Source organism: Phyllostomus discolor, chromosome 1 (assembly GCF_004126475.2).
Source record: "Phyllostomus discolor isolate MPI-MPIP mPhyDis1 chromosome 1, mPhyDis1.pri.v3, whole genome shotgun sequence".
Lineage (NCBI taxonomy): Eukaryota > Metazoa > Chordata > Mammalia > Chiroptera > Phyllostomidae > Phyllostomus > Phyllostomus discolor.
In genome coordinates this window covers 68,847,958-68,992,136 of record NC_040903.2, presented here as the reverse complement: position 1 = coordinate 68,992,136, position 144,179 = coordinate 68,847,958, and the positions used below count along the sequence as shown (strand labels likewise).

At 44.9% G+C, this 144,179-nt stretch overlaps 1 protein-coding gene across 8 annotated transcripts; it reads right to left on the bottom strand.

Moving 5' to 3' along the window:
• Positions 1-69,788: 69,788 nt before the first annotated feature.
• On the bottom strand, positions 69,789-142,650 carry PFKFB3 (6-phosphofructo-2-kinase/fructose-2,6-biphosphatase 3). Of its 8 annotated transcripts, none has more exons than XM_028506417.2 (17): positions 142,487-142,647; positions 89,114-89,239; positions 88,078-88,174; positions 87,337-87,403; positions 86,717-86,791; positions 86,305-86,361; positions 84,122-84,246; positions 82,942-83,149; positions 82,280-82,426; positions 82,002-82,106; positions 80,436-80,565; positions 79,720-79,782; positions 79,533-79,597; positions 77,555-77,728; positions 76,001-76,023; positions 73,964-74,016; positions 69,789-72,498 (listed from the first exon to the last, which is right to left on the bottom strand). In XM_028506417.2, the coding sequence occupies exons 1-16, from the start codon at positions 142,500-142,502 to the stop codon at positions 73,974-73,976; spliced, it is 1,521 nt and encodes a 506-aa protein (XP_028362218.1). In that variant the 5' UTR covers positions 142,503-142,647; the 3' UTR covers positions 69,789-72,498; positions 73,964-73,973. The 8 variants fall into 8 exon arrangements, with proteins under 8 accessions (XP_028362218.1, XP_028362214.1, XP_035880328.1 ...); XM_028506413.2 differs by lacking the exon at positions 142,487-142,647 and adding an exon at positions 96,951-98,584; XM_036024435.1 differs by lacking the exon at positions 142,487-142,647 and adding an exon at positions 90,390-90,394.
• Positions 142,651-144,179: the final 1,529 nt, after the last annotated feature.

Here is a 144,179-nt window from a genome sequence, read left to right as displayed (position 1 = left end):
CTTCTCCAAGGCAGAGCCCCACTTGGAAAGCATTAAAAGAGTTAGTTTAGCTAAAGGCCTTCTCTCCTTCAGTGAATCAATTACAGGATCAGTGAGAAGCACATAAAAATATTAAGTAGGGGGATTCTTAACTCAGGCTGCATGAACCTCTCGGAGGTTCATGAATGAGTTCTAGGGGAGCTGTGAAATCCCCCAAATTTAGGCTAGAGCTGAATTCAGAGCTCAGAAGAAGGGTTCTATGCCGGATTGGTCATACTTAGAAGATATTTTCATATTACAACTATTGTTCTGGGTAGACATTTCACTCTTCACTAGTGCAATATTTAGTTGACCATAGCAAGTACTTTTCTGAGATAGCTAATCTTTCTTCATGTTCTAAAGTACCTGATAAATGTTACAGTATACATGGTAAAGTATCATGTTTGTAAATGTCTTTTTATTAAAATCCATAAAAATATTGCCTTTTGTAAATGGGATGGGCAAACAGCCTCTTTAAAAGGGCAGGTTGCATTGTGCCCTGGTTTGGGGAAGACGGAGGAGAGGGACGTGCAAAGGGCGCTGTGCCAATGTGCCCGCAGGGAGGCAGGATCGACCGCAGTCCCGCAGGCCTGCACTGCTTTTCTTTGATGTGAATGTAGTATATATCATGGACAAATGAGTTCTAATTTTACAGTATCTAATCTTCCTAGATATTAAAGAGATTGCCAGCACTTGAAAAAGGAAAGTTAGTATGCTATTTTATACATTATGTGTTAAAATTCATTGGAAAGGCTCTTCTCAAAAACGACTTGTGGAAATGATTGAAATCCATTCTGGGCATTGCTGATGCATGTGGTTGCCCACTGGGTTGATATCCGACAGAAGGGGAGGGGATCTAGGCCAGAACAGTCCTACCTGGAAGACACTTTCAGGATACGGTCTTTGTTGTGTTACAGGTACGCAGTCTGTTCCATGCTACTGTGGTCTTTCTCTTAGGTCTTTATCTGAAACATCCAATCTTTTTTAGATATTTAGAATTGTACAATCCATGTTAAAATTAGGCAATGTAAAATAATACACTTTAGGAATTTTTTCCTGTTTATTTCATTAGCCATGATTATCTTTTCCACTTAAAGACTTGGAACAGTATAGTGAGTGTCACAAGTTGGGGGTGGGGATGGATCTGTGCCCTAGAGTTTTTAGACAAATTCAGATTATCTGACCACTGTTCTGTGTATGCATTTTAGTTAACACTGGTGTCTATTTAAAAAACAAGTGCCCATAGTATATTCTAAGGGCCCATAGTATATTTAAAGCAGAGGTGGTAAAATAACCCTTTTATAAAATGTCCTTTTGTTAGTTTATATGAAGGACCATCATTAAACCACCCTTTAAATGGAGTCTTTTTGCCCTGGCTGGTGTGCCTCAGTGGATTGACCACTGGCCTGCAAACCAAAGGGTCACTGGTTCAGTTCCCAGGCAGGGGCACGTGCCTGGGTTGTGGGCCAGATCCCTGGATGAGAGTGCACGAGAGGCAACCACACATTGATATTTCCTCTCCTTCTCTTTCTCCCTTCTTTCCCCTTTCTCTAAAAATAAATAAATTTAAATGGAGTTTTTTTAGTATGAGTAATTGGGAAAAAAGCACCTTAGACGTGGAACTGTTAAGCCGCTTCTGGGCAGGATCCATCAGGACTTGTTTATTGAGTTAGTGACAGAGGGGCAGGAAGGTCAAGGAAGGAATTATACAGATGTGTTCATATTCACAACTTGATGATAACCACTGATACATGTATGCCTCTCTCTTGGCTGTGCTATACAAATACATGGTTAAATAAGTCAATGGTAACATACTTTCTTGCTAACGTTTTAATAGAATGTTTTGATCATTCCCTTAGAAGCATTATACTTATTGTACTCTATGGCTCTATCTCTCATTTTAAATTCATCATTAGGGGGAGGCAGTATTTTATTTTATTTTTTAAATACATTTTATTGGGGGAGGGGAGAGGGGACAGTGAGGAGAAGGAACTACTATAAAGAACACGGGGACAAAACCTAGGGGGAGGGTGGAAGCAAGGGAGGGATGTGGGTCTGGCTGAGGCGGAGGGGAGGCGTGGGGAGAAAACACAGGCAACTGTAACTGAACAACAATAAAGTAATTTAAAATATATATATTTTATTGATTATGCTATTACAGTTTTCTCATTCTTTTCTCTCCTTTATTCCCCTCTGCCCTGTATGCCCTCTCCTACCATTATGCCCCCCACCTGCTTAGTTCATGTCCATGGGTCGTACATATAAGTTCTTTGGCTTCTCCATTTCTTACACTATTTTTAACCTCCCCCTGTCTATTTGGTACCTACCATTTATGCTTCTTATTCCCTGTACCTTTTCTCCAATTCTCTCTGCTCCCCATCCCGGCTGATAACCCTCCATGTGATCTCCATTTCTGTGATTCTGTTCTTGTTCTGCTTGTTCGCTTACTTTGTTTTTGTTTTTGTTTTTGGTTCAGTTGTTGATATTTGTGAGTTTGTTGTCATTTTACTGTTCATAGTTTTGATCATCTTCTTTTTCTTAGGTAAGTCCCTTTAACATTTCATGTAATAAGGGCTTGGTGATGATGAACTCCTTTAACTTGACCTTATCTGGGAAGCACTTTATCTGCCCTTCCATTCTAAATGGTAGCTTTGCTGGATAGAGTAATCTTGGATGTAGGTCCTTGCCTTTTGTGACCTTGAATACTCCTTTACAGTGCCTTCCTGCTTCTTTTGGTATAAGGTTTCTTTTGAGAAATCAGCTAATAGGCTTATAGAAACTCCTTTGTAGGTAACTGTCTCCTTTCCTCTTGCAGCTTTTAAGATTCAGAAGAGGCAGTATTTTCATTTAACTTTGTCAATACCTTTATTCAGAGTCCTGCTGCTGTTTTGTCTTTTAAAAAATTGTTCTCTCCATAAAACAGAGCATTACATTTCTTCCTCACTGAGTTGTTGGAGTGTAGTCGTGGTTATCAGAACACTCATGGCTTTGCCTGGGTTCACACTCCTCTTTCCGGGAGATCTACACCCAGGGTGCCCCTGCTCATCACTGTGCTACCCTCGCACAAGGGTTCTTCCCTGCTCTGGCATATCAAACCTCTCCCTAGATTTTCTGGAAGGATTTATCATCCTGCAGGTCAGAGAGTAACTGGAAACCTTATTTCATGTGCTCCTGATAGGTGACTTGCAGGTGAGTCACACCGAGGTCCCCGGTGTCACACCCTGAAGTACTGGAAATCCAGGTGTCTCACACACACACACAGCTTTGGGATTTCGGTAAATATTCATGCTGCGTGAAAAAGCATGATACATACTATGAGATCTTAACTACACAACGATATGTGTTCAATTGTGTGTATACAAACACATAATAACTTAGGAGAAGAAGGTCAAATATCTGTGATTATGGATGATACCTGTGTTCTTTCTTTTTTGTGTTCTCAATTTTTAATAATACACACTTACTCACTTTTAAAACTTTAAAAATAATATTTTAAAGTTACATGCTAAAGCTCTTATGAATATGTATATGTGCGTATTTGTAGGAAGAAGATTCACTTTTTACAGACTCAAAGAAATTGTGAACCTGCAAAATTAAGATCAACTATGCTTTCTCAATGTTCTTTTTTTTTCCCTCTTCTTTTTTGTGGTAAAATATATAAGGTAAAATTTACCATGTTGACCACTTTTAAGTGTACAGTTTAGTGGCATTAAATACAATCCCATTGTTGTGCAACTCTCACCACTTCTGTCATCAGAACTTTTTCATCTTCCCCAACTGAAACTTTTTACCCAGCACACAATACTCCCCACTTCACCCCACCCATGCATCACAACTTCATTTCTTTTTAAATCTGAACAATATCCCATTGTATGGACATACCACATCTTGTTTATCCATTCTTCTGTTAATGGGCATTGGGTTTGGACTTATTGTAAAATGCTTCTATGGACATGGGTGTACATTGCTTTACATTCTTTTGGGTATACTGACATACTGAAAAGTGAAATTTCAGAATAATTGTATGGTAAATTTCTTAAGGAAACACCATACTGTTTTCCACAGCAGCTGTACCATTTTATATTCACATTGGCAATGCACAAGAGTTCCAATTTCAACACATCTTCACCATCACCTGTTGTTTTCTGTTTGTTTTATAATAGCCATCCAAATGGGTGTGAAGTAGTACTAATGCTCTGTCCATTGTTATGGAGAGTCATGGAGTTGCCTCAAATCCTCTCCTGTCCTAATGTGAAATTGAAGCAAGTTTTCTTATCTGCATGTAAAATTATTTTCTCATTTCTAAAATAAGAAGTTTAAACTACTTATATAGCAACTCTGTATAGCAAGCAAACCTTGGGCTACAGTCCTGTAAAATTAGAAGTGGAAAAAAAGGTGTAAGCATGGACAAGACAGAATACCATTCACAGCACAATCTGTAGAGGAAACTAGCCTGGAGTCAAGTTAGAGGAGGAGATGAGGCAAGAGGATCAAGAAAGTGCTGAACTGGGCTTGTTTTCCAAGTTCCAAACTGGAGCATTGGTGTCACAGTGTCGTTCTAAATCCCAGCACAATGGGTGTCAACAAGCCTTCTCCAGGGCCAGGTCAGAGAACAAACACCCTGCCCACCGCTGGGCGATAACAGCTATGCTGGCTCAGTTCACCCTTCACCTCAGCACTCTGCATAATCACCTCGACGTCATGTGCTATGTGCTCAGCATCACAAGCTGATTTTAGTTCTAGAAGACCACAAATGCAGAGAAACTTGGCTTCTGGCGTCACAAAAATGAATCACAAAAGTTTAGATGACTCCCAAATGGTGACTTTTTTTCCCATCACCATTTATGCCCCCATACCCTCTTTCTCCTCCACCAGCTCCTTTTCCCCTAGAATCACTGATTTCTTTAAAGATTTTTTAAATCCTCACCTGGGGATATGTTTGTTATTTTTGAATTGATTTTAGAGAGATAAGGATGGAGGGAGAGAGAAATATCGATGTGAGAGGGAAAAATCATTTGCCTCCTGCTCCTGTAAATGCCCCGAGCAGGGATCAAACCCTCAACCTAGGGATGTGCCCTCACTGGGAATCAGACCGACAACCTTTAGGCGTAGGAGATGACATTCCAACCAACTGAGCCACCTGGCCAGAGCATCAGTGACTTTTTGAAGTTACTATTTTTCAATCAACAGAAGAGTTGAAGTTGTAGCACCTAACCCACAAGAATATCAAAGTGGATTCGAAGAAAAGTCAACACCAAATTATTTGTTGAATTTACCTGTCTCTATTTTTTTCAGATGTCATTGTGAGAAACCTCTGAATGATTCCTGAACAGATCATTTAGTCATGGTGCCATCTGCTCTTTTGTCACTCATACAGTTAATTCTCTCTGCAGGCTTGTTCTTTATTTCTTTCTCCCTTCCATTATTCCTTTCTTTTCTTTCTTTTTTCTTCCTTTCTTTTTTCCTTCTTTCTTATTAGTCACTAGATTTACATGTGTCCATAAACATCACCTTATGTAGTCCTCACAACAATGAAATACGAGTATTATTGTAATTATTTTTACACTTTAAGAAACTGAGACATTAAATCACTTGCCCAGGATCACACAGTAGAACTAGAATTCAAACAAAGGACTGAAAGAGTCCAAGGTCCACGATCACTCCATTTTATCAGTTTGTTTCTGATTTCTTTTTAAAAGATATTGTTCAAAAACAGTATTGTTTTTGAGAGGTTATTAAAAGTTAACTTTAGCCCTGGTTGGTGTGGCTCAGTGGGTTGAGTGCTGACCTGCAATCCGAAAAGTTGCCGGTTCAATTCCCCATCAGGGCACATGCCTGCGCTGCAGGCCATGTTCCCAGTTGGGGGCGTGTGAGAGGCAACTGATCAATGTACCTCTCACACATTAATGTTTCTCTCCCTCTATTTCTACCTCCCTTCCCCCTCTCTAAAATCAAATAAATAAAATCTTTAAAAAATTTTTTTTAAAAGTTAACTTTAAAGTTAATGAAAAAGAAGAAAATTTGAAATTATAAGATAAATCAAGAAGACATCATGTTTTTATAGCCCTAAGTGAAGTGCAGAGGAAAATGTAATTGAATAAGGATTAAATGTTAGTTTCTTCAAGACTCCTTTTAGTGTATTATAAAAATTGATCATGTGTCCCTAAAAATCATAGTATAATTACGTGGCTGAAAAGTCAGGGAGAGGAGGCATAGTCAGCAAATAGAATGAAATGGAGCAGGGTAGATGTCTTAGATGATGAGAAGTCTAGTAGGGATGCAAAATACAATTTCTATGTGGAGCTTAGATATGTAATGTATTGTGAAGCCAGTCAGTGTAGGATGTGAGTTTCTCCAGCAATATTCAGTAGTTCAGTTCAAGTACAAGGGAAGTAAATCATTAGATTCCACCAGGTTGGAATTTTGCCAGATAAGGACAAAGAACAGTAGACCCTTAACATGTAATTATTGACCTGAACAATAACGGCCTCTACAGGGTGTTCTGGTGTGTTTGTTTTTTTTTTTTTTCCCCCCTGAGGGAAAGGAAACCAAATTAACCGATATAAATACAAAAAGATTATAGAATAGACCTGAGAGAAAGAAAGTGGGTCAGGGAGGTCATTTACCAGGGGTCATCAGAATGAAACATTTTTGTCCATTTTGTTCACTAGATCCTTAGCATCTAAAACATATAAGGGGCTCAATAAATATTTGTTGAAAGAGTTCCTTCTGTGAGTATCTATCAAGCATCTACTGGTCTAGGAAATGGGGGTCTCAAATGGCAAAAGACCAGGCTGTGGACAATGCCTACAGCACATGGGGGCAGCCTTGGAAAATCTCCCTGGGCCTCCAGACCTTGGCCAGTCTGGCTTGTGTTTGTGCATGACATGTTCCCATTTCACCGCAGAGCTGGAACTCTGAAAAGTGGCCTGAGTCCACAGCCCCAGGAAGGGATTGCCTGCTGGGAATAATATTTTCCTCCTTTTCACAAATTGTCAGTGCCTTCCCACATGCTTTTCTTCAGGCCTCTGATCTGTGAGACTCCTGGGATTTTCCACAGTGGAGTGAATGACATCAATCACTACAGAGCCACAGCAGATGAATCATAGTGGTCAGGCGTAAGCATGGAATGAGTGTCTCTATCTCATGTCAAAACATCACAGTGATTGTTGGCAGGAATGCGGATGCCCAGGGGCTGCTAGTAGAAGCTGAAGCACAACTTTGGAGATGGGCAGGAGACCTCATGACCTTCTGACTTGCTGTTCATGGCTGAGTGTCCAAGAGAATAAACTGTTAGACAATCGGGTTAACATCAAACATCAAATGAGATACAACTATTTATGTTTATTATTTTTTTTTAATTATTGATTGTGCTATTACAGTTGTCCTGATTTTTTCCCCTTTGCCCCCTCCACACAGTGCTCCCTACCCCTTCAGGCAATCCCCAAACCATTGTTCATGCCCATGGGTCATGTGTAGGTTCTTTGGTCACTCCATTTCCTGTGCTGTATTTTACATCCCCATGGCTATTCTGTAACTACTTATTTGTACCTGTTAATCCCCTCACCTCTTCACTCATTCTCCCCTTTCCCTCCCCTCTGGCAACCACCTGGCAACTAACTTCTTTTCTCTTGCTGCTTTTAAGAGTTTCTGTTTATCTTTAACCTTTGGTCTTTTAATTATAATGTGTCCTAGAGTGGGCCTCTTTGTGTCCATCATAATTGGGATTCTCTGTGCTTCCTGGACTTCCATGTCTATTTCCTTCACCAAATTAGGGAAGTGTTTTTTCACTATTTTTTCAGATAGATTTCCAATTCCTTACTCTTTCTCTTCTCCATTTAGTCCCCTGTGATGTGAATGTTGGACCTCTTAAAGTTGTCCCAGAGGCTTTTTATACTATCCTCATTTTGGGGGAGGATTCTTATTTCTTCTTGTTGTTCTGATTGTTGGTTTTTGCTTCCTTATGTATCAAATCATTGATTTGATTCCTGGCATCATCCATTCTACTGTTGTTTCCCTGTAAATTGTTCTTTATTTCCATTAGTGTATCCTTTGTTTCTGACAGGATCTTTTTTATGTTGTTAAGGTCCTCACTAAGTTCCTTGAGCATCGTTATAACCAGTGTTTTGAATTTTGCCTCTGATAGATTGCCTATCTCCATTTCATTTAGCTCTTCTTCTGGAGTTTTGATCTGTTCTTTCATTTGGGCCATGTTTCTTTGTCTCCTCCTTTTGGCAGCCTCTCTGTGTTTGTTTCTATGTATAAGGTAGAGCTGCTTTGACTCCATGTATTGGTAGTGTGGCCTAATGTAGTAGGTATCCTGTAGGGTCCAGTGGCACAGCCTCCCCTATCACTCAGGGTTGGTACTTGAAGTATGCCTGTGTGAACTGAGCACACCCTCCTCTTGTAGTTGAGCCTTGGTTCTGTTTCCAGATGAATGGGAGGGATTTACCCAGGCCAGTGAGCTGCAAGGACTGGTTGTGACCATGGACCACCAACCTCCACCCTCCGTGGAGGATTAGCTATGCAGGGGCAGGGTGGGTGATGCTCCGACCTGGTCTATAGCTATCTTCTGGTTGTGCTGACCTTGGGGTTTCTTGGGTGGTGCAGGCCAAGGTCAGCCCCCACTTTTGTTTTTCCCTGGGCACCCTGCCTGAGCTGTAAAGCAATCTGAGATGTCTGCTACTTGTGTTGGACTTGGAGATTCCCAGGCAAAACCAAGGTGTTACACTAATCTGGCTGCTGCTAGGGCTCACTGAAGCCAGCTGTAGCTTGTTTGATAGGATTTAGGAGCCAAGACAAACAATTCCTATGGAAAAGCAGCCTGGGAGGTCCCATAATTTGGTTGGGGCAGGGCCTCTAGGAACCTTCAAGATGGGTGTTAGCCAGGTTGATGGAGTCTCAGATATGGCACCAGTTTACAGGCTCTGTGTGGGGAGGGCTTAGCAATGGGACAATGGTCTCTGCTTGCCTTGATTCCAGACACTTCAGTTTCTCCCTGTGTACCACTGGTGCTTTTCAAGCTGCTACCCAGGTGCTGGAGTTCAGAGGGAGTGAGTCTGAGTAGGTGAGTCTGTGTGTGGGTTTTTTAAGAGGAACTGCTTGTAGCTCCAGAAGTTTCTTCCACTGACTTAATCCCCATTGGTTTTTGCAGCCAGAAGTTGTGGGGACTTATCTTCCTGGCACCAGAACCCTGGGCTGGGGGGCCTTATGTGGATCTTGGACTTCTCACTCCCAAGAGATCCCTCCTGAAATTTTATCCACAAGGGTGTTGGACAAGCCCATTCTATGTCTGCACCCCTCCTACCAGTCTCAATGGATGTGGTTTCTTTAATTCCATAGCTATCAGACTTCCATTCAACTCAATTTCGTAGTTGTCATGCTTCCATTCTGATGTTCCTGAGTGATGGTTGTTCTATATGTTAGTTGTAATTCTGATGTGGCTTTGTGAAGAGGCGAGCCATGTCTGCCTACACCACCATCTTCTCCATTGCACTTATCAAGACACAACTCTTTAATCACTTGCCAGACATTGCCCCTCCTGGTGCAATGGAAAAACAATTTTATGTCCACGCAAAAATTGTATACAAACATTCACAGGAATACTCAGGTACCCTGGGACCATTAAATAGTCATGCTACGTGAAGTCCTGCAAGAACAAAAGGCAAACCCATACCTGGAGCACATGTCTACTGCCATTAGAACAAATCTCTGGCCCTTCCATGACAGAAGGGGCCCAATGTGGTATAGAAACTGGCCACCAACTGGTATAATCCTAATCAAGGGCTCAGCATTGGTGTATGTTGCTGGCAGGTTGAACATTTGGTGGTTGCAAAGGCTACATGAGCCTTGGTAAGAGGGAGTCCATAATTATGGGGCCATCATAGCCTTCATCTCTCCCACCCTCATCGTGTGCCAATTGTGGCAGCAGAGTTGTGTCAACTGGCTAAACCAGTAATGTGTCTTCCATGGTGGATGTTCCCTAGTGGGTGTTAACATGCAACAAAACTATCTTCACATGCCATTCCACTCCTGTATGTCCACCTGCCTTTCTCTACCCCAAATTTCCTGGTCTGTAGTCTCCCAATCTCTCTCCTTCCAGAGCCCTGACTAGTAAGCCAAGCCTTTTGCCACTTTGAGTCAGCAAATATTTTAACCACCAGCCATTTCTCCTCCAGCACAAAGTGGGCAACCAGGTTCAATCCCCAAAGTTTTTCGCGCTGGGTGATTTTGCTTCACACTTATGATCTAAGGCCACTATAACTGGCTGTCAAACAGCTGCAGGCCACTTTTGGCTTGCACCTACATCCTGAGCTGGTATGTCCACAAACCAAGCTCAAAAACTTTCCTCCTCCGTGTCGCTATTAATTCCATGAACTTCTGTCAAATCCTTTTAATCAGCCCATGAGGCATCTTTTTTCTGTTCTAAAATGCCAAATTTCTGTCAGTATCCCATCTTCATCATCAAAACTGTGAAAATCTGTGACAGAGCTGAGATTCTTTTTCCCATGAAAGCTAACAGGTTAGCCTAGCAAAGTTGCACAGACAATAGCATAAAATCCTGGGTCAGCGACAAGTGACAGTTTATTACTCACAGCAATAGTGAGCAGTTGCCAGAGTATCAGCATTTCCACTCATTCCCTAAACCCTAGTTTCCATGAGCTACAAAGTGACTGCCAAGTAGTGTGTGCATGTGCACTGGGTTGCATTACAGGAGACGAATCCTGAACTAAGGGAACACAATTTTTTTGTAATGGACGGTAAGACTACCTGACCATCACTCCAGAGGAAGATAATATGTTTATGATACTGGACAGTAAACAACTTGGCCTTTGCCCCAGAAGGAGATAGTATTTCTGTCTCAAGTCTGTTTGCTACACAAATATCCTTGAAAAGGTAATCTGAAGCAAAAGCTTAATGCTGCTGTTCACAAGACGTAGAAACATGAAAAACCCATGGAAAATTGTCCCCAATATAAGACAGCAATTACATTTTTAGGATTTATCCTACTATAATTTCACATGCATGGAAAAACATATATACAGGGATATTCACTAAAGCACTCTTTGAAACAACAGTAAAGATCACAGCCCTGGCCACGAGGCATGGTTGGGTGGAGTGTTGCTCTGATGTGCCTGGGTTACATCTTCAGTCCCTGGTCAGGGTATGCACAGAAGTCAACCAATGAATGCATAAATAAAGTGGAACAACATAAATTACAACAAAAATCACAAACAACATAAGTGACAATCAATAGAGAACTCATTAGATAAATTACAGTACACTCAAATGATGTGATGGAATACTATGCAGTCACTAAAAAGTAAATAGCTCTATTTGTACACATATGGAAGAATTTGTAATAACTAAAAAAAATAGCAAGGTATAGAGAAGGATGCATAATAAACTACATTTATATACACAATTAAGAAAGCATTTTATAGATATTTGCATGTACATAAAATATCTCTGAAAAGATACATGAAAAATTAATAACTATAGTTGCATCTAGGAAGGGAAGTTCTAAGGATTTGGGGGGAGGCTTATTTTATATTATAAGCTCTTATGTACATTCAAATTTTTAAAACATATATCAATGTAATTATTCAAAATGATTATATATTTTAAAAACTAATTTTAAATCTTTTGAGGGCTCTTCATGTTGCTATGGATAGAATAGTGGAATGAATGACTTTTCATTTAGGGCAACACCTTGATGGGCTGTTTTGACTGAAAACAGTAAAATCCTATGATGATGGCCCAGAAGGAAAAGATGGCTCTGCACAGTAAAGCAGCAGGAATTTTTTATTTTTCTAGTGAGAATTTCAAGTTTTCAGGGAGAGCTCTTGAACTGAGGAAAAATAGAGTTTATAGTCACACAATATGCCATTAATGGCATCTAAGTGAAAAGATCGCCAGTGGGTAATATCCCTGTGGTGGGCTGAAGCTCTCTAGTATTGAGTTTTAAGTCATTTCATTTTCTGTGTTCTGCTATAATCCATTCTGTTATTCCCAAATATTAGCATTATAGTCTAGCATTAGAGTCCAGTATTTATAAACACATAAAGTCTATTATTTATACACAAATTTGTATTGAGGGTTCTTTGTAGAATGAACTCTATTCTTGAAGTATCACATTTACCAAATCTATCATTACTAATACCAGGATAACTTGATATGTTAACATAACACAATGTGAACACAGTACCACCTATTCCTTTTTTAAAAGATTTTATTTATTTTTAGAGAGAGGGGAAGGGAAGGAGAAAGAGAGGGAGAGAAATATCAATCTGTGGTTGCCCCTCAAGTGCCCCCTACTGGGGAACTGGCCTGCAACCCAGGCACGTTCCCTGACTGGGAACCAAACAAGTGACCCTTTGGTTCAAAGGCCAGCACTCAGTCTACTAAGCCACACCAGCCAGAGCATATCACCTATTCTTGTCAAAAATATTTAATCTGAATCTAATCAGTTTACAGAAAATACTGGGAATAGAGAAACAAGTTTCTGAACTTGTTTCTCTATTCCCAGTTTCTGAACTTGTTTCTCAGGGAATAATCAGACAGACCTAGAATGTAGAACATTCTATGAGACAACTGGCCTGGTGTCTTCAAAAGGTCACTACTATGGGAAAAAAAATAGTGGGGCAACTATTCCGACACAAAGATTAGAGAGAAACAAAAACACAGTTTAATGCCATATATATACACATATATGTGTGTGTGTGTATGTATACATATATATATGAAATGAGTGGAGAAATTTGAATATAGTTGAATCTTAGAAGACACTGAAGAATTCTTAATTGTCTTGAATGCCGTCATGATTTTGCAGTTCTGTAGGACAAGGTCAGTACTTTAAGACACATATGTGAACTATAGTTAGGAGGGAAGTGTCGTGTGTAAATATTCTATATGTTTGTAGACAAAGCAGGTATGGCAAATATTAACATTTATTGAATGAGAAGTGACTGTATTATCCTTCCAACTTTTAGCATGTTTGAAAATGTTCGCAATCACCAGGCAGAGAACAGGTGTGAGCAAGACTTCAGTGCAGGGGACTGCCAAGGATGCTAAGCACTACTTCAAGGGCACTACTCTTGAGATGTTCTTTTGAATATTTTTCAAATGGGTGCCCCAAGAGGGACTTCATTCAATTAATACTCTATTTGCAGTGGCAAATAGGGAAGTCCACACTGAACATGGATAAAGTTTCCATTTGAGGAACATCTGGGTTTACACACATCGCCCAAGGGCAGGTACTGTTGGAGGCTAGCAGCCTGTCCCCTGGCTCCGCTGTTTGGCAATCTGACGTGGTTGGGGCAGTCTGTGCCATGACCATAGACATTGGTCCTCCTCAAAATTAGTCAGTCAGGGCACATCATTTCCCCCTTACTGCTGACTGGCCTAAGGATGAGCAGGTGAGCCAGGTCTGGCTAATGTGATGTAAGACAAAGTCTGTTGGGACTTTCTTGGTTGGTTTTTCTTCCTCAGTAACAGAGAAGACAATGTACAGGAAAAGCCCTCGCCCTGGGCCCTCTCCTTTCTGCTTGGGCTCTGCCATGTGAGTACACAATGCTTTGAGCTGTGGCATATGCTATTACCTGTGACAGGAGACATAGTCAACACGTGAAAGGTGGTGGAATAGAACAAAGGAAGAGCCCAATCCTTCATGACTTCATTGGGGCAGGAACCAACCCTGGAACCCCCTAACTCCAGGTCAGGCTTCTTCTAATGTGATAGTAACAAACCCATGTGAGGCTTTTAGTCAGGCAGTCTGTTACTTGCCCCTTATCAACTCTTAACCTTTGATCTATTAATTTCACTTTCAAGACTCTATCTTAAGGTTATGATTAAGCATTTGCTCAATGATTCATCTATGATTAGAAACAGCATAGGTGGTATTCTTCACAGGAAAATAAGTTTAAAACAAACTTAAATATCCATTAATAAAATGTGGATTAAATAAATTATAATGTAATCCTCACAGAGCAATACTAGTCAGCTATTAAAAATAATGATGTAAAGAGCATATAATAATACCATGGAAAGATGCTGATGATGAATTATGTTGGGAAAAATTAGGTCACACAACAGGATGTATATTATATTTTCCTTTGTGTAGAATACACATGCCCGAAACACAAAGAGAGAGAGACAAATAAAAGATAGAAACTAAAGTCCTAATGGCAATTTTTTGTGGGTGGTGGGATATGGACTTTTTTTCTTAACTCATTTCCACCTATTTTTTTTTTAATTTTTCTACAGTGAACACATGCTTCTTTTCCTACATTTTCATACAGCCTAAAATGGTGTTAGACCACAGTAACTATTCAACTAATACAAACCACAGTAAGTATTCCAACTAAAGTTAATGGAAAGGGGTTGCCAGGGGAGGTCATTCTGTCCTTTTTCCTTTTACATTATTTCTATCATCCCACTGACAAACTACTTAAACTCCTCCTAAGTTTAAGTTCTCAAAAAGGAGTTACTGTGCCTCACCTGGAGTTTTTAGGTTCTCTATTTAATTTCTGGAAGTTTGGATAGCAGAAACCCACTCTTCTCTACCCTCACCCATACCTGTCTCCCACCTGTTACACCTGCCCATGCATCACATAGGGAAGGGCTCTATTTGGCTGAGGTGGGGAAGGAACTAGATGGGTGAGGGGGGGAGTAGAGATCAAGCTGCTGTGCTCATGGGACAGAAAAAAAAATTGCATAAAGAATACAGTCTCCAAGCCAAGTCCAGTTTAATAGCTACCAAAGCCACCTCCTTCTTTTTCTTCCTCCTTTCCTCATTCTAACAGTGATTATTTAGCACCTACCATACACTGGGTATTAAGCTAGGACCTGGGGGTATTAAGATGAACAAACTACAATCCCTGCTCTTAATTATCTTACCATCTAGTAGCAGAGACATTTACAAATAAATCATTACAAATCAAGACTTTCAAGAAAGGATAAACTAGTGTAAAAAGAATAGTAAAGGCAAACAAGAGGGAATGACTGATCATTTGAGTGCAATTGAATCAGAAAAGTTTCACAGAGAAGATGACACAGGAACTAGGTCTGGAGTTTGCAAGACAGGAAATGCATTCCGTGCAAGGAATAGCAAGGAGACACGAGGCACGAGTGTACTGTCACACTGGCGGGTGGTAAATGGCAGAGATCTCAAATATTTGGTGTTTGGAACATTTTTAACAACTCCCTATGAGCTTATTTTTAGTGATAATCATGAAATTAAGTGAATAATAATAAAGGCCAGAGTAAACATGTAAAACCTGACATTTTCCCTGTATTGAACTTTCTGTATACATTCATACAGTTTTAAAAACAGTCAGCAAATTTTAATGAAATCAGAACATTGGCAAAAGGTACAATTTAGGTAACGACTAAATCAGACCACTAACATTTAATTCCATTCATTCTTTAGTTTTAAAAGAGATAATTAACAATCAACAAAGTTTTAATTTTAAGTATATTATCAAATTCAGTGAAATATTTCACATGAGGACTTCTGGCCAAGATGGAGACGTAGGGTAACACACTGTGCCTCCTCGCACAAACAAAATAAGGAAAACAAAAATTTAGAAACAAAAAAACAACCAGTACTGACAGAAAAATTGAACTGTATGGAAGTCCAACAACCAAGGGGTTAGAATAAACACATTCATCCAGATCGGTAGAAGGGGCGGAGTTGAGTGGCCAGGCACAGAAGGATCATGGCAAAAAAAAAAAAAAAAAGCGGTGGCTGGCAGACCCAGTGAGGCGGCAGATTGTGGAGGGGCATGGTGTACAAGGTAGCTGGTGGACCGGGCAGTCCCACATTCACGCACAAATAAATCAGGTGAAACTGGGAAGCAGGACAGACTGAACAACCCAGGGTCCCAGCACAGAAAAATAAAGCCTCAAATCACCGACTGAAAACACCTATGGGGATGGAAGTGCTAGGAAAGACTCCCAGCCTCACAGGATAGTTCATTGGAGAGACCCACAGGGGCCTAGAACGTACACAAACCCACCCACACGGGAATCAGCACCAGAAGGGCCCGGTTTGCTTGAGGGAAATAGCAGAAGGGACTGAAATCCCACAACAAGCAGAGCAAGTGCCATTCTTCCCTCTCAGACCCCTCCCCCACATACAGCATCACAACACAGCTATGTGGGTTGCCCCGCCCAGGTGAACACTTAAGGCTCCACTCCTCACTGTGTAACAGACATGACAAGACAAAAAAAAAATGGCCCAAATGAAAGAACAGATCAAAGATCCAGAAAAAACACAACTAAGTGACGAGGAGATAGCCAACCTATCAGATGCACAGTTCAAAGCACTGGTGATCAGGATGCTCACAGAATTGGTTGAATTTGGTCACAAATGAGATGAAAAAATGAAGGCTATGCTAAGTGAAATAAAGGAAAATTCACAGGGAACCAATAGTGATGAGAAGGAAACTGGGACTCAAATCAACAATGTGGACCAGAAGGAAGAAAGAAGCATCCAATCAAAAAAGAAAGAAGAAACAAGAATTCAAAAAAATGAGAGGCTTAGGAACTTCCGGGACATCTTTAAACATTCCAACATCTGAATTATAGGGGTACCAGAAGGAGAAGAGGAAGAGCAACAAGGGGAAAAGTTATTTGAACAATAATGAAGGAGAACTTCCCCATTCTGGGAAAGGAAATAGAATTCCAGGAAGTCCAGGAAGCTCAGAGAGTCCCAGAGAAGTTGGACCCAAGGAAAAACACACCAAGGCACATCATAATTACATTACCTAAGATTAAAGATAAGGAGATAATCCTAGAAGCATCAAGAGATAAGGAGGCAGTTACCTACAAAGGAGTTCCCATCAGACTGTCAGCTGATTTCTCAGAGGAGACCTTGCAGGCAAGAAGAGGCTGGAGAGAAGTATTCTAAGTCATGAAAGGCAAAGACCTACATCCCAGATTGCTCTATCCAGCAAAGCTTTCATTTAGAATGGAAGGGCAGATAAAGTGCTTCTCAGATAAGGTCAAGTTAAAGGAGTTGATCATCACCAAGCCCTTGTTATGAAATGTTAAAGGGACTTATCTAATAAAAAAAGATTAAAAAAACATGTACAGTAAAATGACAGCAAACTCACAATTATTAACAACAACATCTAAAGCAAAAACAAACTAAGCGAACAACTAGAACAGGAACAGAAGCACAGAAATGGAGATCACATGCAGGGTTAGCAACAGGGAAGTGGGAGGAGGAGAGAGGGGGAAAAGGTACAGAGAATAAGTAGCATATATGGTAGGTAGAAAATAGACAGGGGGAGGGTAAGAATAGTATGGGAAATGTAGAAGCTAAAGAACTTATAATTATGACACATAGACATGAACTAAAGAGCGGGAATGTGGGTGGGAGAGGGTGTGCAGGGTAGAGGTGAGTGAGGGGGTGAAATGGGACAACTGTAATAGCATAATCAATAAAATATATTTTAAAAATATTTCACATGAGTTAAAATTTGCCCTTGCTAAACAAAAATATTATACATGCCAGTTGACACAGTCTCACTGGTTTAAATTTAATCACTAATTAAAAAGTTCAGGAGGTCACACAGAATGACACAGTTGTGTTTCTCTGCCTTTGTGATCAACAGCAATCATTGTTTATTTGAGGGTACAAAAGCAATATAGGAATATATCATCCTAGAGGGGTTGGAATCAGTCTAAAGTGAGCCAGAATGATTCCTAATTATTACAAGTTTACTCTGGAAACAAAGGCATGTAGCCCTAAGTACACAAGTGTTGAATGCTGACTATGCCTGGGAGTTCTCCACATTACCTTTCATGTGTAAAACCATATTTACTATCAATGAACTACTCAGTTGGAAGTTGCATTGTTAAAACACAACTATAACCATAGCAATTGCTTAGAAGTTATATCAACAAAAGATTTTTCTCTGGGAGGTACATTTTGTCATTGACATTGTTCAGAGTGGCCATTACATGGTGATAATAAATAACAGGTGCAATATTCATCCACTTAGTATTGTATTTTAAAGTCTATAGACAATGTACCCATCATTGCTAGTGCCCAAGGCCAATGGCCCCCACTGCATCATTCTATCTATGTATCATCATGTGAGAGATGATGACAGGTGGATAGAAGCCAACCAAAAAGCAGCTTTGAAAGAATTTGTGTTTGTTGTGCCAAGACATCAATTATCATGACAGACAGAGAAGAGGGATCTTTCCACCTCACTCCATATTCTCTTTGGAAAAGTTTAGCTAATGCTTCCCAGTCTGCAGAAGTCTCTAAAGCCTTTCCCCACAACACCAGGATCCATCCAGGGTATGACAGAGACAAGTGTTAAGAGAACAGAGTGAAACAAATCCCAACTCATTGCACTCAGGATCCAGCCACACAGCACTTTTCTGCAACCTGGTAATTTGGCTAATTTGTCACTTTCTTTCCCAGCTTGGGATTTTTTCCTGCCACCTTTTCTTAGACAAGGCCTTGCTTAAATGTAGTCCTTGACTCTACTTGCAGGGACATGTGATTCTGGAAACTGTACAGGAGCACAGAGGCCCTCACTCTTTAGAAACAATGCAGACAAAGGTCACATTTCCCAGCCCCAGAGCCTACAGTGATGTTAACACTGCACACTACAGTGTGTGCATACAACACAGCATTCCCATGTATCTGTAGCAGCTCCCCGGTGGAGCCTCCTTAGAGAATTTTCGTGTGACAATGAGGGACCAAAGAAATATGTTCTGTGTTAGGGAAAAGCAAAAGGACAGGAGCAGGACACAGGGGCACCCCAAACAATGAGAGGTAAATGACCTTTTATAGTGGCCAGTGCAGGGAGAGAAGTGAACATGGACAATTGAAAAAACTGTCCATTGCTGGGTGTCTCTATATCTGAAAAAAAGATGTGTATTCTCCTTTTCTACCAAGGGGAGTGCAAAGACTTCATGATATAACTACAGAGGCTGTGACGTCACCACTCTGACTCGTGCCACCATTTACCAGCCAGGTAACCTTAGACGGGGAGCTTAATGGTTTTTGAATCTTAATTTCAACACCTGTTTTTAAGAAGATGAAATTAAATGAAAAAAACGTAGTGCCCAGTACTATGAAATTATTCAAAATATGTTAGTTTACTTTTACTAATGTGAAGTAGGTCATATAGAATAATTCATTTTATGCATTAGTAGATTATGAGAATTGGTTATGAACATTTTAAAAAGCTCTTATTAAGGCAAGTCTTTTTAAACACTTGTAAAAACAGAATAGTACAATGAATGTTCATGTACCCATCACTCAGTTCCAACAATTATCATCTCCTAAGTTTGTTTCATCTACAGTTTAACCTCTTCCCTCTTCTGCATTATTCTGAAACAAATGATCTCAGACATCCTATCATTTAATGCATATCTATTTTAATATATCTCTTAAAATAGTTTTTATAGAAGTCATAAAACCCTTATTATGCCTTATTTCTTTATGTCATCAAAAATCCAATTGGTGTTCAAATTTTTCATTGTCTTCCATGTCATAAATGCTTGGGGGTTGTTTTATTACAATTTGTTGAAGTCAGTCTCCAAATGAGTTTCTCACACTGTGATTGAGGAGCTGTCTCCTAAATCTGTCCCTAGAATTTATAGTCCCATCCTCACCCACATCTTTTATTTTCACTTGCATTATTTTGTTGCAGAAATTAGGTGATTTGTCCTGTATTTTCCCATAGTCTGCATTTTGCTGATACATTCCCCTATGTCTTTAATGTGTTCCTCTGTTTCTGCAGGTCTTGTAAATAAAGGTGGCATTTTTAAATGATGTTTATAAAATCACTGTCAAGGAGAGTTCAGGAAAAAGAAAAATTTATGTTTATCACACAGGCAAAGACATAGTCCTGACTGGATGTTCAGTGATGATTAAGTCATATATCTTACTCTCATGGGTAACTATTGACAGATTTACATACAACACAATGAAGAAGTTTAGAACTAAGTCAACTTGTAGGTAGCAAATTTTTTAAAAGGTGATCATACCTTTAGGACCTGTTTTTACTACCTAAATAAGTTGAAAAGAGTATAAATTATACCACCTGATTTTTTTCTTAATTACAATGAGGTATATTCACAAAATTGTGTTCTTTTCTGAAGGTTTCAGGGAGATGAGCAGCAAGGACGTTGAGCTGGGCTAAGTGAAGTCAGTGGTACCCAAAACAAAATGTGATGCCATCTCCTCAATAGCTGTTCCACTGAAAAGCTATTGCAAGAATATTATCACCTGTCAGGCTGTGGCACCAACCTGTGGATGCTCAGCTTTCCAGCCTGGATGATGCAAGTTTCTGTCATGACCAAGGCAGTACTGGTATATAATTGTAGCACAAGGAAGGGGGGACAGGAGAGAGAGAGGGAGAAAGGGAGGGAGAGAGGGAGAGAAAGAATGGAAGAAAGAAGGCAGGAAGAGAGACATCCTGGGTGTGTTAGTCAGGATTCTCCAGAGAATAGAAGAAAAAAGATGTGGCTAGATTAGAGAGAAAGAATAAGAAATTGAATCATGTAACTATTGTTACATACTGGGGTGCTAGAACAGAGGCCTAAAGAAATGATGTGGGATGAAGCAAAGGAGTAGGCTAAGCTGACCCAAAATGCATAATGTCTAGCCCTGGCTGGGTAGCTCATTTGGTTAGAGCATCCTTCCAATACCCAAAGGTTGTGGGTTCAATCCCTGGTCAAGACACATACAAGAATGAACCAGTGAATGCATAAATAAGTGGAACAACAGATCAATCTCTCGCTTCCTCCTCTTCTTCCTCCTCCTCCCCCCTCCCTACCCCTTCCTCTCTAAAGTCAATTAAAAATGTATAATGTCTCAAATGTAACACACGTATGCTTTTTGTTTATAAACCTTATCAAAGCAAGTGCTTTTTGTTCATAGCTTCTCTGAGAGGTAATTCAGGGACCCAAAATCCTTCCGTCTTGTGGCTCTGCCATCCTCTGGAGCCTCATTTCCATTCCAATCAGCCAGCAGCAGGGAAAACAGATCATGAAGTGCACTGTGTCTTACAAGCCCAGAGGCTTCTGTTCCTACTCCCTTGCCTGAAACACACTATAAACACTTACTTCAATTTTCTTTATTTCTAAATTTTAATCAAGAACTTTTTGTATGGATACATCTATGTGATATTTCAATTAATAAAATTTTAAATATTAAACCACCAATGCACAGTGAAATATTGCTATATTGTACCATTTGTTCACATTTTTATTAGAATTTTTACTTCCCTACTTATAAAGGAAACCAATCTATACTTTGATTTTCCTCCTCTTCCTTCTCAACCTCCTCCTTGTGCTCCTCCTTTTTTGTGTTAGGTTTCTGCTAGGTTTGAAAATGAGTGTATTGTTTACACAATATATAACATGTATTACTCTTACAAGATTATAGTGGTCCATAAATTCTTACAGACATTCAACTGGATTTTTTAAAAAGAGATAATGAGTAAATAGTTGTTTAAAAAACAAAACAGAATATTTGTGATTTACAAGCCCATTCATATACTTGATTTTATCAACACGTGTGGGACCAGCCATTAGGAGAACAATTCTAGTCTCTCCTCTGTTCTGGGGCATATGGCAAATCCACATTAGCTTGAACTTCCTTTTTATCCATAAAGAAAGATAGATGTGATATCTAAAATTCCTTTTAAGAGTCCAAGGTTTTTTCCAAATTCCATAGATGACTTCTTCAGCTCAGAAGCCAAGAACACTTGAAAACCAAGATTTGTTATTGTTCGTCTGAATTCTTACCTGACAGGAAGCTAAGTGTGAAAAAATCACAAGTATGTTAGGTTTATATAAATAATATAATTAACACACTTCTCTGTCCCTCTCTCCCACAAGGAAGTAGAGAAAGCAAAGTGACAATCCAGTCATGAAACTACCTCATGCGGATCTTGTGAAACCGATCAGTCATTACCATTTATCAGAGCAGAGAGCAAAGACAAGTGACCCTCAGAGCAGCTCTTTGCACTGGAGTAATGTGATTTTTCACTTCCTAGCATTGAATCATAATAAAAGGACCAATATGCACTGTGGCTGCCCTTATTTGCAGTGTGAACCGATAGAGTGAACAGTAAATCAGAACACTCTTTCTTCTGTGGCTCGCCCTCATTACTCATTATAATTCCCACAGAACACCTTTGAGCAGAGCTGCTCTTTAAGGCAGATTCCATGCCACCTGGGGCAGGCGATCACTCACAGATTAATCGTACTTTTCAAAAAAATTAAAACTCAACCAAAAAGAGAACTTTCTTTAATCTATTACTTATTACATTAAATAAGCTATCTGAAAATCCAGGTTAGCATAATTTTGTTTCATTAAGAATTCTTCACTTTAAAAAATGGTATATTTCCCTAATGTACTTAAAATGTCAATTTCCACTCACCCCAAAAAATGTGGTCAACATTCAATATTTTTTAATGGTGTATCTCAAATGATCAAAGTGTATGCATTGACCATTACCCACAAGTAAAGGTGAAGGAAAATAATCTTTATCAAGTCCCTTAAGCATCTAAGACCCACGCTAGATGTCTTACGTATGTGCTAGATGACTTACGTATGTGTCTTACGTATGTGAATAAATCTTTATCTTGCAATCCAGGTGTGGGTGAACCATCACATTACTTTATTGCTTTAAATCAAAGTCAACTCCAAGTCACCATTCCACTGAGATAGTGAAAAGTCCAATTAGGATACTTCATCCAGATCAACACTTCTCCAAAGTTATAAAAAGTCACATGGGGCAAAACATTCACCTCCTGTTTAAACTCATATGACCCATTGAAGTCTGGCAGCCTGTGGCTTCCATGGCAAACCTGAACAGAAGAATCTGCAACAACATGGTTGCTTCAGTTGCAAGGGCCCAGCCTCCATGGTGCACCACACAGCCATTCTTCTCAGTGGTCTTCCCACCTTTTGGATGTTGCGAGAGAGAACAGTAGTCTCCCTATTCACAGGACCTACAAATTCATGTCCTCTTGCTAATCCTAAATAATTACCCTTCTCTCAATAGCAAGAGCTTCTCTCTACCACCTATGGCATAATACCCTCAAGAAAACAAGGCTTCCAGAACTCAAATCCAGAAATGAATCTGGAAGGGATCCAGAACTCAAGTCCAGGAAGAAATCATATCTAATAGCCAGAACTTTCAACTTCCACTTTGCATCACAAGACTGGTTTGCTGATGTGTATACTTCTGGGTGGCAGTTAATAATATAATAATATTGTAAAAGAGCATAAGATGTGATGCTTAGTTTCCTTCCAGTGTCAGAGCTGTCCTGACCCTGAACCCAGAAATGACACTGGAGTTTGGGCTGCCTGTCACTACCAAACCCAATAAGCAATGACAACGATTGAATCTTTATGGGTGCTTTATTCAGATGACTGGTGAGCTAAGAAGATGGCAGCTTCATACCCTAACAGACCATCTTAAATTCCATTTTAAAGTAGCCCTTTTTATAAGGAGAATGAAGTGTAGGTAAGGGGTTAGGAATTCAGGGAAAAGTGAATTGGATTAAAAAAAAAAAAAACAACCAGCATTCTCACCCTGGGCAATGGTCTTAAGCTGTGCTTCGGGTGGTAGCCTTTAGCTGTGTCCTGGGTGGTGGTCATCTCACCCTGGAGCACAATGGCTCAGATATCATCTTGAGTTGCTTGCGGTCCTCCTGAGGAACAAAGGTGGAACTGCTTATGGTGGAGGAGTCAGGGCAGGTCATACCTTCAGTTCCTGGAACAAAGCTTTCACATGCATTGATTACTAAGCTTATTAGCTATTACTTAACCTAAAATTTTCCAACTCTTAAGTCCCCTATCAGTCCCAGGAGAATATTGGGGAATTCCCTTCTGGAAATGTCATTTCAAATTAGCACATACTAGTATACATTTCATATGGACAGAGAAAGCAGCACTGGATAAGACTTCACTGCTAAGACTGATCTTGTAAGCCCAGCATGTCTCTACAATCTACTGCTTATTCAGTAAACACAAATATTTATTGAACACCTATTGTATGCCAGTCACTATGTCAAATGATGGGTGAAGTAGGGTGAATAAGATACAGCATCACCTTTGAGGAATTCAGAGTCTTGAAGACACAGACAGATTCATTGTATAGTTTGCACGGAGGTCCCTCAAAAAATTCAAAAAGAGAGTTTGGCCAAGATGGAGGCATAGGTAGATACACTTCGCCTCCTCACACAACCAAAAGAAGGACAACAAATTTAAAAACTAAAAACAACCAGAACTGACAGAAAATCAAATTGTATGGAAGTCCAACAACCAAAGAGCTAAAGAAGAAATATTCATCCAGACTAATAGGAGGGGTGGAGACTGGCAGCCAGGATCAAAAGGATGCACAACAAGGCAGACAAGGCAGACCCACATTTGTGTGTGGATAAAGTGGGAGGAACAACTAGGGAGAGAGACAGATCACACAACCCAGGGTCCAGCATGGGGAAATAAAGCCCTCAAATCCTCTAGCTGTAAAAATCTGTGGGGATTGTGGCAATGGGAGAAACTTCCAGACACACAGGAGAGTTTGTTTAGAAAGACACACAGGGTCCTAAAATGTACACAAACTCACCCACCCAGGAATCAGCAACAGAAGGGTTCAATTTGCTTGTGGGTAGCAGAGAAAGTGACTGAGAGCCAGCCAAGAGCCAGCCAAGAGCCGAGCAAGCAGCATCGTTCCCTCTCAGACCCCTTCCCCACATACAGAGCCACAATGCAGTGATGTGGATTGCCCCACCCTGGTGAATACCTAAGGCCCTGCCCCTTACTACATAAGAACTGCACTACAACAAAAGAAATATGGCCCAAATGAAAGAACAGATCAAAGCTCCAAAAATAAAACTAAGGGATGGAAAGATAGCCAACCTGTCAGATGCAGAATTCAAAACACTGGTAATCAGGATGCTCACAGAAATGGTTGAGTATGGTTGCAAAATGGAGGAAAAAGTAAAGGCTATGCAAAGTAAAATTAAGAGAAATGTACAGGGAACCAACAGTGAAGGGAAGGAAATCAGGACTCAAATCAATGATTTGGAACAAAAGAAAGGAATAAACATCCAACTGGAACATAATGAAGAAACAAAAATTCAAAAACATGAGGAGAGGCTTAGGAACCTCCAGGACAAGTTTAAACATTCCAACATCCAAATGATATGGGTACCAGAAGAAGAAGAGGAAGAACAAGAAATTGAGAACTTATGTGAAAAAATAATGAAAGAAAACTTCCCCAATCTGGTAAAGGAAATAGAATTCCAGGAAATCCAGGAAGCCCAGAGAGTCCCAAACAAGTTGGACCCAAGGAAGCACACATCAAGACACATCATAATTACATTACCTAAGGTTAAAGATAAGGAGAGAATCTTAAAAGCAGCAAGAGAAAAGGAGACAGTTACCTAGAAGGAGTTCCCATAAGACTATCAGATGATTTCTCAAAAGAAATCTTACAGGCAAGAAAGGCCCGAAAGAAGTATTCCAAGTCATGAAAGGCAAGGACCTACATCCAAGATTACTCTATCCAGCAAAGCTATCATTTAGAATGGAAGGGCAGATAAAGCACTTCCCAGATAAGGTAAAGTCAAAGGAGTTCACCATTATCAAGCCCTTAGTATATGAAATGTTAAAGGGACTTACTAAGAAAAAGAAGATGATCAAAACTATGAACAGTAAAATGACAACAAACTCACAACTATCAACAACTGAACCCAATAAAACAAAAACAAAAGCAAACTTAACAAAGAAGTAAAGCAGGAACAGAATCACAGAAATGGAGATCACATGGAGGGTTATCAGTGGGGAGGAGGAGGCAGAGAATGGGGGAAAGGGTACAGAGAATAAGAAGCATAAATGGTAGGTACAAAATAGACAGGAGGAGGTTAAGAATAGTACAGGAAATGGAGAAGCCAAAGAATTTATATGTATGACCCATGGACATGAACCAAGGGGAGTGGGGAGAATGCCTGTGGGAGAGGGGGTGCAGGGCAGAGGGGAAAAAGAGAAAGAAAAAAATGGGATAACTGTAATAGCATAATCGATAAAATGTACTTAAAAAATAAAAATATACTTAAATTTTTTTAAATCATCTCTTTGCCTCAGGCTCCTATATACGAGGTATGGGGGTCCTTTTTATAGATTAAATTGCTGTCAAAGAGTTTCCAACAATACTTGCAGAAATCAGTCTATAGTGGGTACAAATCTCAGCCCATAAACTAAGACAAACTAAACACATACCGACTTCCAGGTCCAGATGTGTAAACAGCTTGGAAGTCATCACCCATTTTCCCATCAATGAAAAGGCTGAACAAACTGAAGATCAACTTCAGCTCTTGTTAGATCCATCAGAAAACAGATCTCAAGGCAATCTACAGCCTCAAAACTGGAGGGACAGGCAGGCAAATACAGAGAATCATAGGTTATCAGGAGCAGAAGGTGACACTGGAGCCATTACCTGCAGGAAAACTACTGTTTTCCTGTGTAACTGATGAGTTGCTGGAGGTTCACTGTGGACAAGCTTGAGAATTACCCATCTAAGAAGACCCAGTGTTGGGGGTCTGGGTCCTCACATTTTTTGTGAGTTTTACTGCCAGAAATCCTGCCAGGTTCTCACAGTAAAGGCCAGAGAAAAATCCCCTCTTGTTGCCAGGAAGGGAAAACATTCTGTTCTCCTTAAAAGGCCTGCCCTCAACAGGAACTATTCACCAGAATCTAACCAGCTGGGCCTTTAGGAAAGTTTACCTGACCTGGGGGAAGAGAAATATCGGATTCGGACTCACTGAAAGACTGAGAGCTAACAAACAGTAGGACTATGGATGCTTCCCCTCCCCACACCTCACCACCTCATCAATAGGATTCCTGTGTAATAATGGGATTACAACTGAAAAAAAAATCTCTGCAAGCCCCAGTCTCCATTTAAGAAGTCTCTAGGAAAATTTAAGATCACAGGGGAGACAAAAACTAAAAAACTGAAGGAAATTTTGGACTCTGACACCACAGCTATAGCAAAGTGTAAATACAGAATACCTTCTAGCCAGATAAGCCTAAAACCTCACACCAGTCTTATCTACCACAGTTCCTTTTCCCTGAGACAGCATATGTGACTTCAACAGAGAATTAAGAGGCATGATGGAAGGAAAACATCACAGCTTGAAGAGACAAAGCCCATTATCAGAAGCAGAGATAGCGTAGAGATTTTGGAATTATCTGTAATTTAAAATAACTAGGATTATTATGCTAAGGGAATACTAACAAACTTCCAGAACAGAAAGCACCAGGTCCACATAGTTTCACTGATGAATTTTACCAAACTTGTAAGGAGCTAATCAGACCAATTATCTACTATCTGTCCAACAAAACAGAAGCAGAAGAATACTTTCTAACCCATTCTATCAATATTCCCCTAGTAGCAAAACCAAAGACATTCTGAGAAAAGAAGTGTATAGACCAATATCTCTTATGGACATAAATGCAAAATTCCTTAACAAAATAATATCAAATTGCATCCAACAATGTACAAAAAGAATGTTATACCACAACCAAGTGGAATTCATGCCAGGTATGCAAGGCTGGTTCAACATTCAAAAATCAATTCATACATTCTATCTCATCAAGAGGCTAAAAAAATATATAAGTAGATATATCTTTATATAGCTTATAATCTTATACATAAATATCTTATACAGGCATACCTCACTTTATTGTACTTCACAGATATTGCATTTTTGACAAATTGAAAGTCTGTGGCAACTCTGCATCCAGCAAATCTATCGGTGCCATTTTTCCAACAGGCTCAGATGATGCATTTCTTTTAGCAACAGAATATTCTTAATTAAGGCATGTATTTTTTTAGACATACTACTATTGCACACTTAATAGACTCTAGTGTAAACACAGCTCTTATTGGCTCTGAGAAACCAAAAACTTCATGTGACTTGCTTTACTGCAATATTTGATTTATTAGGATGGAACTAAACCTGCAATAACTCTGAGGTATATGTTTATATTTTATTATTACATATGTTTCATATATTTTTTAATATTATAAATTATAATGTGTATACTTTAATATTATACATACCATGTTGTTTGATATATACATATTGTGATGTGTCTATTTCAATATTATATATTTTAACATATATATATTTCATATATATTATAATAAACATCTGTCACCACAGAAGAAAAATACCCAATAATTCTGTCTGGTAGAGGGAAGGAAGGCATCATAGGGGAAGTGACATCAGAAGTGGATCTTGAGAGATGAGTAGAATTTCTTTAAGGAAGGTGTTTTAGGTTTAGGAGGCAGCTGAGCAAAGACACCACAGCAGGCAGGTAGCCAGTCAAGTGTGGCTAATGTGTGATGGGGACAGTGTGGACAAACTATGGAATTCTTTGTCTCCCATATCTGTCCATTCTATCCACCTGCAAAGCCCAGATTCCTCCAAGAAACATTTCTAAATAACCTTTCCTGTTACACACACCACATCCTGCCGGGGCCACACACAAAGACCAAGTAATCTTTATAAACCCAACATCACCAGCACAACCCCTCCCTCACAGAAGGGCCTTCATATGTCAAGGCCAACTGACTCTAGCTCCATTTATGCAATGGTAAACATCACTGGTGTTTATTTGTCAAACAGCTGGAAATTCAACTCACCTCTTCCTGCCCCTGTAGGTAGTTAATGGTTAGTTTCTAATTGCTGCCTCATGCTGTGTGGTGGGAGGCTTTGCGTGACTCAGGGCTTCACTGGCATTCCAGGAGGTCACTGGAGAGACACTGCCCTGGAACGTGACACACAGACACCCCAGGCGCACAGGATGCTCTCCCTGCAAAGTGCTCAGACAGCGTCCAGGTTTCTGAAAAAGAAAAGAAAGGAAACAAGATACTTGCTTATTCAAATGAATTTATAACAGCGATTTTCAACCTGTGAGCTGCAAGAATTTTTACAACATGCAGTACCTGACTGTTTAGTCAGAGGCACTGCCCTCTACTCCTTCAGATGGCCAGATAAAAAAAGGACAACAGGCAATATAACAGTAGCCGCCTGGTGTAAATGAATCAAAATTATACCTGTTATTTTTGTCAGATCAGGAAAAAATATATTTTTTGGTGTGCTGCAGATTTTTTTAATTTAGTTTATGTGTGCCATGAGAAGAAATAGGTTGAAAATCTTGGTTTATAGTATGATGAAGAGGAAAAAGTGAAATCCGCTCAGCCCACTTCTCTAAGAATAGCTACCCAAACCCTGGACCAGCTACACAGGAAAGACCATTCCAGTCCTTCCTAATGTCTAACAATATGCACATGCATGTTAACATGTTTGACCATTAATGTTCATAAGATAACATTATCATGTTAAGCAAGTATTACCATTTAAAAAAAGAAAGTACTTAGTTATTTTAAATGTTTGCCTACACATGAATACCAAATTTAAATATGCATGAATGTGGACTATATAATGGTACTGCTTCATTTAAAGGATAAAGCATTTTACAATAAAAGCAATAAAAAGTTACTAGTTATTGCATTATTATGATCTTAGGTAGATTCATGCTCTACTAATGAACAGTAGTCGCAGCTGCAATTTATTATGCACTTACTGTATAGCAGAGATGGCTGGAAGCTCCATGCATTTCCTCACTGAATTCTCACAACAGCCTTACAGCAGCAGCGCTGGGATTACGGTGAGGAGCAGAGATCCGCATTAGGCCAGCCAGTAGGTGACACATGTGGGCCTCAAATCCTGTCTAAGTCTAAGTCTTTGGTTTTAACCACTCCGCCATGCCATCACCTTGAAATGGGTGTTCTACAGTTTTCCATCCACTAAACAAGCATTCATTGAACATCTGTGCACAACACTATGCTAAGTACTAGAGGATACAAATGCATACAAAATGTGGTCTGCCCTCAGCAAGCCTTTGGTCTAGTAGTATCATTTTTTTACCTTTAAAATTACCATATTTTGCCATGTGTAATGCTCACCCATGTTTTTGGCTCAAACATTCGGGAAAAAAATTTTTCTTTTTAATTTTTTAATTCAATTATTTATTTATTTATATTTAAATACTTGGTTTTTGTATTATAAAGGAAGTTTAGCATTTATTTTTATTTTTTAAATAAAGATTTTATTTATTTACTTTTAGACAGATGGGAAAGAAGTAAAGGAAGGAAAGAGAGGGAGAGAAACATCAATGTGTGGTTGTCTCTTGCATGCCCCTCACCAGGTGGGACCTGGCCTGCAATCCAGGCATGTGCCCCAACTGGGAATTGAACTGGCAACACTGGTTCGCAGGCCGGCGCTCAACCCACTAACCCACACCAGCCAGGGCTCAACCCACTAACTCACACCAGCCAGGGCTCAGCATTTAGTTTTTAATGTATGGATATCATTATCACTTTCTAGAGTTACACTTTTAATGCATAAGCATAAATAAAAGAATTAAAAACATTTATATAGATATGGAATTTAGTACTACCCATGTATAATGCACATCCTTATTTTTCCTTCCAAAATTTGGGTAAAAAGACATGCATCGTACACAGCAAAATACAGTACTATGCATATAGCAGTTTTATTCATAATGGCTAAAAAATAGGAAACAACCGCAAATGTTTTTCAGTAGATAAATAGTTTAAAAAAAACGCTGTGACATACCCATGTCATGGAACACCATTCTTTGATTTAAAAGAAATGAATTGTTAACACACCCAACATCTTGGATGAACCTCAGAGAAATTGCACCTGGTGAAAAAAGTCAACCAAAATGTTACACACTATATAATGCCACTTATGTAACATTCTTGAAATAACAAAACTATAGAGATGGAGGACAGGCTAGTGGTTGCCAGGGATTAAGGATAGGAGGGAGAGGGGGTACGTGGCTGGGAATGGGGTACCATGAGAGAGGCATGAGGTGGTGGAACTGTTCTGTATATTGATTTTGGTGGCAGTTATAAGAATCTACACATGTGACGATATTGCATAGAAGTAATCACACACCCACGAATGCATATAAAACAGGGAAATCTGAATAAGCTCTGTGGGCCCTGTCAGCACCCTGGTGGTGACACTGTATTAGCGTTCTGTCAGGCGCTAGCACTGGGGGGGAGCTGGGGAAGAGCACAAGAGCCTCCTTATGCATTTTTTTTACAAATTCCTTGAATCTATCATTTGTGTTTCAAAAAATTTTTTTACATTATAACTACTAGTCAAGTATCTCCTTTTTGGATACCATGTAATCCCACCAGCAGCTGCAACATCTCTGCTGTTGCCCTGAGGCCACCGCCTGAGAGAACAAAGATCCCGAGGGTCCTTGGCAGCATTCCAATGGAGCTCCTCACAGCTGACAGCTAAGCAAAGTCAGCAGTCAACAGCGGTGCCCTGAGCAGAGTTGCCTTCTTGCTTTTGTTTTTTCAGGGGTTGTTCTTTCTGAAGCATGTGTTTTTTTAATTAAATAGACCTACAAACCAGGTTTGGAGGGTTGCCTGGGTGGAAAGCCCTGGTACCTGGCAATGGGTGACACTAGGAGGGCAACAATGGTAGTGTGGGACCTCACCCCCAGGGTGACCTTTTCCTCCCCTAGTATACTGCCAGTCCTGCAGTTTAGACCCCTTGTCCTGTCATACATCTGGTCATGCGGTTGGGGCCCTCCGCTGACTTTTCCTCCCCCAGCATGTCCCCAGTCATAAAGTAGACCCCCTCAGAGGAGGAACAAAGGATCCAGAGAATAGCCTCCTAGGACTCCTTTGCATGACTATTCCCTAAACATAAAGCCCCCAGGACCATGAGGCTCTGACCCACACCAAATAGCCTCAGAAACAAAGCCTCAGATGTGCTGACCACAGAGAGACAGGTGGTCAAACTAGAGGTAGCATGTAGGTCTCAGCTGTGTTTCAGCTCCCGGCCCAGATCCTTTGATTACCTAGAAGGCTCTCTTTTTATGCATCCTATTTTGTCAAATACAAGACACACGAATCACAAGACACGTATTCAGAGGCATTCAAGCATGAAGAAAAGTATGTTTTAAAATAAATGGAATACTGTAATATTCTATCCGAAGAGCTCCCAATTGAGATAATGTAACCTCTGCATTTATTTGAAGAATAGGATCCTCCTTTACGCCATAAAGAGAATGTTTCAATTATGGTTTAATTCCTCTATTCAGAACACAAGAGCTGGCCCTGGCTGGTGTGGCTCAGTGGATTGAGGCCAGCCTGTGAACCAAAGGGTCACAGATTCTATTCTCAGTCAGGGCATGTGCCTGGGTTGTGGGCCAGGTCCCCAGTAGGGAGCACTCGAGAGGCAACCACATGTTGATGTTTCTCTCCCTCTCTTTCTGCCTCCCTACCCCTCTCTAAAAATAAATAAATAAAATATTTTTTAAAACACGTAAGATCTGAATAAAGGTTGCTTTCTGTGACATAAGATGATGGGGGGGGGTGGAGTATGTGGTTATTTACATTAGCTGGATGAGCTCATGTGAGCCCTCCTGGAGAGACCGAAGCTGGGAAATGATCATATATGAGTGGAGACCAGCTGACTAGAGGTCCATGATTCATGGACAGCTGGTTTCTTCACAAGGGTAGGTCGGGATGGAGTGGGATAAATAGTCAGCTACTTCCTGCCTGTGTGGGACCCCAGGAAGGGCTCGGCTGAGTCATACAGCAGCGATGGAGGTGGCTTTTCTGGAGAAACTGACTTGTGACTCCTTCTCAACATACCTCCTTGGGTGAGTCACAGTCAGCTACGCAGAGAAATCTTCCAGAGCAGTAACATCGCTCTGGTGCCTTTGGCTGAGAAGGGAGTAACTTCCGGAAACCAAGTCAGCCTGTGCCATGACAACAGAGGCCCAGAGAAGAGGAGGGTGTGGCCATGACCACCAGCCACAGGCACCAAGTCCCCAAGGTACAAACTGGTGGATTAGGGAGACCCAGGTAGCAGCCACGGACAGAGCCACCTAATCTCAGATCTCAGAAGGCCTCTAGACATCATGCAGTCTAGGAGTAAACAGAATTCAGGAAGATGTACACTTAATGGGAAAAAAAATTTTGCTTCTGTGAACCAATAACAGATACTTAGCATTTTAACTAGGAATGTGAGCAACATACCATATTAGTAGCATATGTGTCTGCCACCAATAAAAATCATATATTCACCTCACATTATGGTTGTTGCAGGTACTTGGAATATAATTCACCCTTCATCTGACTTGGAATTTTTAGTTGTATTTAGACTTTCCCTACATCTTGCTATGTAACCCATTTTAAAGTGCACGTGTGTACTACTATCAGAAATGTTTATGTTTGGTATTTTGATAACTGCACTTCAGTAAGTGTTCATTCTTTTGTAATCCAGTACACTTTACTCTTTACATTTAAGTGTCATTCTGAGAAGCAGCACAGAGTCCGTCTTAGACCACCAAAGGGGTCCATGGCAGAGAAAAAGGTTAAGGACATCGTATTAGTTTGCTAGGGTTGCCGTGACAAATGACCACAGACCAGGCAGCCTAAACAACAGACATGCACTGTCTCACAGTTCACAGACTTCACAGGCTGGAAGTCCAAAATCAAGGTGTTCAGCAGGGTTGGTTTCTTCTGAGGCCAATCTCCTTGGCCTGCAGACAGCCACCTTCTCCTTGGTTCTGTTCACATGGTCTGCCCACTATGCAGGTCTCTTTGTCCAAATTTCCCCTTTTTGTAAGGGCATCTCAGTCACACAGAATCAGAGCCCATTCTACTGGCCTCAGTTTTACTTTATTGCCTCTGCAAAGACACCATCTCCAAATAAAGTCCATTCTGAGATGTTGGTTTTAGGACTCCAACATATATGTGAGGGGGGCACAATTCAGCCCACAACACATGCATACTGTAGTCCAGTCTCCATGTTTTCCCCGTGAGGCCCCAAGCAATGGAGCGACTGACAGAACGGCTAATGGAACACCGGTTTCCTGGTGCCCCCTTCAGGATTCGAAGAGCATGATACACTGTAGAGGTTCACACAGTTGTAGGTTAAATGGTGGCTGAAACCCCCTGGAAAGTGGGGAGCAATGTCTCCACATGCACATGCTCTCAGAAGCTGAGATGCCCAGTCAGAATGCAAAGCTTTTCACTCAGTGCGCAGCTAGTTCTTAGGCCCCTGGGGGCAAGCAGGGACACTTCCAGCATCATTTTTTACTTTCAGGTGGTCGCTGCTTCCAGTCTCATCTTTAACTTTGACAGAGGTCATGGTCATCTGCACCACACCTGTGAGGGGGCAGTGACGGGGCACAGGGAGTCCACATGTGGTCACCCAGAAATCAACCTCGACTGCACTCACTAGTACAGGACATCTGAACACTTTGGGAGAGTGGGAAATATTTTCTCACCACTCTTTTCTGAGAATCTCTAAGTCCTCTGGCCTGTTACCCAAATCTGAAATCCTGTCTCCCGCACCTGACCCTGTTACCAAGAGAGCTGAAATGAAATCTGTCCGCATAGCAGCTGGCACGCACAAATCTAGGATTTGGAACATGTCCATATTAGAGTTGTCAGGGCCCCAGCAGGCCTGTTTCAATACATTGGGCACAAATCTGATGCATCATTCAGGCTTTAGTTAAGAAACCCAGTACCCTATGTCCTAATGGAGCGATCAGAATGATCACCTGTTACAGATAGCATGACGTCAAGGGAGGGAACAGGGAAACTACTACCTTCAAGTCCAGAAAGGACATCAGGGACATTTTTCATCTTTGAGCAGCCACCCTCCCCATCGGCCATTCGCCGAAGCCAACCAGCCTTGTTATAGCCTGTGTCCCATGAATTCAGGGCACTTTGCCCTTCTCTGTAGCTTGCTGAGTGCACACACAGTGGCAGTTAAGCACATACTCACTGCCTCACGTCTGTCTGCCCTGCTGGATCACAAGCAGTATGAGGGCAGGAGCCATGGTGTATCTTGCCCACTGGTGTATTCCCAGTGCTAAACACAGATTCTCACAGGTGGCGGATGCCGGTCAATATTTCCTCCACAAACAGACAAAAGCCTCTACCACTTCCACACCCACCTCTCTGATAACCTATCACCCTGTTGTAACACTTCCTCCCCTCCAAGGTTGCACAAGTTCATCTAAATTTAAAAATGTAAAAGCATGCCCAAAGTGCGGAAGCAGAAAGCACACTGCCACCTGTCCCATAGACACCCCCCCGCCCACTTCTTTCCCCTACCTCTCCACCCCTAGGCCCTGAGGCTGTTCAGGGTAATAGTGTCCCAACTGCCTTTAATGAACATTCACTTTCCATTAAGGATTGTATGTACACTGCCTCATTCATTCCACACAATGACCTTGTTTGGAGACTCATATGCTAAGGGGTTGAAGATCTTGTTTGAGGTCACAAAGCTACAGGGTATTTGTAGAATAATAAAAATTATATTTGGTCTTCGTCTCCATTCCTGGGACAGAGCTCCTAAAACCCTTGGAAATTCCTGAGTAACAGGACTGTCTTGTTCTTCACTGTCTTGTTGATCAAAAGGAGCCCCTTTTGATCACACCAGATTTGTGCTAATGGTGACACAGGTGGGGCCCCTAGATATCCTCAGAATGGAGCTGGTCCCCAGGAATGCCAGGTGATTAGAGGGTTGGACCTGCAGCTAGGAAGTTGGGAGCGACAGTGTGGAGGGATGAGAGGAGAAATGAGCAAATGTACTCACCCTGACCTCTGAGAAGGGGAGTAGGAGTGTCAATTGAGCTCTATGAAAACTCTTAAACAAGGAGGTTAGATGAGCTTCTGGGTTGGTGAACACGTGGAGGTGGAAGGGCGGTGCCCCCAGAGGGGGCGTGGGAGCCCTGCACCCCTTCCAACAAACCTTGCCCTAGTCATCTCTTCCATCTGGGTGTTCCTGAGATGTGTCCTTGACCATAAACCTGTAATAGCAAGTAAATTGTTTTCTTCCCTGAGTTCTGTGAGTTGTTTTAGCAAATTATCAAATCTGAGGAGACGACTCCCCAACTTTATAGCCAGTGGATCAGAAGAACAGGTGACAACCTGGACTTGCCACTGGTGTCTGAAGTGGGGACATCTTCTGGGACTGAGTCCTTAACCTGTCGGGCCTGCGTTAATCCCAGGCCAATAGTGTCAAAATTGAATTGAATTGAATTGAATTGAACTGAACTGAACTGAACTGAACTGAATTGTTGGACATCAGCTGGTGTCAGAGAATGGACTGGTGTGGGGAAAACCCTTGGATGTTTGATGCCAGAAGTGTTCTGTGGGTAGAAACAGATCAGTATTGCACTTGGGGTGGAGCCTAGATATGGCTGATTCAAACATTATGCTTCATCAGCTGGTTGTGCAACCTTCCTGAAGTGGCTTTATTACTGTCAAAGAATTTCTGAGTTCACAGCCCCTCCCCAAACATTATTATATCATGGTCATATTTGAAGTTTGACTTCTGGCCTCTTGACTTCCAGGCTCCAGCAGACTTCCTTTAGAGTCCTTCAGTGGCTTAAAGGGCTTCCCAGCTGCTACACATGTTCCAGAAAATAAACTAAAAGGCAGAACTTTTTTTCAGTTCTCAATCCTACCTTATCTGAGGTGTCAGAAACAATGCTGACACTTGAGTGCACCGGTACCAAAGGCAGCAGCCACCAGAGATGGTCTGTCTTTTCCCTCAGCTGATTAGCAAGTGACAGAGGAGGTCTCCTCATTTCCTGAAAATACCAGTGTCCCTTCCCCTACCTGGTAAATACTCACTACAATGCCTGCAGTTTAAAAAAAAAAGGTGAGCAAATAAAGAACAGGGATATCTTATCCACACAGCTTAGTTTGGACGTTTTAGCTATTGCATTGCCACTGGTGTTTGCAGAAGAAACAGTTTAAATTCTAAACATGTTTTGTCTTGGCACTTGAAACCAGGTTCCAGATGGTGGAAGTGGATGAATACTAATTACTTGTAGCCAAGGACACCTGAAGACCGCCTTTCAATTTTGTCACAGTTTAAATCATCTGTTCCTAATGCTTCTTGCCCCGACCCACTTTTCAGAAAACAAGTTAATAAGCTGGCAAAATCTATAGTTACAATGAAGTTAACAAGATTTGTTGCCTTCGTTTTTATATTTATTTGACCAATATTTATTGGGTGCTCACTATCCCCAGGCAGGGGACTAGATGCTGTGGAAAGAGTGGTGAGCAAAAACCAGCATGGTTCCTATCCCCTGCTGTGTAAGTCTTGTTAGAGAGCAGGCAGGAAGCAAATAATTACACCAGCAAATGTAAAATCACCACCGGAGTCCTACAGAAGAGAGGCATGTGGTCCAATGAGTGCATTTCACAGGGATTTGAGCTAGTCCAAGGTTGGGAAGTCTCCCCTGAGGACATGACACTAGATGAATCCGGAACTGACTGGGCTAGGAGGGGGACACTTCCATCCAGAAGCAACAGCAAGTGCTAAGACCTTGCAAGGGAAGGGAGCACAGCAAGGACAAGGGAGGCACAGAAAGTCAGTACGACTGGAGGAGTGTGGTCTACGGTGAAGCTGGGGAGGTGAGTAAGGGCCAGGCCACCCAGTTCATGGTGAACTGTGATGGCAGAATTTGTCATTAAGCCCCCAAAACAATAGGAAACCATTGAGGGGCTTTAATCATTGGGATTACACAATCACAAATACAGCTCTAGTTTTACAGAAGAGTAGTAAGTCATATCAGCCACACTGCACTTTTCTCATGGCATGGGAAAAAGAATGACATTATCTCCTCTAGAAATGACAATATTGACACATAAAGAAGGAGAGCAACTTGCCTGAGTCATAACATACTGGAAGCTAAAACACAGGATTCTCATGTTCCCGTGTCTCTCACCATCCATTTTTTTTTAAGTAAATTAAAAATGTGTGAGTAGTCACTTTAGGTGCCCCTCCTCACTTACTGCATTTGACATGCTGACTTATGAAGTTGTCTGGGTATAAATAACTGAGCCAGTGACCAGAAATACAAACCACCTAATGTGTGCCCCTATAAATGGCTAAGCCTTCCTACCTCCCCTCCCCACACACTAAACCTATTTCTCCTCTCATCCCTCCACACTCAGTCACTCCCAACTTCCTAGCGGCAGTGTGCTGCCTCTGGCAAAGGCTGTGTCGCCTGCACTTTCAGCATATCCTCACACCACAGATAAAACAAACCCTTGAGTGTTGAAAAGGACAAGAAAACGTTGTGTGTTACTTTCTAAAACAATTCTAAATCATCCTAGACCACTGAGTCTATAATTCAGCCTTAAATTTATTTAGAGAAAGTCATTTATGTTCTCTCAGTATCTTCATCTGTAAAGGGAAATAATAAGACTTCCACTCCTGATAATGGAGAACAGGTCATTCCAAACAAAGGTCCTCATCAGAACAATTAGTCCAGCTGAAAAAAAATGTGAAAAAACAAACAAATAAACAAAAAACCCCAAACTTCTAATTTGAGCTAAAAACATAGTGAAGAAATGCCATCCGGGGAAGATGAAGGCCTGGGGAGAGGAGCCTGTGCATATGGAGAGCTGCCTTCCTCCTGGAGGTGTTTGCTCATTTGAGAGGGGTTGGCCCAAGGCTGAGCAGTGATTCTGAGAGCCTCACCTGAGGAGGAGGCTGTGCATTGGAGCCCGGGGACAGGCGTAAGAGTGGGACATGGTGAATGGCCCTCACTTTGGATTGGAACCTCACAGGACCACACAATAAAAGTAAGGGTGACCCTGTGGAACTGCTGCTCAGTTTCAAATGAGCTCAATGATTACAGATTATTAGTTCCCTCCAACACCCAGCAGAAAAAAGTGTCAATCTCTGAAAATAGATAGCATCATATGAACTGTTTCTACAAATAATTTTATAAGAATAATGTCCTGCACACAACCCAAACTAACAAGGCACATGAGAACACAAAACAACATGATTGAAAACCTGCAGAAACAATAAACAGTAGAAATAAACTCAGGAGTACAATTAACAAATACAAACTATTAAATGCTTACTATGTCCCAGAAGATAAAAGACAAGACTAAAAATGTCAGTGGAAAAATGGAAATTACCTCTTTAAAAAAAATGAATAGAAATTTTAAAACTGAAAATACGATTACCAAAATTAAGAATTCAATAAATAGGTTTAAGAAAAAATTAGCAAACTAAAAATAGAAGGAAAAAAAAGCATAAAAAGAAAAATACAACAGAGCAGGAAACATAGAGTATACATCGAGATTGTCTAGTATGTATGCATATGAAATTCATGCTGGAGGGGAAATGCAATATTTAAGGAAATAATAACTGATAAGTTTTCCAAAATAATGAAGAATCTTAAATTCAAAAAACCTTAAGAACTCCAGCATGATAAACAAAAAATGAAAGTACCCCTAGGGACATTATAATAAAACCACTGAGAGTTAAAGACAAAGGGAATATCTTGAACACAGCAACAGGGGAAAAAAAAACACATTACCTTAAAAAGACCTGAAATAAAATGACAGTTGACTTCTCAAGAGGCAACAATAGAATGGTATCTTTAAACTGCTATGAGAATTCCATTTACTAAAGCAACAAGAAAAATAAAGTACTGAGGAATAAATTTAACCAAGGATGTGAAAGACCTATGCTCAGAAAACCATAGAACACTGAAGAAAGAAACTGAGGAAGATACAAATAAATATACCTGTTCATGGATTATAATTAACATCATTAAACTGTCCATATTATCCAAGGCAATCTATAGTTTCAATGCAATTCTCATTAAAATACCAATGCATTTCACAGATATAGAACAAATATTCCAGAAATTTATATGAAACAAAAAAAAACCCTAAATAGCCTCAGCAACCCCAAGAAAGAAGAACAAAGTTGGAAAGATCACAATACCTGATATTAAACTATACTACAAGGCCCCTATAATCAAAACATTATTTACTCCAATATGAACAGACACAGAGATCAATGGAACAGAACAGAGAGCCCAGAAATAAACCCATGTCCCTATGGTCAATTAATATTCAACATAGGGGGCACAGGCACACAACTGAGTTAAAACAGTCTCTTCAATAAATGATGCTGGGACAACTGAACCCAACAAATGGTGTTGGGATACATGCAAAAAAATAAAACTAGACCACCAACTTAACACCATACACAAAAATAAACTCAAAACTGATAAAGGACTTCAATATAAGTCGTGATACTATAAAAGTCCCAGTGGAAAACATAGGCAGTAAAATTTCAGACATCCCACATAGCAATATTTTTGCCAATATATCTCTGAGGGCAAGGGAAACATAGAAAAAATAAAAAAATGGGACTATGTCAACTTCAAAAGTTTCCACACAGTAAAGGATCCATCATGAAAATGAAAAGGGAGCCAACTGTATGAGAGAACATAGTTGCCAATGATACATCAGACAAGGGTTTAATCTCCAAAATATATAAAGAACACATATGACTCAACACCAGAAAGATAAACAACCCAATTAAAAAATGGGCAAGCACCTGAATAAACACTTCTCCAAGGAGGACATACAAATGGCCTAGCGACATATGAAAGAATGCTCAGCATCACTAGCCTTCAGAGAAATCCAAATTAAAACCACAATGAGATGTCACCTCATACCTGTTAGAAAGGTTATCATTAATAAATCAACAAATAACAAGTTCTAGTGAGGTTGTGGAGAAAAGGGAACCATAGTGCATTTTTGGTGGGAATGCAAACTGATGCAGCCACTGTGGAAAACAGTATGGAATTTCCTCAAAAAATTAAAAATGAAACTGCCTTATGACTCAGAGATTCCACTGCTGGGAATATACCCTAAGAACCCTGCAACACCAATTCAAAAGAACCTATGCACTCCAATGTTCATAGCAGCACTATTTACAATAGCCAAGTGTTGGAAACAACCTAAGTGCCCACCAGGAGGTGAATGCATTAAAAAATTGTAGTACATTTACACAATGGAATACTCGCCACACAAAGAAAGAAGGAACTCCTACCTTTTGTAATAGCATGAATGGAGCTGGAGAAAATTATGCTAAGTGAAATAAGTCAGTCAGTAAAAGACAAATACCATATGACCTCACTTATAACTGGAATCTAATGAACAAAATAAACTAAGGAGAAAAACAGAACCAGAGACATGGAAACATGGCTGTAGGAGGGGAACATGGGCAGTGGGGGAGAATAGTGGAAGGCAGGGGAAGGGATTAGTCAAAGAACATGTCTGAATGACTCATGGACATGGACAATGGAAAGGGGATTGACTGTGGGAGAAAGGTGTGGGCCTGGCAGAGGGGGGCAAAAGGGGGAAAAATTGGGACAACTGTAATAGAATAAACAATAAAAATTTAAAAAGTTAAAAAATAAAGTGTAATGAGAGAAAATTCTACAGACATTAAAAATATACTAAGAAGATATTATGAACAAGTCTATGAAAATTTGGATGTATGGTCAAATTACCAGAGAAATAAAATTTACCAAACCTGGCATGATAAAGTGTTGGGAACCGCCCTGACTGGTATCAGAAGCTGAAACCCCCGCCTAGGCTAAGGCTAAGGGAACGCCCTTGGAACCGTAAGCCAGCAAGGAGACAAAAGCTTATCTCCCTGGCAGAAATTCTGCTTCTGCTGCTTTATTCATAACTGAATCCCAAAAAGCTTGGTCGGTTAGCCAAAGACGGGTAAGATTCACCAAGGGGGGAACGACCTAAGACAGGCACGATCACTTTGGGAGACCCCCACAAAAGAAGGACTTGGGGGGCTGCAGCAAAAGGGGGTGATGGACCCTCGCTCCTCAGCTTTGACATAGACTGAGTTCTCATTGTCTGGGAGAAAATCTCCTTATCTCTTGGTTGCCTTAGTTCCCTTGCTCCACCTAAGCCTGAAACAATGACAGGGTGGTATAGCTCTGTGCTGAAAAGGGTGGATTCCCCGGGTGATCAGGCCTAACAAAGAATATGTAAATTACTGTGAAACCTTCTTTGTTTAGAATGCTCTCAGTTGAATGAGAGGGATCCAAGGAGGAAGTTTGTTCCTCAAAGTTTTACAGCTCTTTTACCCCGACTCAAAATAGACCGGCAGAGTTCCTTGTTTTCTATGGTTCCTTACTTCCCACTGATAAGTACTGTGCTTTACCTGAATTATTATGCAAAATGAGCCCAATAAAAGCAGGTATGGATGGTAAATCAGGGCGCTCCCCACTAGGGGGGGGTGGCCATTTCATCCCTACTTCCCCACAGAAATTAGTTTGTCTCTGTGCATGTTTGTTTCTCGCGTGCTTTCCGTGAGCCATCTGCAGCATTCCATGGTCACTGCTGGCCGGTGACCCACGTGCAACAATAAAGTAGAAAATATGAATACTGATTTAAGTCCATAATTTAAAACCTGCCCCCCAAAAATTGCCTGGTCCAGATAGATTCACTGGGAACACTTAGAGAAGAACTAATGCTACTCTTGCATAAACTCTTTCCAAGAGAAAAAAGCAATTTCCAACTTTTGGATCATATTTGAAGCCAGTCTAACTATGATCCAAAACCTCTGAAGAATATTATAAAAATGGAAAATTTCAGACCCATCTTACTCATGAACACACACACACACAGACACATGTGCACAAAAGCAAAGTAAGCATAAACCAAATACAACAATATATAAAAAACTGAATATATCCCAGCCAAATTAGGCTTATTCCAGGGATGCCAAGTTGGCTTAACTCTCAAAAAGCAATCAGTCAGAATCATATGACATCTCAACAGATGCAGAAAAGGCATTTGATAAAATCTAGCATATATTCATTAATTTTTTGAAAACTTACAGAAGATTAGAAATAGAAGATAACTCCTTTTTTATGAAGCATTTACAAAATCATCATGTTATCGGTGAAAAGTTAAAAGCTTTACTTCTGAAATCAGGAATGAGACAAGGATACGCACCATCACCACTTCTACTCAACATTGCACTGGAGGGCCTCACAACAATAAAACCAGAGCAATGATAAAAGGTAAGAATTGGAAACAAAGAAAAAAAACCATCATAGTTCTCTGACCACATAATTAATTTAAGTAAAATAATACTTAAGTATTACTAAATTAAATACTTAATAATACTTAAGTAAAATAATATTTAAGTAATACTGAAGATAACTTTAGAGCTAGTTCAATAAAGTTAACAAGATCCCAAAGTACAAGGATAATTTTTTAAAAAGCAATTATTATTTCTACATAACAGCAATAAATAATTAAAAATAAAAAAAGTTTAATGATACCTTTAACCTCTTTGTGCTTGACATTTGTGAATGTATTATTCAGCCCCAACATATATTTTTGACCAGAATCTTTTGTTGTGGGAAAAAAAGATAATTTTTTACAATGGCATTTAAAAAAACACAAAAAAATGTTTTTAGTCTGAAGAATAACAGGAGCTACCAGAATTTAAAACTCTCTGTACAACCTCCAAAAATCCTAAGATCACCAAGGAATGAAAAGAAACCAGACAGATCTTCAGCATTTCCAGGATGCAAAAAACTTCAAATTATGCAGAGAAATATTCACCTAATCACAGCAAAGCTACCCTCTGGACCTCAGCTGTGGCTTCAAGACCTTGGAAGTAAGGAGTAGAAGAGGGAAGTCTTAAGGAAATCCTTGAAAACCATGTGAACTATGTAGTCCACAAAGAGGACCCTTTGCTCAAAAGGGAGCTGCACTTGGTTCAACACTCTGTCGACACCATCTTGAAATTCACAATAATTGTATGTTTAAACTGATATTTTGGAAGTGAAGTCAGATTCCATCATGCATGGGAATTCGGTGAGGCTCAAAGCCAGTGCAGAGAAAATGTGTTATACCTGCCCCTGGGTAGCTGAGCACACACTTTGACCCAGAACTTGCTGTGATTGAAGACAGAAGACAATGGCATTCTAAGAAACACTAACAACCAAGGAGCCCTATCACAACCTTTCTTACCCAACCTCTACTAGCCAACCACATATGCTGAAAATGATGACACAGAAGGACAGGAAAAGATAGATCAAACCAGAGTTTCTGTTCACTTGGTTCTTCCTTACTAATCAGTAAGAGAATGTTGGTAAAATGTGAGCACATCAAGAAGTGAAACTAAAACAGTTGAGTTAGTTTTGTATAATGATTGCATTATTTTGGTAAAAACAATACATATGCATGTGCAACATAGAAAAAACTAATTGTGTGATTTTGGTGATTCTGTTTATAACTTAAATGCTCTTACATTTGCATTTACATTGGCATTCCACAATACAAAGAGGATCAATAGAATTCACACTAATAATTTAAACTTTAAGTTTTCTTTATTTAGAATTATACAAATACCAAATTAAAAAATGTCAAGAGACTGTAGGAGAAAAAACTTTGTATTTTAATACCTTTAATGACATTTTTTGCTTTGTGACCAAATGGTTTTGTATTTTCACTTTGCACATGGCCCACAGATGAGGCAATGCCTTGAGTAAAGGATATAAAACCCTGGGTAAAGCTTTGAGTCAATATGCCCAGTGAGCATTCTACCATGCAAGAAGATACAAATGTGGAATGATGAAGGTAGAGCCCACTTCACCTGTGTTGCATCTAAGCAATCACATAGGACCCCATGCTCAGAAGGGCCCCTTGCTTGTTTTCATGCTCTCTGTTACTACCTTGACATTCTGGGCACATTTTGAATAAGCAATCCCACATTTCATTTTGCATTGGACTCCACAAATTATATGGACAGCCCTGGGAGACGGCAAAGTAGAATCCTATGGGTTCAGTTGGAATCGAGGATGTCAATATAAACATTTTAAAGTATATTATATTGATTATGCTATTATACTTGTCCATTTTTTCCTCCCTTTTATTCCCCTTTGCCCTACACCCCCACTCCCACCAGCATTATGCCATGTTAGTTCATGTCCATGGATCATACATATAAGTTATTTGGCTTCTCTATTTTCCACGCTATTCTTAACCTCCCCCCATCTGTTTTGTACCTACCATTTATGCTATTTATTTCCTGTACCTTTTCCTCCCATTCTTCCTTCCCCCTCTCCACTGATAATCCTCCATGTGATCTCCATTTCTGTGATTCTATTCCTGTTCTAGTTGTTTGCTTAGTTTGTTTTTGTTTTTGTATTTTTAGGTTATGTTGTTGATAGTTGTAAATTTGTTGTCATTTTACTGTTCATAGTTTTTTATCTTTTTCTATTTCTTAGGTAAGTCACTTTAACATTTCATATAATAAGAGCTTGGTGATGATGAACTTCTTTAACTAGACCTTATCTGGGAAGCACTTTATCTGCCCCTCCATTCTGAATGATAGCTTTGCTGGATAGAGTAATCTTGGATGTAGGTCCTTGCCTTTCATAACTTGGAATGCTCCTTTCCAGCCTCTTCTTGCCTGCAAGGTTTCTTTTGAGAAATCATCTGATAGTCTTATGGGAACTCCTTCTAGGTAACTGTCTCCTTTTCTCTTGCTGCTTTTAAGATTCTCTCCTTATCTTTAATCTTGGGTAATATAATTATGATGTGCCTTGGTGTGTGCTTCCTTGGGTCCAAATTCTTTGGGACTGCTGGGCATCCTGGATTTCCTGGAAGTCTATTTCCTTTACCAGACAGGGGAAGTTTTCCTTCATTATGTTTTCGAATAAGTTTTCAATTTCTTGCCCTTTCCCTTCACCTTTAGGCACCCCTATGATTCAGATGTTAGAGAGTTTAAAGTTTTCCCAGAGGTTCCTAAGCCTCTCCTCCCTTTTTTGAATTCTTACTTCTTCATTTTGTTATGGTTGGATGTTTATTCTTTTTGTTCCAAATCATTGATTTGAGCCCTGGTATCTTTCCCTTCACTGTTGGTTCCCTGTATATTTTTCTTTATTTCACTTTGTATAGCCTTCATTTCTTCCTTTATTTTGTGACTGAACTCAGTCATTTCTGTGAGCATCCTAATTACCAATATTTTGAACTCTGTATCTGACAGGTTGTCTATCTCCTTGTCACTTAGTTCTTTTTCTAGAGTTTTGATCTGTTCTTTCATTTGGGCCATATTTCTTTGTCTTGGTGCACCTCTTACATTGTAAGGGGTGAAGCCTTAGATATTCAAGCTGGTGGGGCAACCTTCTTTGCTGTGTTGGTGCACTCTCAGTGGGGGAGGGGTCAGAGAGGGAACAATGTCGCTCACTGGTTCCACTCTAGCCCCATTTTCCATCACTTCCCTCACTTCCCACAAATGGTTTGTGCCCTATCAGGTGCTTATTCCCAGGTGGGTGGGTTTGTGTAGATTCCAGGATCCCATGGGCCTCTCCACTGAACTCTCCTGTGAGACTGGGAGTTTTGATAATGTTCCCACTACCCAAATCTAGAACAACTTAATCATCAAAAATTAATAATAATAATAACAACAACAACAGTGCCCTGGCCAGTATGTCTCAGTTGGTTGGGTGTCATCTTAAGAAGCAAAAGATCTCCAGTTCATTTCCTGGTCAGGACACATGCCTGGGTTGTGGGTTGTGAGACAAATCCAAATTGGGAAACATTCAATAAAATAACTAGCCTGTAGTCTTTGAAATTGTCAATATCATGAAACATAAATAAAATCAAGGAACTGTGCCAAACTAAAGAAAACTAATACAAAATGACAGCTAAATGCAATATGTATTCCTGAACTAGAACCTATATGGGAAGGATGTTAGTAGGACAACTGATGAAAATGGAAGATGGACTCAATTAGGTAAAAGTGTTATATCAAGTCTAAGTATTCTGAATTTGATAACTATACTATGATTATATAAGAGACTCTCCTTGTTCTTAGAAATACATGTGGAAATATTAAGGGGTAATTTACTCTCAAATGACTTAGAAAATGAAAAATAATACATACCCTTAAAGAGAATGAGGGGAAAAAAGAGAAAGAATGATGATGCAAATGTGGCAAAATATTTTTCAGATGTTGAATCTGGTTATAGGAAATAAGAGATTTTTTTGTCATATCCTTGCAGCTTTTTTATGAGCTTAAAATTAATTCAAAATTAAAAGTTAAAAATCAAATACTAAAGAATAAATGTGATAAAAAATGTGATAAAAGACCTTTAACAAAAGAGTGTCAAATGTTAAAAGAAAATAAAGAAAACCTAAATAAGTGAACCATAGTCATGGATTCAATATTGTAAACATGCCAATTCTTCCCTATAGAGTCAATGCAGTCTAAATAAAAATCTGAGTGAGATATTTATGGCAACTAAAACACATATTCTAGGAGCAAGCAGAAATTCAGTGGACCAGGACTAGGCAAGACAATCTTCAATAAGAACAAAGTGTAATCATTTGCTCTGTCAGATCAAACTTTACTTTAAAGTTACATTTAAAGCACCAAAAGCTACATTAAGGTGATATTGGTGCAAGCTTAGAAAAATAAATCAATAAATTATAGTAGAGAATCTAGAAACTGACTCTATATTTATGACAAAATACCACTGGAGAGCAAAAGCGAGAAGTCGATCTTCCAGTAAGTTGTACTGAGTAACTAAAATGTGTGTGGAGTGCAGGGTGGGGGATGATGGCCAGACCCCTTACTCTTACCATTCACAAAACTCAATTCCAGGTATACTGTAGATTAATGTAGAAGGCAAGTAATAAAAGTTCTAAAAGATAGCTGTACCAGTTGTTGAGTTCTGGTCTGTCAGCTCCCAATCCACCCTCCTGTTTTCTTTGTGATTCAGAAGCTGGGACTCTACATTTTTCCTTTGCTTGTTGGCTTTGCACTGGATTTCACAGCAGGGGCTGAGAGACGGAGACAGAGAGGTTGGAGGAACAAGAAGAAACTTCCTCCTCCCTGCTTTCCATGTTGTTCTCTGAGCATCTCTCCAGCCACAGCCTCATCCTCACCCCCGACCCCACCCTACCCCTGCAACCCCAACCGCAGTGTGTGGTCCCAGCCTCCAGCTTCCTTCCACACTCCTGGAAGCAGTGTCATCACCCGCTCTGTGAGCATCAGCTACAGCTGGAGCACCTAGGTTCTAAGACCGCCAGCCTGCTCCCTTTGTTCCCTAACTTTCAAGGCCGTACCTCTTTTCTGAAGCTATTACTGTCCAGCCTAAGATTTCCTTTCTGATTTTTAGCCTCTGATACCTGTGTGACCATTTCTCCATAATAAATTCTCTCTGTTGCAATACATAGTGTGATTTCTTTTTTTTTTTGTATACAACTCTATGACATATTATCTGTAAACCACATTGTGAGCCCTCCACCCCAAGTCAAGTCTTCCTCCATCACCATCTATTTCCCCCATCCTATTCCACATCCCACCAACCACCTCCCTCTGGCAATCAGCATAGTGTTGTCTGTGTCCATGAGTCTTTTGTTCTTTTTCATTTTTTTTTGCTCAATCCCTTCACCCTACTCTTGGTGTACATAGTGTGATTTCTAGTCTCTTAACTGGATACAACAACACACAACAATATTCTTATGACCTCAGAGTTGGGAAAGATTTTCTAAGCAGGCCACAAAAAGTGCCAACCATTAAGGAACAGCATGGTAAGATAGACTACATGGAAAATATCAAAAGATAGATAACTCTTGAAGGATTAAATGTCAAGTTACAGAATAAGAGAAGATATTTGCTATTTGTTTAACAAAAAAAAAAAAAGTAGGGGGTGGTGGTGTGGGGTTGGGATGGGCCTTGTACCCAGACAGAAAGAACTAGGCAGAAACCCAATGGATAACTGTACACCTTACATATATAAAATTTTTATGTCAGTTATACCCCAATAAAGCTGAAGAAATGAGCAAAGATTTCAAAATGTGTTCTACAACACATAATATCTAAATGTCCAAGAAATATGTGAAAAGGCATTCAGCTTCATTTGTCATAAATGGAATGCAAATTAAAATCAAGATGAACTATCACTATACACCATCATAAAAGGTGATATTTAAAAGACTGGTAATGCTAAGTGTTTTTTAATATTTTACTTATTTATTTTTAGAGAGAGGGGAAGGTAAAGAGAAAGAGAAGGAGAGAAACATCAATGGGTGTTGCTCAGTGGATTGAGCACAGGCCTGCAAACCAGGTCGCTGGTTCGATTCCCAGTCAGGGCACATGCCTGGGTTGCAGGCCAGGTTCCCTGGTGGGGGGGGGGGTGTGAGAGGCAACACCACACATTGATGTTTCTCTCCCTCTCTTTCTCCCTCTCTTCCCCTCTCTCTAAAACTAAATAAATAAAATCTTGAAAAAAATGTAGATACTACTACACATTTCCTAGGATTATTATAAGGATTAAATGAAATGAGGTGTATAGAAGTTCTTGCAAATATATAATATAATAAGCATTCAATGTGTGGTAGCAATTATCTGATATAATACCTCTAAGAGATGAAAGTAACTACAAAGCCTAGGCTAGGGGGAAACAAAAGCAACTAACAAGAAGCAGTCAGAGGGCCACAGTGGTTTCTAATGAATACTAAAGTCTGAAGGTGAGTTTTAAGTATATTTGCTCCAGATAAATGCCAGGAGATGAGGAAGCATGCCTGCTACAATGCCTGGCTCATGAGAGTCTCTCAATAATTATTAGAAATTGGATGGATGGATGGATGGATGGATGGATGGATGGATAAACTGAAGCAAAAGCTAGCCTGATGCAAATCTCACAGCTCCAAGACTGTAGAGACATTCTCCACACAGTTCTCTTTGCTGAGAACTTAACACAACACCATATACAATAATGCTTTAGGCTTTGTGATAACAGGAAAGACTATTTTTGTAGAACTTTTCGTCATCCTTCCTGACTATTTACAGGCCGGGGGAAGGGATTGTCCACCTGGATCTATAGTACCCACCAGAGTTGGTAATTTATTTTGCCTACAAATTAAGTGTTCTGCCAGGCTCCCAATAGGCTGAAAGCAGAGTATGAGAGTAGTTTCTCCACCCAGACAGTCTCCCACTGGGAGCAGAGGCTAAACTAATGCACATCCAATGGACAGGGATTCAAGCACGAATAGGAGGCAGTCGGCTAAAAACATGTTTTCCTAAGACATCCTAAAATGACAACCAGGCATCCAGAATGGAAACCACCAAAGCCACAATTTCCAGTCCAGTACCGAACGTAATTGTAGACTTCAAAGTTTTGTTCATTGCAGGGAAACGTCATGTTCTCACCAAGTAGCCACTATGCTCCTGTCACTGAGTATGGCCTGTCTGGTTCCCAGAACTGCAGACCAGAGAGCCCATTGACTACAGAGGCACATGCTCTGGTCACAGGGCAGAGGTCGTGTACATTGTGTTATTTTTTTATTCCTACTATAAAGTATATGTTTGCTCATAAACGCTGCACGCCTCTACTTACCCCTCCACCCCTCTTCCCTGCCCCCATGCCCTCCTGTAGTAACACAATTAACAGTTAGGTCTGTTTCCTTCCAGACTCTTTTATTTACAGGCATATGTTTCTTTTTACTTTAAAAAATATCAAACTATATGTGTGTGGTATAATAAGCAATATAGTTGCTCTTTGTCCTGGTTCCAGGCACAGAGCTCCTAAAACTCTTGGAAATTCTGAAGTTGTAGGAATATCTTTTTGTACTCATATGGAGCCCCTTTTTTACCACCTCTGACTTTACACTAATGGGGTCGCACAGGTCAGGTCCCTACATGACCTTAGGAAGGGGCTGAGAATCAGGAAGACCAAGTGATTAGAGGATGGAACTTACAGCTCCACCCACAGACCTGGTGGAAGAAGGGTTGACATGAAGCTCCATAAAAACTCTCGGATGATGAGATTTGGGGGGCTTCTAGGCTGGTGGATTGTGGAGGTGTAGGGCAGGCAGTGCACCCAGAAAGGACATGGAAGCTCTGCACCCCTTCCCATATGCCATGGCCTATGCATCTCTTCCATCTGGCTGTTCCTGAACTGTATTCTTTACCAAAAACCTTTAAATGTAAGTAAAATACCTTCCTGAGCTCTGTGAGCCATTCTAGCAAGTTATCAAACCTGAAGAAAGGGTCTTGGGAACACCCAGTTGGTAGCTAGTCCACCGGAGCACCCAGGGCAACCTGGGACTTGTGACTGGCATCTGATGTGGGGGCCATATGGTGGAACTTAGCCTTTGACTTCTGAGATCTGACACTAACTCCAGGGAGCTAGTGTCAGAGTTGAGTTGAACCACTGGATACCCAGCTGACGAAGAATTGATTGATGTTGGGAGATACCCAGAAAATATTATTCAGTAACTTGCTTTTTTCAGCTCAATGTCTACCACAAACAGCCTCCAAAGGCAGGACTTTGCACTGGACATCGTTCTTTCCGACAGTTGTGCAGCGAAGCAGACACTCTCGCCAGAGCCCCTTTAATCCCATTACCATTCCAGTGTGTGCTGGGCCCTCGCTGCTGTGTGCTTTTCTTTAGCTACCTGCCATTGCACGCCTCTTCTGAGGCCTGACGTTGGGCATCGGGAGCCATTGGTCTGCAAGCAGCGAGAACCAGGAGGACCTTCAGGATTGTGAAAGCCCAGCTCCTGGCCCCCAGTTGGCACAATTTATACTCCAGACTTGCCCAAAGGCAGGTGCTGGAATTTTATTTGAAAATCACTTCCTGACTTGATTTCTTTCTCTTCTCCACTCCTGCCTCCCCCTTATTTATCAGGTTCTCCTGGGAACACTTCCATAATAAATCACATGCAGGCTACTCCTCATTGCAGGTGTGTCCAGGAAAGATGACTTATGACATATAATGTTCCATGGTGTATAATGTGCCATAACCTACCTAACCAGTCTCCTACTAATGGATTTTTATGCTAGTTTTGACTTTTCTTGTCCCAGACCATGCTGGACACAGACTTACACACGAGTTTTACAACAGTGTCATTAATGGCCCCACCCAGCTATTCTGATGAGTTGCTTTGGTGGTCAAGTCGGTTATTCTGCCTCCTACGATTATAGTTTAAAAATAAGAATATAAACATGACTGTAAGGATCCCACTACCTTTATTAGGGACCATGGAAATAAATGACTGGGCATGCTTGTTTATTTTTCCTGGAGTTAGGTTAGGATCAAAAATTTCAGCCCACACAACTTCCGCACTGCCAGCTCTCAGACTCCTAAGTAATCAATGGTTATCATCACACAGCCTCCCCAGAGGCTGGGTCCACCAGACATATTTTCAGATCAATGACTCAGAGAGAGTCCTTTGTCTGAGAAATTACAGGGTCTTACATCTCAGTATCTAACCTCTTCCCAATGCCTTGGATGGCCCCAGATAAAAAAGGTGAAATCTTCCCATTGGAGACACTTCATTCACTGTGAAGTTTTCTGGAAACTTCCAAAATGAAAGGGCTCTAGCTGCATTGAATATTTCTTTCAGAAATGAGCAGCTAGAACATATGGAAATCTATTTGGAACCCTTTTGTTTAGGAAACCTCTAAAAATAAGCTAAACTATCTTACTCTGTGGGGGAACCACCAGAATAGAGATCATGCAATTCTCTTTGCAAAGAATCTAACATAGCAATAATTTGGTTTCTTTGTTTTTCCCTGCTCTTGGGTGAATTTGATTTACCAATGTTCGAGACCCCTCTCGTCTCTGACTACAAATTTCTACTCACTGAATAGTTCCAAATGAAATGTGAGCATAACAAATCTCCATCACATTAATTATGCCTGGGAGGAGCCCCACCTCATTCTTGAAGCTTCCCAGAGCAGCTAATGAAGTCAGCTCACTTACAACATACAGCCAGGGTGTGGAAAAAAAAGAGGTGTGGTGGTTGCATCCTCGAGTTGCCTGGCAGCCTGTCTGAGACAAGGAATCTGAGAAGGCGAAGCAGCCACACTCACAGTATCGAAACCCTGGGATCAGGTGGGTACCACAAAGCCTTCTCCTCCCTGTGTTATCAGCCTTATCTCTTTTTCTTATCATGGATGACAAACTTAAAACAGGATGACTCACCTGCACCTCTCACAGTTTCCTACTGTCTCATCTCTTATTGTACTGAAAAGAAAAAAAACAAAAACAAAAAAAATCTTCAACTCCTGTCTTCTGCTTTGAGGCCTAGTGGATCAAACCACCTGGGAGGAGAATGAAATCTTCTCCAGGAAATCGTCCCACTTCAGATGCTGAGAGCAGGAGACACAGTAAATTTCAAGAGCATTGGCCCTAAAATCTTAGAGATAAAAGGGAACCCAGAGATTAGACTACAGTGGGGCAGTGAGAGAATACCACTTCTTCAGAGTTTAAGTGGCAAATGAGCTCTTCAGCAGCCAGCCAGAGACTGCAGCCTGCTTCGCTGAGTCCTGGCCTGGGGCTCTTTCCACTCACAGACACTGCTAATGTTGTTAGGAACACAAAGAGCACAGGAGAGAACAGAAGGTAAATGCCAAGACCTCACAGATCACCTGCCAACACTTTCTCCTTATTATTATTGTCGACATTATTATTTTGTTGTTACAGAACGCTGCGGTCGCATTTTTCACACACATGAAGCCAGGGGAAGCAGCAGGGCCACTTTTCCATCAGCATTAGCACCGTGTCCACGCCAGCCACCCCTCGGGGCCCAGGACTTGGACCTCTGCCCGCCAAACTGATGTCACTCAGAACACCGGCCTGCATCTCATAAAATTTTCACAGCCGGCCAGCTCACCACGAAGCCCGACCATCAAGCACCTTTGTTTGCATGACCTGGCAGAGTCCTGCATATTAACACAACTAATTTTTAAAACAATGACTATTTCTTTGAAGTTTACATACACAGATAAGGGAGACACCTGCTGAAATAATCTTATCTTTCATTTTCACATTAAAATGGATTGCTTTTTTTTAAAGTTGGTTAAATTTTATTTCATTTACGTGGAGATTAGAAAGAAATAGAAAGCATAATGCTATAAATGGGGCCAAGAGTGCTAACAGAGAAACATGCTGGGTTAATGAACAATACCATTTTCACTTGGTCTGTACTGACACAGAACCACAAAAGTACAGACACAAACACTTCTGTTTTATACATCCGGCACTGATCTGAGAAAGTGCCAAATAGAACAAAAAAAAAACCTTTTTGAGGACTGTGTTTATCTCAGGTTAATGTGGTTTCTTTTAGCTAAGTATCGTGAGGAGCTGCTTCAAGGGAACTGGAGAAGTGAAGAAGCAGCGCACATAGCTCTCCAGGCTCCAGGATGCTGGGGACACGCACCAGTTCTGTGTTTGGGTGTTGGTCCCCTCTCCGGGCATCCATGCACTGCCCGCCAGTCAGTGGGTTGGACTGGGCGACACAGTGTCCCTTCCAGCATTTCCATATTTTACCCCTAAGTAGGAAGGAGTGCATTTAGATTCATGTGCTTGTGTGGATAAACAAAAGGGAACAAAGAAGAAAAACTCACCATCTGAAAGTACATGAATGAAAAGATTCTATTCCTGTCCCAAGGGAAACGTACTCTTTCTCTTGTCTTGGTGCAGCACCCACTGCCCTCTGCTCACCCCCACCCTCACCTCCAGTCTGGGCATCAGCTTTTCTTCCCCTCCCTATGCCAGCGACTAAGGTGGAAGAACATTGGGACCAAAGATAGGGGAGCTGGTTCTGAGCTAACAATTCACATCACCTGGATGCTGGAATGTATCTCACCCACGTGGCTGTTGGATGATGTCACTCTCGTTAGAGCTAATGCAGCTGCATTAGGGGACTACGTCCTGCCACCCACAGCCATCGACCTCAGCACAACCTGTCTGCAACCTCACCGGGAGCCAGAACAGCTCAGAACCATTGCCCAACTACTTAAATTTTATGACACCACTTTATATTTCTAAAAGAGAGTAATTTTTTTCACCTTTCAGTTGGCAGCTAAACTTTAATAGAAGATCATAGGAAGAAAACTAAAAGTCAAGATGTTTTTACAGGAGAATTTAAGATTGAATTATAATTAGTTATATATGTAATAGATGTAAATGCTTTCATTGTAAAAGATAAAAATGTAGAAGTTTACCAACAAAAACATAAAGGTCCTGTTTTATCATCCCCACCAACTTCCCCTCCAAAACTAATTTACCTCTATTAAGAGTCCTTCTAGTCTTTTTTCTGTGCATTGGTACATAATATATATAAATGGCACATATACATTTAAACAGGGACATACTGTGCTATACGGTACAGCCATGTACTGCATAACAATGTTCAGGTCAATAGCAGACCACACAGATGAAGGTGGTCCCGTGACATTCTAACAGAGCTGAAAACTTCCTATCACCTAAAGACATCATAACATGGTGGCCAGGGTAAATTGTAGCACATGGCACTAGTGTTTTTTGCTTGTCTCAGTCTACTGAGAGTCATGCTCTTCACTAGAAATGTCTGGGGTACTCAGCTAGTCCCCAGGGAGCTTCCCACAGACCTTTCCACCTTCTAAACCAAGGTCAAAACTCAACTCACCCTTGTGTTTCTTATTACAATTGTAAAATGTTCTTCAGCAATAACTACAAAAGAACTTTGAAGAAAAAAAGTGTATTACAATACCTACAGTTCCTGAGGCATATAAGGAAGGCCAAGAGGTACACACCCAAGTCTTGGGTAGGGAGGGAGTGCCCAAGCAGTACCCATAGACCTGGGGTTCTGCTTTTACTGGAGTGGAGCATGGAGGCTCAGGATTTCACGAGCTCACTCTTTATTGGTGAATTTAAAACATAAGAGTGGAAATTTAAAGCATCTAACATAAAGCTTTCCATACAGTAGGTATTCAATTAATGTTCCTGAGGTGACTGATTAAACACACTCCCATGAGCATTCCTAAAGAGGAACTCAGTACCAGGTACAAAATGCAAATTTAAAACTACAAATTTAATACTTCAAATAAATGAGAGAGAATGACATTTCCAAACCAGATAAAGTCACACCTTATTCTTTTACACTGGCCCAGGAAAATGAAAATGGACATATTTTTAGGGAAATCACATCAATAAAAATGAGATGGTAAGTTTTCCCATCTCAAAAAAATTGCTCCCATGGGGTTTCTCCTCTTTCTGGAAATTCACTGACTTTTCTCTAATCATGTTGGACCAGAGAACAGCAATGACAATGGATCTCTGGCCAGCTGGTAATGATGACTACCTGGTTTAATTCCCCCTCTACTCATGGCAGTCTGTGTGATTGAGGGCAAGTTGTTTACTTCTCAAAGTATTTAACCTCTGAGATGGAATTTTTTCATATATATTGTTGAGAGATAAGCATATTAAACATTTTAAGACTTTAGGGCAAAAATTGATTCAAATTGGTCAGTAGCATCCAACCTAGCAGATAGAGAGAAGCTCTAAGGAGCTGTACAAAATGGAAGACTTTATAGGCAGAAGGAAGCAGGAATAATGAAGTTATACTAGGTGAAAAAGCAGTTGGTTTTTGCAAGGTGACTTTTCATTAGGGGATGGCAGGGGTCTGCCTGGCAGATGACCCAAACTACTGCTGGTTGGGTGGTTCTTGATTGACAAGTTTAAGGTTCCACTTCTGGGAAAAACCAAAGTGTGATTAAGTTAAGTCTTGATTTGGTGATGTGGGACTTAACATAAGTGGCTCCATTTTGGGACTGTTGCCTAGTGTTTAACAACAGAAATGGAAAAAATATGCAACTACCTCATGAAGTTGTGGGGAAGATTCAAGGCAGTGTTCTAAGAATAAACATCCAGCCCAAAGTAAACATCTAGGCACTCAAAAATTGCTTTTGTTTCTTTTTGGGGACTACTTCTTCCTATGTACCCTGGTAAGAAAATCAAGTTAAGTTTTTGCCTCTAGCCCTGATTTCCAGAACCTCTCTAACACCCTTGACCACTGAAGAGGTACAATATTCCCCAGCAAAACTAAAAAGTGTTGCTCTGGCTGGTGTGTATCAGTGGGTTGAGCACTGGCCCACACACCAAAAGGTTAGTGGTTCAACTCCCAGTCAGGGCACTTGCCTGGGTTGCAGGCCAGGTCCCCAGTTGGGGGCGTGTGAGAAGCAAACAATTGATGTTTCTCTCCCTCTCATTCTCCCTCAGCTTCCCTCTAAAAAAAATAGGTTTTTAAAAGAAATCTTTTAAAAAACCTAGAAAGGGTTCAGTTAGGAGGGTTCTGGAAGATAAAACTTCACGGCAGTGGAATGGGAATAGGGATCTGGACTAGCCAGGGCAAAGATGGATTTTTCTCTTACTGAAGGGAGAGCTGACCTCTTGAACCAACGGGATGTTTTCCTTTGTTTTGCCTCTCCCTGGATTAACCAAAAGCAATGGGCGGATGGATGTCACTGCCTACTTCCTCCCAATTGTTTGTACAGACCTACATTTTGAGAGGGCTAATTGTTGGAGCCCTCTTCTTTCTTCCCCACAAGAAGAGAGCTTTGTTCAGCAATTAAATCAGGCTATCTGAGATACAAAGCCTTTCCATTTCAAAACAAAGTTTGCCCCCCGCCCCATAGAAGAAATATTGCTTTTGTTTTTTATTTAGTTGAAATGTTTTTTTCCTTCAGAGACTGAACTGGAGTTTTCCATCTGACAGAGATACTGGCCCAAACATAATGCAAAGCAGAACATGAAGACAGCTATTTAGATATCTTGCAGTGAATGAACACAAGCAAAGATGGTCTTTGGTTTATCTACATAACGGCCCCAGCCCTCTCTCTGCCTTTGTTTGGCACTTACTGCATTTCGGACTCATTAAAAAAAAGGTAACCCACCAGCCTCCGGGTGACATATGCTAGCTGTTTCCATCTCGGGAGGTTTGTTTGGCATTCAGCTTTGCAACACTGATGTATTTTTCTCTGATGTTCTAGACAGCCCCTGAGGACTTCTCATTGCCACTGTCAAAAGTGGTGCCTGTTCTGAGATTAAAGGACTGTGTTCTGTGCTTTAATCTGCATGTAAACTACTTCAGTCCTATCTTTGGGAAATACTGCCCAAGTTTCCTGGTGCAAGTCACTTGGCAAAGTCACCCTCTAAACAGGAGACTCTAGCAGGGTAGACAGCCAGCGCCACAAAGCAACCCCGGAGAACCCTGGAGCTCTGGGAAGAAGCAGAAGGCCGAGTCATCCTGGGGAGTCTTTGAGAAGGGGAAGAATGGAGTCAGCTTTCAGGGGAGGAAGGAAATGTGTTCTTAGCAGTTAGTAGTAGTGGTTGCATCTGGAAGCTCAGAGCTTTTTTCTTAATGGCACACAGAGCTTCTACACATCCTGTGGCACTGTTTTCTCACTCTCTTTGCAGGGAAGTAACTCTCACTGAAAAAACTAAAGAAACAAACAAACTAGATTAAGAGGTAAATCAATTTAGTCCCAGATGTTATTATGCCTGAAATTCCCCCTGTGAGCCTCAGTTTCCTCATCTGTAAAGTAGTAGAGTTGAACTAAAAGACCTGGAAGATTGCAACTTTAGTGATCTAGGCTTCTAAGGCTAAAAAGGTCATATTATTGTTAGTGTAGGCAGCTAGATACTAATAAAGGAAGGGAGCAAAGGGAATCAGGCATTATTAAGCATAATCAACTAGGGAGCATGAGCCTACTTTTCTAGGAAGTTGCAGCATTCCTAGGCACCCCAGGAGATGGCATCATTGCCCCACCAAAGGGATTAACACCCCTCAGTCCCCCTTAGTAGGGAGGAAGGACCACTTTTCAATCTCCCCGGGGTACATCTGGTCCATTCACCCAGACTATAGAGAGGAAGGAATAAACAATAAAGTGGAAATTTCTCAGCTGGGTACATGCCCAGTAGAAGCTAAAATGGCATAGGGGGAGGTGCTTCTACTATGAGACATGCACAGTAGAAGCCAAGATGGCAATCACAGAGTCCTATCAGCCTAGCCTGAAAAAAAGGATCAGATTGGATAAAGGACACAGAATCCTGGAAGATCTAGAAAATGGATTTATTTGGGGGTCAATCTAACACCAGCACACAAAAGCTTAGGAAGTTGATTGGTTAGTTTGAAGAAGTACCTAGTCCTTCCCAAGCCCCAGATAATATAATGAGTCTAACAAAGAGCTACCTCCCCACCCCGTCTCTTGGTAACACACATTCACCCCGCTTGCTTGTGTGTTCTCTGTCCAAGCAGCCATGCGGGTCCGCAGCTGCACAGACTCCAAGCGTGGGCCTGGGCACAGCCCACTGGAGCACAGCCAGGAATACAGACTAAGGTAGCCAGATGGTGACAAAGACTGGACTGGACTGAATCAATGGCACAGTACTTTTTGACATTGGCCTTTCACCTGGGCCTGATAAAGACTAGACTGGACTTTTTCCATGGCAGGCCAGACAGAGGTGAGACACTGGAGCTGAATCTGGGCAAGTCCTTTGTGCTTCCTCCAGCTTTTTCAATACATCTTACCACATCCTCCCATAGGCATGTCCCCAAAATGTTTTTGAGACCCCTTGAAAGAGCCCCATTTCCACCAGCAGCACTATGCATGCATTTATGCTTTTCTTTGATAGATATTAATGTTTTTCTCATTGCCCGTAAAATTTCTCCTAGCATTTAGAAAAATCTTGGAGCACAATAGGAACTCCATAAATTCTGAATGAATGAACGAATGAACAAACCCAGCTCATCTCACTTCCGCACAACACCCTCTTGGCGTGGTGAGAGCCCCCAATTTGCTTTTGTCCTTAACTGCCCTTTTTAGCTTCTCAATCCATCTTAATCTTTTGTGAGCTGTGGTTTTAAAAGGTGAAGAATTCTTTGTCCAGATATAATCTGTTTGTCACAGAACAGATTTATTTTTGTGGAAGAAAGCTCAGATGCTTGACTGGGCTAAGGTGTGCTTTAGGGTTCAACTGACCCAGAGTGCCTGCTGAGTACAACTTTTCCTGGGCACTGTGCCTACGCTCTCAGGTCTGGCCAGGACTGGAATATAGTTAGTGTCTTTCTAAAACAGAGTGAGCAACCCGATCTCCCCAGACGTTCCCTTCCACTTTGACCAAACTCATCTTCCTGTGGCCAGTGGTGGTTCAGCTACTTTGCAGGACTGAAAGCTTGATGTTCACTAAATGGGCTTCACTTAATCTCCCTATGTATGGTGCCTTCTTGTGCTCTAAGTGATTTGGTGTCATGCTCTTTATTTGCCATCTGAGGCCCAGAAAGACCCAAACAGCTGAGTCAAGGCCACACTGCCCCCTCTAAGGGCCGAGGAAACAAAGAGCTAACACATTTAACTCAAACACCCTGAAGTTATAAAATGATGAATAACAATTTGTCTCACATATTCTTCTCACTACAGCTGAGGAGATGCAAAGTGAATTAGAAAAAGAACAGGCCCCCGGAGGAAACCATCCCAGCTCCCAGGAGAAGCAGCCTTCACCTTCTGCTGATGGCTCAGATGTGCAGATGAGATCAGCATGACAGCACCCAAAGGCCAACCTGTCCAGAGTGGCCAGTCCTCACTCCATTTCAGAGAGAAGGAAGGGTTTCTCTGAAGTGGCCACAGTGTGTTTACTTCCCCTTCCTGCTCTTCTCTCTAAGCTTGTCATCTCTCACTAACTTCATCTACTGGTGCAGTTTGGGATTTGAAAATGAAATTAAAAAGTCTTGGCTTGAGTTTTCTGAAATTGTGGAGCTGGACGAAAGGCGCTAAATTCATTGTGCTGCGACCAGCAGCAGCTCATTTCCAGTCACTACAATGTTGTATTTAAAGGATCTCTCTCCTTTTCTTTAATGAGACTCTCTGAAGCTCTTGCTTTCTTCTCCACATGGCTACCTTGGCTGTCTCGGAACTTTAAGAACCTGAGCATCCCTACTGAATCTATTACATTGCTGGCTATGAAAGGATGCTCCAAGTCTTAATACGTCTTCTATCTCTAATATTTAGAATTATGGCCCTGGCTGGTGTGTCTCAGTGGACTGAGTGCCAGCCTGCGAACCAAAGGGTCATCGGTTCATTCCCAGTCAGGGCACACGCCTGGGTTGCAGGCCAGGTCCCCAGTGGGAGGCGCATGAGAGGCAACCACACATTGATGTTTCTCTCCCTCTCTTTCTCCCTCTCATCCCCTCTCTAAAAATAAATAAATTAAATAAATAAAATCTTTAAAAAACAACAGAAAGAAAAAAAAATTCTAAATATTTTCTTTAGAATAATGACTTGCATATAACAGGTGTTCAACAGAATCTTTTTTGGTGGGGATAACCCCCTTCCAAGTCATACTGTAAAAAGCCTCACTGGAATAACTAAAATGAAGCCTTCTAGGCTGGACAGTAACTGAACCTACTGTTTTTAAACACATGTTTTCAGGGCATTGCTGTGAGAGTACTTCTTCTTGCAGGCTCCACCCAAACACCTGAGAGGAATCTTCCATAATTATTTTTTCACTTTTTATTTTTGTCAGAAACACTGAATGGAGTTCTGTCTTTTCTTATCCTTGTTACAGTACTGATTTTAAAGTGAACAAAGGAAAATAAAAGCCAACTATTTAGACACCTTTTGCGTTTAGTTTTATAATAAAAATTGTTTAATAATTAACCCTGTTCTTCTCAGTCTATTGATTTAAATATTAATACCACACAGAAGTGCCCAGAATATTTGACCTAATATCTGGGCACCCTGAGGGCCAATCAAGGTAACACATAAAACTGACCATCACAAAGATGAAGTGAAGACAGTCTGAAAGATTGACATCAAAATCGAGTCTTAAAAGGTTAGTCGGGACTTCCAGCCAAGATGAGGGCATAGGTAGACACACTGTGCCTCCTCGCACAACCAAAACAAGGACAACAACAAATTTAAAAACAAAAAAAACAACCAAGACTGAGAGAAAGACAAACTGTATAGAAATCCGACAACCAAGGAGTTAAAGAAGAAACATTCATCTAGACTGGTAGGAGGGGCAGCGAGGGGCAGAGATGGGCAGCCAGGAGGAGAGGACCGGGTGAGGTGGAAGCTTGCAGACAGGGCAGTCCCACATTCGTGTGCAGATAAACCTGGAGGAACAACTGGGGAGTGAGACAGACCACGCAACACAGGGCTCCAGCACCGGGAAATAAAGCCTTAAAGCCTCTGACTGAAAACACCTGTGGGGGTTGAGGCAGCAGTGAAAGAAACTCCCATCTTCACAGAAGAGTTCATTGGAGAGACCCACAGGGTCCTGTAATGTATACAAACCCACCCACCCAGGAATCAGCATGAGAAGGTCCCAATTTGATTGTGGGTAGCAGGGGAAGTGACTGAAAACCAACAGAGAGCAGAGCAAGCAGCACTGTTCCCTCTCAGATCCCTCCCCCACATACAGCATCACAATACAGCGACGTAGGTTGCCCCACCCTGGTGAACAACTAAGGCTCCACCCCTTACTACATAACAGGTGTGCAAAGACAAAAAAAAAATGACCCAAATGAAAGAACAGTTCAGAGCTCTAGAAAAAAATACAGCTAAGCACAGTTCAAAACACTGGTAATCAGGATGTTCCAGGAACTCACTGGGTGGTTCAACAGCATAGAAAAGACTCAGGCAGCAATAAAGGTTGCATTATGTGAAACAAAGAAAAATGTATAGGGAACCAACAATAATAGGAAGGAAATCAGGACTCAAATCAATGGTTTGGAGCAGAAGGAAGAAAGAAACATTCAGCTAGAACAGAATGAAGAAACAAGAATTCAAAAAAATGAGGAGAGGCTTAGGAACCTCCAGGACATCTTTAAATGTTCCAACATCTGAATCATAGGGGTGCCAGAAGGAGAAGAGGAAGAGCAAGAAATTGAAAACTTATTCAAAAACATAATGAAGGAGAACTTCCCCAATCTGACAAAGAAAATAGACGTTCAGGAAGTCCAGGGAGCTCAGAGAGTCCCAGAGAAGTTGGACCCAACGAGGAACACACCAAGGCATATCATAATTACATTACCCAAGATTAAAGATAAGGAGAGAATCTTTAAAAGCAGCAAGAGAAAAGGAGACAGTTACCTAGAAGGAGTTCCCATTAGATTATCAGTTGATTCCTCAGAAGAAATCTTGCAGGCAAGAAAGGGCTGGGAAGAAGTATTCAAAGTCATGAAAGACAAGGACCTACATCCAAGATTACTCTATCCAGCAAAATTCTCATTTAGAATAGAAGGGCAGATAAAATGCTTCCCAGATAAGGTCAAGTTAAAGGAGTTCATCATCACCAAGCCCTTATTATATGAAATGTTAAAGGGACTTATCTAAGAAAAAGAATATCAAAAATATGAACAGTAAAATGACAACAAACACAGCTATCAACAACCAAACCTAAAAAAAAAAAGTAAAAAAAACCTAAGCAAACAACTAGAACAGGAATAGAATCAAGGAAATGGAGATCACACGGAGGGTTATCAGTGGGGGAGTGGGTCAGGAGAGAGGGGGAAAAGCTACAGAGAATAAGTAGCATAAATGGTAGGCAGAAAATAGACAGGGAGAGGTTAAGAATAGTACAGGAAATGTAGAAGCCAAAGAACTTATATGTACAACCAATGAACATGAACTAAAGAGAGGGGGATGCAGGTGGGAGGGGGTGTGCAGGGCAGAGGGGAATAAAGGGGTGGGGGAATGGGACAACTGTAATAGTATAATCAATAAAATATATTTTAAAAAAGAGGTTCGTGGGACCTGATAGAATTTAGAGGGAAAGATTTATGATCCAGTCAGAGAGGAAAGAATGTAGAAAGTCTCAAGAATAGGGAACAGGGCTCACTCAGAAAACCACAGAGGTCCGGATGGTAGGAGTTGGGGTGGAAAAACCTGAAGGTCATGAGAGAGGGGTTGGAAGGAAACAGAAGGGTCCCTGGTTTGGAGGCTTTGCATGCCATGCTAACATCACGTGTGCACGTGCGTGTGTGTGTGTGTGTGTGAGTGATGAATGAACATTGCAAGGACTTATCACAGGGCTTATCAGATTTCCACTTTTTTTAAAAAAAGGCTTTAAATGTGTGTTCCCTGGCACCTTTCTTCCCTTTTGGGCACACATCTCCTGAACTCTAAGGTCCCCCCAAGACTTGCAACCAGGGGAGCAATGGGCAACGGCAGCTTGTCCTGGCCTGACCCCCTAAACCCATCTCCAAGGCCTCCTTTTTTGACTTTCCAGTGAGTCAAAGCAGCCCTGCCTAGGCTCTCTGCTGTTGCTTCTATCTTAAACTCTTCCTTGTTTCACTGTCCCCAGCTTTAATAAAGGTATTCTTTTTTTTTAAAGATTTTATTTATTTATTTTTAGGGAGGGAAGGGAGGGAGATATAGAGAGAGGGAGAGAGAGGGAGAGAGAGGGAGAGAAACATCAATGTGCGGTTTCCTGCAACCCAGGAATGTTCCCTGGCTGGGAATCGAACCTGGGACACTTTGGTTCCCAGCCTGCGCTCAATCCACTGAGCTACACCAGCCAGGGCTTAATAAAGGTACTCTTAAAAAAATAAATTAAATAAAAGACTTTAAATTGTAAAAACAATAACCATAGACAATGTCTCAAAAACCAATTAAGTGAGTCTATCACTTTAATGAAAACAACCAATAGTATTTGTTGGCAATTTCAAGTTTCCACTTAAAAATTAGAATTGTAGATATTCATCTGGTAGCTCAGTTGGTTAGAGCATTGTCTTGATATACCAAGGTTGTAGGTTCAGTCCCCAGTGAGGGTACATACAATCAATCAACAAATGCATAAATAAAGTGGAATGCACAAATAAGTTAATGTTTTTCCCTCTCTAAAAATTAAGAAATAAAAATGTTTAAAAACCAATTTTAAAAATTAGAATTGTAGAAAACTTATAGCTGCCACTATAAGATTGATAGCTCTTCAAAACTTTAAGAATATTCTGATGACATCGGGGGATATTAATCAATATTTTAAAATACTGTATTATGAAATGTGTCAATATTTGGAATATCTTCATAACTCAGTGAACTACTATTTTCCAAATGACCTATGTTAGATGTTCCAAAATGATGTCCGTGTTGAAAAGTCAATTCAAAAAGCAAGATTGACCAAATGCACTTTCATGTAAAAAAGTACAAAAATTTTATGGATATGGTTTCAGAATTGACACCACAACTAATCTTTATGAAACTATATTTTGTCAAGTTTGGGTAGAGAATCAAAGACAAATATTCACAATTATTTGAAAAAGATATTAACATATCCCTCTCTTCTCAGCTACAAGTCTATGTGAGACAACTTTCTTCATATACTTCAGCCAAAGCAGTATATCACAACAGGCTGAAGAAAGAATAAGAGAATCTGCCACTAGAGAGACTTACAAAAAATATAAATGCAAGCCCTGGCTGGCGTAGCTCAGTGGATTGAGCACAGGCTGGAAACCAAAGTGTCCCAGGTTCGATTCCCAGCCAGGGTACATGCCTGGGTTGCAGGCCATAACCCCCAGCAACTGCACATTGATGTCTCTCTCTCTCTCCCTCCCTCCCTTCCCTCTCTAAAAATAAATAAATAAAATATTTAAAATATATATATAAATGCTATTCTTTTCACTAGACATTTTCAATTTTGAAAAGTGTAATTATTTGCTGTGGCTGGTGTGGCTCAGTGGTCGAGTGCCTGCCTGAGAATGAAAGGGTCACCGGTTCGATTTCCAGTCGGGGCACAAGCCTGGGTTGCAGGCCTGGTCCTCAGTAGGGGGGCAGATAAAAGTCAACCACATGTTGATGTTTGTTTCCCTCTCTTTCTCCCTCCCCTCCTCTCTCTAAAAAATAAATAAATAAAATCTTTTTTTAAAAAAGAAGTTATTTTGCATAAAATGCTTGTTTATAGTATATCATGAGTTTATTTTAAAATAAAGTGTTAACATTGTGGTTTTTTTTGCAGTTTCCATTTCAAATCCACTAAATATGGACAGATAGAGCACATATAAGCAAAGGCTCTTTAGAGTCCTTAATAATTTTTAAGAGCATAAGAATCTTATTTATAAATATGAAGTCTCATGTTGTACATCTGAAACTAATGTGATGTGTCAATTATACCTCAATTAAAAAAAGAATCTAAATTTTTAGGCTCTTATTTGACTTAGGGGGAAGAAGAAGTGTAAAAGAGTTTTGAAATGAAAAGGCGGGAATGGCCGCACTAACTTATACTGCTTCAATTGTTCTAAGTTTAAAACATTACAGGCTTTCACAGAAAGAGGGGAGGAAAGAAATCCCTGGAGTTATAGAGCCTGGGTTAATCATTAAAGCAGCTGCTCTTGGTTGGGTGCCCTGGAGGTGTTTCCACCCTGGGGCCAGTGCACTGTAGTAGTGCCTTGGGGTGGGCGAGGGGGTTGCCTTCTGTTTACAAAGCAGAGAAACTATTTATTGTGCCCATAAGCAAACTTCCCAGGCTGTTTTAGAAAGGGTGAGTGTAGAAGCTGAGTATCTGGAAACCTATTCCTCTAAAACTTTCTACTCAGGTGCACCCATGGGAAAGTCTTTAATGTGCTCCAGGAAAAGGTCTCCCAGAAGTTGCTGGTCTCCAGACCCTATGTGGAAACTGTGGGAAGAGGAAAACACAGAACCTTAGAGACTGGACATGTGGTAGAGAAAACCTGTTATTCATTGGAATTCCGAGAGCTATCTCCATGGCCCCAGGGACACAAAAACCTACTTGCTAATGAACAATGTGACTCAATCCCATTCCTGTGGTTGATGATCCATCCAGCATGGTCTTGTTCAGCTGTGTGGCTCTCAGGCTGTGTGATTGCTGGTCTGACAGACCTGGGGCTTTTTCCCAGTTATGGTTGGGCAAAATCAAGCAGGATCCTTAAATTCTCCTAATCTCCTCACCTGCAAAGTAAAGATAACAATACCTACTTCATATTTAAAGCGCCTGGCATGCATTTTTTAAAGATTTTGTTTATTTATTTTTAGAGAGAGGGCAAGGGAGGGAGAAAGAAAGACAGAAACATCCATGTTTGGTTGCCTCTCGTGCACTCTCTACTGGGCACCTGGCCCACAACCCAGGCATGTGCCCTGACTGGGAATTGAACTGGCAACCCTTTGTTTTGCAGACCAGCACTGAATCCACTGAGCCACACAAGCTAGCACCATTATTTGATTAATGACAACCATTTCAGTGCTTACTCTTCCAGGAACTGACAAGGGAGGGATCTTCATTTATAAGATTTAGCCCCCACAAAAAGCCTGAAAAGTAATTATGGTATTTCTTTACTTTTAAGGAGAATTTTTGTCTACATTTAACACATCCAAAGTTGAATTTTGTCTTGCATTCAATGTGCATATGGTTTGCCCTGTTTTGTACAAAAGTTAATAAACTGATGGTGCATCTTATAATAAAAAGTACACTATTGAGGCCCTGACCAAGTAGCCCAGTTGGTTAGAGTTTCATCCCAATATGCCAAGGTCATGGGTTCCATCCCCAGTCAGGGCACATACAAGAATCAACCCATGAATGCATAACTAAGTGAAACAACAAATCAATGTCTCTCTCTCCAAAAAACAAACAACAAATACAGTATGAATTTCCCTGTTTTATGAATGCAGAACAAGTTAAAAAGTATTAAGTGCCTTGCCCTGGCTGGTGTAATTCAGTGGATTGAGCTTGGGCCTGTGAACCAGAGGGCCATGGTTTGATTCCCAGTCAGGGCACATGCCTGGGTTGCAGGCCGGGTCCCCAGCAGGAGGAGTCATGTGGCTAATGATCCATGTGCAAAGGAGGTAAAGCTTCTGCCACTGACACCCACACCACTAAACACGCCCAGACTTCTCTCAGAGAGTGAGCAAAGGGTTCCCTTCAGTCCCAACTGGCCAAAGTACCATGTTTTGAGGGGGTTCTTTTAGAATCACCTTAAAAGTACGTTAGAACCTGTAGGGTAAAACCAGCATCTTCACCGATTCCCTGGGCCATCCGCACACTGACCCTGAGGCCTGCTCATGCTCTGAGGGGAACGAAGCCAAGCCACCCACGGCGTGTTGAAGAATGTGAGCTCAAAACCAAGTTCACAAAACACCCTTCAGAACTCAACTCCACCTAACCTCAGTTGTTCTCTCTTTATTCTTTAAAGCATCAAAAAGGTTTGTGGTAAGGATGAAATAAAAGCCTTTGATCCGGTATCTAGAAAAATTTCTGTGTTTTTATCGCTTTAGATGTGTTCCCAATGAATATTTTAGGATAATGGGGGGGGGGTACATGTCAAATTTGTTGCAAATATTTCTTAGCACTTTTTTCCCCTTTTGCTTATGATTTTTTATGACACTGAACTTAAAATATTTTACACTGTGGAATCTCAGTATTTCCTTTGTAGTTTCTTTTATTGCTTTTAAGCTTGGTCTCTGTCCATCAAAAAATTAGATATTCACCAATATTTTCTCCTTTTTAATTAAGTTTGATTAAAACATACTCACAGGTCAGGATAGATGGTGCAATGCTATGATCTCATTAACTTTTTCTTCCCAGTAGTTAACCCATTCTTGTAGTGGTGAGAGGAGACTTAAGAGTTGGAAAATTTTAGTTTCAGTAATAGCTAATAAGCTTAGTAATCAATGCATGTGAAAGCTTTTGTCTCAGGAGCTGAAGGTATGACCCACCCTGACTCCAGGATAAGCAGTTCCACCTTTGTTCCTCAGGAGGACTGCAAGCAACTCAAGATGGTATCTGAGCCATTGTGCTCCAGGGTGAGATGACCACCACCCAGGACACAGCTAAAGACGACTGCCCAGCACAAGAAGGCTGAAGTCATTTTTTAAATCCAATTAAATTTTCCCTGAATTTCAAAACCCCTCACCACACCTTGTTTATTCCCTGCTATAAAAACTTTGGCCTTGGAAAAAGGTGGTCTGTTACGGTATGAACCCGCCATCTCCTCAGATCACCCGCCATCTCCTCAGATCACCGGCCATCTGACATCTGAATAAAGCGCCCATGAAGATTCAATCCCTGTCTCTGCTTATTGGGTTTGGTAGTGACAGGCAGCCCGAACTCTGGTGTCTTTTCCAGTTTCAGTGGTACTGTTTTTTAAATAATTCCAAGTTAAAATATTGTTGCCTTTGCTGGTGTGGCCCAGTGGGTTGAGCACTGGCCCCAAACCCCAAAGTTTCTGGTTCCATTCCCAGTCAAGGCACATGCCTGGGTTGCAGGCCCGGACCCCAGCTGAGGGCATCCCACAGGCAGTTGATTAATGTTGCTCCTCTTTCTCCTTCCTTTCCCTTTTAAAAAAAATTAAACATCTTAACAGTGCTGGTGAGAAAAGGAGAAAGGGAGCCCAGGGCAAAGATGAGAGAATCAATGGGCCGGAGGCTCCCACCAGCCACCCTGGCCTGCCGGCAGGGAGCACCTGGGTGGAGGGCAGGCCCGGCCCAGCCCCGCTGCGTCTGTAAGAAGTGCTGCTGGGGAAGGCGCTGGGGAAAGGGCATGGGACGGAGGGAGTAAAAACTGAGGGGCACACTGCACACTGTAACAGTGGATGCATGTGAGCATGCACTTGTCAAAACCCATGGAACTGTGCAACAGAACCGCCCCTAGTGAAAACCACAGATTCCAATGAACAATCATGGATCAATATTGGCTCATCCATCAGCTGTTAACAAATGCACCACGAGTGAAATTTGTGTATTATAAGGGAGACTTAGTACACGGACAAGAGGGCATATGGGAACTCCATACTAGCTGCTATTTCCCATCAACCTAAAACTGCTATAAAAAATAAAGTCTTTTAACTTTTTCTTAAAAGTTGACACACTTTATTGTTTCCCCAGGGCTGGCACTAGGTGATGGGTGTCTGCACGTCCCGTCTAAAGGAGGCGGGTGGGGAGGGAGATAACAGCCAAGCAGTGATGCTGGGCGCGCTGACCCCAAGCGTCAAAGATTCTCCTGCCCCAGAAGGACCACAGGTGCACTTCAGTGTATTTCAATCAGGTATTTTATTGTTCTGGCAACTGCAAAATATACAAATTTCTGAAAGGCAGCTCCTGTTTGAAAGCCGGCACAGCTTCGTCCCAGGTAATTAATCCAGATATACAGAATGCAGAGAATTTGTAGGTCACACACAGAAGGCCCCAAGCCAACCAAGGAACAATAAACCTAATCTAAAAAGCTTTCTGTTTTCAGGCTCCCTTATACACATTAAATAAATAAATAGCACATATGCTATCAAAATAATAAAAAAATAAATTTCAAGTATTACAAACGAAATCATCATTGGTGTGGTTCAAACAGTTTTTCTCCTCCCCCTAAATGAAGAGTTTCATCCACGGTCTCAGGACAGAAAAAGGAGAGAGGGGGTATACCTACCCCAAAACAAATATGCAAAGTTAAAAACATTGGTCCCAGATAATTTTCAGGGGGCAGAGGGTGAGAGGCAAAACACTGGTCCATGACTGCAGCTCCATCCAACGCCCCCTCGGGGCAGGTCACCGGCTTTCACCTCAGCAGCCTCCTGCTCTCTCCGAGGTCCCACTCCCCATCCATTTATGCCTGCCTCCCCACCTCAGCCCTTGCAAACCACGTCCTGTGGCAGGCAAGGCCCCATGTAAGTCTGTGCTGACATCAGGCTGCCAGAGGCGAGGGAAGCACCTTCACACAGCCCCACTCAAATTGTCCGTTGAGAGTCAAGAATCAGAGTTAGCGCTGACACCCCGAGAGAGGTCCAGAAAGTGGGACACAATCAAGTCATCCTCAAGAGCAGAACTGCAGGCCCCTGCGTCTAAATATACGACCAACCTACACACATACACTTGAATCCACTAGACTCAAGACAGCGGGAAACAGGGAAAATTACCCAAGTCTTCGATGGCACAGAATGTACATACAGACCTCCTTTCTGGCAGACTGCCAAGGAGGGGGACAGGGCATGAGTAATTTGGTGTGAAAACCTCAAATTTGATTGTAGGGGTTCTGAAGCATGTTCCATTTCCCACGTAATCCCAACCAGAGAAATGTACATTCTCCAGGAGCTCCTCTCAAACATCGCAAAAACAAAAATAGCTGTTCTCTCCACTTCCGGCTCCGGCTGTCCCAGCCTGCCCACCCCCACTCTCAGCTGTTTTGTGGGCTGCGAGGGGCGAGGATGCAAGGCTTAAAAGCAGAGGGCGGAGAGGAAAGAGACCTTTGGCACCAGCTTTTAGAAGGATTCTCAAAGGGTTATTTGGACAAATGCTGAATCTCCAAATTGTTTCTTCTGGGCCTCAGGACACCCCCTTCCTCCCCCAGGACCTGGAGGCAACAAGGAGAAACCAGCAGGTAGAAACTGCAGGTGCTGAGCATCATCACATGTCCCCAAACCCCTGCTTTGAATGGAGAGGACATTCCCCAAGGAGCCCAACACCATGCCAGGCACACAGCAGGCACTCTGCGAAAGTGTGTGGCAGCTCAGTCCGAGGACACCACAAACAGCCTCTTAGAGGAAGTGGCCTAGGGTGAGGGCCACTGTCCCCATCTGGCAAATAAGGGAGGTGAAGGACGTCCTGAAGGAAGGAGGCCGGATCTTCGTGCTCCTCCACACTATCTGCCAGGATCCTCGCTCTCCTGCACGCTGTCTCCCAGGGTCGTCTCCCACCGATCTGAGCGCAGGCTCCAGCCAGCACCCCTGGAATCCTTCTGAGCTCCTCGTCTGGTGGGCATGGCCCAACTCTCCACATTCTTTCAGAGCTCCAGCCCCCAGGGCACAAAACCCAACCATCTAAGTTCTGAAGAGAAGGTGTGACTTTCGGGTCACATGTTCTGCCAGAAAAAATGGTGCAAAAGCAAGCAGCCCCAGGAGAACCACCTCTCAGGGCCCTCTGATCCAGGCCTGAGAGTGGAGGGCCCACACAGCTCCCCTGGAGGGTGAGGCCCTGGTGCTGTTTCCTCTCGCTGACACAGTCGGATGGTCCTTCGACATCTTCAGAGGCCAAGCACAGACCTGGGAAGGTGTGTGGACATGCGGAAGGCCACTGCTTAGCTGACCAGCAAGTCCAGCTCAGGGGCTTCTTTCTGCCTGCACCTCCAGACCGGCTGTCCCGACCGGCCCCATCCCAGCACATGTCCTTTCTTCCCAAGTCAACATCCCAGGCCAAGATGCACGGACAAGCCTTGTGAAAGTTTTCAACATCCCTGAACCTTCAGCAGCTGGGATCTAGGCCCCTTTAATTTTAGGATTCTGGGAACAGTGTCACCTCCCCAGCTGGGAACATTCCACAAAAGTGAAACAAAATCAAACAGCACAGAGGTGTCCGACATGCCCTCCTCAGGGCCTTCTCTCACCTCCTCCACTGCTCATTGTCCTCACCCAGTCTTGTGGAGAGTCAGTGAGACCACTCAGCCTGGACAGTGGGGAGGGCCGGGGCGGGGGTGGCCACAGCTGGACGCAGAAGCGTGGACTCTGTGCACACTCGGGAAAGGCATGCTGGGGTCTCGGCCACCCCAGTGCCATGGGGGGCATGGGTTCACTCTGACCAGCAGACCCCTCTTCTGTGGCACCCTGCCCCGTTCCGGGAGAAGTCCTTGGAACCGTTGGCCTCAGGCGGATGGAAGAGCCCCTACCTAAGCTGCAGGAAAGGAAATGGAACGGAACCAACGGGTCTGCCTCAGTGTGTCCCGGAGGAGTCGACGCTGCTCTGTGAGCCATTCATGTTCTGTTTTCAGGGGAAAAGAGGGTGGAGAGGGGGCATTATTATTACTGTTGCCTAGGTTTCTAAAGCAAAAGACTAAAGCCATGCAGTTGAGATTTCACCTTCCCCTTCCCCAGACAAAAAACACAACCTGAAAGAGCATATTAACCAAACTGTTGGCAGTTGCCCAGGGAGGCCTCAGGAGCACATGGAGGTTAAGGCCAGAGCCGCATGGGAGAAGGACCTCATGGCAGAGGCCTGGCATCTGCCTGCAGGAGGCAGGAAGGAGGGTGGGGACAGCAGGCAGTTCTGTAGGTCAGAGCTGTTCTGGGGAGCAATGGAGTCAGCACCTAAGAGACACTCAGCTCACAGCCCTTGAGAGTCCAGGGAAGTCTTGCTGGCCACACCAGGCAGAGGATGTGCCGGGGGCCCCTAAAGAAGCATAAGGACTCTCCTCCCAACCTGGCTCAAGCAGAGCCGCACACCTCACCCTTCGGGATCCAGGTCCCAGGAACATGGGCTCGGCGCTGGAGCACAGGTGCTGCGAGCTGGCTGGACATGGTTGGGGAGGACCCAGGCAAGGGAGCCAGGCCGAGAGGGCATTGTCACTAAAGCTCTCTTCCTGTTCTAGTCAGAGCAATCCTAACCAGAGCCTCACCCACTTAAAAAAAATGTTTTTTCAGCCAGTTGGGGACAGAGGATGGCTGCCACCACACAGCCGCAGTCCCTTTACCTAACCTCCTCAATTTACCTGCAAAAAAGGGAAACACCTTTCAAAAAGTATTCTCTCCCACCCTAAGAGTCTACAGTAAGACCATCTTAAACTGGTCCAGGGAGCAAAGGGCACTCAGGCAGACAGATATGCAAAGATCACCTTGGCCCCCTCCCCCCCTTTCCCCATGCAGAACCGAGGGCCCAGGTGCAGAAATCCCTACAGGAGGGAACACCGGGCTGGCGACACTGAAGCCCAGATCTGAGCCTGCTCTCAGCCAGACTCAGCAGCCCAGGTGACCCAACCCTCCAACCACAAGTGTGTCAGACAGCCTCTGGGGCTGGGGGCATCTGCTGGGGAAGGCCCTGTCATCTTGCAACCAGAGAGGACCCAGCCAACTTATGGGATCAGAGAGTGAGGTTCCCCTGCCTGGCTAGCTGCAACCCGCCCTCGTATATGGCAAGCCCAAGGCTCCGAGCACCCACAAAGGACAGCAATGAGACAATGACACTGGTGGTTGCAAGCACAGGCTACATCAAACCATTCACTCATGGTGTCCCTGGCTCAGGATGCATGGAGGGAAAGGAGGAAGCAAGAGAGGGGACTTCAAGACAATGGTGCTGCTCTTAAAAACCACAAGTTCTCTGGCACGGGGTGTATGAGTCACGTACTTTACAATGGGCAGTGTTCACACAGAACCAGACGCCCTGCCAGGCAGAGATGCCATGACTCAGAGATGCGGAGGGCACAGAGAGGGGCATGCACCGAGCCATTTACCTTTCCAAGGTTAATAAGGAGAAAACTTTGAGAAAATGTGACAGACAGTTCGTCTTTCAAGCATAGTGGGGGCAAAGGAAGAAACATGTTGGAAAAGAAAAACAAAACATCTTTAGTAGTATTTTGTTCTTAGTGTGCATTTGAAATTTCAAAATCAAGGGTGCAGGGTGAATGGTTGGCCCCAAGTACTGACAGAGCCCTTGGGGAGGGACCGCAGGGCACCACGTCTGGCTAGGCTGTCTCTCCCGCTTCACAGGGAATCCACCCTCACTGGCATCCTCAAGCCACAACCCCAGGGGCTCCCCTGCTTCCCATTCTCTTGGTGCTCCTGCTCCTCATGAGAAGAAAGCCCTCTGGCCTGTGTGGAAGGAACAGGAGGGCATCGAAATGCAGAATGGAGTGCAAACCAGCACGTAGGACATATCCACCAAAGCACAGGGCACCGCCTCTCCCTCGAGAACAGCTATCAGCCACTGGGCACTGACTATGTGCCAGAGGCTCTGATAGTGCTACATTATCAAAACACCTTGTAACATCCTATCTCCATTTTATGGCTGAGGGAGTTGGCATCCTAGAATTGCACTACCTTGCCCAGAGTTCCAAGGAGAGAGGATAGTAGAGCCAAGATCCAAATCCGGCTCAGTGTGACTTTAGTAACACATTTTGGGATCCTCGGCCCCAGACATGGGCTTGTTCTCCCCGGCTGCGCTGGGTGCTGAGACCACAGAGAATGCCCCCCTCTCCAGAAGGAAGATTTTTCCCCTGGCAACAGCAGACCATGGGTCAAAAGGAACAGGAAATACATAGACCCATAGGGCTGCTACTATGCACACATTAAGTAAACACTCCTCAGCCTTGGGAAGCTGCTGTAGGAAGAGGATACAAGAGACAAACGTAAATCAAGCAGCTCTGGGCAGCCCCACAGGCTGCAAACGTCAAGTGCCCAGAACATGGGCAGGTGAACAGTAGTATCTTGGCTGTTCCCCAAAACCAGCCCAGACAGGACTGGGGGGCCTGGTTAAGTCGGGGTTCTGCCACTTCACTGGCAGGATGTCCATGGCAAGTGACTTAACCTCAGCCCTCATCTGGTAAACGGGAATAGCGTCTGCCCTGCAAACGTCCTGGGGTTATTTTAAGGATCAAAGATAGCAGACCTGAACAAGCATGTTCTCCGTGATCTGTAGAGTATGATGAAACATTTTACAACAGGTGCAGCCACCTAATCTAAGCTCGACGCCAAACAACTGTTTTCCCAGAACAAGCCAAGCCTTTAAGGCTCATGAGGCTGAACTCTCAAGCCCTCTCCTCATCTGCGAGATTTGAGTGGCTGGGGAGGGTGATATTTCATGGTGGCTGTCACTGTGGCTACGATATAGAACCACCAGGGCAACAGAAACACTCTGGCCGAAACTTAACCAGAACTTTCTGCACAGAGCTCTGGCTGCCAGAAAGGGGAAACCAAGCAGGTCTGATTCAAAAGCGGCTCCCACTCCTGAACATGGCCATTAAGGCTGAGCAGGTCCCCAATGCAGGACAACCGGACCCAGAGCAACAGTTTCCAAAGTGGGGGTACCTGCCAGGACAAGAGGGAGAAACTGCAGGGTCTGTTTTTGTTTTGCAGATTAGGCTCTGGGTAAATGTTCCTCTCAAACAAAAGGGCTCTCCAGGGGAGATACAGAACTTAAAACACAATGGTAGCCAGGGTAACACCTAGCTTACCACCAGGATCTGAGGCCGGAGGGACAAATGAGATTAATACTAACAGTAACCCAGGACCCTGACAGGCAGCGAGGAGGAGAGGCCAGCTGGAGCAGTGGCAGCATCAGGACACAGAGAAAACAGATGGGCCGTCATTACTTCTCGTGTCCTTTCCTAATAATCCCTGAATCCCCTTCCCCCTCCTCCTGTGCCCATCTTCCTCCTTCAGATCCCACAGAAACTGTCGTTATCCTCAACACATTAACAGGCAGGAGGGCAAACTGGCAAGCAAGGAGAAAGAGGTGCTAGCAGCAAAATTATTCAGAGAAAAATACTTACAAACAGGCTTTCCCTAGCAAGGGCTGCAGAGAGAAAAGGTGGAGAGAGAGGTCAGTAGTGGGACAGGCTACGAGGTCCAAGTCACACGGAGTCAGGGCATCCTCTGCTGGGACCCTCCCGCCTGGCCCAGCTTCCAGGCTCCCTGCGGATTCAGCTCGGCAACCCCGGGGGACTGTCCTGTCAGCGGCCCGGGGAGGCCCCACCACGCGTCCTCTGTGACCCAGGACAGTGCAGCCCTGCATGTCCCTGAGCCCAGCCGAGGCTGGACCCCCAACCGTCGCCAATGGTGGCCTCTAAACTTCCAACTAGGACCCCATAGTTTATACCAAAACAGTGTCATAGACACACCACGCAGAACTTCAGTTCTCAGTTTTCATAAAAACACCTCTAATTTTAGACCTGAAAGGAGTACTAAGTAGACAGCTCCAAATCCTACCCCCTCATTTTAAAAGATAAGGGGACTGAAGGCTCGGGAGGGAGGGAGCCTGACAATAAAATCCTACAGCTGGTGTAGGGGGCAGACACCACTGTGCTCATGCTCAGCACTTGCTCCCCCATTCCACCTGCTTCGGCAGCAGGCGCTCCCCCCATCCCACGGACAAGAAGACTGAGGCCCGAAGAGGTTCAGTGGCCTGCCGGAGGCTGCACAGCACCCGCCCCCACATCACACTTCTGGACACCACAGGGTTTAAATGAGCTTCAGGAGAAATGTGGAAAGGGTCTGAGGGTCTCAGCATGGAGCTCATAAACAAATCCAGTTCAAAATTCAGCTGTGACTTATTTGTGAGAGACCGGGCCTGGTGGGTAGAGGTGGGGGGACACCCCTCGGTGGGAACAAACCTGTGCCCAGAGTTTTCTATGTCCCACAGATTCCTGGCTGTCACTGAAGGAAAAAATGGTTTTCTAAAAACAAATCTTAATGCCCAACAGCCAAGATCTTTCAGCCTTTAATCTCCATATTGAATAAAGTGAAATTTAGTTGGTTTTCAGTGTTTTGGTTTTCTTTTTTTTACTCTCTGCTAAATGAACTACATTCGTGAGGCGGTGGCCATTTCCGGACCACTGAGCTCTGCGAGGCGGGCTGCCCGGGCTCTCCCCAGGCCACACCGCTGCAGGTGAGGACACTCTCTATGGGCCCCTTCAACTACAGCTTTTCTGCAACGGGGAGCCACAGCAAGAAAGGAAGGAAAACTACATAGCCAAGGGTCTCGGACAAGAAAGACACCCTCAGGCCACACGGAAGCCAACGGCCCAGAGCTGCATGGAGACTGGTTTCCCAGCTAGGGGCTGCCTTCAACTTCTCTCGAGAAAAACCTATGCATGAATGTGGATGGGACACAGACACTTCGCCACTTCTTCTGCTCTGCCCAGGTCTGCCCAGGGGAGGTGGCCTCCTCACACAGCAGGTGTGCACACGCGCAGCCACGGCCAGGGAGGACCTGCCTGCGGACTTCCAGGATGCTCCACACTCCCGAGGCTATCCCCGCACGCTCTCCCTCCACCACCCACCCGGACAGGTGACACACTGCAAGGAAGGAAAGGGGGGTAACGCACTTGTCCGGGCAGCTGTGCGGGCACCTCCGGGGGCAGGCAGTTGGGCAGGGCAGCGGAGGCAGAGGCCACATGCTCCTCAAAGCTGTTGATGCGAGGCTTTTTGGTGGGCTCGGGGCTGGCTAGTGGGGTGACACTATTGCGTCTCATGAGTGGGTTAGGTCCCTTCTTTGCATCCTAAGCAAGACAAAGACAAAAGAGAGAAGGCGACAGTTACGTGGAGAGGGAAAGTAAATAAGCCAAAAAAAAAATCAAAACCAAATACAACACATTGCTCTGCTTCTGGATTTTACTGATACGAGGAGACCGACCAAGGTGAGTGGCCCTGGGGCCACGGGGCTGCCTCTTTGTCTCGCACTGCCCAGTTGGCAAGATGACCAGACGATCTCCCCCCAAGCCCCTTTTCTGGATCATTCCGAGACGCCCACCAAGATAAACATGACATTCACGAAGCAGGTGAAGGAAGAACAGCAGGACCACTTCTGCACAGTCATTCAATTACAGCAGGTACAAGGGCGGGAGAAAAGAACCTTGATGCCATCCTCTGAGAAGGAGAGCCGAGGGGAGAGAGGCCTGAGCATGAGGCTCACGCAACCACTAAGGGGTCAGGACAGCAGGAGGGCAGGGGGAGGTGTCCATTCTGGACCCCTGCGAGCTGCCCACAAGCCAGGATCTGCAGAACAGACGTGGAACGGCTCCTGCGCCCCGTAACTATGCCCCGGCTCTGGACCAGAACGGCAGGTTTCCAAGCCAGCCAGGAGACTGAGGACACAGAAGACCCGAGGGAGGCAGAAGTGGCCAAACACTAGTCTTCTGACCAAGTGCCAAAGTGACTGTAGTGATCCTCATGGCCTGTCACTGTAGCTCATGACCCAGGAGCCTGAGTTAGGGTCGGTCTCCACCAAGACCCTGTCCCGGTTCTGTACAATACAGTGTTCAAACTGGGGACCATCAGAGCCCAGTTCAGCTGAACCCTGCTGCTGGGGGTCAGGCTGGGAGGCTGCTCCCCCCAGAACCTAAAGAAATGCAGCATCCTCCAACCACCCACATTCAGAAGGGGGCAACACAGAGCCAAGAGACGCCATCCTCTTGTGTTTCAGTCAACCAGCCAGGCAACTGCTGGTGGGAGCCAGGATTTTAATGCCAAAATCTTCTGGCCAAGCTCCCAGGAAACAGGAAAGTCCCCTGCACTAATGGGAATTTCATACTTGGTGTACGTGGAAGTGCCGGACTGATGCTGGCAAAGCACGCACTTCCAGTCGGTACAAAGTAAACTCCAACTTTCTTCCACAATACCGGCCTGGGTGGAAATCAGCCCTGCCCTCGGGAGAGCCCACCAGGCCAACCGCCCAAGTCTTAGACCTCCGGGGGAGATCTGATGCTGCCAGGCACGGGGGTCTCCTGAGAAACTCTCCACCCACCAACCCTCACGCCTCTAAATCCAAATCATATGTTTCTCTAGTTCCCCTTCCTTTTGCATGATTATCATTTCTTGGTAATTCTGTACTTAAGTGCACAGAGATGACTGAGCAGATTTGCTGATCCTGTTTCAACCTGTAACTCTGGAACTTGAAAATAGTTTCAGGCGCCCCAAAGGAAAAGGCAACAATATTTGTGCTGTGATTCCATTTAAGAGCAGAATATGTCTTCCTCTTTAACACTCACTTCTCAGGTCAAGTAGAAATGGGGGAAGAAAGCATGGGAAGAGAAAAAAGAAGACACCAAGAAGCCACAGAGAAAGACAGGGCAGGAGCACACAGATGCTAAGAAAAGGGAGGGGAGGAAGTCACCCAGGCCTGCGGAGTCCCAACAAACTACCTCAGGGAGAACCCACTGGAAGACATACGTCAGCATTTACAGGCAACACCATACTGGGTGCTTCCCAAGAGTTCACACACACTGGTCCCGCCACTCGACGGTCCTCGGGGCGGAGAACAGGATGGAGGTGCTGAAGGGCCAGAGGCATGAAACTTCCACTCACCTCTGACCTCTCCCGGTGTGTGTTCACTGACTCCACATTCAGGTAGATGGATTCCACACGGCAACCTGGGCGGGGGAGAGAGCAGCTCCTGGTTAAAGGGGATGGGATGCTTACAGCCCCACAACCACCGGAGCCACTGTCTTGGGGAGCCGGTCTCACGCGGCCTGGGCTATGTCACCATACTCACCATAAGCGACTGGAGTCAGTTTCAGGACGGTGTGAAGGGGGCATTTTAGGTAAGGCATCTCCTCTGAAGAAAAGAGAAACAGCCCCACGATTCGCTATGAGACTCGAGGATGGACATTCCCAGGCCCCCAGTGAGAGATCTGCCAGGTTGGAACCTCGGAGGCCTGGCTGGGCAAGGGTGTCTCCCCTGGCCCCCACCCCTCACTCAAGGCAGTGGCCCTAGAAAAAACACCTAGCCTGAAGAACAAAATCAAAAGGAACCCCAAACACTCTCTCGCACAATGAGTTACAGTTAAAAAAAAAAAGTCATTCCCCAAACAACTTAGGTGCATCGAGATTCAGCTGAACCTCATGCAGACTGACTCAAATTTTAAGTTTGAGGTTTCTGGGTGGTTGCTCCCCAGAGGTGGGCTGAAGAGAAGAGCTGTCCCTCCCAAAGCCCCTTAGGTGTGAGTGGACGTGGGCTTTCAGGGGCTGTTTCACGGAGCTGCTGGCCCACCGGGCCTGGCATTGTGCTGCGGAGTCTCAGAGGGATTGACAAGGAAGGGCGGGGCCTAAGGGCCCAAAGCAGCACAACAGACAGCCTGTGTGGACTGGGTTAAGGAAGGGTGAGATCGAAGCGACCCAAACTCAGAGGCTGGCTTCCCTCCCTCCTCTTGGGGCTGCAGCTAGCTCCCAATCCCACCCCACCCCGCGAGCTCTGGGGGAGGGAGGCACCTGCGCTCTTGTCCAGGAAGTAGGCCAAAAGGCAACGCAGGACAGCCTGGTGGCAGATGACCAGCACATTCTCCTGCCGCTCCAGCTCCATGATCACAGGCTCCAGGCGCTGCACCAGGTCCTGGTAGGACTGCAAGACAGAGGGACAGGCGCTGTGTCGTGGCAGCACACACAGGAAGGTGACAGCTCACCACCCAGGCCACCCCTTGTTATAAACTAGAGAACACACAACCGATCAGTCAGTCAGTCAAGACCCAGGGGCACTTCAGAGCCCTTGTGGGCGCCGGGGAAGCCACCTCAACTGGCTCCCTCAGAAAGGGAGTTGTCAGTGTTGATGAGGATGTGGAGAAGTAACCCTGAGAGGACGGAATCTGCATCCTCCCTCTCTCACTGCTCCCTCCCTCCCCTCAGGCTCTAAAGGAGAGCATGAGGAAAGGAGGCCCTGGTCCGGGGCAACGTGATGAACCCTGACAACGTTAAACTAAATGACGAGCAAGACACAGCAGTCCCCGTGCAGTACAACTGCATTTATGTAAAACGTGCCAAGCAGGCAACTCCATAGAAAGTAGATTCGTTGTTGGCAGATGAGGGGGAATGGGGACTGAGAGCTAAGAGGTTGGGGTTTCTTTTTGGATTGATGGAATGTTCCCGAATTAGTAATAATGGTTGCATGGTATTGTGAATATACTAAAAATCACTGGATTAAAGATTTTAAAATGGTTAAAACAGTGAATTTTGTATTATTAAATTTTATGTCGGTAAAAATAAGTTGAAAAAGAAGGGGTAGGCCTATGATTTTTAAAAGCACGAAGCTCCCACTTCAATGGTCTCTCTGCTGTCCCCCTTCCTCCTCTTGCTAACCAGGTCCCAGGGATCAAGGGCCAGGGTGATATAAAAGGACATCACCTTGGGCTATGGGGGAACCGAGACATGACAGGCCACAGACAGGAAGGATTCCCACTCAGTGTCACCATGCGGAGGCCCGCAGGGGACCCCAGGGGACCACCTGCATTCCAGACTCTCTGTCCAGGGCTCTAAGCAGCTGCTTGCTCAGCCAAAGTGAGTTGTAAACGGCTTTTGAGAATGCCCTCCATCAGTGTCTATTCAGTCAGCATGACTGGCGTGAGATGACGTGTCTGCCATCTCCCACACAGCCAAGGGGAGAACCCCCGAGTCGGGTGAATAACCACCCACGATTGTTCTTCTCTCTCACATTGTTCTGTATGTTGTTAGAGACACACACCTCCCACTGTTGCTCATAGGAAAATACAACTGTACTGCTCTCGGAGCTGGTCACAAGGTTCAGCTTAGGAAGACCCGAATCAAAGGTAAAAAAGGCCAGGAACAAGCATCAGAACAAGTGCAGGGCTCACTGTGTGCAATCCGTTTCTAGTACCTGTCCACCTGGGTGCCCAGCAGCCTTCCCCTGGCCTGGCCCGACACCCCGGCCTCTGAAGGACCATCGTGTGCTCCCCCACGCACAGCACACAGTGGCCACGGCTGACCATACTCTGTCGAATGGACAACAAACCCTAGGTGAAGGGGGAGCAGCACCAGCACACATACCTCCCCGGTGGGGTACCGGTAGTAGTACTTGTCCTGCTCACGCAGAGCGTACTCCTCGGGGTAGGTGTCCTTTATCTCCTCGTAGGTCATCTCCTCACAGACACCCTGCAGAAAACACCAAAGGTCACTTACGGGAACATGCCCGCAGGGCCAGCTCGAATTGGTCAACCCAGCACAGGTCTGGAAGGGCTCTCAGGACTTCCACAGATATGGCTGGAAGAGGCTTCCCTGCTGTCCTGCTGCCGCCCTGCACGGCCACGGCCAGGCCCGGAACTCACAGCATCGATTTCGTTGAGCGCCTTCCACTGTTCATAGGGAAGCTGGAGGGCTTCTGCTGTCTGGATGGTACTCTTCAGCTGGCTGGTCCACACCTTGAGGTCCTTCAGGTTCTGTTCCTCCACGAATTTGCTCAGGGCATTGGCAAACTGAGAGGGCATGGGACAAAGGGACACACACTGGACTCCAGGCTCCTGGGCCTGCTGGAGAAGCAGTGCAGAGGTTGTTCCCACTCCACACTGGGGACGGTCACCCTGCTGTCATTCGAATGGTGAGGAGGAGACTGAACAACTGACAAGCTACTCCCACACCCCCTCCTCACAGCCCCGGGGACACTCCCTTCCCGTCCACACGAACACAGGCCCACCCACAGGGACACATACAGATGCACACAGAGAGACACAGAGACACGTATGTAGACACATAACGGGGACAGACACATAGAAACACACACACGTATACAGGGCGACACAGACATACACACAGGGACAGGAACACACACGTACATGGGGTTACACAGACATGGACATACACACAGGGACAGGAACACAAATGTAGACAGATGCACATAGACACGCACACACAGAAACACATGCACATACACACATACATAGGGACATGCACAAACCCATCCTCCCTGCCTTCCCCCCTGCTCCCCTCCTACCTTCCTGCCCCTGCTGGACAGGCCTGAGTCCCCTCCGATCTTCCCCTGGAGGTTGTGCTCGCTCTCGCCGTGCCGGCACAGGTAGATGGTACGGGGCTGCACGTGGATGTTCATCAGGTAGTACACGATTCGGCTCTGGATATGGTCCTGAACTCTGTTCACCAAGAACCGCCGGCCCACATCGATCACCTTGATCAGGGACAGGTCCCTGCACAGAAAGGTGATGGGCGGTCAGAACCCTGCTCCTGCCAGCACAGCACTGATAGCTGAGGTCAGGTCACCCAGTGGGGGCCAACCGCAGAGCTCAGCCCCAACGGAGCCACAGCAGCTGGCGTACATTCCGTGAGGGCACAGCCTGAATCTCTTTGATCTGAGAGTCAGAGTATGAGTATGAGTGTGTAGCTCACACAGCAGTGTGTGTGGTCAAGAGGCCAGCTCGCCTCCCAGAAGAGGGGGAGAGAAAAGCAAGAGAATGGAAGAAAAGAAAGGCAATACCAAAGGGACCACAGCAAGACCGGGCTCAGATATCCACTTTCAGCATTTCTACATAGTGTCTGAAATAGTTACAATGAACGTGTAATCAAGGATTTATTTTTAAGATTTTATTTATTTATTTTTAGAGAGGGAAGGGAGGGAGATAGAGAGAGAGAGAGAGAGAGAGAAACATCAATGTGCAGTTGCTGGGGGTTATGGCCTGCAACCCAGGCATGTGCCCTGGCTGGGAATTGAACTTGCGACACTTTGGTTCGCAGCCCGCGCTCAATCCACTGAGCTATGCCAGCCAGGGCAATCAAGGATTTTTTTTAAAGATATATTTTTTTTCTCTTTACCCAAGGACACACAGGCTTATTGGTTTTAGAGACAGGGGAAAGAAGGGACAGAGAGAGAGGGAGAGAAACATCGACGTGAGAGTGAAACATCCATCAATGGCCTCTCACATGGGCCCTGACCGGGGACCGAACACGTAACCTGGGCATGTGCCCTGATCAGGAATCAAACAAACAGCCTTTTGGTTTACAGGATGACACTCCAACCAACTGAGTCACACTGGCCAGGGCTAAAAGATACCTTAGAAGAGAGTATCTAAAAATGTCCAGGAACAACCGCATTGTGGGAACTTCAGGAAACATTAAAAGCCCTCAAGTAAGTGATTCAGAGACGATCACCCCTTAAGAATTACCTATCACATCTGTCGGGGTCGAGGGGCTGATAGCTGGCTTCGTAGCAACTGATTCTCTTCATGAAGTCGTCCATCGCCTCTGCTGAGTTGCAGTCTTTGTAATCTGGGCTGGAGATTTTCACTTCCTGTAACACCACAAAGAGGCAGCTGATGAATCATGCTGGAGGCTTTCTGCTTAGCTGAAGCAGGATTTGGGGCTGACAAACTGGAAAGCACAAACAGACTCAGAATAATGATGATCCGACCCAGTGTTTAAGAGAAAAGAGAGAGAGATGCTGGTGTTGAGTCAGGACCCAGTGATTACACGGGCAGAGCGGCACGGCAGACAAAGGATCACTGTCTGGGTGGACAGAGACAGGAGGCCCACGAGACGTCTAATGAACACCTCTGAATGGGCCAGGATTTGGGATCCATCCAGTAGCCATGTCACCCCCAGACTTCCCAGCCCTCAACCCAGCTGAGCTCCGTGTAAGCATCTGCCACGCTTCCCACACCAAGAGCAGGGGAGGTTGTCCGTTAGCAGAGCTGCACTAGGGAGGTGCTGGCGAGGGCCCAGGCCCCATGTGTCACGCAGGCTTCTTCCTCCACTCCCCACAGACGGGCAGAACACACAGCAGCTGGTCCTTGATTAACACTTTTCTACCTGGATCCCTTCCAAGGTTTGCTCTTATGGGAGGAAGACGGAGAATCGACTCTTGGGCCTGCCATCTCCTCTGAGTGAACAACAGGTCTGAGCAGCCTGGCAGACTTCAGGGAAACCCTGAATTCCTTAATGCATGTGCCCTTTTCCTCCTCAACAACTAGCACGGACGTAAAAGAGAGGCAGCTACTCTTTCAAAATCCAAATGCAAGGGGGAGCTGGTGATTCACGGTGCAGAGTCTCAGCCTGGGAAGAGAAAACGTTCTAGGGCTGGATGGCGCTGGTGGCTGCACAGTCACGAGACTGCAGAAAAACACTGGGACTGAGCACTTGAAAGCAAATCTTTTCTCCCCAGCACAGCCACCCCCACGGAGAGCACAGCGGAATGGCCTGAGCGGCCAAGTCGCTCTGCAGCTTAATCAGAGAAAGAGGCTTCTGAACTGAGGGGTGGGGAGAGGGACTCCTGGCCAGGTCCATGGTGACCGCTCGCTGGGGAAGAGTGACTCTGCAGCTACTCCCATCCTTGACCACCAAGTGGAACGAGTAGAACCAAACCAAAGAAAACAGCGGAGCCCTTTGTTTAGACTACAATGACTTGTTTCCGCATCCTTGGAGCCTCTTCCGCTGAACCCAATCTGGAGTGCTTTTCCACAATTTGAATAGCCTTTCCTGAAATATGAACTCATTTCTTAGATATGCTTGCAAATATTCTCACTGCCCTGGAGAAGAGGCCCAATATCAGAAGCTAATGAGCATTCAGCATCCTTTTAAAGATGCACACTTACATGCAGCAATACCACAGTGCTTCCTGTAGAAATATCAAACCTGCTTGTCTGTATAGCTACGTCTTATTCTGATGTACTGAAGTGGGACAGGAAAATATCTACAACATGAGAAGGCGGCTTGTGGTAAAGTCTTCACAGTAACTGTTCCTATTTGTGATCTATTGCTATTAAGTGATACAACTTAAGAATTAATCAAATTAAGCTGCCAATTACTCTCGATCTCTTCAGGCAACCTCCCCACGGCACAGGGAGAGGAGAAGGGTATGCGGTAGACGCACCAGCAGGAAGGCAGCCGGCCACCCCTGTGCTTGTCAGACTTGGGAATCCTGCCTTTAGTCCGCCGAGTCTTACTCTGATCTGCTAGGGTCCTTAATAGTAACGAGCCGGCTACCCCTTTCCTATGTGGAGGGGAAGCTGCCCCTTGCCCCAAGCAACCCATCAGAAACTGTGCCACCCACAGAAACTCATCCGGAACCCTGCCTTCCCTCTCCTGCCCCACAAAGAAGGCTTTCTGTTGACTAGCTGTCTGAAAGGACCCTGGATACAGCCGGGCCAGCGCACAGAACGTGCTTGTAAGCCAAATACCACTCTGCATTCCTGACCGCCCCAGACCCCACCTCTCCGACAGAAACCAACGACAAGCAGAGCGAGCCAGTTTGTTCTCCGAGTGTAGTTCCTCCCCCTGGGCCGGGCCTGGTTTCTGCGTCCCTGCTTCTCTCAGGCAGCGCTACCAGAGCAGCGACTCTGTGTTGTCTTACCATAATGTTAGAGGCCACAACTGTAGGGTCATCGCACACCGACTCGATGAAAAACACCTGGGAAGAAGGGGGACAGGAGCCTTAGGAAACAATACCTGTGATAGCACAAAGGGCCAACTTTGGTATCACTGTGATGTTACCACCACATCTGAAGAGGAATGACGCGGCTCACAAATCCTCAAAACATAAAAAATGAACCAACCACTTGTTCAATCCCAGTCCTTCCCCCACAGACAGAGAGGCCTCCCCCTCCCCAGTCCCGGTAACCCTGAGAGCCAGCCCCAGGAAGGCCCTATCCGTCTGCAGCAGAACCAGGGCAGCGGGGGCTGAAGAACCAAGTGTCAATCAGCTGATTCCTGAGGGGCTTCCTTCCTCCCGAGCACTCAAGGGCAAGACAAGAAGTCTGGCTCACCTTGAAATCATTTTCTTTGGCAAAGTGAAGGATCATGTGTCTCCTCTCTCTAGTAGTATTGGTGGCATCAAAAACCTGAGGAGAAACAAGAATAGTGAAGAGAACCCAAGTCTGAGTTTAACAGTATTTTTACCAAGTCACCAAGTAGGTCAGGCCTGTCATTTCTAGGCAGAAGCCAAAATATGTGGTTCCAGAAGAAACTGCTCCCTGCCCACAGCCCTCACCACCCTGCCCTCTCCCTCCACCTCCAGCTCTCAGGGAGGGACAGAGAGAGATGGGAACAAATGAACAACAAATGAAAGCAAATGAACAACACTGACATGCAGGGGAAGGGACCCTGGCTCCGTGGCTGCAGCCACCCCAGGTCCAGCCTGCCTCGCAGGGTGGTGCCGAGTGCATGGAGGGCTGAGCAGAGCCCACCAACTGCTGTGCCCCTGAGTCCATCCCGCCAACTACCTTCTTGGGTTCCTCAGCTGTCAGGGCAGAGGCATCTGTCTCCATCTGAGGTGTCCCCACAGTGGCCCTCAGTACTGTTCTGGCCAGTGTCTACATTTCATTCTCTCTAAGGCACCACCCCACTATAGGACTGGAGACAGACCCAGAGGGTTCCCCAGACTTACTGAAATTTGGCCCCCTTCCTTCGTCAGGTAACTTTTGACATCTCTCAAGGCAGCAAGGGCACACTGCCTGCAACAGAGACAGAGAGCTCAAGTCAGAGCCGGCCCAGCAGAGCCAAGTGACTGGAGATTCTACTGAGAACCTGCTCAGGCTGGCCGGGCCCAGACCCCTCGGGCCAGGGGCTCCCCCTCAGAGCCTGCACAGAGGGCTGCCGTTTGCCTCTGGCAGGGTTGGCGCACATGCTGGCTGCACAGTGAGATCCCCCTGGGAGCTTTTAAAAACCCCTGACCCAGGTCTTGCCCAGAGATCCTCACTAAACTGGTCTGGGGTAGGCCTGGCATCAGGATCTTTCCAAACTGCCAGGCGAATCTCAAATGTAGCCAGTAAAGCCATTGCACTTAGGTTTCATGGGCTTAAACTTTGGACTTAAAAAAATCCTTTTCATATAAACAGCTGATTTTCCATGAAAACAATTTTGTTCATTCTTAATAGTGAAACATTGTTGTTGATCTGTATAGCATCAGCCGAACTGGACCATCTGGAGCAGATAAAAGCAACAAGCCTCAGAGAGGCCAGGAAACTCCTCCTAACGCCCAGGGAGATGAGGCCGAATCGGATGGCCACCTGCGAGGAGCCACACCGCAGGCCTCCTTCCTCTTTCTCTTACAGAACCTGGCTTTCCAAAGCAAAGCAAAGCAAAGCAAACAGAAGCCCAAGGCCTCCTGCAGCAGCCCGGGCCTTACTTTCGGACTCTCATGGCCTCCTCGTTGTCAGGGCGAAAGAAGTTGTAGGAGCTGTACTGCTTCACAGCCTCCCGGCGGTATTCCCCGACGTTGAACACTGTGGACAGAAAAGAGAGGACTCTTAGCCGGCCCCCGGGAAGAAGGGGCAGCTCGCCGCTGGGAACACTCCCCAAACAAAGGAAACCAAGCCAGTACAAACACGCACAGCATCTTGAATGAGATCACTAAGGCATGGAAGCCAGGAAGAGGACCCCCTGGCCCAGTGCTTTCACTGACCCAGAAGGCCGCCCAGCTTCCCCCAGACTGAACGTGGCTCAGAGCTGCCTGTTTTTCTGCAGGTCGTCTCCTACTGCCCAGTGTCCAGTCCAGCCTCATAAGGTCAGGGATTGGAGGCCGAGACTGTGAGAACAGGTGGCAGTCACAGTTAGTGAAAATAGGGGGCGTGATGTCTGTCGACAATGCCGAGGAGCACGGCCAGGTCCAGCTGAGCCACTCCTCTGCTGACGCAGCCACAAGCGCCCACGGGAAACACTGAGTGTTTACTGGGCACTGACTGTGTAAGGCACCGTGCTGCGCCCAGTGGAGGACAGCAAATGTAAAAATAAATCCCTGTCCTTCCAATATTTTCTGTAGTCGAGGACACCAGGCAAAGACTCATCAAAATATAGTCAACTGGCATGCGGCACTTTATGACAGTCAGTGGAGCAATGTCACCACTAAGTGCCTTGGGTATTTAAAGGAAAAGGTCAGCATAGATTGCAGCAGCTAGAGAGGCTTCTGAAGGAGGCGAGGACTGAGCTATGCAGGATCTGGGGCAGTGGGAATAACAGGGCAGCCAGTGAGAGAAAGACCCCAGCACAAAGTAAACAGTGTGGTGGGTGACAGAGCAAAAAGAGCCCCCCGGCCCTACTACAGGGTCAGACCAGGCCAAGAGTGGCCCGGCACGGTGAGTCCCGGCAGCTGGACATGGGGAAGGAGGCGGGTGAGCGGGACTGCAGCACACAATGTGACTACCAGTCTCGGGACACAGCCTCACCTTTCGTGGGGACGCCAATCCAGTTGAGGTAGCGAGTCAGCTTCTTGGAGATGTAGGTCTTGCCCCGGGCTGGGAGGCCCACCATGACGATCACTGTCGGGGACTTGGTCAGCTTCGGCCCACAAGCTGGAAGAGCGACAAAGAACAGTGCCACAGATGAAGCAGTGCTGGAGACAGACAGAGCCCTGTACCCCACAACAAACAGAAATTCCAGAGAAATTCCTATTTCATTCCAACAGTAACACCCTGGGCATACACAACCCGGCAGGACTAGCGCCTCCTGGTGGCCAGGGCCCTTTAATCACACCTTGCAGTTCCATCTTTCTTGCTTTCAGGTGATGAATGACAGTGACCTTAATTCCCAGCCACACAACGCATAGGGCTCTAAAGCCAGGCTGGAACCCTATTACTAACCCCAGGGTGGAAGACATTCTGGGCACGTAAGGAAGGGACCCCCCAAAAACCAAGTAGGATGAGGTTCACAGTAGGAGAAGCATTTCCAAATGCAATATGTAAATTGAGGTGACAGGTAAGAGCAGGCTTCCACAGTCAAAAAAGAGAAGCCAATCATCAATTTCCCAACCTCCACACAGTAGGTCTGGGTGACCTTCCTAAAAATTTTTGTTTAAAGACGATTTTAAAAAGTAAGAGTTCATCAAATGAAAATAGGTCAGGGATCCAGAATGCTTGCCCCCACCCCCATAAAGGGTGACAGATTAATCCCTCTGTCTCTGAAACTCTCCTGCCCTTTTCTGCTAAGTTCTGATTGATGCCAGAGCCCTGCTGAAAAATGGCAGACCACAGAGTCCTAGATGCTCCAGGTCACCAAGCCCCACCCAGGCAGAGCTCCAGGAAACCCAGAGGTCTTGCCCTGCGAATCTCCTTCTCACTTCACTGATTGACTATTACCGTCCCATGGTCTCCAGAATTTCAATCAAACAAAACACCAAGGAGAGAGGTTTTTCACTGTTTCAAGCAAGCAGCCCAAAGAGCCCTATTCTGGACATTTAACGCACATTATTTTCTTGACAGGCATCTTGTCCCTGAGACTCAGGCATCTCCAGCATCCTGGTGATGATGAGCACACATGGGCCATGGGCCAGGAGCTGCCCATTGGGAGCAGGAGGCCGGCCATCTGACCACTCCCAGCCCGGCAGCGCTGCCCAGCACTCACTGGCTTGCACGATCAGCCCAGCATGCCTCATTAGCCACGCAGCATTGCTTCCCAGGCACTGGCCACAAGAGTACGGGCAAAGCTATTCAGGCTGCACCCCACATCTAGGCAGCCGCCAGACTTAAGACAGGTGCTCTGTTTCTCTCTAACAGGGGAGTGCCACGTGGGAGAGGAAGGGAAGCCAATAGGCCACTGACAGGCACAGGCTTGAAGGAAGACACCTCCTCCTAAGTTGGATGTGCCCCCACACAGTCCCATTCTCGGCCTGGAGACCAAAGTGTGGCCAGGTGTCCAAACGCCCACTGTGCTATTCTAGGACCTGCCCCTGGACCTGTAGGCCAGGGGCAAGGAGGGAGCAAGCACAATGTACAGGGGCTATTTCTTTCATGGTCTTAGGCCACCAGTGACCTCCATGCAGAGTGAGGAGGAGGAGGAGGAGGAAGGGCCATCAAGAGGCCAGGGCACTTTCAGGAGCCACAAAAGCTCTCAACTAGGATTCCTCAGATTCCAGTGGCCAGGAACAAACAAGTGCTTAATGGAGCACAAGAGTGCCGAAAAGACGTGCCAGTGGGCTTCCTGGAGTCCTGAGGGGCAAGCAGAGAAAGATGATGGGATCCCTGAAAACCAGTGGGGACAGGGACACACACTGCTGCATGCACTGTGGCAGCTGCAGGCGGCACATGAGAAAAGTGTTCTCACGTGTGCTCCAGAACAATACTTACTCTGCTAGTTCTTCCCCCCAGCCACCAGTTTTTCCCTGGTCCTAGCTTATATGCCCACCATGCTGCTGCTCCTGAGAGCACCCAAATGGTCCTATCTTAAGTCCCCACCATGCTGCTCCTCCTCAGAGCACCCAAACACGCACAGGGACAGATGGACACACACACACGCTCTAGCTCTGAGCTGTGCACATGCAGGGGATGCTTCTGTAGGACTCGTGCCAAGGAAGTGGAGACAGAGACTGACTGATTTATCAAATTGGGGATTAATTCTATTATCCACTAATCATAGGCAAAACCTCCAAATCTCCTCTGGCAGTAGATGCTTTGTCAGAAAAAAAAAAAACAAAAACACGAAAGACATGGCAGAGTAAATGTCTTAAGCCGAAAAAGTAGGTTGAATGGCAAACCCAAATAAACCATCAGTCCCCTATTTGGCAAAGCAGAAATCATTCTTCCTACTCCTTGGGCTTCTTGCATAAGATCCAAAGGAGCTGCAGGGAGGCTGCCAAAGGTGGCTGCAGCTGTCCCTGGGCCCAGCCGCTCCAAATGAGCAGGGAAACCACAAAACCTTTTGACTAAACCTTTGGGGCTTAGTCTCCTTCATCCCTGACCCCTCATTTTTAAAGTCACAGCGCATCTCAAGCACCTTTGTGGGCCTACAGTCACCTGCCCCTGCCTCAGTTCCTCCCAGACCCTCAGCTTCTTCTTCTCCACAACCCCCTTTTTTTAACCTGTGGGAAGGAGAGCCCTTCCCACCCCTCATACCAGGCTCCCTGGCGCTCTGCCTTGTCTTTCTCCCCAACAACACAGAGACTAGGGAATAGCACTATGGGGTCTTAACAGAGGATTTTTAAAAAAGTACTTGTGTTTCATTTCCTGTTACACAAATGTTTGATATTTTAATTTCTTCTTGACAAAGAAGTTTTTATACATAGATGTACTGAGACATCGACTTAAATGTCAACAAATGTGCACGTGGGGACTGTAGGTGTTCACTGGGTAAAGGGCCAGAACAGCAAGTGTGTAGAGACCACTGGGGTCTAATGTGAACACCTTGATCGCAGACTATGAACACCTTGACTCACCTTGATCGCATTTGAAGGCTGGTGCTCAGGCTCACAATGTCACCTGTGGTTAAGGCCACCTATCACTTGAGCAGGAGCTCAGAGGAAGTCACCAAGTTCTGGGAGCTCACCCTCAACTCTCTAATGTCACCACATTCACTCAAGGACACATGTGCCGGGTGCCTTGTGAGCACGAGGCATATATGGGCACCCTTCCTGTGCTGAGAAGCACCTAGTCAGTGGTGGGGGGACAGATGCTACACAAATAAAAGCCCAAATGCATTTCAGAGAGTAACAAATGCTAAGAGCGCACAGCAGACATCCCTCTGGAGAGTGCTGGCACTGGGACGAGCCATAGCCGTTGGGTGAGTTAGAACTGGGTAGGCAGGACTGGGGTCCTCGAATGGCACCTGGGCTGAGACCTGATTGTCCACAGCCAGGCGCACCATTTTCTTAGTATGTCATGCACCCTGGCTGCGTGGGCTAGTTCCCCACACGTAAACGGTTACAGGACGCAAAGGATAACCTGGAGGCCCGTTAGTGAGTGCCAGGAAGAGCACCTACGGTGACCTGGGCAGCCAACCCTGGAAAAGGCTAGCCGGAAGGACAGGGGCTGCAATTCCAATCCCAGCCCCACAGCCCAGGTCGGGCCGCTGACCTCTCTGACAGCGTGCACCGTACTGACATGAGCGAGCGGGCACTCAGCAGCCATCCTCACCCACAGTGCTGACACCCACAGCCCAGGCTCAGAAAACAAGCCCCTGGAAGACACTTTGCTGTTGCTCCCATCCCTCCTACAAGCTTTCTTCTACCCAAAAATGCTAACCTCAAAAAGATGCCGAGTCATTTGTGTTCTTTTCTACAAGCAGGTAAGTTACTGCTTCAATGAGAAGTCCCAGGGGAACAAACAAATGGGGGGGGTGTGTTTAAGACAGACACACGCAGGTAGGCTCAGCCCCTGCACTGCCTAATGACATTTTGACTGCCCCATGTCTACAGTAACCACTGAAACCTACTCCCTTCTGGCAAGGGCACAACCAACTCTACAAAAAGACCTGCTATGACCCTGCAATTACACCTGAGAAGGACCCCCTGGGTAACTGGCTGCATGCACTTGGACCTGGGAGAATGAAATACAGGTTCAGAAAGTGATAATGAACACTTAACTATTGTCTACTGGATAGCAAACCCTCTCCCGGGATCCATCAGCCCAAAGAGTCTGCTTAGTTGATGTTAAGATCTGATATCTAAGTGAGCTTGCCCTAGGCGGGTGTGCCTGAGGCTTTAAAGGGGTAGGGAGAACCCAGCCAAGCCAGTACTTGGCTCTTCAGTACTATTTGGTGAATATTATGCTAATTTATTACTTAGTGTGCACATTTTAACGCATGCCTAACTGATCTTTATCCAATAACTGGGCTTCCCAACCAGACATGGTCTCTGCCAGGACAGCAAGGGACAGGGTTTTTTAGTGAATCATTTGACAACCTTGAGAGGCCATACAATAGCATAGTGGCTGAGAGGGCAGGGCCTGGAGTCAATAAACAGAGTTCAAAGCCAGTTCCCACAGCTTCCTTGGACCTTGGACAGGTGGCTTAATCTCTCAGTCTTAGTTTCTTTTTCGGTGGAATGGAGGGATGCTTCAAACAGTTTCTTACAAGGATTAACTACACCGTAACATACTTGAAATGCTTTCTACAGCAACCTATATCAGCACTAGCCTTTATGGTTTTCAGCACTCCAGATGAGGAAACGAACACCCACAAGTGAGGTGAGGGCCCACGGAACAAGTACTAAGGGACAAGGTTGGCGCTCACCCAAGTGTCTCTCACCTGAAATCCTTTAGGGGCTCTTTCTCCACCAGTGGCTGAACCTACTATGAAGCTCTTAAAAAATAGGATGCCCAGGCTTCCCCTGCGGCAATTCCAATTTGGTTTGGAGTACCTGTATGGATTTTTCACCCCCAAAATGACACTAACGTACAGGCAGAGCCAAGAATCAACTATATTGGCCACCCATGGACAGGTGGGGATTTCTCTTGAACAGCACCCCCACCTTCTTCCTTCTTTAAGTTAGAATATCACCAGTGGTTTTTAGTCCCTACCTACTATCCCTATCTCTACTAAGAGATGAAAACCCTCTCTTAGTAGATGGTGTTAACCTAGCTCACAGATGAGAAAACTGAGGCTCTGAGTGGGTAAATAAGTAGGGGCTCGTATGCAGAGACTCTCCACTGTAACTGATATAACAGAAAGGACAGGCAGTCCTTACCAGTTAGTAATTGCTATCCCTGCCAATGAAGATGGTTCAGTAATTCAGTAAATTGTCCTGAGTTACGGTTTGCATTTGAAGGAAGCTGCAGGTTTTGTAAAAAGCATTTAGCACCACAATGCAGCTACACAAACAGGGCATCCAACGCATGTGCTTCAGAAGCAGAATGTCACCAAACCTAATCCATCTAAGCCTCTCTGTTGTTTTACTGATCCCTGCCTATGAAGAATAATGTTCCCCATGCCCTCAGAGGAATGTGCTGTAGACCCCCAGTCAGGACACCACTTAGAAAGATGGCAATGGGTTTGGGAGTCAGAAAATCCATCCAATGCTCCAAATGCCATTAAAGAATGAGGTGCGGGCGGAGGAGGGTGATCAGGAAAGATGTCAAGAAAGAATACCCTGTTTTCTCTATTCCAATGAGAGATCAATGTAGCTACGTAAACGCAGAAAGTCACCGCTACTTGAGTTAAGGGCATATACCATAATAACTATTTTGGCTGCAGATATTTTTTTAAGAAATAATGCATCTGAGAGTATACCTCAGAACCACACTCAGAATTCCAGAAGTAGGCGGGGACAGGGAATTAATCCATCAGCTTTAGCACTCCCACCCCCCAAGCTCTGAATGGTTCTGACAGGGATTTTTAGGCAAATCTCTCATCTGCGTGTGAGACGTGCAGGATGACAGAGTCTAATGGATGGGTCTCCAATGCCTGGAGGAAGGAAGCTTAGCGGCACACTTGTGTCTCTCAGAACCACACGACTAAGCAAATGCAGCCAATCTCAGTGCCCTCTGTGCAGAACCTCAGCGTCATTCCTCCCAAACCTCAGCCCACCACCATGAACCTCAGGGGACTGCCAAATATGCCTGTGTGTACACATACATACAAGTGCATGCACTTACACATGCATATAACCAACCTATATTTGTACCACCAATTACAGTTTACAAAGTGCTCCATAAATATGTTTTATTCCAAGTCACAAAGGGCAAGATTGTTTCTGCATCTTACCGTGGCCAACCTCCCTTGGGATTTGAGGCAATGCATTCCTCACTACCAATAGGTTTTATAGAAACGAAATCATACTGTGGTCAGCCCAGTTTATGAGCTCTTTAAAAGAGTTTATCTAAAAGAAACAGACCTGCCAAGCCCCAGACTACCTTACAAAGATAGTTTTCCTTAAGGCTTCTGCGACCCCCCCACCCCAGAGCCCAGGTTCAGCAGAGGTGACAAGATGGTAGAGGAGTGGCCCCCAGTGTCAGGAGTGCCTTGCCAGCTCCCCATCACCAGTGCGACCAAGTACCACAGGGCCAGCTCCCTCCACCTCCTGGGGCACATGGGGTGGAGACAGTGATTCAGACCTGGACAAAGCCCAAGGTGTTGAGCTGTGTGAGCTGTCACCATGGCCATGATGACCCTGCAAAACCTGACAGCGGGGAAGGTCAGCAGGCCACCTCCTGCTCAACTGGAGCCACTTAAGTCTGGAAGCCTCCCCTAGGGTTTGCACCTGGGATCCCATGTTTACCTCTCAGGCAATCTAACCTGGCCTGGGGCAAAACACCCACCACCAGGTTCTACTCTATCCACCTGATGGGCTCCGCGGCATGTTACTCGCATGTTACTTGGGAGAGCGGTGTTTCCTTCAAACCACTGGAACTACCCTTTGAAGAGGTGACTCTCTCCATAGCTAGGGACAGAAACAAACATAAATCTTTCCAAAGCATTTATGGCCAACGACGGACGGGGCAGGTTGGTGAACTGCCAGTGAATTCCGAGCACGGTGTATGCACACGCGAGTGAAACGCTGCCAGGTTTCAGAGCAGGATCGCTTGTAGCCCCCAGCACAGGAGCTGGAGGTGGGAGCAGAGAGGAAAGAAATACAGAGAAAAGGAGCGAGGTTAAAAGAGAAAAGATAGAAATATGAAGTGAAGTAGTAGAGAGAAGATTAGAAATAAGAGAAAAGAGGAGAGACACGGGAAATGGAATATAGAGCGATGAAAGAAGGCAGAAATAAAGAGAGGCAGGGAGAGAAGACAGAAATATACAGAGAGGTTAAGGAAGGTGATGTAAATAGAGGTAGAGAGGGGTCTAGAGAGGAGGGGAGGTAAAGATGGAGTGACCCAAGGTGACGACGAAAGGACGAGCGGCCGTGTCCCTTGGCCGGATTCAACCCAGAGGGAGCCCAGGAAGGTGGCCGAGACTAGGGAACACACAGGCAGCCCTTCCCTAGTGTTCCTTAGCAAAGGCTCTCTGCAGTACCCTGCGCTTCCCGCCCCAAGCGCTCAGGGGGCGAAGCCCCGGCGAGCGCGGCACAGCTCTGAAGTGCAGCCGCCCAGGGGAGGCGCAGCAACAGCGCAGGAGCCGGAGCCGTCCCCGCCCCGAGCCACTTCGCTTACCCCGCCCAGCGCGCCTGGGAGGAGCGGAAGGCGCCGAGCCTCAGCCGGCGGAGACAGCTCGGCAGGAAAGCACCGGGCCCCGCATCAACGCGCAGGAGGAGAGGAGTCGGCACAAAAGCGCCCAGCCAGCGCCCGCCTCACAAAGGCACTGCTCTCCACGCGGCGCGCCGCTCCCCTGCAGCCGGCCCCCGCGCACATCTGCACTCACATCTAGGCAGCGAGGGACGGTGGTCGACCGGGATCCAGATCTTCTGTACCCTGCTCTGAGTCAGCTCCAGGGGCATCTTCACAGCCTGGACTCCACGGCCCTCCCCTTGCGAAGAATTCAGACTTGGGGAAGCGAGCGGCTTGTCGACCCCCGAAACAAAGGAAAGGAGGGGTTGTGCGAGGGAGCGCGGCCCCGGCGCTTTCCCTAGCGCGGCTTTTTGGAAATGTGCTTTGTGCTGAATGATGAACGCTCGCCCGGGATGTGAGGCTCCACAGGCACTTGGAAAGGGACGGGGGTCTGGGGCTGCACCTGCAGCTTCCGCAAGGCCAGGCGCGTCCACTTGGGAAATCTCTGGGATGCTCGGAGAGTAGTGACAGCCGCGGTCTCCGTGTGCCAGCTCGAGTCCTCCACGGTCTCCACCCGCTCGCCTCCTCTTCAGCTCTGCTAGGATACCCAGAGCTCCGCCTGGGCTTTTAAGAGTCCGGCCGGCTGCGACGTACACGTCAGCCTGGGGGAGGGGACGCATTCTTTGGGTTCCAAGCGCCCTCCCTCCTTCACGTGGGGAGGTGGCGGGGAGAGGCAGAGAGCGTGCAAAGAGGCGGCCTGCTGGTGCCCCCTGCAGGCCGGCTTCAGTAGTGTGCCCTGCTCCTGTAGTTAACGCCAACCCAGACTCGGCTGAAGGTCCTTTACTCCGTGAGCCTCCTCTTACCATCCCCTAAAGACTACCGACACAACTTCCCAGACCAATCGCCTCAGTTGTGCTTCGAGGAAAGGAGCGGAGCTGTCCAGTGGTTCATGGACCCGTACAGCCGAATCACCTGGGAAGCTGATTAAAATGCATCCTACTGATGGCTTTGGAAGTGGGACGCCAATATTCTGCATGCTTAACACACAATCTGCGTCAGGCACAGTCAAGTTGAGGACTCTGAGGGAGGATGCTGAGGGCGCCCGTGGGGCACAGCTCCCTGGTTCGCTCCTTGCCAGAGCTTCTTCCTGATAATACGTGTGAGCCTCACCCACCAATGACCCCCGCCACTAGCAAGGAGAGGCCTCCTGCCGTACTTCGTCCTCGCCCCGACCACTCTTCCTGAATCCAGTTGAAACCTTGATTTGTCCTGCCTGAATAATGCTCTCCCAACACCCAGTTCCGAGACCTGGAGCCAGAGCAGCGCGTGAGGAGGGGGTGGGAACTCCCCGGAGGCAGTACCCAAATGGACCCAAGTATCTTGGTTTTCATAGTACCACTTCCAATATTTTCAACATGCCTTTATCTCTCCTAGTAGAAGAGTAAATAAAAATAGATCGTACCTGCAAATGATTACTTGACTATAAGCCCCAGAATGACTGTTGGGAGGCAGCAGCACCTTGATTATGCAAACCCCTAAAATTCATGACACATATCCCGCACAGCCCTACTGCAGCTCTTCCTCGTCAGTTTTGGGTGTTTATTGTGTCCTTTTTGCCTCCCTGGTCCTTGCAGTTTTGCAGCCGGCGACGTGTGACAGTCGTGTAGTCAGGCCTGTGACTGCTTGTGAAAACCTGGAGCACTTTTCGCGGGGACAGCCACCAGCATTACCAGCTCGGGGACAGCATTACAGGGCTGTGCGCGATGCATCAGTAGAGACGGGCTACCCTGCTTGGCTAGGTGCACACCTCACTCTCGGGCTGGGCTGTGATTGCAAGGATGTAGGCGGCGCTCCCTGAAACCCATAGTGCAGCGGAATAGCCTGAGCAGAGGCTGCCACACGTCGCTCACGTCCCGCATGGCTATGTTGGGACTGTGCCCGATCTCCTGCGGCCGGCACAGCTGCCGCCAGCACAGCTGCTCCAGCTCCGCCCCACCCGGGCCTCCCCTCTTCCCAGCTCTCGGATCTGTCCAGGGGCCGGGAACGTGGAGCAATACCACCAGGCGGGGGCCCTCGACCTCCCCCCTCTACCGCTGCTTCGTGCCCAGCCCTTCCCGGAGTCGCTGCTCGCTCGCTCTCCAACAGCTTTGCTGACTGTAGGGTTTCGGCCCTCGGCAACTGTTCAGAAACCCGAGTGCATTTCATCGGACTTGTTTTTCTGCGATGGGAGCAAATGCCAGAGATGACACCCTATAACGCCCCAGGGCGAGTCCCACTCCACTCTTGAAATAGGAGTGCGCAGATTCAAAGAGAAAAGCATTCGCAACGAGCGCCCGCGCCTCTGCGCCTCCAGGAGACGTTGATGCCCCAGGTTTCGCTGGAGTCAGGAAGGGGGCCCGGCTGTGTGTGTGACAGCGGCTGCGCCCCTGGATGTCTGCGCTCCTGCCTCCCCGGGAAGAACCAGTGTACCTGCATGCTTGCTACTTCTCCACTGGGCATTTTCACATACACTTACAAATGGGGCAAGGGAGAGAGGCGGCATTCTTCCACCCTCTAAGTATGCGAACAACTGTGCTGGGTTTCAGCTGAGGGCGTGCAAGGACCAAAAACTCGGAGGCATATCTCTAATCTCCTGTCCTAATAACGTGTCTGCTCCGGGTCCAGCTCTGCGGGCACAAGGCAGGAGACTTAACTCTCAGATCCCAGCTTGAAGTATCCGCATCGCCACGTAGACCCCGCACTTTATCTGCGGGTGTCAGTTACGCCTTAGGCGGCCATTGCTGCCCCCCAAAGACTGCGTTCAGCCTCATCACTTCCTGCACCTGAGGGGGGGCAGGCAAACGGAAGTTCACTTAATCTCCGTCCCACTTCTGCTATCAGGGAATGCGTGGGGGGAGGGGGAGAGGCAAGGATGAATTCAGGCTTTAAAATAACTTTAAAATAAGCAGGGCAGCAAGAGCTGGTGCCACGCTTTCAGCCCTCAAGTAAATTAGGGTAGCACCCTACTGAAGATAAAATTACTTCATGGCAAAGCTGTTTATAAACAACCCAACTGCAACTAAATATTTTGGCTCAGAACTGATGTTTAGACATCCGTGTAACTCTTCCCCCAGTTCTGCTAATGGCTGCACCTTCACCCAGCTGTCTAGGGCTTTTTATCAACTTCTGGTCCCCAAGCTGGTGATCAGTAACTCACTCCTTCAGAAAAGGCTGCGGAGAGTACAAAAAAAAAAAAAAAAAAAACACCTCTAATACAAAGATATTTTTAAAGCCAGGACAGCTCTAAGTATTAGGGGAGATTCTACTATTCATGGCACTATTAAGTCTAGACAATCCCATCATGTTTTAAGTGAGTAAAGGAGAGTTTAGAGATTACAGGGTTTAAGGAACTAGGTCAAAGGCCAAGAAACAGCAAATTAGGAACTTTTTCCCCCTACTTGACACAGACAAGCTTCCCCAGGGGTTGCTGAGTGGAGTCCTGAAGCTGGTGACCACACTGATTCAGCCCCTCTCACCCAGAACAGTTGAGCTGTTTGGCTGGAAAGCACAGGGAAAGAGCTTCTTGCGCAGTAGGTAGTGCCTCATGGAGGTACCAATAGAGGAGAATTCTTCCCCCACCCCCACCCCAAGGACATGCTTATTGATTTTAGAGAGAGGGGAAAGGAGGGAGAGAAACATCAATCAGTTTGCCTCTTGCTAGGCATGTGCCTTGACTAGGAATTGCACCCTCAACCTTTTGGTTGACAGGACAATGCTCCAACCTACTGAGCCACACCAGTGCAGAGAGGAGAATTCTCTAGCTAGGTCTAGAGGAAGTGAACGGATGTTGCAAGTGGTTTTCCTCCATGACCTCTCTCTGCCCGATTCCCTCTGCTGACCAGTCCATGACTCTTGCCCCTGCTCCCTGATGCTCCCATAACAACAGCAAAAGCAACCCCATTTCCATGATTGGGTGCCAGCTAGCCAGACTGAAACAATTACACCATGCTAGTGCCCACCTCCTCAGTGAGAGAATTGGAGAAAGAACAAGATGTGGCAGGCTGTGAGCAAACAGAGTTGCTAATTAGACACAAAGTGTCATCATTTGCTCCGGTGAATTGCATTCCATGTATAAGACAGTGCAGTGAGACACCAAATAAAAGACCAAAAATAAACCTTTACCTCGACACCCATCCAAAGACAGGGAAGAAGGCAGCTTTTTAAAAGAAAAATGTTTGCCCCTCATACGTGAATGGAACACAGACACAGACATGCACACAATGCTACATTGGCAGATTAAAAACCCAATTCAAAATGTGCACACCAAGGTTTATAGCAGCTTTACTCATAATCAACAAAATGTGAAACCGGCAAGATGCCCTTCAGTAGTAGGTGAATGGATGAATAAGTTGTGGTGCATTCAGACAATGAAGTATTATCATGGCCATCAAGCCACGAAAAGACAGGAGGAAACCTAAATGCATATTACGGAATGAAAGAGGTCAACCTGAAACTGTTCCATACTGTATGGTTCCAATGTAAGACATTCTGGGAAAGGGGAAACTATGGAGATAGTAAAATATCAGTGGTCGCCAGGGACTAGGCAGGAAGGAGGGATGGGTAAGTGGAGCACAGAGGCAGTGAAACTGCTCTGTATGAGGCTAGAATGGTGGGCACATGTCATTGTACATTTACCCAAGCCTGCAGAATGCACAATGCCAAGAGGGAACCTAATGTAAACTATGGCCTTTGGGTGATGATGACGTATGTATCAGTGTAGGTTCATCCTTTTAAAAAATGTATCCTTAAACAAATGATGTTGAGAGTGGGGGAGGCTGTGCGTGTGTGTGAGCAGAGGGGTGCATGAGAACTATACTTTCCTCTGAATCTTGCTGTGAATCTAAAACTGATCCAAAAAATAGTCTAGTTTTTAAAATCATTATTTTTCTTCAGATGTCACATACACTCTTCTCCAGTCAAGTAGACTTACACGCTATGTCGTGGGGGTGTGAGGATGGTTTCTTGGTGGCCACAGCCTGGCTCTGGATGAACAGACACTGTGCAACTGAGGCCCCACTGAACCGTCCAGCAAGTTTCACATTCCTCTGCCCAGTCCATGCTGCTCCACTCCCTGCCTCTCCTTTCCCTAGGGCACACGCCGGAGCTTGGGAGCATGATCTTAAAACTGCCTGTTGGTGTTTCATATCCAGCATCATGCCTGGCTACTGCTTTCAGAGTATGTACACTCCTGTCAACCTCCTCACTCAACATCAAGACATATATTATTTGTGTTTAAAAGTATTATTTTATGACTTTAAAATATTTCTGCTCTTAAAAAAAAACAGATATTCTGTAGTCTAGTTAATAGTATTGTACCGATGTCCATTTCCTGGTTCTGATATTTCACTCTGGTCATGTAAGATGTCTACTTTAGAGGAAGCTAGGTGACGGGTTCATGGGACTCTATGTTCTGTTTTGTAACTTCTTGTATTTCAAAATAAAAAGAGCAAAAAAATTAGAATCAGTGACAGCTCATTTTGCTCAGAGCTTGGGGAGGGAATGCGTAGATTGTACAGGCACTGAGGGTGAGGGGAGCTGGCAGAAAGGTAGTCAAGATTTGCATGTTTTTTTAACACCTTTGCTTCTTGCAAATGACACATGACACAAACAGAATTTGCACAATACTGCACCTGAGAAAAAATGGAATCAAATTCAAACTATGTTTTGATTTGTGGGGATGATTCTATTTCTGGGCTTTGCATAGATTTTGGAAGAATATCAATAGTTTGTAATCTTTGTCACCAATTTGCACACTTCAAACAAGCTGAAGAAGAGAAAACCGTGCAGAGTTCAACTGAGGACTCCAAGAGGTCAAGGCTGAGCCTTTTTCTCTGATGGGAAAGGAGGCACAAAGATAAATAACACTCGAGAAGCTCCCAGTCCATCTTCTTCTGGTACCTAGCATGTATCAGATGCTCACGAGCAGTAGCTGTGTGTCAGAGCAAACTGGCGAGTCCAAGCAAACTGGAACCGCAATCATCTTGGGTCCAGCCAGGGAAGAGAAGCCGGTGATCAAAAAGCTGTCATCATGGTGTGTTGTGCTCAGCCTCATGCTGTGTATGACAGAGAAATAGCTTCCAGGGCCAAGAGCTTGTAATTTAAGACCAGAGCAAGGAAACGTACACATGTTAGAATAAAAGTAGGAAACTAAGATAGAGGTGCTAGGGGAGGCAAGAGGATGCCAAATGCAGGCTACAGATAAATCCATATGTCTGCCCATAAGTGGGGCTAGATCAGTTGGGAATTTCATATCTCTCTCATTGTTCTTCACTTTATCTCTGCATGAGTCCAAGAGAACAAATGGAACTAAAGATCAAGGTCTCTCATTTCTCTCTACATTCAACAAGTATTCACTGAGAGCCAGCTGTACCAGGGACTGTAGTCAAGTAAGGTGTGGCCCTTGTCAAAATTATGCATTCCCTTTTGGACTTTACAGAGCACCCCCACATCTCTCTACCCCCTCTCTCTGTCTCACGTGCACACTCCGACCTTTTTCCTTAGAGTTAATGAAGCTGAGACACAGAAATATTTACTACTTGCCTGTGATCACGTAGTGAATAAGTCAAGGAATAAAAATCAAGATCTTCAACTAGCCTGGCAGTCCTTCAACTTTCTCCCAATTGAGTTATTTTCCAACGAGAATGTTCAGTGCCCTCCCAAACAGCAATGTCAACAACAAAATTTTGTAACCAAGTAGTTTTGATGAGAATCTCTAAATTACTTAGTATTTGGTTACAATATGGGAATAAGAACAAGAGTAATCTTAAGAAACTATTACAAAGATTAATAACTAAAAACTTTCAAATGACCCTACAATGAAAAATCTGACTTAACATATGAAAAAAGCTAGCCTCTCAAAGATTCACAGACCTTTACATGTTAGCAGTCAGCCCTGGATAGTCTGCTGTGCGATGTAGAACAGGCAGGTGGTCAATATCATAGCAGAGCCCATTTTAAAAGAACTAACAGTTTTATGAGATGCAACTGAATCAACCTTAAAAAAAACATGGAGGAGGTCTTGGGCCTTTTGTGTACTTCTGAAAGGTTTTAGGATGTCTTAATTTGTTAGGAAGGGAAAGAAGAAAAAGAAGACATACTCCTACATCTCCATCATTCAAATTAAATAAATCTCAAATCAATATGGTTAATAATACACTTTTACAGAATGGCGGCCTTCCCCAAGTTTTCACTAGGATGCCATCTGCCTGAGCTCTGGGGCAGCGCAGTCCCCTAGGAGCTACAGTCACAGCTGAAAATTTTCTGGCAGTAAAAACGACAGGCAAAGCTAATATCCATGAGAAGCAGAATGGATGATCCGCAGGGCAGGGAGGGACCTTCTTGGCGATCATCGCTGTATCCATCCTTAGTTCAGGTTTGACCCACCATACTGGAGCGGTTTGCCCAACTCTGAAACAGGGACAATACCTACCTGTAAAGTTGAGTTTCCATGTAAGAAGCACATAGCAGAGTGCCTGGCATGTGGTATGCTCAAGGTTTGGTAGCCAGGAATTCTGTGCAAACCAAGACTTCAGATTTCTATGGAACTCAAGTCTGCCCCTGAACTCTAAACCAGGTGGTAGCATCTAAGCTAGAAAATGGAGGGTTTCCCTGATTTCTCCTACTTTCCCACTCTATCCGACTCCGTGAAATCAATCATGCATTTGGGAGATTCCATTCCTTTTCATATTAATCAGTGTTCTCCAGAGAAACATACGTATATGTATGTACGCATAAGAGAAGACTTACTGGCGACACTCTCCCTTCCCGGAGCACGCCCGCACCTTTCTGCCCTCTCAGGAACGCATCTCCTGAACTCTAAGGGCCCTCACGAGACTTGCAGCCAGGGGAACAATGGGACAGCAGTAGCTCGTCCAAGGCTGCCATCATGAACCTATCTCCAAGGCCCCCCTTTCTCCAACTGTTCAGTGAGCTGACAGCAGCCCTGCCTAGGTCTCTCCTATCCTGAGTCCTGATCTGAATTTGAGACCCAGGAGCTCTGACATCTAAGGACAGGAGGAAATGGATGTCCCAGCTTAAGCAGAGAAAGTGAACTCACTCTGCCTGTTTGTTCTATTCGGACCCTCAACAGATAGGATGATGACCACTCTCTGGGGGAGAACCATCTGCTATTCTTAGTCCACCAAATAAAATGCTAATCTTCTGTAGAAATATCCTCACAGACACAGAAATAAAGTTTTACCAGCTCTCCAGGCATCACTTGGCCCAGTCAGGAGGACATTTAAAATTAACCACCACATTTTCCACTAGCCACTCTCCCCATCTTCCTTGGCAGCAGAACTTCAGTGTTTAGCTGCCCGACTACATGATATTTTTCAGACTTGCAGGTTAGACATGGCTGAGTGACTAAGGTGGGGCTACCGAAAAAGACTCGTTCCACTACAAGACAGTGTTCCTAGCCAGACAGACATTTCTTACACTGAGCCAAATGTATGTATCTTCCTGTACCTTCTCCCACTAGTTCTCATTCTGCTGTTGAGTACACAGTAAGCCAGTGCGCTCTTTCAGCCCTCAAGCATCTGGGAGCAGCTAGCATGTTCCCATTAAAAATGCAAACGTCAGGCTGAGAGGCCCACTCCTGGGCTTTAAAACAGGGTAAACACAGTTTTCACACAGCACAGAGCAAAGCCATCCAAAAGCATGAATTTGCCTCATGACATTAGAAGAATCAGGTTCTAGGAAGAAGTTAATGTTGAGTGACACCATCAGGCCTATGGCAAATGCTGAAATGTGCCAGAACTCAAAATTACTAGGACAAAAAGCAATTCTAATGGACCTATGGATAATCTAGGTTTAGATTCTCAACTACTGAGAAGCAGACTTGTCTGGGCTCCAGAGCTAATCCAGTGGGTGCTGGGCGCGTGAATGAGATAGGGAAGTGTGAGGAAGGGGCTCTGGGCAGGGAGCTAGAGGCCTGGACCCTACAACAGACCTTCACTACACCAGGTTGAAGAACCCTCTCTCTGGACCCCACATCCTTCATCTGCTGATGAGCCATCTAGATGCTCTCTAAGCACTGTTTCCACTTCTGCAGTGATTCTAACTGTTCTCAGTAAAATGTCAGTGCAAACTTGACACTAATTACTAAAGTATAAGCAACTTAAAACAGGGACACCTGTTCATCTTTGTATCACCAGAGCCTACTGCAGTGCCAGGCACATAGGTGTTCAGTATATGTTTGTTTGATGAAGAATGATTATATTTGCAATGACTCAGTGTGGCTCACATCATGGACTGGAAGTAGCTTCCATAACTGCTCCAGGAAACGCAGGGATGGAGGTGGACAGATAGCCACTCACTGTTGCAATCAGTTGATTCATCTGTAAAATGAGGATAATAGCTGCCCTGCCTATTTGAAGAGGTGGTTATGAGGACCAAGTTAGATATGATTAAAAATGCTCTTGGAAACACTGTGAAGCACACAACAAATATATGAAAATGAGCATTTTGAAATTGTCTAGGTCCTCCCCAAGGTGGGTGATTGAAATATCTGAGCAGACATTCTCTCACTTGACTGCTCTGGGATCTGGTCTCCATCCCTTGGTTTCCTCAGACCAACTACGTCCTGCAAAACACTCACAAAGGTGAGGGGAAGAGCTGAGGACAGCTGAGGTCCCCGACCCAGGGCTTCGGTGAAACAGAAACTGATGACAAAAAAAAAAAGGAGAGAGAGAGGGAGAAAAGAAAGAAGAAAGAAAGAAAGAAAGAAAGAAAGAAAGAAAGAAAGAAAGAAAGAGAAGGAAGAAGAAGGAAGGAAGGAAGGAAGGAAGGAAGGAAGGAAGGAAGGAAGGAAGGAAGGAAGGAAGGAAGGAAGGAAGGAAGAAAGAAGGAAGGAAAGAAAGAAAGAAGGAAAGAAAGAAAGAAACTGACACCCAAACCCCTTTCTGCTGAGCATGGAAAGCGTCTGGCGGTGCACTGTGCAGGGCCAGCGCCGGTTGGGAAAGTGGGGAACGGGCACTGTGTTGCAAGGCCCGCTTATGCTTACGCAGTGCAGGGCTGCGGTGCGCACCAGTCTGTCGGGTGGTGCAACTCTGAGATTGGCACATCAGAGCTGGCATTCTTTCCCTTCTGTTTCCCCTCATACTGCTTCTTCTCCCAGTGGAACACATTCTAAAAATAGAGCCCAATCAAGCAAAAACATTTGTTTTAGTTCAGGTTTTAGAAAACATTGCTGACTAGATGTTGAAAAACCTACCACAGCAGGGCTGTACTAATAATGTGTAGTGTTCAAATTAGAGTGGAATGGACTATAATCGCCTGTGTTGAGACCACACTGCAGGACTGTGTTCATTTCTGGGTGACATCTTTTCCGGGAACATTAACAAACTCATATTCCTCCAGAGAAAGAAAATCTGGATGTTCAAGCCACCTGGAAGCCATGCTCTGTGAGAAATAGCTAAGGAGCCAGACATGTGACATAGAGAACAAGCATATAAGAAGAAATGTTAACCACTGATAAATACAGGAGCAGCTGACTTGCACTGTGTCATTCCCAGGAGCAGAAACCAGTTTGCCGGAAGATACAAGGAAGATAGCTTCAACTGTACCACAGCAAACAGCAGTGGGGTAGAAAAATAGGAACTGCCTCTCCCCTTAGGATTCTCCCCACAGCAACTACATGTCCTGTGGTCAAAAACTTTGTAGAGGGTTCCCACAAGAGCTGGTAATCAAACAATTGGCTTCCAGCTAGCCCTGGAGACGGGGAATCCTATGATTCTGTGGGGGCCTGAGCCCCAATCGTGGCTCACCAACTTGATGACTTTGAACAGGACACTTCTCTGCACATCAAGTCTGGAATGAACTCATGACCTCAATGGTCGTTTTCTATTGTAAAGTCTTCAAGTCTAGAACTGCAATGTTAAGTGAATCTGGGTATAAAGCTGCTGATCTAGTATTTAGTCATACATTTAATCAACCTGGGTAGTCAAGGGGCTTGTAGCCATGGATTGGATGGGGCATTCCTTTGACAAGCCCTTTGGACTGTAACCTGCTAGCATCACAATGTGAACTGTGCTACAATTTCTCTCCACTCATATCTTGGGGCAATGGAGATTATTATGGCACCTCTCAAGCAAATCAAAGACTCTAGCTTAAAACTCCAGATTAGAAGTTTGACTTCTATCCCAGTATTCCCTATCTAGTGATCAATGAAACCTCAGAGAGTCACAAAAGTGTGAAAAGGGGGTCCACATTCCAAGTAGAAAGTGTTGTTTCAATATTCAATTTTTTTATCAATAAATACAGTCTTTAAATTTTTTTTTCCTGTGGCAGCTTAGAGGCATGCCAGTCTGATCTCCTTTTAAGAAAAACTTGCTTATCAGCTGCAAAGAATACAGATAAATGAGTCTCCTGGGGATCCGAGGCAGCATCTGCCCTGAGGCCATGCTCCTCCTGGCAGCTCCCAGGCAGTGACTAAACTCAGCAGTGAACCAGGGCCTGGCCATTTCCGCCAATGCCAAAGATGGGGCTCCTCTACAGGGAGCTTTGCGCTGAGCTCCCCACAGGGCCAGCTGAGAATTCCCAGAGCGACCCTGCAGTGTGAGGCACTCTCTTCACTCCCACTGCCCTCCCCCTCGCCTTCCCCAGGTATCAGACCGGCAACCTGCCCCCTTTCTTTTTCACAAGCATTACCCCAATAAATCTGTTGCACTTCCAACTCCATCTTAATGTCTGCTTGGCAGAGAACCCAACCAATACATTTTACATTAAAATAAAATAGCTTGAGAGCATCTGAATGTGTATCAAGTGTGCTGAACTTAAGGTGCAAGATGAGTGTCTTCCTGGCATTTGGCTGACTTATCACTCAGATGAATTATCACTGGCCACTGTAATGGGTTTGGCCATTGTACAGCTTCAGATGAATTTAATCCCAGTTACTTAGCATTTAATGTATACCCATAATGGGTCACTGTTGAAAGGTGGGAAGTATAGGAAACACTGATGTTGAAATATGAGTCATGAGCAAATGATAAAGATATGTCAAAAAAGACACAAGAGTCTACTTTAAAGGGTTCCATTGGCCAAAACTGGCACATTCTGAACAACAAAATGAATACTACTAATAGATTAACCCTCAGAAAAATTAGAATCCCCAAATCCATTCAACTGTAAATCAAATGAATGAATGAATGAATGAATGAAAGAGATGAGCTAGCTTTTCCTTACAGCAGGATGCCAACAAATAAATGGAGAAGGAATGATGGAATTTCTAAGTCGCCATTTAGTAATCGCCATAGTAATAATTACTTCAGACAAAAGTCATCATGCGTAAAGGTGTGACAAGAAACGGGATACATGTCGTCTCAAAATATCTCCCCCTAAAATAGTTATTAGTTACAAATAAAACAGTAACCTTACAGCCAAGAAAGCTGGCAGACACCATCCTATGCAAGGGATCAAAGTTAACCACCAGCAATGGGACAGAGCTATCATGTGTCTCCTAACTGATGAAATGAAGACACTTCACTGCTTCTCAGGTGCTCCTGCCAAAAATGCAGAACCTGAATCTAATCATAAAGAAGCAACAAAGAAACCCAAATTGAGGGAGATTCTAAGAAAGAAATGGCCTGGATGCCAAGGAAATATTTGCACACCCATCCATGTTCATAATAGCATTATTCCCAGTAGCTGAGAAGTCAAAGCAACACAAATGTCCAGCCACAGAAGAATATATAAGCCAAATACAGTCTCTACATACAATGGAATATTATTCAGCCTTTAAAAAAAGAAAGAAAATTCTGTTATATGGGTCCTTGAGTCCACCCTGCTAAATAAAACAAACCAGTCACAAAAAAAGACAGATATTGTTATGATTCCACTTATATGAGGTACCTAGGGTACATGAAAGGATAGATGGATGGATGGATGGATGGATGGATAGACAGAGAGATAGATAATAAGTAAGCAGAGGAATGAGGGAAAGATTGAAAGAAATAATAAGGCAAATAGGGTAAAATGTTAACATTTGCACAGTCTGGGTGAAGGCTATCCTGAAACACTTTGTGCTATTTTTGCAACTTTCCTGTAAGTCTGAAATTATTTCAAAATGGAAAATAAGTACTAACTTCAGCAGCACATACACACACACACAAAAGAGAACTTTAAAACTCAAGCATTGAAGGTTCATGAGGACCATAAAATGGTAAAAATTCTGCCCATTCACCTAAAAAGGATCTTCCTCAGATTTGGAAGTTGCATGCATCTGATCAAAGTTCGTATATAACAAATCAGTGGCATCTCTAAAATTTCAAAACCCAATACTGAAAGATAAAGTACAATGACAATTTTCAACAACACCTTTCAAGAGATATAGTCTTTTATTATAAAGAGTAAGAAAAGGTATTAGACTTTCCACTCAGACAAGACCAATGCTTAAACTTCAGTCTCCAACCCCAAAATGTACAATGCCATTCTTGAATTTATCTGTCATATTTTCCCTCCATAACCAAAGAACATGAGTTAATTATAAAATATAAAGAGTTGAAGATTTATTTTAACTTATGTGGAGACACTGTTCACTGTGGCCTTTCAGCCACCCCCACATTTCTTCCTGGCTGACTGAACCTTAATGTGGCAGATGGGGGAGGCAGAGATCCCCAATTTCAAGATAAGTTGCCCCCCATCCCATCTGCAGTGGTGCGTTCTGATTGGGCTCATCCATCCCCGCCCCCTGCTGGTGACTTGTCTGGATGTGATCGTGTGACCAGTTATTTACAGTAAGCAATAAACATCCTTTTGGTTTAACCTACTTTTGGTCAGGTATTCTGTTACCTAGAGCCAAAAGTAACTCCTAACTAGTAAATATATCATGAGTGTCACCAAAATTTACTAATATCAGTCAGGTCCTGTGCTAAAGCTTTACATACATTTTCTTGACAACTCAGTCAGGTAACTAACAGTGTCACCATTTTTCAGATGAGGAAATCGATGTTGAGAGGTAAAAATCTTTTACCAGGTCACACAGCAGAGATTCTAATCTAGATGTGTCAGATCAGGAAACTGAAATTAATCATGATATTAACTATTGTGCCCCACTGACCTCCTGAAATGAAACCTGTTTTAAGCAATATATTTATATGAGTCTGGATAAAGGGGAAAGAAAAGAGGAAGAACGGCAGGGCTGAGGTACAGAGGTCTGCTAGGGAACCTTGGCAGGAAGGGCCACTGGGCACCCCCCCTGTCACCCAGAGGAAGAGGCTATCTGGGAGCCCCCACCCCATGCTTCTGAAGTTGAACTTCCCAGCCAGTGAGCCTGAAGTCAGCAGCTTTCTCTTCTCCTCACTTATTTGCTGATGCTGAAACATTTGCCTGGTGGGAAGACACAGGCTGTCATTTCTCGATTTGACTTCCAATGAAAATTTAGACTAATAACACTTTAACAAAAACAATAGAATACAGTAAACATATCACTGGCTCATTAACAATTTACCAAGTGTAAAAGAGGGTGTCCACTGAGTCCTTCCTTTTTTTTTTTTTTTTTTGGTGGGGGAAGGGTGAGGTAGCAGTTGTGCCAGAGAACTCAGGAGTGCCTCATTGGAAGTCTGAGAAAAAAGAAGAAACGCCTGGGCCCCAGCAGCTTAGGTTTGGGTCAGCAAGACACAGACCAGGTTGTACTTAGATGGGGGTAATTCTGTCACTTCCTGCAACGAGTTCAAATGTATTGACACATTATGTCATACTGAAAGGAGCCTTCTTCCTCAGGATTCCACAAGGGAGAGTTCCCTGTGAGTTGTCTCAGAGATGAGGCACCCTCGCTGGAAGAACACATGGGCCAGTTTGGCCCTTTCTACACGAAATAGAGAATGAAACTGCTTGGCCCTTATAACATCAAGACCTCTGGGGATACCATTTGGAGGGTTTTGCTTAAAATGATGACACAAAACTAGGTATCACACATGTATTATGTAGTAAACAGAGGCCACAGGCTCTGCACCCCAGAACAGTGTGCACCCCAGAACTTGGGCCCAGGTCAGACACATTGGCCACTGGACACTAAAGCATCCATGTAAAGTACATGAGTTAAGCCATCTGCACAAACAGCCCATCCTGGGATGCTTTGTAAGTGAGTTACAGGTAAACCCCCGAGTTGTTTCTATAACAATGAGGGAGCCAATGAGGATGTATAGGAAGAACTGGAAGGCCTTCTGAGCAGGTGAGAGACTCACCAGGAAGCCATCTGGGACATGATCTGTTCACTTAGTATTTCTTCCACAAGAGTCCTCATGTAGAGAGAAAACCTGGCCTCCTGGCTACTTGAAACAGGTGTTTTATGTTTTGGGTTTCACCAAATTGAGATCCCAGGCCGATATGCTAATTTAAAGGGGGAAAAAAGAGTGAACTCGAAAATCTGAGCATTTAACCTAAACCATAATATAGATACTGGTTTTTAAAATTAATGTCACAAAGAATCATCCAGAGAACTTTTAGAAAATACAATTGATCCTTAAACAATGTGGCGGTTAGGGACACTGACTCCCATGCAGTCAAAAATCCATGTGTAGCTCTGGCTGGTGTGGCTCAGTGGATTGAGCACTGGCCTACAAACCAAAGGGTCACCGGTTCAATTCCCAGTCAGGGCACATGCCTGGGTTGCAGGCCAGATTCCCAGTTGGGGGCACGCAAGAGGCCACCACACATTGATGTCCCACCCATCCCTTTCTCCTTCCCTTCCACTCTCTGTAAAAATAAGTAAATAAAATCTCTTTTAAAAAATCCACAAGTAACTTTAGACTCCTCAAAAACTTAACTACTAATAGCCTGCCATCAGCTGGAAGCCTTACCAACAACATAGACAGTGGATTAACACATACATTGCATACTACAGAATGTATTATATACTGTATTCGTATAATAAAGTAAGCTAGAGAAAAGAAAATATTAGTAAGAAAACCATATGGAAGATAAACTAACATTTATTTATTGAAAAAAAGTCCACCTGTAAGCGGATCCAGGCAGCTCAAACCTGTGCTGTTCAAGGCCAACTGTGCCCATGTGTAAACCCCACGCTGGAGCAACTAAACCAGAACTTCGGTCGGGGCTTAGACTTTGCAACATTTTTTAAAAACTTCTGAAGTGCTTCCAGTGTTTAGCCAATAGATTCCGACTGACGGTGACCACGCCTCGCCACAGGGCCAGCGAGCAGTGTGGAGCGTCAGCGGGCCTGTGGGAACACGGAGACAGATGGCACCTGACTACAAATATTTTATATGTTGTTGAGGAAACAAGAGATATATGCATGGGAAACTGTTAGTAAACCAAACTGCTGCGGAATTTGGAAGTGTTTTGGAGAGATCTGTGAACAAAAAAATCACGAGTCTAGAGTAAGTGAGTCCCTCAGAACTGGTGTTTCTGCCGCGCCTGCAGCCTGCTTTCCCAGCGGCTGTAACAAGCCACTTAGCAGCCATGAAACGTTTTTATGGTTTGGTTTGGTTTCTGAGAGTGAAGAACTGGTTGGCCTTCTGAAGGAAGATTGAATAAATTTTTAGGACAATAAACTGCTAGGTAGTTTCCAGAGAACATTCCCATCACCTGCTATCATAGGATGGAAAAGTCCCCTGAAACCTCATTTATCCCACCCAGTCCCTTCACGAATCAGAGAGTAAAGTCCTCAGATGACGGCAGCTGGTGTGATGTGTAAGGACTAAGTCACCTGGGGATGAGACCAGGCTCCTGTGTGAGTACATGTGTGCATCCTCAGCTCTGGTGCTCCAGACCCTGCAGGGCTCAGCCATGTGCTCTTTCTGAGCCTGAGACCAACAGGGTCGGGCCATGGGGGCAGAGAGCCACTCTGGCTGACCCCACTGTGGAGCAAGTGGGGACCTCAGGGTGTTGATAAAGGATCGCACTGTCTAGCAGAGATTCAACCCTCCCCTTCCTGGCCCTGGTCCCAGGCCCTGGACTGGACCACAAACTTCACCCACATTTGGACACTGTCCAGCTGAGACAGCGAGTATGAGGCAGCCTTGCCTTCCTTCTCCACTGGCTCCCACTGGCCTCAGAACCAGTGAGGCCACACCTCAGCCTGGTGTGGCAGAGCCTGGAAGAGGCCCAAAGCCTAGGAGTGCCAGGCAGGGACATGCTGCATTTCCATTTGTAGCCCCCAGGCAGGAGTTTGCAGCTCTGCCAGTCCTGTTGCACTTTAGACTGAAACACAGAGCTGGGCATGCAGAGCTGGCCCATGGAGACCCTCAGGAAAGGGTCAGGCCTATGGTTCAGGGGTCTACTTCTACCGGAAGTGGCATTAAGACTCAAAGTGCCCTACTTGTGCACTGGACTCCTTCCCATCGGCTGCTTTCCTTCCCACTCCTCTCTTCTTGTTCTTGATGCACTCTCATGCCTGCCCAGTCTCACCCCCTCACATATCTGATGCAACATTGGCAGATTTTCTGGAGCCTTGTGCATTGTGGAAGAAAAAGAGTTCTATGGAAAGAAACCTCACAGAGTGATCTGATCACAAATTCCTAACAGAGCAGGTCATGGAGGGTAGTCATGTCTCAGGCATATAACACCTTTAATAAAGGGGCTTATCTTTGCAATAAGCAAGCCCTGTCCACTGTCTCTGTGCATCTAAGTTAACACACCTTTGAAATAATCACCATCAAGAAAGCACATAATCTAAGCCCTGGCTGGCGTAGTTCAGTGGATTGAGCGCAGGCTGAGAACAAAAGCATCGCAGGTTCGGTTCCCAGTCAGGGCACATTCCTGGGTTGCAGGCCACGGCCCCCAGCAACTGCACAATGATGTTTCTCTCTCTCTCTCTTTCTCCCTCCCCCTCTAAAAAATAAATAAATAAACTTGGTGTGTGGTGTTTTATTGGGAAATTATTGGAAGAATAATTTTATGTTACTATGTTTCTGCACTAGTAGGTTGGACCAGTAATAAACATGTGAGACCTTAAAAAAAAGCACCCAAGAAGTATTAGCCATTTTTACTCTTAGCCGATAAATTCATAATAGCTAACTTTTACTGAAAGTACCAGGCATTGTATTAAGTACTTTACACAGATTATCTCTGATCTTTGCAACCCTACCAGATAGGTACTATTGCTATTCTAGAGATAAGCGAACAATCTCAGGGAGATCAAATAACTTGCTCTAGGACACTGAGTGTGGAAGTGATGGAGGCCTTTTATAGATACAGGTTACCCAAGGTAGGGAGGAGGAAACTGGGACTAGAAAGCACTTCCCGAGGCATTTCAAAGGTGGTGACTGACAGTAACCCCAGTCCAGACTATGTGTGCCATCAACATCTGTTGAGTGAATGAATGAATTTGTTGAGGAATTAATGATGGCTCCACAAGTCAGTGCATACCCACAGGTTCACAGACAGGCCAAAAGCAATCGGACCAAAGGAAAACCAGGACCTGACCGAACACGGCTCTTCCCCACAATCTGGGAATCACTGATTTTGGATTCTTTTAAATTCCCCATTATGACCAAGGCTAAAACCAAATCAGTCTGCAGCCTTAACAGCTTTATTAGGTACCTTGCCACTTCCCCTAACTCGTCTACACATCGGCCCCCAGCACAGCACCCAACCTCCCAGAAGCCCAAATAATCCCACCCCATCCCTGATTCAGCAACTTCCCGTTAACTCCATTTTGTTGCACTCTATTATGTGTAGGGGGAAAAAATCTGATAAGAGGAATTTATACTAAGATGTGAATGGCTGCATTTGAGTTGTCAGGTAGCTTCCGAATTTTTATTCCATTCCCTGGGAGAAAAACCAGTCAAATTGAAACTGGAAAAGTTGGTGCTCGTGCTGCCCATCACTATCAGAACCATTACGCAGAGACCAGGATTGAATCTTTATGCGTGCTTTATTCAGATGCTGACTATCTGAGAAGACAGATAGTCTTCTAGTCTGAGGTTATATACCCTCAAAAACCATCATCTCAAGCTGACCTTTTTATAAGAAGATGAAATGGTAGGTAAGTGGTTTCGAAAAAAGGTTAATTGATAAGCGTTACAGTCTGGTGGCAGTTTTCCTAGTACTTCTTTACCTGTTGGTCAACAATTCTTTATCCACATCACTGGGGTTTCCTCCCTGGAACACAGTGACTTGGACACCACCTTCCTTGCTTGCAGACACTCTGGGGCACAAGGTTGAATTGTGTGGAGACTTCCTGGATCACTGGTCATACATTCCAGTTCCTGGAATAACGCTTTCCGCGTGCATTAAACACTTAAGCCTATCAACTATGATGGAAGCTGGAATCTTCAATTCTTGAGTCCCCATCAAAATCAGTCAAGCCCTACTCTGTTAGAGTTTATTGTAGAGGTAAGAAATTTGTCACATAAGAAGCCATTACAGAACCATTATGTGCTGAAACAGCTCTGTGTAGGCCTGCCCCAGAGTCACAGGATCCCCACGTCCGGCCAGACCATTGTTTCTGGAGCCCTGACTGGACGGCAGCCTGCATCTCCCACCCTAATTTCATCCCCAGGGTCATCACGGCTCACTTGATCTGTTTCATAAACTTAGATTTCAGGCGAGGTTTTGTTTTTTAAAAGATGTTATTTACTTTTAGAGAGAGCAAAAGGAAGGGACAAAGAGAGGGAAAGAAACATTGATGTGGGAGAGAAACATTGATTGGTTGCCTCTAGCTTGCCCTGCCAGCTGGGAACCAAACACACAACCCAGGCACGTGCCCTGATTGGGAATTGAACCGCCAACCTCCCGCTTTGCCAGGTGACACCCAATCAACTGAGCCATGCCAGCGAGGGCTGGAAACATTCTTATGCATACCTAGTGCCAAATAACAGGTATTTTTTCAGGGCCTAAGCGAAAGAGTGGAATTTTTAGATCACAGGGCATGTATACATTCAGTAAACACAGCCAAACAGTTTTTCAAAGAGTCTTATATTAAGTTTTACTAAAACATGAGCATTCCTGTTATTCAAAGCCTTGCCAATACTTGGTCTTTTTCTTTTTAGCCATTCTGGCTAAAATACATATATAGGAGTATTTGATTGTGGCTTTAATTTGGATTTCTTAGATGATTAAGGAAGTAGAGAAGCTTTTCATTGCTTATTGTCCATTTGGATATTTTCTTTTATGAACACTGAAAGACATATGACTGTGTTTTCATGTTAAGCTATTTTTGGTTTGCTTGGTTTTTGTTTTTGTTTCTCCATAGTGACTTTTGTGGCCCTATACATACAGGAACAAAACCACCTCCTGGATAAAGGCTCTGGAGCCAGACTGCCTTGCTCATGTTCCAGCTGTCATTCTGAGCTGGCCCATCCCTCTCCGTGCCCCGGCCATGCCATCTGTAGAATGGGGATGAGGATACAGGACCTCATTCCATAAGCTTGAATGAGTGAATGTGCGCACACATCCAGAACAATGCTTGGCACATTGTAAGTGCTCAGTATTTGGGACTTATACCTACCATTCTGTACCTGGAAGCACCCAAAACTGCCCAGAAAGAAGAGAGGACACAGAGCAAGATTGAGGTGAAATTTCACAATTTGTTGTTAATTTATCACCACATATGCAGCAACCTCATATTTCTTCTGACTAAAAAGAGGTATTCCCCTTGCACATGGGAATCAAAGAAGGGTGAAACTAATGTTTGAGTAGAGTAGCTGGAGCCCGTTCACCTCCCCTAGAAAGAAACAGAAGAGAAGCTGCCCATGAGGCACACATGGACCACACCCGGGCTACAGGAGAGCAGCACTGAGCCACAGGGCGGAGGAGAGCTTTCCTCTGGCCTCATGAGAAGCTCACCACTGAAGGAGACATGAAATGAGGAAGTACTGCATTCCGGGCTCACCCCTGCCAGCCGGGTTTCTGCAGTCCAGTGTCAACCAGCCTGGTTTCTCAGAGACAAAAATACACCTGACCGCTGGGCCTCTGGTCTGGGCTGTCTTGGCCAGAGTTCTGTTGGCAGCTGCGGGCAGCAGGCGCAGGAGGTCAGCCCAGGCTGTGGAAGCCCTCACTCTGCAGAACTTGAGCTGTGCACCAGGGTGTTTTGCCTGAATGCTGCATGATACAGCCACACCAGGTGCTGGGGGCATGGTGACTTTCCCAAGAACCCCAACAACAGACTGAGAAAATAGGTGAGCTGGCCAGATACAAAGAGGTAAAGGAGGTCTTGACTTCTGCTGGTAAACAAGCCTGCATCAGTGAAATGATATAAACAGCCGGCCTGTGCTATGAAACCATGGTGAGTCACAGAGATCCAAGTCCCTGGTTTTACAGATAAGGAAGCTGAGGCTCAGAGAGGTCAGCAGACGACGTATGGGCTTTGGAGCAAGACCCACTTGACAATTACTAATTCCTCCTTTCACTGTAACTTGTTACTTCAAGTGCCTCCAATCCCATAGCTAATTAGGAGTCCCCAGATCCTAAGTGTTTCTCACATAAGTAATCTGTGAGCTCCCATTCCTGCTGTTTCCACTCAGATTTAAGCCCTAAAAACCTAACCTAGACTATAAATCGTCACTTCCCATCTCCTTCCCTCATGTGTCTTCTATTCCACACCATTGTGCACAGCACTGACAGAGCTGTTTCCTAAAACAATACTTTGGTTCTGTTCTTCCCTCGCTCAGAAATTATCACTGGCTCCCTACTTCCTCTGAGACCACTTTCAACCTCCTCAGTCCCCACTGAAGGTCCTCTGCAGTGGACTCTCAGGCAGCCTTTCTCCCTCATTGTCCTTCCACTCTGACCATTTGATTTGCTTTGTCCCCCCCACCCCTGCCAAACTCCCTGCCCATCTCTGCTGCTCTATAGAGTGCTCCACCAGAAACCCCTCTTTTCTCCTTTTTGTTTAATTCCTACCCATCCTCCATGTCTACCAGCATCTTTCCCTTGCTGTGGCCATAAGCTTTTATTTCTCATACTACACCAAAGACTGGTGTCTCATCTGCACCTTTTCATGTGAGTGGGCATATGCTGTGTGTGCATTCCCACCCACCTCTACACTTCTTCAGCACATGAATATTCTCTGTACACAAGGCACAGCACAATCCCGAAGGAATATGCTAAAAACATGTGTTGACTGACTAACACACAAGAGAAACCAACAATATGGACAGCCTTCTTGACAAGCTTTCCCTCCGTGAAGTGTGTGGTCAGTGCTAGGAGCACAAAGATTACAGAAGGTCACTTCCACCCATCATGGGCTGCTAGTGGACATGGGCATGAACACAAGCAATGACCACGATGATAAAGTACGTAAGGGCCTGGTGAAAGTACTAAGAATAACATTTCAATTCGATCAAAAGAAGTCAGGGAAGGCTTCATGAAGGAGGTGAGTTCTGAAGTGATCACATGGGGGGAGGATGTGGAGCACAGGGTTGAGAGAGAAGAGGACATCCCAGGTAGGAGGAAGTGGGTGGGCAAAGGCATGAGGGTGGCAGCAGAGATCATGTGTAAGGAAAGCACCGGGAAGACCTGAATAACTGCAGTGGGTGGTGGCTAATGGGGAGGCTTAATGACACTGGAAGGGTCGTGGAGACACACAAGGTTATTACAGAGGGGCTTTCTTTCTGGGAGAGACAGGGCCGGTGTGTTTCAGCGCTGAGTAGAGGTGGAAGATCTAGTTCTGTTCAGTTCTGCTCCTTCTTCCCCAAGTTGTCTGGCCTCGGGCAAGCTTGTAAATTGCTCTGGTCCTCAACGCCCCCTTTAAGATGGATACAGGTATCCCTTACTTTCCAAAAGTTCGCCTTACACCACTTCATTTTTACGGAAGACCCACCCTAGTATAGCAATGGCTTCTTCCATAAAAACAAAAATCCTCTTCAGATTTCTTTCAGTTAACGAAAACAGGCACTGATACTCTTCATTTCAGGCCATTTCAACTTAGAGAAAATTTCACAGGAAAGCTCTCCTTCAGATAGGGATGGGGGGAAACCTGTATTTTTATCCTATTTCCTACTATCCATCAGGGTGACTTCAAAAGAATATGCCTTTGCCTTAGGAAAACCAAGCTGCAGAAGCGACCCAGCACCCTGCCAGGTATCCCTGGTCCTCGGAACCCTGGGTCATCAGCTCCAACTTAAGGCATTCAAAGCCATGCCTTTTGTGGCTCCTGACATGGAAGAAGTCCCTTCCCATTGACCACTGGGTCTCCTTAGAGATCTGAGAACTTAGTGGTTCAACTGCAAGGTCACTGAGCAAGAACACATCCACAGGGCATTGGGAAGTTTACCTGGAGGATGGCCTTCCATTTGGACAGTGCAGACACGGAAGCGGAAGTTCACCTTCCCCGCGCCCAGAGCCAACCCCTTCTGCTGTGGGACATCCAAACCTGGCCTGGTCATCACATTTTAGGTGAAGGGTTGCCTTGAGGTAAAGGGTTAAAACTTGTTTTCAAAGAGATGTTTCTCAAGCTGGGTCAGGGCTGCTCACCACACCCCCAGACCACCAAAAGATTTACATTGAGGTAGTGTGCCTTGCATAAGTCCATTTTATATTGTTTAGTTCTTCATTCTTTTGTACACTAATCAGCTCTTTATCATCCCGGGGTGTCATTGTGAGGCCAGTGGGCTTTTCAGACCAGGAAAGGTCGGAGGCCCCCAGTGATGGGACGTGGGGGAGACTGTGGGGGAGAGTGTTCCTAAACTGACTGCTCATGGGCCATTCCTTTCTCACACCAACTCTCCAAACCTGAAGACTTGAGCTCCATGCCCAGGTCTCTGATTCTCGGGCTGACTACTGAGGAAATCTTTAGAGCAAGCAGGCCAAACCCAAATCCAGACTCTGGCTCAGAACAGACTAGAAGAATAACCTTTGTTGACCCCCATCTTTGTCCCCTGAGGGGACTGAGAAACAGTGAGCTTTTGGTTCCTGTGCTTGAAAACAGTTTATAATCACATTAAACATAAATGGTCTAAAAACTAACTGAAAGACATAATCACACTGGATAAAAAGAAAAAGCAAGCCCAACTATAAGAAATGCACTTTAAATATGAACACATGGATAGTTAAAAGTTAAAGGATGGGGGACACATTCCATGCAAACACCCATCCACAGAAAAAAGGGAGTAGCTATAACAGCCAAGTAAATTTCAGAACAAAGACTATTAGCAGCATTCGAGAAGGACATTTCATCGTGATTGAATGGGTCAATCCAGCAAGAAGACGTAACAACTGATGAGCGCAAGTGATTAGGATTATCTTTATTAGGTTTCAAACATATTAATTGCCATCAAGTCTGTTTTGGTGAGACTGAGGAGAAACTCCTGATGTCTGCACACAGACTCCCGTACTAGCACTGCCTCCCCCTCTTGTTTACTCTTCAGCTCTCAGCCTAGACACCTCTGCCCATTAACCTTCTCTGCTGTCCCTTTTGTGGACCCGGGGGCCCTTCCATAGTGCAGTGACCCTCCCATAGAGCAGTGACCCGACCCCATGACGACACTCAACAAAGTCTGATAAACACATCTTTGCTTCTCCATCTCTTGCATTAAGGCCAAGGACTGCATTGTTCATTTCTGAATTCAGAACACTTAGTACTGGACACACTGCAGATATTTACATGAATGAATGAATGAATGGGAATTGAAATCCTCAAAAGTTCGGGTCTCTGAACTTTCACTGGCTCCCAGAATAAAAGCAGTTTTTATTCAAATAAAAGAAGCACTGCACATGCAGTCAGAAGAATTTGCCCTGCTCTACTATATATAAGATCTGAGATCTTTGATGAAGCACTTAACCATACTGGACCTTGGTTCCCTCACTTGCTAAGTGGTAAAAGGAATACTGGTCTCACAGGACTAAATCAAGAAAGGTAATTGAAGACTGAGTCCACCTAGCACAGACAGCAGTAGGGGACACCCCCAGCTGTAATGAGTGCACCAGTTCACCCTCCTCCGTCTCCCACTTCAGAGGTAACAGCTTTTCTGCTTTTTGCTGGCCACACCCCCCACCTTTCCTTCTTGTGAAGTGGGCTGCCAAAGCCACATTGACCAGGAAGCAAATCCACATCAAGTTAACAATGACACACCCATTGTAGAATAGATGCCTGCAACTCCTCTGATGATTCACCACATGGGGACTTCCTCCCAGCGTCAGGGTAAGCTCTGGTTGCTCCACTTAGGAGACACCAAAGCATCTGATCCTGCCCCCCTGCTGGCTTTGGGGTTTCCCTCTCTGACTAAGACACCAAACGGAATACTGCACCAAAAGGGAATAACACCATCTTGCTTTTCCTGAGTCAGCCTTCCACTGAGGAATTTTGGGCTCCAGTCCAGACCTACTGAATAGAAATTTACGTTTTAACAACATCTCCAGTGAGTCACGGGCAGTCGGATTTGAGAAGCGCTGGTGATTTGGCTGCTCTGCTGACATTCCTTTGAGCAGTGGCACCCAACATTTTTGATCACAAACTACTAACTCCCAGTCAGACGTTCCATCAGTTGTAACTCACACCCTTGCACTGCTACACTGATCTATTATGTACATTATAAAACACACAAGAATTAGAAAGTAAAAACAATGTGCTAAAAAAATAAATAGAGAGCAAAGTTATAATGTTTTCTTCCTGTACCCAAAGCAGTCCTTTGGTGACCAAGGAAGAACATGAGGTAAGCCCTGCCCTTCCCACCTGCTGGAGTAAAGGGAGAGTTCTCAGTGCAGGGTTCTGGGGTCATGGGACTGGTAATCTCCTCTGATTTTTCAGAAACCTCTCACTCTTCTGTACCTCCACCCATCCTGTCCTGAGGTCATATCCTTACACTCCTCCATGGGTCACCTGCTTGAAAGCAAACCCACCTGTCTCCTCATCAGAGAACCAAAGGGTCAGCCCCCAAAGCATGTGCCCCTAGTCCCACCACTTTAAAACAACCCCAAACAGAAGTCCAGGAAATTCAACACAAAAAAGATTCCCAAAATGTTACTAATTTATGGTTTCTGCAAATAGGAAAAGTCTTCCCAGAGAGCAAGCCACGCATACTACCAATAAATATTTCAATCTTCTCAGTACCTAGACCCAGAACCTCAAAGAAGCCGGGAAAGGTTTAAGGTAGCACACACCCACAAAGTGAAACTTTATAAAAATGAAATTGGGGGTCAGTCAGGCAAGGGTCCCTCGTCCCTCGGGTCTCTGACTCTCGTGTTCTTTGTTCTGAACACAGAACAAAGACTCTGTACACAGTGCTCAGTGACTGGGATTTTGTATCAGGGTACAAGATTTAGGGGATGTCAAGGTTTTGGGGGGGATTTAGATTCTACACACTTGTAAGCCTCCCTCTAGTCCTCAGCAACAGCCCCCTTTCTCCCTGTTCCTCTGCCACCTCCCCCTCCACCAGTCAGCACAGCACTCAAGGCAACCTGGGGACCACATGCCCAAGATTAACATCAAAACTACCAAGGGAAGATGGGTGTGCTTTTGTATCTACCTATGACCCCTATCTCCTACCCACTTCCAACAACTCCAATGACTGTGGCCCAATTTTAAGCCACATTCATCCCTCCTTTTATTCAAATTAAGACTCAGCTCTGCTTTGTAGCCACAAGATACCCCATTACAATCCCACAGGTAAGACCATAAGAATGGAGAACCTCTTCCCCAGCCACACGGACCACCAAGCAGCTGCATCTTGGCAAGAAAGGGTGATGGGGCACTGTGTTAGAGCACACTGGGGAGGACAGGAAGGAGAGGTGTTCGGCTAAGGACCACTCTAGCGGGTGCTGTCTTGGGTGGGTGGATCACTGCAGATGGCCTAGTTTGGGGCAGGGAAGGCCTAGGAGACCAGATAGCACTTGGGGCACCTGCTGTGCTACCACCTGTCCTTGAAACTTCCAGCCCATTTAAGCGCATACAGAAGCAGGTGGTGGCAACAACTGCAGAACTTTCATAACTGGACTGAGGTCTTCTTCAAGACAGAAATGAATAGCTACCACTTACGGAGCACCAAGCATGTGCCAGGCCATGTTTGGAGTGTTTTGAGCACAATCCTCACAACCACAGGCGAGGAAACTGAGGCAGAGAGAGATTAAGGAACTTCTCCAACATTACACAGCTACTAAGTGGTAGAGTTGGTATTTGAACCCAGAAAGCCTAAGCCCAGAGCCCACGCAAAATGTCCCACCTCTTTGGCTTGCAGTCCCAGACTCCAGTGTAGAGCCTGGGAGAAAGGGGAGTTTGAGCTTATTAAATGAATCCCTGCCCCGTTATAATTGAACTCAAAGATGGTTAGGGTGGGTGACCAGGGTCTTGGTTCAGTAAGCAGGAACAAAGCAGAGATCTCATGACTAGTCTCCCAAGGCACTCATTGCTTCCACCTTCACAGCTGCCCCACAGGAGCTATTCTAGGAAAAGAATGTTGGCATTGGAAGGATGGGGGAGGCTAAGAACAAAAGAACAATGTGCTTTAACCTTTGCCCCTACTCCAACCCTAAGTTTTTTATGCCCTGAAGTCCATCACTAAGATAGGGTTCTCCTGTGTTAAAGATCTTTGAGATCAGTTACAACGAAAACTAAGCTACTAACTATCACTTAGAGATGATGACAATGAGGGATCTGAGGAATTTGCAGGAGAGCACAGGAAAGTACCTGAGACCTAGAAACTAACCCAGGAAGAAAGGGACCAGAAGGAAGCAGCCAAACAGAAACAAGTGACCTTCTCTAAGCCTTGCTTAGGGCTGGGCAGAGCTGAAGCGCCAGTGACTTCATACCCTGGAGGCAGAGGAGAGGATTAAGACCTAGGAGGTTAAGGATGAATAACCAGGTGACTTACTGAAATGAAGGAAAGTGGACTTTCAGAGATAGATTAATTCTAGAGTTCCATAAATTGTGTTCAGGCAAATTCCAGCTGTGTGTCTGGTAGAAATTGTAACCAGGTTTGCTAGAGGTCCAAGAAAAACCAGATACTGCTTCTTTAGACCCATTCCATACCCCTACCTTCCTCTTAGGGATGCTAAAATGGATTTTATCTGACAAATTAATACATGTAGCAGAGACAAAAATAGGTTCCTAAAGTGCTCTTGTCTTTTCAGAAAGTATGAAACTGTTAATTCACAAAATGAACCTAAGACCTCTGATCTTTATGCATCTTCCCTACAAACTTCCAGTGTGAAATATCAGACATTGAGGGTCACGAGAATCAGACCAGCCCAGGTATTTCCCTCCCGACTTTTCAGGGCACTGTAGCTGGTGTTACCAGGGAGTGAAATTCACTCAAGTCAGTTATTCACTCCCCCAGTCCTGATTCTTAACTGTGTTGGTCCCACTTCAGGCTTGGTCTAGGTACAGGAGGTGGACAAGAAGAAGGAGTGTTAGATTTGAAAAAAAGAAGGGCTAGGAGGCAGTAACAAAAAATAAATGACAGCAGGATACTGTGATCACATTTCTTAATGTCAAAATTATTGTTTTAACAGGTGTGACAGCACTTATAGGGACGATGGGTCAGAGATATGCCCTGCTGGAAAGTCTGACTTCCTGGTAAGACAGGAAGCCTCTTCCACCTCATGTAGCTCTGGTATCCTCTCTGGCCCAGGACAACCTCCTTCTTCATTGCAGGTAGTAGCACAGCTAAAACATGGCTGAGCGAACCCTCTAGACTAGTCCAATGAGTTCAATCAATGCAGACACCCTTATGCACAATCATTATTCCCAAAATAACCATCCCATTAAAACAGATGCATCATGAAAAGGCAAGAACTTTGGATTCTGGCAAATGAGAATTTGAATCTTAGCTCCACCATTTTCTTGCTGACATATGTAAATACTTAGCTGTACCTAGCTCCTGGATGGAACTTCAGAAACTTCATTCCTGCCCCTTCTCTGTAATTGACCTGAAATTCATCTCTGTTAAATATCTCTCCTCCCCTCAGGCAAACTGACCAGTCTAATCTCTTGTTAATAGTCTTAAACATGTATTGCATAAAAGCTCAGGTGCACTCTGGGCCAGTCTAGTCTGAGCCAAACATCCCCACTCATGGTTTCTCGACCCTTCACTAGCTGAGTCACTCTCCTCAAGAAGAGTCTGATGTAGTCAAGGGTCCCAATGCATTCTAGGCCCTGGGGGTGACGGGTCTGGGTACTGGCCCCAAACCAGAGGCTGGAAGTGCTACATCCAACAGGTGGCTTCGGTGTCAGAGGACCACTATGGCCCTCAACCCTCAGGAGGCGTCTTCCCACAGCAGCTGCCTGGGCTGTTTACACAGTTACAAAGAACATAGCGCACACTTCCAGCCGGTTTGGGTACATCTTTCTGCCAAAGAGGAAAACACAGCATAGGGCACCTAAAGACTGTTTACTCCCCAAAGATAAAAACACTGCGTGTTCTTATGCAATCTCCCACGTTCATACTCTCATTTAATGCCTCTCTGTATCATTTTCCTCTTCGGCGGCCAGCGGCCGCCCGCCCCAGCTCCACCCAACACAGGATTCAATAAACCACCTGCCTCCCTAGTTCCTCCGGAGAATTTACAAAGCAGGGCTGCTCCCAGGGCTCCTGGTGGCAGAGAGGGGTGGGAGAGGGACTCTCGGCCAGAAAAACGAAAACAGTTTACAGGAACCGTAAGCACTAAACCTCTACCAGAGGCCAGCGTGAGCCAAGCACACACCACACCCACGTGCGGAACCTGGCTGCGCGGGGCAGGCTGGGGCAGCGACGCGTGAACGCAGCGTGCTCCGGCAGCGAGGCAGGGTGGGGCATGCTCTGATCCGCTCGTGCACTGCGCCTGCAGCCAATCCACGCGCCCATCCATCGCCCAGCCCCGCCCCGCTCCGCCCCCACCCCGCTCCGCCCCCGCCCCGCGTGGTCAGGCCTCTTCCCTTCCTGCCCCTCGCGCGGGTTCTCGAGTCCCTGGCTGACCTCTCAGCGGCCAGCCAAGTTTAGCTGGCTTGCGCGCCTGACATCAATCCTTGAGCGGGAGAGACGGGCCGTGTGTCCCGTTACCCTCGCCCCCAGTCCCCGGCTGCGGCTGCGGCTGCGGCTGCGGGATGGCTCTAGCCCAACGCCCCCGTCCCGACAGGCGACCTCTGGTACCGAGACCGCCTGAAGATTAGCGCGGGCAGGGGGGAAGCAGGGCATCTTGAGGTAGGGCTTGAATAGCAGGGCTGGCCCCTCCCTGCCCTCCCAACCTAGAGCGAGACCCGCAGAGCCCTTTCCTCTGCCTGTCCCCCTCATCTCTGGGGTCCTTGAACATCCTGTCCCCACAATGCCTGGCTCCCAGGAAGTCCACGGAAGGGTACCAGAATATGCCACCCCCAAATACGCCACGTTGACCTAAGGATTATTTTAGGCTTATTTTTGAAAATTGTAGACACAGTAGAAGCTCTGAAAACAGAAGTTACTGTTTTGCAAGGAAAATTGACATTAGAAAGGGGGCCTGTACCAGGAAGAAAGCCATTACCAATGACCAGAGATCACGGTTCCTGAGAAACTTGTGTGCATGGCACGGCAAACTTTGTTTACCGTACATTGCCTGTTCTTACCTTACTGTGCATTTTCTCCCCCTTTGAAGCCCCAGACGCCTGTCCCTTTCTTTAGTTCAGGGTGGTGGTAACCATAGCATTATTACCTGACAGTCTTTTGAGTCTCATCTTTGCAGGACTCCTGAATATAGGTACATCTACAATTAAAATTGAGGTGTTTTCCTCCTGTTAACTTTTTTATTGGAGGTGGGGTGTCTCAGTCAACAGCCTAGATGGATAGAGGAACAATTATTTTTCCTGTCTCACAATATATAAGATATATACATGGTGTTATACAACATACACCAAAATGTTCACATCCAATCTATATGCGGTGTTTTTGCCTTAAAATGTTAAATGTGTTATTTTAAAAGTAATATACATTCATTGTGAAATGATAGGAATACATGGAAAAAAACACAATATTCCAGACTGTCTGGTCTGTGCAGATTTTTTTTTGAAGCCCCAGGAGGTTTGATCCTAGCCCTCATCCCTGTGCTGAATTTAGGGTCTCCTCAATGTCATCACTTATGGGGAATTAGATATTAATCTTGAGGATCTTACTTTTGTAATTAATAATACCAGGAATAAAGGAAATCCAAGATTTAAAAAAATTCCTGGAGAAAATATAAAAAGCAAATGGAAGATACAACTATGGAATGGGAGAGGAAGAACTTTCTGGTATTGGACTAGAATAAGAGATAGCCGCAAGCATTTATGATTTTTAAAAAATCTGTTTCATAGCTCTCTCCATTGAAAAGGCCCTAGAAACAATGATACCCCCATAGCAAGAAGCACACCGGAGCCCAAATCTTGGTTTCTGTCATTCTTCACTAAAGGTAACTAGGGCTCCTGGGGGAAGTGGCTGATCCCAAGGCTGAATGTACCTTGGTCGTCTGGTTGTGGCAGAATATAAGGAAGAGTTCAAAAACAGATGATGATGTGTCAAAAGGATGGCAGCCAGCTGGAAAGTGCTCTCAGCCAAATTTGGGACAATTTGAGCAGCAAAATGAATAATGTCAGCAATGGATTATAACACATGCAATAATAATTTTTTAAAGATTTTATTTATTTATTTTTAGAAAGAGAGGAAAGGAAGGAGAAAGAGGAAGAGAAACATCAATGTGTAGTTGCCTCCTGAGCGCCCCCAACTGGGTTACTGGCCCACAACCCAGGCCTGTGCCCTGACTGGGAATCGAACCGGTAACCCTTTGGTTCTCAGGCCCGAGCACAATCCATTCAGCTACATCAGCCAGGGTTGCAATAATAATTTTTTAAATCCCTGAATCCATACTAATACTCTTGCTACCATTAATAATAATAAAATTTCAAAAGTACGTAAATAAAACTATTTAAAAGGGGAAGTTAGGTATGAAATTCTCTTCCTTACAAAAGAATGTCAACAAATAAATGTTAAAAGAATGTCAGGATTAGTAAATGACCATTTTTTTAGCCACTGTAACAATGTTTCAGTCACAAATCAAAATTACATGCTAAAACCATTACTGGGAACAGAATAGTTTATTCATATGTTGTGAGTGGTCGCAAAAGATCCACTACAGGTAAGTTTTTAATTACAAAGGGGAAAAGTTATCTTTACAAATTATATAAATGACCAGTTATTTACATCACGAGTAAAAGGATGAAGTGATGCTAGTCCAGCGATTTTCAACCAGTATGCCATGGCACACTGGTGTGCCCTAAGAATTTTTAAAACCTGCAGTACCTGACTGTTTAGTCAGGGGCATTGACCTCTTTTCCCTTAAAATGACAACAGCCAACACAAAAATAGCCTTCTGGTGTGAATGAATCAAAATGACACCTATTTTTTTGTCAGATTGGCAAAAATGTACTCTTTGGTGTGCACAGAAGTTTAGTAATTAGTTTATGTGTGCGATGAGATGAAAAAGGTTGAAAATCACTGCCCTAGTCTGTTGACATAATGGCAATATGAGGGACACATCATCTATGCAAATTTTTCCTGCCAAAAATGTTTGACCTGAATCTAATAGGGTAATAATCAGGCAATTCAAAATTGATGGGCTTTCTTGGGGGGAGGGGAGTAGTGGCCTGGCTCTGTAAAAATATCAACATATTAGAATAAGACTAAGCCTAGCCCTGGCCAAGTAGCTCAGTTTGTTAGCGTGTCCTCCTGATCAGCCAAGGTTGCAGGTTTGATCCCTGGTCAGGCCACATACAAGAATCAATAAATGCATAAGTAAAATAACAACTAACTCTTCCCCACACACAACCCCCTTTTCCCACCCTCCCTCCCTTCCCCTCTCTCTCTAACATCAATTTTTTAAAAAGCCCTGACCAGGTAGCTCAGTTGGTTAGAGTAGCCTCCTGCTACACCAAGGTTGCAGGTTCCATCCCCAGTCAAGGCACATACAAGGAGCAACCAATGAATGCATGAATGAGTGGAACAACAGATCAATGTTTTCTTCTCTCTCAAATCAATACACAAAAAAATTTAAAGAGACTAAATATCTTCAAAAAACAAAAAAGACAAGACTAAATAAGGCTGGGAGTGACACTTGACTTTTTGATTGGATCCTAGACACACAAAGAAAAAACAATCTTTCAAAAGACGTTGTTGTGATAATACAAGAGAAGAAATTCAATTATGGACCGATATCTAGATAACAGTCTTATATCCATATTAAATTCCAACTAGGGTGAGAACTGTATGGTGATCATGTAAGAGAATGTTTGGTTCTTGGGAGAAACATGCTGAAATATTTAGGGATTAAGTGTTCATGATGTCTGCAACTAATTCAATATCAACAAACCAGTTGAAAAATAACCTGGTAAAATGCATCAGTAAACAAACAAACAGATAAATGCAACAACTGGTGAATAGAGGCTAACAGACTGTCCCTTGTATCATTCTTGCAACTTTTCTGAAGGCTTGACATTGGTGATTGAGGGGGTTGGAGCCGGGTATAAAGAGACTAAATGGTAATGGAAAAAATACAATAAAAAGAAAAGAAAGTGTCCGAAAAATTTTTAAGAGAGAGAGAGAAACAGAAATGGAAAACCCTCAAGCAATAGTCCCTCATTGCCCTTGCACATAAAATGACTTTCCTAACATACAATTAATGCCCAGTAGATCAAAAGACTATAATTTTTAAAAAATTTTCGTTGAATTTATTGTGATAACATTGGTTAATAAAATTATATGGGTTTCAAGTGTACAATTCTAGAATATATCATCTGTATATTGCATTGTGTGTTCACCACCGCAAAAACACTGTAATTCCGAGTCATCAAACATACCTAAGTCAAAGGCAGTATGTTTGTGTAGATACACAAATAATATACATATGAAATTAAAGGGACAAGTCAGAATATTTATAAAAGAAATGCCATTTCACTATCTATATATTCCTTAAAAGCATATTGTTTAATTTTAGCTGTATTAATTTTATAAAAAGTATTTTACCATATCTGATGTTTTAAAATAGTCATTAGCAAAATCAAATGTCACTGTCTATCAGAGCATAACTCGTTTAGACTGCCATATAACGTTCCATTATTGACTACAGCAAGAATTTATTCGTTCTTCTCTCTGTGTGCATTTGGTTGCTTGAAAGTGTTCCTATTAGTGTGCTGCTGTGAACATCACCTGAGCGTGAGCTTCTCTCAGTGACAAACCTCGGAATCACATAGGGTATGTGAATTTCAACCTTACCAGATAATTCCAAACTGTTTCCAAGGCACTTATACCAATTTACACACCCATCACCATGTACCAGAGACCCTTCTGATCCATATTCTCTCCAACACTTAAAGCTGCCAAACTTCTTCACTTCTGCCCAAAAAATAAGGGTAAAATTGTGTTTTCCATTGTAGTCACCATCTGCATGTTCCTGGTCACACACTGAACGGGTTAAATTTCTCTATTTCCTTATGTTACACACCGTCTGCTTTTTAAAAGACTTTACCATTCATTCAGTTATTTCTAACAGAAGCCAGCGAAAGGAACATAGCCAAAGAGGCCCTGGCTGGTGTGGCTCAGTGGATCTCAGCACCAGCCTGGGAGCCAAAAGGTCACTGGTTTCATTCCCTGTCAAGGCACATGCCTAGGTCGTGGGCTGGGTCCCAGGGGCATATAAGACACAACCAATCGATGTTTCTCTCCCTCTCTTTCTTTCTCCCTTCCCCTTGCTCTGAAAATAAATAAATAAAAATTTAAAAAATATTTTAGAAAAAAGAAAGGACTGTCTCAGTGCAGTTGGTCCTTCTGTAGAATGGATTATGGTTTTACTGTCATGCTATATATTACTTATTGGTATGCATTTCAAAATGAATTTTTAAAGTTCTGGAAGGTTAAGAAATCAATTTCCTATAAAGCAGTAGTGACAATATAACCTTTCGCTTCATTCAAATAGCTTTTGAATGAAGCAAAAGCTTTTATACAATCCAGGATTTGCACAAAACATGATTTCAGCTTTAAGTAGATTTCATCTTTTGTTCTCTATTCTTATCTGGGAAATGATGTAACAACTGCAAACATGATTCATGGTCACATGGATGCTAACTGACTCATTTTTATTATAAAGGAATGACATTCAAGTTTTAGATTTTTCACACAGAAATCAGGCAATTTGCAAATTCAGATTCCTTTGTTGTTATGAGGCAGCACATTGATGGTAAAATAATTCTTGTTTTGATTTTCTAATACATCTCTCGACAGAATTGCTTTGGAACATATCATCATAGTTTCAAGTCTGTAGCCCAGGACCATAAAGTTAAATTGGATTCTTTCTGTTATTCAAACATTAATGAGGTTTTAAAATCCACTGCTCTAAAATGAGGTCATGTAGCCTATGGCTCGGGTCTTGGCTGGAGGTAAACAGGGTGACAGACCGTCCTGGTTACCTGGGTCGGAGGAGGTGCCAAATGAAAACGTGGGAACTCCAGGCAAATCAGGTTGAGCTGCTTGCCCTGTTTGGAGGTTACCTTGGTCTGCTGGCGGCTGGGCTGAGGAGGTTGTTCAGGAAGGCTTCCTGGAGCAGGTTTTTTCCCTTCCCCCACAAATGAGCCTTTCACAGTTTTAGCAAACTGAGGAACAGAAAGAGATTTAACTGCTAATTGGGCAGTACTAACATGGAAACATTGGTAACCTGGAAAATCTACCAAATGCTTCCCTACCAACTTGAAAAATATCTGTGCTCAGTACCTGTATGTAAACCACATTAAAACTTTCCAAATCCCTTAGGGGTGATAATAATAACCGTCGATCCTGACTGTGAACGCCAGTTTCTAGCTAAAAGAAGGGTCTGTCAGACAAATGGCCCAAAGCATAATAGATCTTTCTAGAAGGCTGCTTGCTGAGTCCCAATCCTTTTGGCCCATGGACAGAAACTGAACCTCAGGAAAGTGTCCTTTGCTTCCACTGTTGTAGCTACTCAGCACAGCTGCAGAGCTGCCCTGAACTCACAGTAACCTCCCCTCTGCTGGTGGCGTAGCTGGGAAAAACAGTCAGTGCTCTCAGTAGCATCTCTACACATCACCCAGAATGCAGTTCCTCACTCTTTCCCTCACCCCACATCCAATCCATTGACAAATCATGCTTTCTCTATCCCCTAAAAACATTCAGAATCCAATCACTTACAGCCACCTGCCCTCCACCACCCTGACCTAAGCCACAATCACTGCTCCTCAACAGACCTGGTCTCCCCGCTTTGCCCTCGTCACCCTGCAAGCTACTCTCAGGAGGCAGCCACATACTGTGTGTGTGTGTGTGTGTGTGTGTGTGTGTAATTTTATATATATATATATATATATATATATATATATATATATATATAAAATTAATTCCACGCCTCCACTAAAACCTGCTGAGGGCTTCCCTTCCCACTCTGAGTAAGCAGCCAAGGCCTTATAGTGGCCTTGATCTCCAGGACCTGTCCCTGCCTTTCTGAACCTCGCCCCACACTCGTGCCTCTCCAGCCTCACTGGCTTCCAGCATTCAACACAAGGAAGCCCAGTCTCTGCACCTGCACTGCTCTCTGCTGGAGAGCTTGCCTAACACATGGAGAAAAAACAAATAACAAAGATGTCACAGAGCCCACTCACTCCTCGCTCCCTTCTGTGAGTCACCTCTCAGTGACCACCCTATTTCAAAGGCCCCTGCCTTGGCCCTGGTCAGGTAGCTCAGTTTGTTAGAACATTGTGCTGATACACCAAGGTTGTGGGCACATACAAGAACCAACCAATGAATGCATAAATGAGTGAACACCAAATCGATATTTCTCTCTTACTTTCCCTTCTCTCTCTACAAATCAATTTTTAAAGTGCCCCTGCCTTCACTCCCACTCCGTCTCCTCTTCCTTACTTTTCTTCATAGCACTCATACCCATCAGGCACATCTGTTTCCTCATTATCTGTTTATTGCAGGTCTGCACCCATGTAAGCTCCTTGAAGGCAGGCATTTCTGTCTGTTTTGCTTGAGCTTGGGCCCTCAGCACTTCACCCACACCTGGTCTACTAGGCACTGAACAGCTGTTTGCCACTGACTCAAGGGCTTATGGAAGTGACTAACATAACATCACAGGCCAGGGCAGGTACCAGCAGGCAGATGCAGCCGGCTGGCTTCCAATTAATTGTGTTTCTTGCCTTTTCTACCAAATTTCCTCAGCTATCAAGTCTCTACCCCTCCTTTTCTTAGTGTTCCCAAAATAGTTATTTTGTAAATGCCCCCAGAAAAATGTGGCACTTGCAGATGGCCGGTTGTTGTGGGGCCTCCATCTTTTGTCCTGATTCACTGCTTCCTCCCACAGTTGCCTGGCTCAGGAAGCCCCCACAGAGAGGTCATCCACCTCCAGTGGCCTGACCGCAGAAGCCTGAAGCAGGACTACCCACATCTTTTGGGAGATCTAACTCATACCTGAAACCCTAACTGCAAGGAAGTCTGGGAAATGCAGCTGACAGCTTCCCAGCAGCTGCAGTACAAGCTGTTGCCCTAGAATAGCATTTTCAAGATTGTTGCTTAGTCCCCATTAGTGGCCTAGAAGTCAGTTTATTGGAACCAGACCAGAATTTTTTAAGTGAAAGTGAGTTTATTAGTGAAGCAGTGAGACACAAAGTGGTCTACTCCAGACAGAGCAGCTCAGAAATTTTTCTAATGAAATGCAGAGTGTACCTTCTATTCTAAGGATAAGTACTGTTTCTTGAATATTTCTGTCCAGTACTCAACCCAGAACTATTAAGTCAGACTTTCTGGCACATCAGACTTTTTAAAAATCTCCCCAGTTAACTAGAAAGTGTGGTCAGGAATAAAAGCCACAGGTGTATGGTTTTGTTCTTCTGTTCTTGGAGAATGGGTGGTTCTATACCCTTTGTTCCAGGCCAGCATCTGGCCATCCTAAGAATCAAGTGGCTGTGGTGCTGACGGCCAAGCTTTCACTGGAGTCCATTTGCATCAAAATGCATCTTTCTCATGGCCAGGATCTTCCTTCTCTCTTCCTGCTCCAAAGCCCACACTTCCTTGGGGGCACCTCTCAAAACCCCTGCTCACCACCCACTGACTCATGAAACCTTGCTCTGCCTGTGCCTGGACTGGCCTACGTCCCCAGCGTCCTGACTTCAGCCACTGTGGGAAGGGCTTCCTCAATCTGATCGCTGGGGTTCACTACATCAAGCATATAGGCAAAGTACCAAAGCAATTCAGGCCTAAGAAAGAACATAGTTGTTTCCTCAAAGAGCCAGCACCTCTGCACCCTGCACATCAGGGGAGGAAAGCAAGGGACAGGTCCATACCTCTATAAAACCTGCTTGTTTTCCGTCTGGCCGGTGACACAGGGAGGAGGAAGTCTCTCCTTCTGACAAACTGATGGTTGACACCAGGCAGGGGAAGTGTGCTTGCCGAACTGTTCTATCGGATGCCTCCCAGAGCCACATCTGAAGGTGCTGCTTGTGAATGAGGCAGAACAGCAACAAAACCGTTTGTTCCTCAGACTTCCCCACCCGGGCTTCCAACTGGAACACCAGACATCCCCAAGGCCAGGTGCCCCTTGCTCAAGTCCTTGGACACATGAGAAGCAGCCAGGAGCCATAGGTGCTGTTTGGAGCCAATAAGAAGGGGGCCACTCTTCCCTCTTACTGTTGTCCCCTCCACTGGTCTAATCTCCATGAGCAAACAGTAAAACTATCCCTCTGCAGGTCATGAAATGATGAGCAATGTTTGTGTGTGTTTTTTTTATAGTTTTCTGCATTTTCTAAGTTGCTTACAATTGAACATATATGGAAAACATTAGGGCTTCTGATTTGTGAAAATGAATTAGATCTCTGCCCCTGACCCTCTGCAAACATGTATGACAGTCACTCTTTCTTGAGGTTTTGCATGGGAGGACCTGCTACTAATGACTACTTTAGACCCTGGGAAAAGTAGCAGAATTCTTAGCCCTGGAGCTACCTGAAGGAAATGCAGACCTGATTATGGCAGCCTAACATCAGAGACAGAGACTTCCAGGCTGGCTTAAATAGGACAGGAAGGTATCATGTGCATCCACAGAAAGTAGACCCCGATGCCAACTTCCTTTTGGCACAGATTTCAGTCCTGAAATCAGAGCTTCAGGAGCAGAGACCAGAGAAGGTAGGATCACGACTTCTTCATTTGCTACTTGCCTGAAACTTAGCCTCTCACCTGGAGATACTGGGAGAGAGCAGGCCAGCATCCCAGGACAAGGCACAGAGGGAATTCTTTCTTCCTCCTACAGCCAACTTAGCCCAGAAGCTTGGGGCACTCTGTGTTGCAACAAGCATTTGGGAAGCATAGATCTCTGAGTCACAGCTGGATGGAATCTCACTTCACCCCCTTCTTTTACAGACAGCTAAGGCCAAGTGTCCTGAGATGGCTTATTTGAGATCACCCTGCTAATTGTTGACATGGGTGGACCTGTCACTACCTAGACTCTGCGCCCCCAGGCTAGTGTCTTCTACACATTTCATTCCTAATGAGAGGCGTGTGCTGCCACACCTCACAGGCTTCACCCAGCGTCCTGCGTCACCACTCTTACTGCCTGTGGGTATCTGCCAGGGCCGCTCTCAGAACTGTCCTGGCAAAGGAATAATAATACTTAGAGACCAACCGACCTGTAAACATGGCCACATTCCTACAGAATGAGTGAGTGGTGTCACATGTAGTCATCTGGGAGCCACCACATTGGGGGACTGGCTGAAGTTATAGAAGACCTGGACTCTTCCATTACATCAAACCACAACTCCTACAGAACAATAGGTAGGGTGAGGGCTGGGGGCAGTTCTCCCTTCCCCTCTCCTCTCTGCCCTCCTCCGCCCCATTGCCTCTGCACCCTCCAACGGCCCTTTTGTGACCCTCTTTGTCCCTTGTTCATTTTACCCAGCTTTCACCAAAAATACAACAATTGGGAAGGACAGAAAAAGTGGCCATCCTTATACCCCAAGGTGCTATTTCCCATACCTCCTGGGGATCAGACCAGGTGCTGGGACCGAGGTGAAGGCCCAGACCCCACCCTCAGGAAGGTCCCAGTGGCCTGTGAAGTTAGAGGAGAGACTCACAATTCACTGCAGAGGCAATAAGAATGTGATGGATGCTTGAACACTTCAAAGATCTACTGGTACTTTTAGCTCTTGCCTGCGTGAGATCCCCCCATATCTGCACTAACCAATAGGCAGACTATACCTTATGCTCACAGCACCTGTTGATATTGTTAATGTTGTTCAGAACTTGATAGTTCCCCCAAAAGTAGCAAAATGGTGACCAAAGTAAAATCAGAAATGTGTCCACCTTGCTTTCATTTAAGGCTTGCTACTGTATTTTAAATTCACATGTGGAGAGAGGACCATAATCTTTCCATGATTATGATTTCTGATTATCTTAATTTGGCTCTGCAACTACCCATTCCAGAGGAAACTGGAGTTTTTGAGAAATCAACCAAGCACAAGTATTTATGAAGCACTTGCAACCACCTGGCCCTAGAGAAGTATGATATACAGACCCTCCCCCAAATATCTGACACATGAACATCCAGGCAGCATTTTTGAGGACAGGTTTAAATCTCTGGTTATGGGACAGGACACACCTGCAGAAGTCCCATCTGCACAGAGTACATGGAAAAGGGGGCAGAGGAGACTTGAACTCGAGCAGAGAGGGCCATGAGGAACGAGAGACACAGGCACGTGTATATGTGCATGGGCACATGCACACGCACGTGTAAATGCAGCACAAAGGATGATTGGCGTTTGGGAGGATGCAGCTGGGTCCGAGAAAAGGAGAGGATGTTAGAGGGGAGCAACAGGTTACAAAAGCACAGGGTGGCCGGAGGCTGGCCACCATTGGATGCTAAGGAATACACATCACCACAGCAGAGAATGTACTTTAAGGAGCAATAGGAAAAGTTAGAAGGGTGCAGCTCAATGATAAAAGGCCTGCGAAGACACTGTCAGCTGACAGTTCACAAGATAAACCGCAGAGGAGAAACCTGGAGATGGAAGGCCCTGATCAGACACCGAGCCCAAGCTGATGTCCCTTGGGGAGACATCCTTGGGGAGCATGCTGCAGTTGTGTCAGGGGCAGAGCTCTGAAAAGGCCTGGGAGACCTGTTCTCACCCAGAAAGCTGGTGGGCCCCAGGGGAGGAGAGAGCACCCCAGGACATAGCCTGCCCAGAGCAGAGAGTGGTGCCCTGCACAGCATAAGCACTAAGGAAAGGAAGGAAAGAACTGAGGACCAGTCCAGGTTCTCCCGGACAGTGTCTTTGCACTCCCACTGGAGAGAGAAAAGACCGGCACTGCTTTAGGGCCAAAAATGCTGATCCATCTGTGACTGAGTTCCTCTTGCAAGAAGCTGATCTGCAGAAATTCCAAAGGTTTCCCTTCCTCCGCGATGGCACAACTTGTTTTTCCCTATGTTCTCTGGGCAACCCTGGAACCTTGTGACCAGCAGGGGGCTTATCAGCTCACGGTTCAGCTGTGGTCTGACACCTGGCAGTCCTATCACCTCCACAACACCCAGCAGAAGCTATGCACTCAGCAGTGAGTGCAGTGTCCTGAATCACCTCAAGAGAGGCAGAGGCCATGAGCAAGCCCATCTCAGTCTGTCTGCATACATCTCTCAAAGGTTCAGATGAGTCCAGCATCTAAGTCTGTCTCTCTGCTTGATTTTAATGTGAAAGAAGTTGCTGGTTCATAATGAGACATCATATTATATGGTTTCTGCCTAATATACAGCATATCATATCATATCGTATTATATCATACCATATCATACCATACATCATAGCCTAGCATGTGGTCTGTGCTGGAACGGCAGAATACAGACATCAAAATCCCAGCTCCGTTTAGCACTGAGTTTGATGAGGGAGCTTAGACAACTTATGCAACTTTTCTAAACCTTGCTCCGTTTACTTTTACAATGGAAGCAATGACACCGGGCACCCCAGAGGGTAGTTGTGAGAATAAATGAACACATATGTGGCACTTAGCACAGCACCAAGGACTTGGAAGGTGCTCAGTGTTAGTTTGGTATCTATTGTTATTTATTATTAGAACCTCAACCCGCTAGTCCCCGTCCCTACTGAAGGTGGGGATGTGCAAGATTACTTGGGGCACAACTGTCTGAAGACATGCTTATAGGTTTCCCGACCTGAAAGAAACATTAGGAATTTAGTCAAGACCCCAGTCTGAGCAGAGCCACACCTAAATCACCTGAAAAAATCACCGTTTATCCTATTTTTAAAGAACTGCATCAGCCTCCCTTCATAGCTAGGCTCTAGCTTTAACCACCCCGTTCACGACCTCCCTCCCAGAGTCTCATTTTTTCCTGCTCCTTCTGTTCTCACAAATTTCCTTCATGCTTCATGCAGGGACGTTTCCTTATCCTTACTCAAACCAATTTGAAAGCTTACTTCTTCCAGAACCTTGGCCGAGGACCCAACTCTGTTCCTCAACTATAGCCACCCACACCCTGGAGCTGGCCAAGAAGAGACATGACAGTGAATGCTGTGCTTACATTTCATTCCCACCTGCCAGCTGCTGCCCTGGCCAATCTCAGCCATTCCATTCACGCTACACAGTTTCTTCCTGACGTTATCATAGCATTGTGGACCACGCTGAAGAGGCAGGAAGGTCTAACTGTGGGGAGGGAATTGCCAAGTCTGTCTTATTAACCCAGAGCCTCATGCGTGCCTGGTGCATAGCAAGCCACTCAATATAGAGAATGAACAAAAGAATGAAGGAATGAACTGCTCCCAAAGTCTTACTTGTCAAGACACAGAAACACAGCATGAGAAGGGAATTGACAGTTAATTAACCTTCTACAGGTTAGCTAGAAGAATGTTCTTCATATGGCTTCTCTTTGTCTTAGGGAGGAACAGCAAAGTCTTTTCATTTCCTATTTTTTTAAACATTTTATTATGTATTTTTTAGAGAGGGGGGAAGGGAGGGAGAAAGAGAGGGAGAAAAAACATTAATGTGTGGTTGCCTTTCACACGCCCCCTACCTGGGACCTGGCCTGCAACCCAGGCATGTGCCCTGACTAGGGAATCGAACCTGTGACCCTTTGGTTCACAGGCTGGCACTCAATCCACCGAGCCACACCAGCCAGGGCTCATTTCCTATTTTTTAAATTACTTTTTAAAATAGTTAATGCATTCATATAGTTCAAAATTCAAAAAAAAAAACAACCATAATTTTCAACCCTTGTTAGTCATTTAACCACCTGGTGCTCAGTTTCTTCATTGGTAAAATAGGCACTGGGATGGGGCCTCCTTTGTGGGGAAGGGTGAGACAGTGGACAGAAAATCGAGCCTGTGAGCAAAGTGAGATCTGCCTGGAGGCGGAGGGTGGAGCCTGCAATCTCCACCATATGACGGTTGCAGGAAAGCAGAGGCTGCAGCCTCGAAGGCAGACCTTCCACCTTCCGGTAGCTCCAGGTGGTGTCTCATCCCAACATTGCACAGACCCTGTTTCCCTGTAATTTCCACTTGTGCTTGCTTCTAAATAGGAGATCACAACTCAGTGAAGTGGGAAGTTCTGTCTTAAACTCGAAGTCCTCCAGAGTCCCCACCCTAGTGTACACCAGAGCTTCCAGGAATCCCAACCACTGTTTCTCACACCCTGGGAGGTTCACAGATCAACATCCACAGAATGAAGAGACAGTATTTTCTTCTTCATGAAGCAAAGTTCTCTCTTCAGATTAAAAAAAAATCCAAAAAGTTTAACATGGTTGCCAATGTGTAAATGTTTTGTCCTGAGCAACGTGATAATACACTAAAATATGCTGTCATAAAGTGAAATCTTCATATATAAAAATTAATAAGGCCCTGGCTGGTGTGGCTCAGCGGGCTGAGTGCAGACTTGTGAACTGAAGGGTCACTGGTTCGATTCCCAGTCAAGGCACATGCCTGGGTTGCCAGGCAGGTCCCCAGTAGGGGGCGCGTGAGAAGCAACCACACACTGGTATTTCTCTTTCTCTTTCCCTCGCCCCCCCTCTAAAAATGAATAAAATATTTTTAAAAATCATTCAGCTGCTCAGTTGTTTGATCCTTGCTGCATAAGGGTTCCCAGAGTGCTATGACAAGTAAGCAGACATTTTTGCCTTTTAGGAGTTTGCCACCAAAGACTGCAAGGACACAGTCAGTGGTCAGGGGAAGTGACCGACTTGGTGGAGAAATGACCACCCATATTGCAATTAAATGAGGTCAGGGGAGGACTCAGAGAGAACCTCTGAGAGAAGGTGGCCACGTTATACATGGAATAATGGAGGCATTGAGGACAGTAACCAGGGGACTAAACGTCATTAGCTGACCTAAGAGAACTCATCGTTCCTTTGCTTAGCGGTTTCCTTTCTTCTTACCACCCCCAACAGGACAGGGAGTGCCAACAATCCCCCTTCATAATCTGGAGCTCATAATGGCACCTTAGCAACCTCTGTTTAAGGGACAAAGGCCAATATGGTGTCACAGCAACTGTAGCATTAACCGAACAATCTGAATTATGAGAGAGGTCGAGAGAGGTCAAGAAAGGTGGAGTGGGACAGGGAGGAAGCTCACAGCGTGGTCCCAGGTACCAGGTCTCAGGTACCTCAGGGTCAACGCTTCCTCTCAGTTCTCACTCTCAGTTGTACCCAGGTGGGGGCGGGGAAGCCTTAGGTCTTGAGTGAGGATACATCGCCAGAGCCAAAGCCTCTCTCAACACAAATAGAAAAGGCAGAGGAATCAGATAGTTCTGACTGGAAAGTAAATTTGAGTCTCCCTCCCTATCCTAGGCTCCCACCTGAGTGGGCCCTAGGGTCTCAGGCCATCTCTACAGTGCCTTGGAGGCGGCAGGGACTGCGTCACTCTGCCCATAAAATGAGGCCAAATACATCGGTGACCCCCTTCAGGCAGGGAACGCAAGAGCATCTGAGACTTCCTGGCAGACCTTGCACACACTCACTTACCACCCCATGCAGAAGAGAAAGTGAGATGCCTAAATTCGAGGAGGCATCATCGCCTAGGGAGGGCATGCAGGTGGGCCGGCTTGGGGTTCCATGCGGGTTGCCCAGCACACGGAGGAAGATCTTGTCAGAGGGCACCTTCCTAGTCCAGGCCGATCTAAGCTCGCTAAGCGATGGCTTTTACATGCACCGTCTCACCAGTCCCCACACAGCCGTCTCTATTCAAGCGCCCATTTTGCCAGTGAAGAAACTGAGGCTCCGGGTGATTAAATGACTTCCCACGAATAGAAGGCGGGAAAGGAAGGAGGCGGAACTCACACTCTAAACTGCCATTTCACAAGCCTTGTCCCCAGCCCACCCCTGACCCCCAGGCCCCCTCATCAATTCAGACCGCAATCTGCGAGCGCAGCCGGGATCCGGCACTGCAAAGATCCTGCCCCTGTCAAACTCCTTGATTGTCCGTCCCGAGAACCCTAGTCCACCTGCATCTTAAAACTTGAACGGGGAGCGATCGTGAGGACGGTGGGCGGGGGGTGCGGGGTGGTCGCTCAGAGTGCCCACACTCTCGCCCAGCGCTCTGCGCACAGGCTGCGGCGCACGCACGGCCCGCGAGTGGCCTGAGGGGCGCGCTGGCGCGGAGCGGCGATGCGGTGCGGGAGCCTGGAACGCGGGGTCGGGACAGGGTAGTCAGGGGCACCGAGCGGCAGCGTGGCCCGGAGAAGACAACGCGGCGCTGGGTCTCGGCACTGCCCGCAGCCCAGGGCACGGGCTCCGCACCTGGCCCGCGCACGTCTCGGGGCCCCACACGGAGCTCGTCGCGGTGGGCACCCCGCCTACCTTTGCTGAAGGGCATCTCGGAGGAGTGCTCCCCGCAGGGCTGGATCAGGACTCTAAAGCCAGGTGACGTCCAAGTGCGAGCCCCTGGACTTAGGGGTGCCGCTAGGCGCCAGGCGCAAGGCGAGGGAGGGGGAAAGGGACATATTTGGGCAAAGCCCGAGCGCGTCACCCTCAGAGGAGGAACCCGGCGTGGCGGGAAGCACGGCGGCGGGGCGGGCCCTCGCCGAAGCAGCTTAACCCCTGCGCTCCCCACCAGGCCCCGCCCGCAGCAACCCGCCCCAGCACCCCGGAGCTGCGAGCTGCTTCTCCTGATGCCACTGAACGGAAAGCAAGCTCACCCTGTTCAGGGGGAAAATCAACGCACTGGTCAACTCCTTCGGGCTTTTCAGGGACATCACCCCTGGAAAGATTTGGGGAACTTTATTCCATTTTTATCTTTAGGTCCTCAGGAGCATGGGACAGGCACAGGGGACTGCCCAAATGGTGGATGGCTTAAACTGAAATTACATCAGGGCTGAAGGGAGTCACCCCCGAAAGTATTCAAAATCCTTCCTACTCCCTCTTCTCCTGCCCGGCTTTCTTTCTCTCCCCAGCACTCATCGCCTCTGACAAAATTTTTATTTTTCTCTTTTGTTCACTGCTGTTTCTCAAGAACTTTGAGCATTACCTCACACACAGGTCAACAGATATATTAATAATAATAATAGGACTTAAGGAACTTTAACCTAGAAAAATAAGGGATGGAGATCATCCTTCATATTTCTACTTATTTTGCCTCTGTAAAGGCTAGTACCTGAGAATATACTTTATTATTTGGTGGGCTCAAATGTCTCAAATTCAGGTCACCTTTCCAGTCAGGTAAGTGTTAATTAATCCCTATGAAAAGTGCTGCTTTATATTGCAATTTAAAGAAGAAGCAGTTTTCTGCTCTATATTTAAGGCACCCATGGCTTTCTCTCAGTGTAGTGAAAAAACCGTCCAAGTGAGTTGAAAAGTCAGAGCTAGTGGGCTTTAAAAAAATCATTTTTTAATCAGAATCAGTTTCTTAGCCTGCTAACTTTTATGGGTAATAGTTCAAACTCCTTCCTCACTTTTGAAGGGAAAAGATGCCTGGGGAGAAGGAAGTAATTGTTACTACTTCTTGTTGGACAGTATATTGTCCTTGGCTTGGGGAATCAGCCCTAGCAGAGCCTTCTGGAAAGATGCTGTTGCCTGGGCCTGGCTGGAGATCAAAATGGTGAGCCATCAGGCTTCAGCTCCTCTGCCAGGGCCCTGGTGAGTGTGGGTGTCAGTCTTCGTGACAGAGGCAGGAAGTCAAGAATGTCGGAGGAGTCCCAGATTTCATTGCAGTGAGAGATGGCCCCCTCCCTCTGCCCTTTTCCCTGCCATAATCATAGCACCAGGTGGACATGTACTTTGCTCCTTGGACTTAGTTGCCATGGAAGGCAGATTTTATCTAAGGCCAGAGAAAGTGCTCAAGGCTGCACATCTCAGACTCGCCAGCTGCAAGTCATAGTGAAGCCAGAGGACCTGCCCTTTGAGGTGGGCCTTGCTTTCTTCTAGTTGACACCTTTACTGCTCTGTGGACTCACCTAGCTGATTGTGATATAGTGTGTGATCTTTGCTGCTAACCCTTAAATCTCTGAAGCAAAGAGAGCTTTTTGTATGCTGAGATGACTGGTGGCTAGGGGAG

Coding starts and splice junctions, on each gene's coding strand:
- PFKFB3 (XM_028506413.2), bottom strand. CDS start 97,662: ATGGTAAGAGGAGGCTCACGGAGTAAAGGACCTTCAGCCGAGTCTGGG. Junction 88,175..89,113: donor GATTGGCGTCCCCACGAAAG/GTGAGGCTGTGT, acceptor TTCTGTCCACAG/TGTTCAACGTCGGGGAATAC. Junction 77,729..79,532: donor CACACCGGGAGAGGTCAGAG/GTGAGTGGAAGT, acceptor TGTCTTGCTTAG/GATGCAAAGAAGGGACCTAA.